General features: G+C 42.4%; 8 protein-coding genes and 2 long non-coding RNA genes across 21 annotated transcripts; 3 read left to right on the forward strand and 7 right to left on the reverse strand.

The window, feature by feature from the left end:
• Positions 1-1,310: 1,310 nt before the first annotated feature.
• On the reverse strand, positions 1,311-1,891 carry LOC111947432. The gene is made up of 3 exons (XR_002873269.1): positions 1,712-1,891; positions 1,586-1,612; positions 1,311-1,453 (listed from the first exon to the last, which is right to left on the reverse strand). It is a non-coding gene; the product is annotated as an uncharacterized LOC111947432 (long non-coding RNA).
• A 4,738-nt stretch (positions 1,892-6,629) lies between these two features.
• Positions 6,630-14,916, reverse strand: LOC111946287. Of its 3 annotated transcripts, XM_020703083.2 has the most exons (11): positions 14,678-14,894; positions 14,552-14,578; positions 14,133-14,420; positions 13,732-14,007; positions 13,293-13,580; positions 12,640-12,927; positions 11,592-11,717; positions 11,097-11,116; positions 8,535-8,561; positions 8,343-8,412; positions 6,630-7,099 (listed from the first exon to the last, which is right to left on the reverse strand). In XM_020703083.2, the coding sequence occupies exons 1-11, from the start codon at positions 14,709-14,711 to the stop codon at positions 7,074-7,076; spliced, it is 1,470 nt and encodes a 489-aa protein (XP_020558742.2). In that variant the 5' UTR covers positions 14,712-14,894; the 3' UTR covers positions 6,630-7,073. The 3 variants fall into 3 exon arrangements, with proteins under 3 accessions (XP_020558742.2, XP_020558741.2, XP_023810559.1); XM_020703082.2 differs by having other exon boundaries at positions 6,630-8,412; positions 14,678-14,916; XM_023954791.1 differs by lacking the exon at positions 14,678-14,894 and having other exon boundaries at positions 6,630-8,412; positions 14,133-14,599.
• A 9,985-nt stretch (positions 14,917-24,901) lies between these two features.
• LOC101163163 lies at positions 24,902-26,395 on the forward strand. Of its 3 annotated transcripts, XR_002873256.1 has the most exons (4): positions 24,902-25,269; positions 25,336-25,418; positions 25,513-25,765; positions 25,865-26,395. It is a non-coding gene; the product is annotated as an uncharacterized LOC101163163 (long non-coding RNA). The 3 variants fall into 3 exon arrangements; XR_002290129.1 differs by having other exon boundaries at positions 24,902-25,418; XR_908752.2 differs by having other exon boundaries at positions 25,336-25,765.
• Positions 26,396-32,583: 6,188 nt separating this feature from the next.
• Positions 32,584-33,988, forward strand: LOC101163406 (protein B4). Its single transcript, XM_004068525.4, has 5 exons — positions 32,584-32,716; positions 32,795-33,054; positions 33,123-33,228; positions 33,318-33,364; positions 33,567-33,988. Exons 1-5 carry the CDS (start codon positions 32,599-32,601, stop codon positions 33,807-33,809), a joined length of 774 nt encoding a protein of 257 aa, XP_004068573.4. The 5' UTR covers positions 32,584-32,598; the 3' UTR covers positions 33,810-33,988.
• Positions 33,989-39,032: 5,044 nt separating this feature from the next.
• LOC101163807 (transmembrane and coiled-coil domains protein 1) lies at positions 39,033-60,758 on the reverse strand. 3 transcript variants are annotated; one of them, XM_011474725.3, is made up of 8 exons: positions 60,285-60,758; positions 57,734-57,897; positions 54,340-54,383; positions 52,603-53,375; positions 49,039-49,458; positions 40,529-41,013; positions 40,312-40,447; positions 39,033-40,231 (listed from the first exon to the last, which is right to left on the reverse strand). In XM_011474725.3, exons 4-8 carry the CDS (start codon positions 53,200-53,202, stop codon positions 39,917-39,919), a joined length of 1,956 nt encoding a protein of 651 aa, XP_011473027.1. In that variant the 5' UTR covers positions 53,203-53,375; positions 54,340-54,383; positions 57,734-57,897; positions 60,285-60,758; the 3' UTR covers positions 39,033-39,916. The 3 variants fall into 3 exon arrangements, with proteins under 3 accessions (XP_011473027.1, XP_020558747.1, XP_004068575.1); XM_020703088.2 differs by having other exon boundaries at positions 52,603-52,865; positions 60,650-60,753; XM_004068527.4 differs by having other exon boundaries at positions 60,650-60,753.
• A 186-nt stretch (positions 60,759-60,944) lies between these two features.
• LOC100049323 (proline-rich protein 36) lies at positions 60,945-64,727 on the reverse strand. Of its 2 annotated transcripts, none has more exons than XM_011474727.3 (6): positions 64,462-64,727; positions 62,774-62,878; positions 62,586-62,704; positions 62,349-62,499; positions 62,165-62,283; positions 60,945-62,088 (listed from the first exon to the last, which is right to left on the reverse strand). In XM_011474727.3, the coding sequence occupies exons 1-6, from the start codon at positions 64,685-64,687 to the stop codon at positions 61,072-61,074; spliced, it is 1,737 nt and encodes a 578-aa protein (XP_011473029.1). In that variant the 5' UTR covers positions 64,688-64,727; the 3' UTR covers positions 60,945-61,071. The 2 variants fall into 2 exon arrangements, with proteins under 2 accessions (XP_011473029.1, XP_020558748.1); XM_020703089.2 differs by having other exon boundaries at positions 62,586-62,707.
• A 1,140-nt stretch (positions 64,728-65,867) lies between these two features.
• On the reverse strand, positions 65,868-70,573 carry LOC110015099 (proline-rich transmembrane protein 3-like). Of its 2 annotated transcripts, none has more exons than XM_023954792.1 (3): positions 69,467-70,573; positions 67,872-68,344; positions 65,868-67,770 (listed from the first exon to the last, which is right to left on the reverse strand). In XM_023954792.1, the coding sequence occupies exons 2-3, from the start codon at positions 68,317-68,319 to the stop codon at positions 66,134-66,136; spliced, it is 2,085 nt and encodes a 694-aa protein (XP_023810560.1). In that variant the 5' UTR covers positions 68,320-68,344; positions 69,467-70,573; the 3' UTR covers positions 65,868-66,133. The 2 variants fall into 2 exon arrangements, with proteins under 2 accessions (XP_023810560.1, XP_020558745.1); XM_020703086.2 differs by lacking the exon at positions 69,467-70,573 and adding an exon at positions 69,304-69,428.
• A 125-nt stretch (positions 70,574-70,698) lies between these two features.
• LOC101164050 (glutamine-rich protein 1) lies at positions 70,699-79,793 on the forward strand. Of its 3 annotated transcripts, none has more exons than XM_011474729.3 (12): positions 70,699-70,806; positions 71,755-72,014; positions 74,598-74,672; positions 76,298-76,435; positions 76,504-77,304; positions 77,561-77,720; positions 78,079-78,233; positions 78,311-78,425; positions 78,506-78,614; positions 78,694-78,845; positions 78,915-79,005; positions 79,084-79,793. In XM_011474729.3, exons 2-12 carry the CDS (start codon positions 71,766-71,768, stop codon positions 79,271-79,273), a joined length of 2,235 nt encoding a protein of 744 aa, XP_011473031.1. In that variant the 5' UTR covers positions 70,699-70,806; positions 71,755-71,765; the 3' UTR covers positions 79,274-79,793. The 3 variants fall into 3 exon arrangements, with proteins under 3 accessions (XP_011473031.1, XP_011473032.1, XP_020558744.1); XM_011474730.3 differs by lacking the exon at positions 70,699-70,806 and adding an exon at positions 70,818-70,891; XM_020703085.2 differs by lacking the exon at positions 70,699-70,806 and adding an exon at positions 70,986-71,123.
• Positions 79,672-83,935, reverse strand: LOC101164300 (mitochondrial RNA pseudouridine synthase rpusd4-like). The gene is made up of 6 exons (XM_004068529.4): positions 83,462-83,935; positions 82,757-82,964; positions 82,580-82,673; positions 82,247-82,397; positions 82,072-82,169; positions 79,672-80,277 (listed from the first exon to the last, which is right to left on the reverse strand). Exons 1-6 carry the CDS (start codon positions 83,883-83,885, stop codon positions 80,032-80,034), a joined length of 1,221 nt encoding a protein of 406 aa, XP_004068577.2. The 5' UTR covers positions 83,886-83,935; the 3' UTR covers positions 79,672-80,031.
• Positions 83,936-94,295: 10,360 nt separating this feature from the next.
• On the reverse strand, positions 94,296-106,104 carry LOC101159006 (prosaposin receptor GPR37L1). Of its 2 annotated transcripts, none has more exons than XM_020703090.2 (2): positions 105,363-106,104; positions 94,296-95,745 (listed from the first exon to the last, which is right to left on the reverse strand). In XM_020703090.2, the coding sequence occupies exons 1-2, from the start codon at positions 106,016-106,018 to the stop codon at positions 94,773-94,775; spliced, it is 1,629 nt and encodes a 542-aa protein (XP_020558749.2). In that variant the 5' UTR covers positions 106,019-106,104; the 3' UTR covers positions 94,296-94,772. The 2 variants fall into 2 exon arrangements, with proteins under 2 accessions (XP_020558749.2, XP_004068637.4); XM_004068589.4 differs by having other exon boundaries at positions 94,296-95,750; positions 105,368-106,103.
• Between the last annotated feature and the right edge of the window lie 35,312 nt (positions 106,105-141,416).

The following is a 141,416-nucleotide window of genomic DNA, read 5'->3' on the forward strand; positions in this document are numbered from 1 at the left end:
ACTTAGCAAATAAACTGGAGCATTTTATATAGATGATATTTTTATTCATGTTTTCATATTTAATGCTTAAGTCTGTTAGCTGGTTGATGATTCACAGATGTCAGAGAAGTAAGAATTGATCTACCTGTGGGTCTTGCTGAGCTGACAGGTGCTGATGTTAAAATGATTTCCTTGATTGTTGTTGAGATAACCGAGCTTGTTCTGTGAGTTGACGTCCTCTGTGTTGTTGTCAAGGTTTTTTAAAGGACCTACAACATTATCAGCACTGTACAAGTGATCACATTCATACACTGTTGTTAAAACCTGATTGATCACTCACTTATGTGGATGGAGCTGACATTGCTGTGTGGAGACAGAGAGTTTGTGTCTCTTTCCACAGGGTAAAAACACATCAGCTGAACCTCAGCAGGTGAACTTTTGTCCTGACAGGAACAGAAGTTCAGCTGCTGTCAGCGTCTGCATGCAGGAGCTGCTTCTGGTAGTTTTTGATCTCACATAGTAGAAATGACATTCAGTGACAGAAAGAGATGATGGAGTCACACAGGCCAACGTGGCCGAGTCTCTCTCTGTGATCACAGCCGGATTCACTCTTAGTTCAGGAGGAGGAACTGAAAAAAAAAAACAATTTTCATGGGTGAAACCTCTGACTGAAAATAAAAAAGCAGATTTTTCTTACAATGTTCCTCCTTAAGAAGATCAAATCTGACTTTAACTCATTCTCCTCCACTTTCACTGCTAAACCACAGCAGTTGTGTTTTACTCACACTGGACAGTGATGGTCATCCGCTGACTTTTTGGAGATTGATGACCATTAAGGTAAGTACACACAAACTTGAACTTTAGCAGGAACACTTTGACTCGCCATTCTTAACAGCTCAGCTCCAGTCAGTGTCTTAGAACAGGAGAATTGTTCGGCACGCTTTTTTCCCTTAAAGTGCCAATTACATTTTGTCACAGACACCGGAGGCTGACAGTTTAATGTGACTGAATCTGTTTCTGTGATCGCCTGTGAATTCACACTCAGATCGGGAGGAAGAAGGTCTGATAATGACAAAGGAAATTAAAGATCACATTAAAACGTTTTAGCTGGTTTCAGCAAAAAACCTACAACATAACATCTCTATTAAATATATTTTAAGCAACTTTAAAAACACAACAATTTACTGTTTATCTCGATGATGGATGGATCACTGTCCACAGATGTCAAATTGAAAGCTCCTCTCTTCTCTGTGTTAAAAACATCTAACTTCAATGGTAGCAGGAGATCTTCTTTAGTCAGATTCAGAAGTTCAGCTCCTGTCCAGCCTCAGCAGACAGCTGCCCACAAAGAACGTTTCACTTGGAGTGAAGAAAGTGCATCCAGAAGCTGAAGATGGAATCTGACACTTTAATGTCACCGAATCGGTTTCTGTGATCACGGCTACATCCACCGTCAGTTTGGCCGGAGAAAGATCTGAAATTTCAAAGGACGACGTGACACTTAATGGCTCACATTCATCTGTAAATGACATCCTCAAAGCATTTTACTGTTAACAAATCACAGAAAATGTAAAGATCGCAGCTACACTGAACTCAGAGACTGGACCGTTTGCTTCCAACACCAGAAAGAAATCTGTGGAAACAAGAAAACACGAATGCATCAATGTTTGCTCCTGTGGTTTAAGGTAACTCTAGATTATAGTTCATACTAAAACTCAAAGGAGAGACTTACACATCAGTGTGAAGAGCAGTTGAGGTTTCATCATGAAGCTGAATGTTCTCAACTTTGTACAGCTCTCTGTCTTCTAGGCTTTTTGCCTTTTGTCACATCTCTAAACTTACTTTCAGCAGTGAAGCACAGAAGCTGACCACAGAAACACTTCCTCTCGCATGTTGTGCAGCCCACACGGCCGGAGTATAAGACACAGCCCTGATAATGTGGTTTCGAACTCTTTGTCTTTCAGAGAACTGTGAATTGGTTTGTTAAGTTTGCTCTTTTTAAAAGTCAGTACATTTGTTCATTATTTATTCCTCTAACAACTGAATTCAGAAAGTTCATTCATTCATCTTCTGAACCTGTTTTGTCCCTTTTGGGGTCACAGGGCTACCAGGTGTCCTATCCCACTCGTAGGAAGGACACTTTGTATTTAGGCAATAAGATGCAGACAAAAACCATAAGACCTAAAAGCATTAGAAAAACAAACGCAGATTATGCAGGTTCTTTCTTTTTTAGTTTAACCCTTGTGCTGTCTTAGATGACCCCACTCTTACACTGACGTGTTCTCCCTACCATGACAAAGGTGGATAAAGGTGGAAAGATTTCATGTAATCCATGGACACCAGTGAAGATCACAAATCATTGAAGAAAAAAGGTTCAGAGCACTGTCTAGTGGGTCTAGATGACCCAACTCCCAATGTTAAAGTGCCTAGGATAACACTAGGGTTAACTTACCATCCGATTGGCTGATTAGAAATAACGAGCAGTTGGACAGGTGACCAGTGAATGTGTAAATGAAGTTTCATTTATAAGTGTAAGAAAAAACAAATGTGGATTCTACCTAGAAAATTTTCCGATTAATTTGTGGCCGTGGAAGCCTCTCCAAGTTCAGATTGCTCAGGACACCAAAAGCCTAGTGTGCAGTGGAAAAGAATAAATCACATAAGAGTCTGCATAAAGTTTAAAGGGAGAGCCAGGTGGGTGGAGTGCTTTCTTAAGATGTGATCCCACTCTGAGCTTACAAGCCCACAGCAGGCAGTTTTATTATCCACATTCAGAAATCAAACTACCGGTACCAAACTCTATTGGCATCAATTTATTTAAGTTGACAGATGAGGTGCATAGTCAGTTTTAGCTGAAATTAAATGCAGTTTTCTCCTCCAGGCTGTCAGGAAGCTGAACTCTCTCCCAGCCACCCCCCCCCCCCCCCCCCCCCCCCCGTTGCCCCCTGTCCTGGTGAACTCTGACACACACACATCATCTACCTCATCAGCACTGAAATGAAAAAAAATGAAAAAAATGAATAATTATACTACAGTAATTTTATTTTTTCTAATTTTTACAGTCACTTCTTTTTTTTCTCTTTTTAAAGTCTCCTTATTGGTTCGTCTTATTCTATTTATTCAGTAACTTTAAGTTAGATTCCCTGTTTTACACCGGATTTTGAAGAGAAACGGAATTTCAATTTCTATGCATGTGAAAACATTGTAGAGATTGACAATAAAGTTTTCTTTGACTTGACTTTGATGATACAACATACGTCAATGACGCATCCACTTAGCTGGACATGGACTGATCTGTGGTAGGCATTTGGGCTGGGACAGCTTCTTCCCCTGGTAGAGGCATGTGTAAGCAGGTTGGGATGGGTGGAAGAAGGTTTCAGGTGTGATGTGTAAGCAATGATTGTCATCAAGAATCAAAGGAAAAGTGTTAAAGACTGTGGTGAGAGCAGCCATGTAGTTGGACCAAAGATCTGTCTAAGGACACCAGAAAGGGAGGGGAATGCAAGCTGGCTGAGTTAAATAAGTGTCTGGCTGAGTCTCACAGGTGCTCACTATTGAGCTGATAGTGAGTGTGGCCATACTGGTAGTGCAGAATGACAACCAGTATTTTTAACGCCCCCCCATACATCAGTGACCGGATTGCGGTCACCCTAAAGCCTTAGTCACCACTGCTATTGCAGCTTGATATGGGCTGTCTGCGTAAGTCTTTACAAGGTTTTCACAAACTGTTGCTGGTATTTTGGCCCATTCCTCCATGCAGATCTACTCTAGAGCAGTGATGTTTGGGACTGTCGCTGGACAACACGGACTTTCAACTCCCTCCAAAGATTTTCTATGGGGTTGAGATCTGGAGACTGGCTAGGCCACTCCAGGACCTTGAAATGCTCCTCCGTTACCTATTGCAGATTCTTCCCAGCCGGGTGCAGGTCAACAATTTGGTTTCTGGTGTCCTTAGACAGATCTTTGGTCCAACTACATGGCTGCTCTCACCACAGTCTTTAACACTTTTCCTTTCATTCTTGATGACAATCATTGCTTACACATCACACCTGAAACCTTCTTCCACCCATCCCAACCTGCTTACACATGCCTCTCCACCTCTCTCCACACTCCCTGTTGATCTCTCTAGAGTAGTTAAAGACATCTGCTCTGGAAGCTCACCTGTAAGATACATTGTTGTCACCAATGATAAAGGTAAGAAGAAGTGAGAAGTGGGGAAAATAAAGTTACCCTGCTGTTTCAGCTTTCAACAAATGGAACCATGATTTATTCTAAGGTTCACTATAACTTTTATTATTTAGTATTCATTTTTATGTACATATTCATTTGACATTGTTTGGAAAAAGGAGACATTAGAAAACCTGACAATGTTTAATAGGGGTGTAATATTAATAGATTAATCGACTTCTATTAAAATAATTAAAACCACATTGGTCTGAGCCAGCATCGAATTAAATCAACCTAATGCATTATCTTTTTTTTTTTTTACTTTGTTCATTCTAAACTCTACCTCTCCCCCTATTCCACCATCCACACAGACACACGACCCCAAATACTGAAAACACTCTACCTCTTCCAACAACTCCCCATTTAATGCCACATTCAATCTACGTTCACCCTTTAACCTCGTACACCTCATCGCCTTACTCTTTTCCACATTCACTCTCAACTTCCTTCTGTCGCACACCGACGAAGTACTGCATTGAGCAGAGCACAATGTGAAGTATTGTTTGTGCTACTTTGTCTTCATAACCGAGTGTTGTATCTAGACCTTGTCTTCTGACCCTTGCTCTGTTTGCTTGCCGTCTGCCCAGACTCTATCAAGGTAAATATGCTCCAAAAAGAACGCACTTGTAGATTTGATCTGAGAACTTGTAAAATAGAATGTGAAAACTTGTGCACCAAAAATCTGCATTGTTTAGTAAAAATCTTCTGCTGTGAACTGAGAAATTTCCCATTTTCATGTGTTCATTTAGAGTTACAACTTCAAAACTGTGATTACAACTGCTCAAATGTGATTCTGCGTGTGACTGAATCTGCTGGCGCAAATCGCAAGTGCGCTACAACTGCGCTTTGAACTCTGACACATTCTTTGTGAGAAACTTGTGTCAAAACTGATATGTGTCCAAAAAATGAAACTATGGGGGGAGGGAGGGTTAGAGGAGGCGGAGTCAACCAATCAGAGTGAAGCACTCAGATGATTTGGTAAAGTTAGAAAGAGGATCCCGCTGAGCGACTGTGCCGTCGCAGCGCCTGGGTCCGCGACAGCTGCAGGGAACACGTTGATCTAATCAAATATATTTTTTCAAATGTTAATCCATACGATTTATAATAAAGGTGCTCAATAGCCCTGGCCCTATTGTCCTGCTACAACAAAGATGATCTTCCTGCTGACGGGCCAATGACAGCCGTCTAGCTACATGTCTGCATTTAAAGCACGAAGAGATCATTTCTCATTAAAATAGAGGGAAAAAAATGAATTTTTTATTTAGAAATGCATTTGTAGTTCACTTTCTGTGTCGATACAGAATGATTAAGATACTTGCTGTCACATTTGAACGTTTATTAGAAGAGTTATTGAAGCAGGAAATCTGAAGCTGTGAAGCTCTTTCTAACTTTACCGAATCCTGCTCTCTGATTGGTTGACTCCGCCTCCTCAACCCCTCCGCAGGGTCTGCCTTCCCCCTGTCCAGGACCCTCCTAGGAGCAGGAACGGGTCGTGGTGGGTCCGGCACCCCCCTCGGAGCGGGACCGGGTCGTGGTGGGTCCGGAACCCTCCTCGGAGCCGGAACGGGTTGGGGTGCCTCCAGGTCCACGACGGGACACCGAGAAGGGCGGCGGCAGCGACGACGGCGGCCCCCTCTTACAGCCACTAGACTCTCGTTGAAGACAGAGGCAGGGAGCTGAAAACACTCAGAGGTCCACTGGGTCGCGGCCCCCTCCTCCTCCTCCAGGATTAAGTCCTCCCAGAGCCATAGGTCCTGGTCCAGGGGGTCCAGGAAGGACCTATGCCGGAGAACGTCCTGCTGCATCCAGGAAACAGGGGAGGACTCAGAATGGGGGCGGCGGTGATGACGACGACCCCCCTCTTAGGCGACTCCGAACAGGGGACTCCCCTTGAAGTCCTTGTAGATCTGGGAAGAGCCAGGGGTCCACCAGAGACAGGTCCCCTCTGCTGGGTACTGGTATGGCTGGTCCATAATGTTACGGGGACAGGATGAGGGAGTACCCAGGCGCAGAGAGGAGAGGAGGCAGGAGGTTGCAGGGGAAACGGGGCTTTAATAAACAAAACTACAAAAAACAAAACCACTGCATACGGCAGGCTAGAGACTCGAAACATACAAACCACTAAACAAGGGCAAAGAAACAGAAACCGTAACAGCTAGATTTGGAACCAACCGTCTGCCTGTTCTTGTGACAGTAGTTGTCATAAGAGAACCAGAGTAACTTTTTATTTACCATATTTATTTTAATGTTAATAAACTGGAAATGAAAATACGTAAAAGAGACATAAAACAAGGTACAGTACAATTACTGTCGCAACATTTACAATAACTACTGGCAGTTGGATGCCAGTAACTAGTTTTTCATTCTAGGGTAGTAAAACTGTAAAAAAAAAATACAATAAAGTACTTATGCACTGTATTGTATTTTATTTTAAAGCTTTATTACTGTAAAATAAAATAGAGTACACAGAAATTGTAGTGTATTTCATTTTACCGTAATAAAGTTGTGAAATGCTTTACAAGTATTTATACCTCAGTCACACTGGTTTTTGGTTCAAGATGTCCGGGATCGATCTTAGGTCAGTACATCTGATTGAATTATATCCTTTAAAATGAACCAAAATCGAATTGAATCTAATCGGCAAACACAAATATTGACTCGAATAGAAGTTCAAATGAGACGTTGCAATTTTATATGTTTAAAACTTAGCATCAATGGTAAAAAGTACAATAGCTTTTTTTTTTCATTTAAAGTACAAACTCCTTTTACAATTTTTAAAAATGCATTTTGTATCAGACATGGATATGGACTCTTCAGATTTGTTCAATCTTCTTTGCAGCAAACTCATTGGAAACGTAAAGGCGGATTCACTCTGATTGGACTGGCACAAACTCTGAAAGAAAAAAAACAGATAATTCGTTTTTGAAAAAATACCAGAAAAAAAATCATTTTAGTTTAACTGGAGTTAAATCTGAAGCTTCCTCCAGAAACGGGGTCATGGCCTCTGCGACAGACTGTCTAGAACAGGGGACATGTATGTATGTATGTATATATGTATATATCTATATTGCAATTGACCGGTTGATCTTCAAGGACATGAAGGTAGATCACAGGCCAGCAAAGATGAATAATCAAAAATATCAGAATATATTTCTAAAAAATGCGTCTGCAAATCACAATCCTCACTGAGAAGTACATGATTTGATTGACGTTGGCAGAACGGCCAATCAAACATCTTCTGATACATACGTCACTGCACATGCGTTTTTAAATACACTGAGTGCAAATTCTGTCTGTCATCACAAAGTCGCTACTTGCCCCACAGAACGTCAAGTCCCCGGCAGAAGACCACTCCGGCCCACTGGAGTGTTTACTGAGGGCTGGATCGCCCCACGTGCCTCTTCGATCTGGAGTCGGCCCTCTGACACAGCTGTCCAGGCAGCAGTGTTTTCCAGTAGCACGCGTTTCTCGAGCACCAAAAAAATTGAGTCCCTGATTTGTTGACACCACAACCACGCCAAAGTTGAAATATTTGAACTCTGGCCACGCCTTCTCCAATCGCGCTGCTGCCAGACCTCTGCGCTGCACCCGTCATCTAGTGTAGGATTGTTGTTTGAATGTAGCGCAGGCTTTGGTCATTTGCCAGCCAGCTAGTTACAAGCAAGAGACAGTGGTAGTCTAGCGCAAAAATGCCAAAGTGAGCACAATATGGAAAAGTTAGAGAAAGGAGTGGAAAAGCAACAGTGACCTTCAGTTACCATCAATTAGCGATGAGAGTAAGGTTCATTGCAAACTTTGCATCACAGACATCTGGGCCCACCTAAAAGACCTCGAGGACCACGCCGAAATTAAGAGACGTTTTTTATGTGGCGGGTAGGGTCCGTTCACCACTCCCTATGGTCCACAGCCATAAAAGGGTTTTTTGCTGGGTCCGGGGGTTTTCAGATGACTTTTGGGCTGTAAAACACTGTCTGGCAGCACTGAACAGAATTTACTATATACATTCTCTAACAATTTTAGTCTGTTTTTCCTTAAACTTTGTACTCATGTTATCCCCTTTAAGGTAAAGAGCGGCAGTCTTGAAAAGAATAAATTGTGTTTTGCTTGTTTTCTTAGGTTTAACATCAGCAGCTCACCTGTAGAATGAACATTTACGGGTAGGTAGGTGACCAAGCTGAAGGTTTCATTGTTTCCTGGGTTGAAGTTCTTTGGCATGTAAAGAAAAAACAATTCCTTATGTTGTTTGTTTGTTTTCTTACTTTTTTGTTTTAGACACTTGAAAACTTAGATAAACTGGAGAAATATCTGACAAAAAAGTGAAAAGTTACCAGTCCTCCATCAGGATTTTGTGAATTCTCCATGTAGCAGAAGGAGAAAAAGGAAATATTAATGTCATTTAAACAAGACTTAGGGAGACATCAGCTAAATCGGGCCATCTGGTAAAATGGTTCACATGCGGTTAGACCAGGGATCTGCAACCTTTACCACTCAAAGAGCCATTTGGATCAGTTTCCCACAGAAATGAAAGCACAGGGAGCCGCAACACTAGGGGGGTTAGAAAATAAGGGTTTTACCGATACATTGAGATAGATCATTTGGCGATACTTGTATCAATTCAAAATGTTGTCAGGATATTTATTTATTTATTTATTTTAATTATTTACTAGCGTGATGTTTCCTTTGATCTTTTCTCCATTTTCCACAACCTCGAATAAACTTTTCTGTCTGTCAAACACCCAGAGTGAAGATGAGGGAGACGATGGAAACAAATTCACCGTGATGCAGACTCCTTTCTATTCTTTTTTTTGAATCCATTAAACCCGATAAACTAAATGAATTTTATGCGTGACAACTATTTTTTATTAGGAAGCAGCTGTTAGTTTGTTGCGGGTCTGGACTCATAAGCAGTGAGTCTAAGCCCCGCCCCCGCCTCTCTACCTGTACTCATCCTCTGCAGCTCCAAGTTATCTTCTCCCCTCGTGCAATCTTATTTGAGCCACGGCACACTTAAACCTTGACAAAAATCCCGCTGCACACCAGCATCAAAAAATGTAAAAAAAAAAGGAGAAACTCATAGTCGTAATCATAGTCGTAGTAGTCATAGACTGTCAAAACAGTCGAGCAGACCCACCTAGGCTGGAAATTGAACAGTACTGGAAAAACATATGGGAGAAAGAGGCAGCACATAACAGCAATGCCCAATGGCTGGTCTCTCTGAGAAAAGAACATAGCAACCTCCCTGAACAGAATCCAGTATCCATCACAGTGGCAGACATCCAAGAAAGAGTCTCAGGTATGAAGAACTGGACAGCACCGGCAGCTGTGGAAAACCACCCTTGAAGCCAATGGGAAGCCACTTGCACAAGTGTCCATTAAATGTGGGATATACCAAGGTGATGCTCTGTCCCCACTGCTGTTCTGCATAGGTCTGAACCCCCTCAGCCAAATAATCAACAAGACTGGCTATAGATACCGACTCAGAAATGGGGCCAACATCAGGCACCTCCTCTACATGGATGACATCAAGCTATATGCTAAGAGCGAGTGTTAGCAACAGCTAAATACCTCCAACGAGTAATGTATCTCCACACCAGGCGTTTACAGACGCAAATGGTTCTCATAACGGTTTATTTGGTCTCTCCAAATCCACCGTGAAAACTGCACATACAAACATAATAGAAACTTCTTTGACAACGAACATACATTGTAAACAGACAGTTAAACAAATAAATAAATCACCTCGTTGGCTGCATGCCGAGATGCGAGTTACTCTTAGTGTCCTCTCATCCACATCTGGTATTCTTTGCATACAAACGTGGTGCTTCTGCTTCCAGCGTCTCTCTTCTCTGTCCATACAATTTGCGCTAAGCAAGGTAAGCACTTCTGGTATTTTCAAAATAAAATTACCTTCAAAATAAACTTTTTTAAATCAACATTTATCAAACAAAACACAACAGACTAACAAATGATCGTTACAAGTAAGGCAAGTCCTGAGAAGCCAGCTCAACTGCAAAAATAAGACCTGGGCAATAAACAGCTACGTATTGCCAGTTATCAGAAACCCTGCAGGAATAATAAGATGGCCAAAGGAAGACATACAGACCACGGATGTTAAAACACGAAAGCTCCTCACCATGCATGGAGGGTTCCATCCCAAATCCAGCACCCTGAGACTGTATGCTAGCCGCAAGGAAGAAGGTCCGAAACTAGTGAGCATAGAAGCCACTATCCAGGATGAGGTGTGTATATATACTGTATACATATTTATTAGGGGTGTAATATAATTTTATTATAAAGCTTAACATGTCCGTTTAACTCTGCACTTTGAGTGGTACATTATACCTAATCACATTTTACCTTGCTGATGCTCTGGCTGCTCACCTCCACTTTAATCTTGTAAAATTACAAAAGTTTTTCTTGTAAATTTATGTCTTCAAATCTCGTAATTTTACTTTTTTTGGTGGCCCTACAACTCCATCGAACCGAGTAGTTTGTAACTGAATTGTTTTTTTCCACCGGTAGGAAACAAAAAATCCTCATTTAAGTTGTGCTGAGGTTAATGCTGTTGCTGAGGTTATGTCATTGTGTTGCGGGTAATTTCGTTGTGCTTAGGGTAACTTTGTTGTGCTTCGGGTAATGCCGTTGCGTTGTTTCCTTTGTATGTAGTGTGAGCCCTGTTGGCCACCGTACTGTAGCGTTTTAACAATAAAATTCTATCTTCTGAATGCAACTCAAAAGCATTAAAAACAAGTATTATTAATATTAAGAACAAAATCAAATGCTATACATTGTTTTTTCTCAGTTTCCCAAGCGATTAACCAAAAAGTGGCCCAATTTAGCTGATGTCATTATAGATAAATAAATGCTTAATTAGCAAATGTGTGCATTACCAGAACATTCCTCTGGAAATCTGAGGAAGAAGAGAAAAGAAATGGTGTGTATTTTCTATCAACAGAACATAGTATACGTACATAAAATGACACATCTACAGTGAAAACATTAATACCTCACCTTCTTGAAAAACTTAGCAAACCACTTATCTAACTGATTTAAAAATGCATTTTCTGAAGTTCTAAACAAAGTAACACTCCTACCCAGCCAACTGAACCATCCAGCTGGTATTCATGTGCAACGCAAAATGATCAAAGTCTGCCTTGTTCATTGGTTTAAAAGAGATGACATGTTATAAAAACTATAGAAACTCTCTCAGAAACTTGGTGGAATACTTTTTATATTTTTGCAGTCATGTGGACTTGAGCTCAAATTTACCAAGCTGGCAGACTAATGAGAAGTCAGGGGCTTTGGTAGACCATGACACAAAGCAGCAGATGCAGGAGCAGCAACTTTTTCTCCTTAAAGGTTAGAGGAGTTATCATTGTTCTTACCACTTTCTCTGTTGGACCAGAAGAGTGTCAATCCCAGTATAATAACGCCCACAGTTACCACAGCACCTGGCAAGGCTAAAAGCTTTTTCCACTCTTCTCTGTTGGAAAGATGTATCTGTTGGTTTTCTGAGAAGAAAACATGTAAAAGAAAAAATAAAATTAAACACCTGAGCTTGAGTCCGTCAATAATCTGCTGCCGAGTGTCTATCCTTCTTAACTGCAATTGGTTATTATCTCTGTGTTTGTTCAAAGCTCTTTAAAATGCTCATTTGTTTTTTCTTTACTCTAGCACTTAGTCTCACAATGATCTGAGTGAATCTGGCAACTGAGGACAGTCTTTGTCACCATCTCTTGCCAAAAGGCACTTTGACCAAAAAAATCTAAAGAAGTTAAACCTGCATTTCAATAAACTAGATTGACTATTACCAGGACCAAGCTGAAGACTGAAAAGGGAAAAGGGTTGTTGTTTCAAAAAGAAACATGAGCAAAAAACAACAATGTTATTAATGTCAATCCTTTGTTTTAGTGAAAAGACTAGTTTTAGTTACAGTTGACTGAAGTCAGTCAGAAACACAAGTGTCTCAGCTCGTACAGCAGTTATAAGCCTCAAACACAACTGTTTCTTTGAAAACTAAACACATATTTAATCAAACCATTTGTTCTTAGAAAAAGTACTACACTATTTACATAATTTGTTGTAAATTAAGAAACATTTTACCGCCTGTAAAGGTTGACTGTATTAGAGTTAGCGTTGTGTTGAAACGGGATTCCCTGATGTCAGAGAGGTAGAAAGTGAACTACGAGAGCTCTTTGGTGAGTCGGTTATTATATTTATTGGATTATAGAAAAATGTTGCATTCAGCTGCTTGTATCAAATATTTTACACAACTGTTATATGTGTGTCTCACCTCTGGATCGACAGTCTGCTGGAGTCACAGTTGAAATTTTGAAAGAAAATTTTATCATACAAATATTAAAGTGTAACTGAACCTCTCAATTTCCATATTTAAATAAGGCAGATAAAAAAACACATTAGCTAATCACTCACCTATGTGGATGGAGCTGACATTGCTGTGTGGAGACAGAGAGTTTGCGTCTCTTTCCACAGGGTAAAAACACATCAGCTGAACCTCAGCAGGTGAACTTTGTCCTGACAGAAGCAGAAGTTCAGCTGCTGTCAGCGTCTGCATGCAGGAGCTGCTTCTGGTAGTTTTTGTTCTCACAAAGTAGAAATGACATTCAGTGACAGAAAGAGATGATGGAGTCACACAGGCCAACGTGGCCAAGTCTCTCTCTGTGATCACAGCCGGATTCACTCTTAGTTCAGGAGGAGGAACTGAAAAAAAACACATTTCATGGGTTAAAACACAAACTAGCACTTAGCAAATAAACTGGAGCATTTTATATAGATGATATTTTTATTCATGTTTTCATATTTAATGCTTAAGTCTGTTAGCTGGTTGATGATTCACAGATGTCAGAGATGTAAGAAATGATCTACCCGTGGTTCTTCCTGAGCTGACAGGTGCTGATGTTAAAATGATTTCTTTGATTGTTGTTGAGATAACCGAGGTTTCTCTGTGAGTTAACGTACTCTGTGTTGTTGTCAAGGTCTTTTCTAAAGGACCTACAACATTATCAGAACTGTACAAGTGATCACATTCATACACTGTTGTTAAAAAAACCTGATTGATCACTCACCTATGTGGATGGAGCTGATATTGCTGTGTGGAGACAGAGAGTTTGCGTCTCTTTCCACAGGGTAAAAACACATCAGCTGAACCTCAGCAGGTGAACTTTGTCCTGACAGGAACAGAAGTTCAGCTGCTGTCAGCGTCTGCATGCAGGAGCTGCTTCTGGTAGTTTTTGTTCTCACAAAGTAGAAATGACATTCAGTGACAGAAAGAGATGATGGAGTCACACAGTCCAACGTGGCCGAGTCTCTCTCTGTGATCACAGCCGGATTCACTCTTAGTTCAGGAGGAGGAACTGAAAAAAAACACATTTCATGGCTGAAACCTCTGACTGAAAATAAAAAAGCAGATTTTTCTTACAATGTTCCTCCTTAAGAAGATCAAATCTGACTTTAACTCATTCTCTCCACTTTCACTGCTAAACCACAGCAGTTGTGTTTACTCACACTGGACAGTGATGGTCATCCGCTGACTTTTTGGAGATTGATGACCATTAAGGTAAGTACACCAAACTTGAACTTTAGCAGGAACACTTTGACTCGCCATTCTTAACAGCTCAGCTCCAGTCAGTGTCTTAGAACAGGAGAATTGTTCGGCACGCTTTTTTCCCTTAAAGTGCCAATTACATTTTGTCACAGACACCGGAGGCTGACAGTTTAATGTGACTGAATCTGTTTCTGTGATCGCCTGTGAATTCACACTCAGATCAGGAGGAAGAAGGTCTGAAAATGACATAAAGGAAATTAAAGATCACATTAAAACTTTTCAGCTGGATTCAGCAAAAAACCTACAACACAACATTTCTATTAAATATATTTTAAGCAACTTTAAAAACACAAAAATTTACTGTTTATCTCGATGATGGATGGATCACTGTCCACAGATGTCAAATTGAAAGCTCCTCTCTTCTCTGTGTAAAAACATCTAACTTCAATGGTAGCAGGAGATCTTCTTTTAGTCAGATTCAGAAGTTCAGCTCCTGTCAGCCTCAGCAGACAGCTGCCCTCAAAGAACGTTTCACTTGGAGTGAAGAAAGTGCATCCAGAAGCTGAAGATGGAATCTGACACTTTAATGTCACCAAATCGGTTTCTGTGATCACGGCTACATCCACCGTCAGTTTGGCCGGAGAAAGATCTGAAATTTCAGAGGACGACATGACACTTAATGGCTCACATTCATCTGTAAATGACATCCTCAAAGCATTTTACTGTTAACAAATCACAGAAAATGTAAAGATCGCAGCTACACTGAACTCAGAGACTGACCGTTTGCTTCCAACACCAGAAAAAAATCTGTGGAAACAAGAAAACACGAATATATCAATGTTTGCTCCTCTGGTTTAAGGTAACTCTAGATTATAGTTCATACTAAAACTCAAAGGAGAGACTTACACATCAGTGTGAAGAGCAGTTGAGGTTTCATCATGAAGCTGAATGTTCTCAACTTTGTACCCCTCTCTGTCTTCTAGGCTTTTTGCCTTTTGTCACATCTCTAAACTTACTTTCAGCAGTGAAGCACAGCGGCTGACCACAGAAACACTTCCTCTCGCATGTTGTGCAGCACATATGGCCGGAGTATAAATATGGTGTAGATATCTGTTCAAATTAAATGAAATCAATCTTTATTTATCTAACACTTTTCATATGTAACATAACACAAAGTTCTATACACCAAAACAAGTAATATAAAATCGCGCACAATAAATAAAAAAATAAAATGATCTCTAAATTTGCTTTCAGACTTGAAGCACAGCAGATGACCACAGAAACACACTTCTACAGTCAGGACCATAAATATTTGGACAGAGACACATTCTTTCTAATTTAGTTTCTGTACATTACCAAAGTGAATTTTAGATAAAACAACTCAGATGCCATTGAAGTGCAGACTTTCAGCTTTTATTCCATGGGTTGAACAAAAAGATTGCATAAAAATGTGAAAAAATAAAGCATTTTTTAAACACAATCCCTTCATTTCATGGGCTCGTAAGTAATGGACAAATGAAATAACTGAAAACAAAATGGTCATTACTAATATTTGGTTGAAAAGCCTTTGTTGGCAATGACAGCCTGAAGTCTTGAACTCGTGGACATCACCAGATGCTGGGTTTTTTCCTTCTGAATGCTCTGCCAGGCCTTTACTGCAGTGGCTTTCAGTTGCTGTTTGTTGGTGCGCCTTTCTGTCTGAAGTTTAGCCTTCAACAAGTGAAATGCTGCTCAATTGGGTTAAGATCAGGTGACTGACTTGGTCATTCAAGAATCTTCCACTCCTTTGCTTTAATAAACTCCTGAGTTGCTTTGGCTGTATGTTTTGGGCCGTTGTCCATCTGTATTATGAAACGCCGCCCATTCAGATTGGCTGCATTCACCTGGATCTGCGCAGACAGTTTGTCTCTGAACACCTCAGAACTCATTGGGCTGCTTCTGTCCTGTGTCACGTCATCAATAAACACTAGTGTCCCAGTGCCACCAGCAGCCATGCACGCCCAGACCATCACACTGCCTCCACAGTGTTTTACTGATGATGTAGTGTGCTTTGGATCAGGAGTTTCTCCACGCCTTCTCCATACTTTTCTCTTGCCATGGTAGAGGTTGATTTTGGTTTCATCTGTCCAAAGAATGTTTTTCCACAACTGTGCTGGCTTTTTTAGATGCTTTTTAGCAAAGTCCAATCTAGCCTTCCTATTCTTGAGGCTTCTGAGTGGCTTGTGTGACAGGCAGGGCTGTGGGTGGTAGTTTGTCCCTCATGGTGTACCATAGGTTAACATTCATGGCCAGCACCTGTCTGTTGAGCTGTGATTGGCCCATGTGGCTGATAAACAGCAGCTGTGGGAGTCGGCCCTAGGAGCTGATGGAGAGGATGTTTGGGGCAGAGCATTGTCAATCACTCCTACTATATCTGGATGATATTATTGTGTTCTCTTCCAATGTGGAGGATCACTTAAATCATCTGGATCGGGTGCAGAGTCGACTGCAGAAAGAAGGACTAAAAGTTAAGCTGGTAAAGTGTTGTTTTTTCAGGAAGGAGGTTAATTACCTTGGCCATCTGGTCTCCCGTGAAGGAGTATCCATCCAAGGTGTCAGCTGTGGCCAATTGGCCACACCCCACAACTGTTTCCGAGCTTCGGTCCTTCCTTGGATTTGCCAGTTATTACAGGCAGTTTGTGGAGGGGTTTTCAAAGCTGGCTGTGCCATTACATCGCCTGGTTGCTGAATTGGCAGGCAGAAGGAAAAGAACCACCACTGGGCAGCCACTGGAGCAATGCATGTGAGGCAGCTTTCAATGAGCTTAGGAGAAGACTGGTGAGTGCACCCACCCTGGCATTTGCCAATTTTAACCTCCCATTTATTTTGGAAGTGGATGCAAGCCATGCAGGCCTTGGAGCAGTTTTGTCCCAAGAGCAGGATGGCAGGGTTAGACCCATCGCCTATTCCAGTCAAAGCCTCAGCTCAGCAGAGAAAAACTATAGTTCCATGAAATTAGAGTTTCTGAAAGGTTTAGGGAGTATTTGTGGGGCCAGCATTGCACTGTGTGGACTGAGAACAATCCATTAAGTCATTTGGAAACAGCCAAGCTGGGGCCGACTGAGCATCGTTGGATGGCTGAGCTGTCTGCATTCAGCTATGATATAAGATATCGACCGGGGCGGGCTAATACAAATGCAGATGCATTGTCTAGGCAGCCACCCACAGCAATGACAAGGATGAGTACTGGGTCAATGTTGGAAGGAGTAGCAGTCCCGGTTGCTATACATCAAGCTGTTCAACAGGAGCCGCATGTCCCAGTCGGCTGTCTCTGCTTTTCCCTCACATACTCTAAATGATCTCAAATTGTTACAGGAAGCAGACCCAACTATTGGTGCCTTTCTTGAATTCTGGAAGGCATAGAAAGCCCCAAGTTCCAGTGCCCGGGACAAACTGTCAGGACCGCTTCGAGTACTGTTGTTACGGCAGTGGGACAAGATCACAAGTAAGGATGGTTTAATCTTTCGCAAGGTATAGCGGCCAGATGGAGGGGAGGAGGTCCTACGACTGCTGTTGCCTATGTGCCTCAAAGAAGAAGTCCTGCAGCAGCTGCATGATGACCATAATCACCAGGGGATTGAACACACAGCTGAGCTAGTAAGGCAAAGACCTCTCAGCCCAAAACTCAGTGCACCCATGGGGCATTTGTTGGCTTCCCGCCGAAACCAGATATTAGCAGTGGACTTTACCCTTCTGGAGCCAGCTACTGACGGGAGAGAGCATGTCTTGATAATGACAGATGTATTTTCTAAATTCACACAGGCAGTGCCTACCAGAGACCAGAAATCCACAACGGTGGCCAGCGCCCTTGTTCGGGAGTGGTTTTTCCGTTTTGGGGTTCCCACTCGCCTCCACTCCGACTAGGGATGCAGCTTTGAAAATGCTATTGTCAGTCAGCTGTGTAACCTGTACGGAGTGCAGAAATCCCGGACTACACCATACAACCCCCAGGGAAATGGGCGGTGTGAGCGGTTCAATCCGACAATGCATGACTTGTTGCGCTCACTGCCAGCAGAGAGGAAAAGACACTGGCCAAAATACTTGTCGCAATTGGTGTTCTGTTACAACACAACTATTCATCAGTTGACAAGTGAGTCACCGTACTACTTGATGTTTGGTCAAGAACCTCAACTGCCTGTCAATTTCCTTCTGGGCAGGATAGAAGAGTCCGAACAGGGGCAAGTGACTGACTGGGTGCGAGAACACCAGCGACGACTTGCAGTGGCCTTCCATGGTGCCAGGGAACGTCTACAGGCAGCTGCACTAAAGCGCAAAGACCGGCATGACCGACAAACCCTCTGTGATCCATTGGCAGAGGGGCAGCTAGTGTACCTGGAATCTTGGTGCGCGGTCGCACCAAGATTCAGGATGCCTGGAGTCCTATTTTACATAAGGTAATACAGGCCCCTGCACCAGATGGAGTTGTGTACTCAGTTGCACCCGTTCAAGATCTGGGTAGGATTCGTCAAGTGCACCGAACCATGATGAAGGCGACCAATGTGGATCGGGCCTCAGAGCTGCCTCACACGCAGGCAGTGCCTCAGGTAACCAGAATGCAGTCTAGTGGGTGGGAGGACAACCAGGGTGCATGGGTCATGCTTGACCCCATAGGAGGCCAACCTGAACCATCTAAAGTACAAATCCCCTTTCAAAGTGACCTTGTGGACAATGCTACAGCTCAAGAAGAGTGCGTCCATCCTACAGAACCTTTCCTAGCTCCAATGGTACCCACTGGGGCTGACCCAGAAGGTCCGAGGAGGACTACACGCGCCACAGCAGGACGACATAGAAACCTGCATCATCTCCCAGCATCAGTGCTAAATCGGGCAGATGGGGCTACAAACTCCCAGGTAACTAGGCAAGACGGTTGCATTACAGCCGTTTTTCGACCATGGTGTTAAGTAGGTAGATTTGTTCATGTTTTGTTTTTTCATCCATGGGGCACGGATACAAAAAAAGGGGGGGGGGGGGGGGTAAATGTGACAGGCAGGGCTGTGGGTGGTAGTTTGTCCCTCATGGTGTACCATAGGTTAACATTCATGGCCAGCACCTGTCTGTTGAGCTGTGATTGGCCCATGAGGCTGATAAATAGCAGCTGTGGAAGTCCCAGCTAGATGCTGGTTTGACTTTGGTGGGTGAGCTTGACATGTGGACCTTTTTTACTAAAGTTTTTAAGCTTTTGAGTCCTTTTACTAAAGTTTTTAAGCATTTGAGTTTGCAACATTTCAAACTGTATTTATACTAACAGGTGGTGGAATGAGTTCTGACCCTCGGGCATGAGAGGTAACATAAGGGTTTGTAAACAGGATGTGTTTGTCCCAGGGAGAACTAACTTATTTGTCTTTTTCCAGCAGAGTTGCCACTGCTGTTTTGCTTTTAATGTTTTAATCAAACTTGACACCCTTGTTTTTATCCTTTTTAAACTTTTAGTCTCTTGTTGTTGGACCTGGCTGGGGGTGGCTGCTTTCTCCCTTCCTCCTTTCAGTAGCTGGTAGCATTGTGTAAGGGGGACCCCTGTTTCAGCCTACAAGTAGTTGTGTCCTGCTCAGGTGCACTTCCTCTGTTTTGTATTTTATTTTAATCACGTTTGGGGTTGTGTTGTGCAAGGTTATTATAGTTAACGAAAACGAACGAAAAAACTAAAACTAGAACTGAAAAAACATTTTCGTTAACTGAAATAAAAATAAAAACAAGAGTTTTTAAAAAAACGAAAACTAACTAAAACTGTTTGTTGTGTGAATAAAACGAACTGAAACTAAATAATATTAACCCCAAAAAAGACTTAGTTTTCGTCTTTGTTAATACATAAGTCTTTTGGGTTGAAATAAAGTTTATTTACTTCACGCTGATAATTTTACTGTGTATCTGACCCTTACGGCATCACGTTGACTGTGACGTCACATGATGTCTGTCAGACACTGCCGGCTAGCGTGGTCATAGACATTTACATGAGCGTGATGGCTGCATTAAAAGTTGGGAGAAAGCGGGAGAGTCCTATTTGGGACTTTTTTGGATATAACAGCGTCGAAAACAAAAATAAGTGCCTTGTAGTCGAAGCAGGAGACAAAATTTGTGGAACGCTCCTCAAAGGGAAAAACCCTACGAACCTAAAGTACATTTAAGAAGCGCACGCAAAAATGCAAATCAACAGTACCTAGACAAGCTAGCCTGTTGCCCGCCCTCCCCCGAAAAAGAAGCGAGAGCAGATAACGTAATGCTGTCATCGGCTGTTGTATTTTGATTTAAGGATGGTTGTCCTTGTGTCCTCTGAATAATAAGTGTTTCAAAATGTATCTTTGATTGAGTTTTTATTATACAATACTTATTCTGGTGATTTTGAATCATGCACCTGATAAATATCCTAATTTACAAAAAAAAAAAAAAAAGAAAAAACTAAAACTAACACTAAAACTAATAAAAACTAAACTAAAACGAAGCAATTTCAAAAAAATAAAAACTAATAAAAACTAGTAAAGCTGCCTCTAAAAACTAATTAAAACTAAATAAATTTAAAAAGAAAAATTCAAAACGAAATAAAAACTAAAACTAATAAAAAATCCGAAACTATTATAACCTTGGTGTTGTGTTTGTTTGTGTATTTGGGCCCTGAGCAGGTCCCTCCTGGCTAGGGTTGGATTGGCGATATCCCTTGGTGTTGTTAGTTGGCTACCCACCAGTGTAGTGGGGTTGAGGAGTCCTTGGAGGCAGCCACCATCATTGAGGCACAGTCCAACTGTCAGAGTATACAGTAAATGTCTCTTTTATGGAACTTGTGTTAAGTTTTTAATAAATTGTATATTTTTAACCACTACCAAATCCAGTCTCCATTTGGGGCGTGAATATAAGAGGGCATTCGGTCACACTTGCATCTTGCAGTGTACCCTCTGGATCTACTTTAATGCAGTTGTCTTTTTATGGTAGACTTGGATATTGATACGCCTACCTCCTGGAAAGTGTTGTTCACTTGGTTGGCTGTTCTGAACGGGTTCCTCTTCACCATGGAAAAGATTCTGCGATCATCCACCACTGTTGTCTTCCATGGACGTCCGGGTCTTTTTGAGTTGCTGAGTTCACCAGTGCTTTCTTTTTCTATCTCAGGATGTACCACACTGTTGAGTTTGCCACTCCTAATACTGTAGCAATTTCTCACATGTTTTTTTTCTGTTTTCTCAGCTCAATGATGGCTCCTTTCACCCGCATGGAGAGCTCCTTTGACTGCATGTTGTCTGTTCACAGCAAAATCTTCAAAATGCAAGCACCTCTAATCAAGTCCAGGCCTTTTATCTGCTTCACTCATAATGACATAACAAGGTAATTGCCCACATCTGCCCATGCAATAGCATGGAGGTCAATTGTCAAATTACTTACGAGCCCATGAAATGAAGGGATTGTTTTTTCAAAAATGCTTTAGTTTTTCACATTTTTATGCAATCTTTTTGTTCAACCCATGGAATAAAAGCTGAAAGTCTGCACTTCAATGGCATCTGAGTTGTTTTATTTAAAATTCACTTTGGTGATGTACAGAAACTAAATTAGAAAGAATGTGTCTCTGCCCAAATTTTTATGGTCCTGACTGTATATATTATTCACGGTCAATGCAGATGCCACATCTGTAAGAGGGGACACAGGCACACAACAACAGAGGTTAGTCAAAGAGTTGTTTTTTTTTAACAGACTTTGCAGAACTGAGAGATTGGCTGGGCTGAGTCCGAGAACTGGAACTTGTACTGGAACCAGAGAGCAGGAGTGGATTTTGGTTTGTGGGTTGGAGCCGAGCCAATGCTGGACTGAGGCAGAGCTGAGCCAAAGGGCTGGTGCAGAACAGAACCAAAGCTTGGTCTGAGGTCAGGAGCAGAAGCGCAGGGCTGAGGCAGAACTTGACCTGAAGGCTGGAGCTGAAGCTGTAGCAGAGCTTGACTTGAGAGCTGAGTTGAGTTGAGATTCCCATGTTCCTCCGAGTAGCTGATAACTTGCAGTTTGTGCTTCATAATCGCTTCTCTTTGCATTACCAGGGTTTCCAAAACGAAGTTGTTCTGCATTACGAACATATCTGCACCTTTTTACTATGGGGGGGGGGGGGGTGTCTTCTTTCACATCCTCACCTCTCTCCGTACCCTTCTCAAGCTGTTCTCTCCTAGGTCCTCTTTACCGAAGTCACACAACACATTAAGGCCGCTCCGTACATTTTGGAGAAAATTTAAGACTTTTAAATGTGCCTTATGGTTGTGAAAGTACGGTATATAGAAAATACAATAAGAAGCAGAGTCGCATGCAGCTCAAGCCACCCGCTGCTCTAAAAAAATAAAAATCCCGCTGGATTTGACATGCAAATTTCGGCCAATCAGATAAACCAGAAACGTTACCGCCCCCAAGTGACAAAGACACCCCTGAACACCACCCCCCAAAGTGACAAAAACGCCCCCTTAACACTGCGCGCAAACCCAGCCGAGCGCGCAAGGGGAAGTGAGCGCACAGGATCACCGCTCAGTTTGGATTGCAGGCGTGCAGTTGTAAATTGCTGGGTCGCTCGGTTAGCATTGCGCCTGCGCGGTTGTAAGGTTCCTCACTCAGTTCCTGAATACACCCGCTCGGTTGTCTTTGCGCTCGTTCAATTTATGGCAGCGATGAAACGCCACAGCATTTCCGCATTGGAGGCAGAGATTCTAGCGGTGATGGTGGAGTTGGACAGTGAGCTGGAGCTGATCTGAAACAGAGCAGAATCAGAAGATCATCTGGCAGAGGAGTCTTGGATCTTGGCTGCTTCATGCTGGGCTGATTGTGAGGAGCTGCAGGTGTGAAGACTGGAATGGAGAAGGTAGGAAAACCTGGGCTGGAATCCGGACGGTGTCAACATCTCTGTACAAAGTCCACCACCTTAGTGCGAACATGATTCAGATCTGTTTCTTGCCTTGTTTATCAAGTTTTCTAACTTTAATCTCTTTTACAACAAGCAGTCGACTTACTGTTTTCCCACATTTCATTTTTATTGTTTTGTGTCACAAGAACACAACAGTGTCTGTGGCCAGGACACTCCTGCTTCTGATCGTTAAGTCCACTTCAGTCAGTTTTATAAGGGCAACAAGCCACACACACACACACACACACACACACACACACACACACTAACCAAGACTTCATGCTGAAATGTTTAGACAGTAACACTGCTGCACCAAGGAAGACCTTTGCATGCACATGAAGAACATGAAAAACTTTCAAAGAAAAGTGTCAAAGGCTGAGCAACACAATCAGCTTAAGACTTTTTGTAAAGTCTTTTGATTTATCAGGAACTGAATTTTACAAGAATTTTGAAGCTTGGGTTTGGTGCACCTTTGAGAATATAATGATTAAAAACAAAGTCAGGAACAGTTAATATATCATCTGACACGAAAGCAGAGAAAGTTTAAAACGTTTTCAACTTTCGTTAACTTTCTGACTACAACAATGCAACAGCTATTGCTACATGGTGGATAATATTAAACCTACAGTTCTTGATCTTTACATAGAAAACTGAAGGAGCTTGCTTGTTAACTGCTTCAGAAAATGAGTACAAAAATCTCCAGCTGTTTACCACAAGCATTGAGACTTTTTTTTTTTTAAAAAGTGTTTATAAAAATGCCCCTTTATCAGAACTTTTCATATGTGATCTGTATATGCTAGTAAGGGGGGAGAAGTAGGACAATAGGGACACATTTGTACAAACACAATGAGTGGAGAACTTATGACTGCTGTGAAGCAAAACACTCATTTGTTGGTGTAAAAAAGTGCAAGTTCCATGTACGCAGCTTCAGTTCTTACATCTGTGCATTGATGAACCACTTACTTAGCATCATTATGAAAAACATCCAGAAAAAATGGCACCTGGGTATAATGACTACAATGACTTCATTCGATATAGATTATGATCAGTTTTGGATTTGGTAAATGATCAAAAATTCCTCTAAACATTTTTCAGATAAACATTTGATGTTGGTGTGTCTATGTTGGCTGCTGATATCCAACAGAAATATCTTCATGGTTGGTTTTTGTAACAAATGTGGCCGCTGAACAGGCCTTTATGTTTCTGTGTTCATGTGTGACAACGAGGCGGAGGCGTTTGGATCCATGTGCAATAGGTTTAATGGCAGACAGAAAACAGTAGGGATGGCCCGTTTGACACGGATGCTTCATCGTCATGGAGCAGAGTGGTTCAGCACAATGTTTCGGGGGGCCAATGTTTGGCAGATCACGTGGTTGATGACGCGCCGAATGCATCGTTCGGTCGAACCAGGGATCAGATGTCACTTGTGTTTGAACAGTCAGGCGCGCTAATGTCTATAAATACAAATGAATCCCAAACAACATTTCCAGATCAGTTCGGTTGTTGCCCTGTATCGCAATCAACATCATGGCTCCTGGTAAAAAACGTTCTGTGGCTTAGGATCATTTCATCTAGGTTTCTCCCAATAAGGTAATACACTATTAACATTATTTAATAGCTATTGCTGATAATTGTAGTTGAAATAGGTATTTCTGTCATTTTAAAAAGGAATCCTTTATATCCCCTGTGCCATCTTGTGGGGTCCAGATGACCCCACCCTTACATTGACGTGTTCTCCCTACCATGACAAAGGTGGATACAGGTGGAGAGGATTTCATGTAATTCATGGACACCAGTGAAGATCACAAATCATTGAAAAAAAAAGGTCCAGATGACCCCGCTACCAACATTAACGTGCCTTAACGTGCCATGGGTTTAAGACAAATATTTTACCATTTTTGCCTAGCGTTTATTTTCTTCATGTGATGTATGTTTTGCAGTGTCAAGAAAGCAAGAGCTTGATGCTGCATTGGTGGATATGATTGTAATGAATGCACAACTATGTTCAATTGTTAAAGTCAAGGGCTTCAAGATAAGGTAAATGGTAAATACTTATATAGCGCTTTCTACCTTCTTACAAAGGCCCAAAGTGCTTTACAGTCACAGTCCCATTCACCCATGCACACACACATCCACACACTGGCGGCGGCTCTGCTGCCGGACACTGGCGCCAACCTCCCACCAGAGGCAAGGTGGGGTTCAGTGGCTTGCCCAAGGACACTTTGACACATGGGCGTGCAAGGTGGGAATTGAACCTGCAATCTTATGATCATGGGTTGACCGCCCTACCGCTGCACCATGGCCGCCCCAGGTGGCTAATAGTTATGTAGCATTTACATTATCTATGCTTGTGTACATAATGAGCTGTATTTCATTTAAAGACACTTCTAAGCCTTTTTCAGCCTTTTGGACCCCTCCTACACAATTCCTAGTAGGAAGGCCTTGAGGACAATGGTTGGTGGAGGAAAAGTACAATGCCAAAAAGGAGAAGGCCTTAGCTGTGCTTAGCAGGGCCTCTGCTGTCAGCCTAACAGCAGCCATGTGGACATCCATTCGCATGGATGCCTACTGGGCTGGAACATGACATTTTATCACTGAGGAGGTAGGTACATCCTGCTTTGAGCATTGCTTCAGTTTATTTATCTCAGTTTGATTTTGTTCATTCTAGGTGAAGCTGGCCTGTGTGGTCCTGGGGGGTTCAGAAGTTTCCCCAAAAATCTCCTCATGGAAGAATGGGGAATTAAAGGGAAGGTGTGAGATCAATACAAGTCCAGATTATTCATCAATATGGCCTCCCACTACCTAATACACATGATTTGTGAACATGTTGGAATCTTTCTTCCAGGTGACAGGCCTGGTTACAGACTGTGCTCCCAACATGGTTGCGTGTGCACTTCTTCTTCAGCATGTAATGTGTTTTGCACATATTTTTAATTTGATGGTGAAAAGGTCCCTTGCCCAAACCCCCTGAGCTGGAGGACACCCGAAGTAGGGGCCGTAGGATCGTTGGTCTTTTTAAATCCAGCACCACAGCCAAGGAGAAGCTGTCAGAGATGCAGAAACAGCTGGCCAGGCCAGAGCATAAATTAATTCAAGAGGTGATTACTGCTTGGCTGTTAAGATTTTGCTTTTGTTGTAGTTAATGTAATTGTGTTATTTTCTTCTCTCCATAAAACGTACTTGCCGTCTTATCTTAGGTGGAAACAAGATGGAACAGCACATTCAGTATGTTGGAAACGCTGTTGAAGGAGAGAGAGCCACTGAGGGCAGCTCTGGCCACCCTCCATACGGACCTCCCTCCATTCACCTCAGAGGACTACCATGTCCACTGCTTGAGCGTTCTTTTGCCATTTCAACTGGCCACGGCTGAGCTTTCTGCAGAAAAATGGGTGTCGGCCTCCAAAGTCATTCTAATAATTAAAATGCTGAAACATTACATCTCAAGCCGATGTGGACAGATTACACGCCCACTGGGGGAGAAACTGGCCACTAACCGGATGAATTATCTATGTGAGAGGTTTTCAGCTCTGGAGAAGGTCACAGCTCTGTCAATGGCAACCTTATTGGAGCCAAGATTTAAAGAGCTGGCTTACCATCCTCATCCTCATTTACAGTGGTGGACAAAATTGTTGGTACCCCTCAGTTATAGAAAGAAAGTCCACAATGCTCACTGAAATGACTTGAAATGTTCAAAAGTGACAATAAATTAAAATTTATTGAAAATGTAATAATCAAAATCAGCCATTACCTTTGAGTTTTTGATTAACAGAATTAATTAAAAAAACAAACTAATGAAATAGGGTTGGACAAAAATGATGGTACCTCCAGAAAAGAAGAAGAAAAAGATGAAAAAAAACCTTTGTCACTGTGCACATGTACAATTTGCATCATATGTGTTTACAATGAAATGAGAAAAAAAAAGCCGCTCACAATTTTGTGCTGACATGCATAGAAAATGATTTCACAGAAATAATAGAATAATAAAATATTTTCACAAAATGAAGAATACAATATACCAAGTACCAAAAAATGTACAGAGGTGCAAAATGTGCAATAGAAAATAGAAAATTTCCACGGAGAGGTAGTAGTTAAAATAAAACAAAAAACAGTTATGCCCATGATGGCAGAGATGTATTGCACTTACTATGTTGCACATTGATGGGAATATATCGCACATATTGAGATGGTGTTGACATGATGCGCATAGTGAAAGAGGGAGACATGGGGGTGGAGCTGTCAGTGTCAGTGCATGTGGGAGTTCAGGATGGTTATAGCTTTGGGGAAAAAAACTGTTTTTGAGGTGGTTTGTCCTTGATCTGATGCATCTGTAGCGCCTGCCTGAGAGCAACAGGTCAAACAGTCCAGAGCCTGGGTGGGAACTGTCTTTTATGATCTTCCCAGCTCTGCTAAGACAGCGGGAAGAGTAGATGTAAAGACTGAGAAATAATTGCCAAGGGGGTCATGATGAACCCAGGTATGTACTTTAATTGACATCTCAGCTGTTTTCAAACCCATAATCAGTCAGTCTGCCTATTCAAAGGGAGACAAATAGTCACGTTGCTGTTTGGTGAAAAGGTGTGTACCACACTGAACATGGACCACAGAAAGAGAAGGAGAGAATTGTCCCAGGACATTAGAAACAAAGTTATAAACAAACATGGTAAAGGTAAAGGCTATAAAACCATCTCTAAGCAGCTTGAAGTTCCTGTGACGACAGTGGCACATATTATTCAGAAGTTTAAGACCCACAGGACAGTAGCCAACCTCCCTGGACGTGGAAGAGGAAAATTGATGACAAATTGAGGAGACAGTTCGAACTGTATCCAAAGAGACAAGAACAACCTCCAAAGACATTAAAGGTGAACTCCTAGATCAAGGTACATCAGTGTCAGATCGCACCATTCGTCGTTGTTTGAGCCAGAGTGGACTTCATGGGAGACGACCAAGGAGGACACCACTGTTGAAAGGAAATCATAAAAAAGCCAGACTGGAATTTGCAAAAATGCATGTTGACAAACCACAAAGCTTCTGGGAAAATGTCTTTTGGACAGATGAGACAAAACTGGAGCTTTTTGGTAAGACACATCTGCTCTATGTTGGTAGACTCATAAATGAAGCATACAACCAAAAGAACACTGTCCCTACTGTGAAACATGGAGGAGGCTCAGTTCTGTTTTGGGGCTGCTTTGCTGCATCTGCCACAGGGTGTCTTGAAGTTGTGCAAAGTAAAATGAAATCTCCAGATTATCAAGGCATTCTGGGTAGAAATGTGCTGCCTAGTGTCAGAAAGCTTGGTCTCAGTCTCAGGTCATGGGTCTTCCAACAGGACAACGATCCAAAACACACAGCCAAAAACCCCCAAGAATGGCTCAGAGAAAAGCGTTGGTCTATTCTGAAGTGGCCTTCTATGAGCCCAGATCTGAATCCCATTGAACATCTGTGGAAGGAGCTGAAACATGCCATTTGGAGAAGACACCCGTCAAACCTGAGACAACTGGAGCAGTTTGCTCATGAGGAGTGGGCCAAAATACCTGTGGACAGGTGCAGGGGGTATTCCAGAAAGCAGGTTATGCTAGCTCCCACGGTAAGTTTGAGGATAAGGAAGTTGATAACGTCAGCTTTCGGTTCCAGAAGTGGAGTTATGTTTCAGGGTATTTCAAGTTGCCATGGCAACTCATGCTCTGAACATAACCTGGTCTGGAGCAGGTTTAGTTGAAGGTTAGTTTGTTTTCAGAGAGGTGAAGCAGCATGGCGTGTCCATTTGAAGATGATTTAGTGGATGAAGAAGCTCAGATAATACTTTTTCCACCATGAGAGGATGATAAGACCACATATGGATGTTGTAAAGATAAACTTTTTTACATTGTTGATCTAACTTAATTATTTGCTTCAGTTAAGATAAATCATTTTTTGTTAAGTCAGCTTAAAAATAACACCAAGTTTTCAGACAGTTATTTTACTTTCATTTACATTAATTCAATTAAGTAGGTGTACCTTTGGTGCTGCTGTTAGATGGGCAGTGCAAGGGATTGTGGGATACCATTCCCTTTTCCTGTCTGGACGGATTTGGGTTTAAGTGTGGGTTTTTGACCAAATGTGTTTAGTTGTTTAGCTGTTTTACTGTGTTTTGCCGAGTTATTTTGTCCTACTGTGCTTAAGTCTCTGCACCATGAGTGAGAGGGAGGGAGAGGATGATGAGTTTATATAGCACCCTTACCATCAATGACTGTAAGAACAATGGTGGAAAATTCCTAACTGAATTTATGCACGCTGTGGATATTGTTTCATTCTTTTCATTGCTATACAAATGAGTATATCTGCCTGCTCAAACTTAGACATATGAGAGTTCAAGAATTATAATTAATTAATATGGAAAAAAAGATTAATTGAATTGAAGTTATTAGTTAGATAAATATGTATATTTGAGTTGTATAAACAATTATTGATTTTTATAGACGTAAGAAATTGGGTTGAATAAATTTAACTCAACTTGTTACCAATAGAAGTATTTCATTTAAGTTGGCAAAATTGGATTAGTTAATATATATATATGCGTCACAAGGCAAATGGAAATAAGATCAGAAACTCGTGCGTTTACTTTGTCTTTTCTTTTTCTCCAAGCAGAAACTCTTTCTTTTGATGATGCAGCCGTGTTACTTTTTTGATGGATGTATAATCTTCATACGCCGTCATTATAATCTCAGACTCTGTCTCACTGAAGTGTAGCGCTTTCTTTTTTTTTTCCACGACGCGTTTCCATGGTGACTCCGGAAATTGGCGATCTATTGAGAATGTCTTTATGTACCTGCTGTGCACGTGCATTAACCTAAGGTTACCGAATCAAGCGTAATTACGCCAACTCATTTCCGGTCTTTTGGAACAGACATACCCAGAGTAAGCAAGTTCAGGCAGATTTCAGCCAGAGTTAAGGGTTAAAGTCAGGCTAGTTTAAACATGCTTCCTGGAATACCCCCCAGAAGGCTCATTGACAAATACAGAAACCGTTTAATTGCAGTGATTGCCTCAAACGGTTGTGCAACAAAATATTAAGTTATGGGTACCATCATTTTTGTCCAGCCCTATTTCAGTAGTTTTTTTTTTTTTTTAATTCTGTTAATCAAAAACTCAAAAGTAATGGCTGATTTGGATTATTTAATTTTCGAAAAATTTTAAGTTATTGTTACTTTTGAACGTTTTAAGTCGTTTCAGTGAGAATTGTGGACTTTCTTTCTTTAACTGAGGGATTCCAACAATTTTGTCCACCACTGTATGCTCATTTTAAGCTGGTGCATGACAAGAGGCTATTGATTTCTTTCTAGGTGCTTAAAGTATCCTCATTCCGAGAACTGAGGACCCACTGAGATGCTGGGTTGTCCACAAGTTTTGATACCCACAACTGTTTTTATGCACACCAGCTTCCTCTGTGCCCTGTAAGAGGATTTTCTCTAAGGCTGGCGAAGTCGTCAGCCAAAGAAGAACCAGGCTGAGACCCAGCACAGCAGAAAAAATTCTGATTTTAAATAAAAATCTATTAAATGTATCCCACACAGTCATTTTAGCTAGGCCCTGGTTGACAAGCACCCCATCTCACTTTATAGTTAGCATTCACAATGACACCCCCCACTTCCCCGGAAATGCTGACTGGAATTAAATTATGCAACACTTTTTGCGAGGAGGATGTGAAAAATGCAATCCGCTCTTGGCAATTATAATCCATTATAATTGTCAAATTGGATATGTCTTGTTTAATTTTGCTGTACATTTACCAGAGAAATTTTTGAAAATGAAATATCAAATACCATGTATTTAAATCATTTTAATTAAGTTACAGAATGAGCAGCATTGAAGAAGAAAAAAAGGGGGGGGGGGGGTTGGCAGATTGCTTTTTCTTTTTTTTTTCATTATAGACGAACGCAGCTTCATTGGGAAAATCAAAAAAAAACATTTCTGGCATAGATTAATATTTTGAATTATGAGATAATAATGCTGCCATAGATAGAGGTCGCATGCTGTTGGATATTAAATGTATTTTTCTTTTGCATTTCCTTGCATCCATTCAGTTTCATGTCCATCTTCAGTTTTAATTCATCATGTCCGAACACAGATTCATTTAAACAGTTAAAACTGCAAGTACTGAATCAAAATTCCTCATGTTATAATAAAATTCTAACATTTATAAATTGACCCAAAACTCCCAATTATCTCAATCAGTCTGATAATCATCACTGAGCTGTAATGCATTTATATCACGAGTTTTCTTAGAGGTTTCTTAGAGGTAACTTGAGCTTGTTTGGCGCCATCTTGTGGTGTTCATGAAATGCAGAGAAGTCACCGTTTGAGTCAAGTTTTTCTCCTGAAAGAAACAGTTTGTACATACATGTTTACACATTTTAAACACAGAGAAGAGTTTTCTTAATGCATCACTTCTGTGCCGGCTTCAACATTGAGAAATACTTTGGCTGACTTTAGTTTTAGTGAAGTTGTGTTGTCTGAAAATCTCCCCTCATCACAGTCAGTGCTTTTAGCTCTCACAGAATGTCACTGAAAGTTGAATTAAATACAGAAATAATGATCTGTGGATCCTGTAAAATATCATCCGGTAGATCCATATGGAAACTATGGAGACAGATTTGGATCTGTGGGGGCATGAACATTAGGGGTGTACCGATTAATCGACTTAATCGATGAATGATCCAACCAGATCCATCTGTCAGAGGTAAGTTGTTAATAGAATCGACCTAAAACATTGTAAAGTCATTTCAAAATTAATTAAACCAACTATATCACTAATTGTGTGGAATATACCATTTGGATTTATTTTACTATAACAGAAAAACCATCAAGTGCATCACAGCAGACTACACACGTGATGACATCATCAAACACAGATCAGTCCATCATTCCAGTCCAATGTGTGGACAGACTTTGTATAAAGTCATGTGACCATCCAGTGTGCTGGAATGTTCTAAGAATGTTCCCTTTGGATTCTTTGGATGTAAAAAAACAACAGTGGGCTGAACTTTAGGAAACTAAAATGTGAATGTCGTAATTAATAGTGTACATAAGTCATTACTTTTTCTAATTTTGCACTTATTGTATTTTTGCACATTTTGAACACTCTTCATTCTTTTGCACATTGCTGTCATTCTTCTCCTCTGCTTTTTAAACTGCTGTAGCAATTGAATTTCCCCAATGTGGGATCAATAAAGAATATCTATATCTCTATCTCTATTTGACATTCATTCTTGTTTACTTGTTTGTTTGGACACATATTTCATTTACACTTGATGATCTGGAAGAAATCCAAGAATGTGGAAAACTTCACTGTTCAGTAGCAGGAATTTCTGTCTGAGTCTCACTGCTGGAAGTTTGGATAAAGATGTTCTGGATCCACTTTAGGTCAGAGAATCGGATCATTCAAAATGAACCAATATCAACTATATATCATATCGGCAGCCAGAAATTATGATATGAATCAAATGGTTGTTGAAAATGAATCGTTGCACCTCTATTGAACATCCTGCTCCAATACTTCTCCATATAATTTTATGTTCACAAACATGCATTGTGGTTTAGCCCCTGAAAATGTGAAACCCCAATCATAGGAGCAGTTTCCCACCTCCATAACTTATCTGCGTCTTGCACCTTTCTCTCCACAGAACGGATTACGTCCCCTCTCCCAACAAGGCTCCATCATCTGCAAAGAATGCCTTCCTATCCCAAATTCATATCCGGTGGAATTATTATAGACAACATTAATCATAATTGAAAACAGCACAGTGCAAATCACACTTCATTACGGGATTTTTACTTTGTCGAATTGGAAAACGGTCTTTGTGCTTGCTTTGCCTGTTGGTTTGGTCTAATCAGGTCAGATTAGATTCACCTGGTCTCGTTTTACCGGAAACGGCAGCATAAAGCGCGCGGCACGATGGCGCAGATTTACGCCTGTTCGGTTTTGCCTTCCAAAAAGTCGTCCATGGACCCCGTTGGTTCCGCTGAGTCCACTTCAGGTGATGCACGGAGCCGGACCGCTGAGAAGACGCCAGGTCCGTACAGAACCGCAGAAACGTCTCCAAACTTTACGCGTCTCAACCATAACCTGTCAACTTGACCTTCCTGTCTAGACGCCGTGGCGCTGCGTAAACTCGCCGCTCATCCGCCGACAGCGGTCATGGTGAAAGAGGCCCTCACTGCTCTCGACTCCCGCAAAGGCGCTTCTTCTCAAGCCATCCAGAGCTACATCAAACAGTCGTATCCCTCTGTGGACGTGGTGAGGCTGAAGCACTTGGTCCGCAACGCGCTGAAAAAAGGAATGGAGAGCGGCACGTTGGTGAGGCCAGCCAACGCCGCCGCCGCCACCACAGGCGCGCAGGGCAAATTTAAAGTAAGATCATGCCAATTGCACAGCTACTCATTAACGGAACTCACTGACAGTTGCTTCCTGTGGTTTAGCTGGCTCCAAAAGTCAAGGAGTTAAAGCCAAAAGCTGAAAATGTGGACCCAAATGTGCAGAAAGCTGTTAAAGCGGCAAAGGATGGAACGAAGACCAAAAAAACAGGTGTGAAGATGAGGTTTTGTCTGAATTGAAGCAAAAAGGCTTTTATTTAAATTAATCATTTCCCTCACTCTGATCTTTTTTTTCCCCAGGGGCCACTGCCAAGACCTCTGCAAATGGGGAGAAAAAGGCCTCAAAGGTGAGATGAGCTTAAGAGATTTTACAGTTAAAAGAGAAATTTTACTTTTGAAGCTCTTTAGAAGGGAAATTCAAACTGTCATATGGGAATCTTCCATTCACACAATGAAATGACTATATAGGGTTTTGGAAATTGTTCTTTGACCACTGAAGGACTGAAATTTGGATGATTTGAATCGTTGGAATTATCACTTCTCTTTAAGGAACCGAAGCCTCCCAAAAAGTCAAAGAAAGATGAAAATGTTCCTCCAAAGGCTGCTGCTCCAGCAAAGAAGCCAAAAGCTAAGAAAGTTGAATCTAAAGAGCCTGAAGAAAGCTCCACTTCAACTGCAACTGAAGTGGCAAAGTCGACCAAAAGGACAACAAAAGTATCCCAGAGGGTGGCCAAGGCTGATGGTGAGGCCCCCGCTTCTAAAAGAACTGGCAAAAGAGGGAAAAAGGAATAAGATTTAAATTCTGTTTTTAGCAAAAGCCTCATCTTTTAGAATGGATTTGCATTCAGATCTTTGCCTTAAGAATGTCTGTCTATTCTTTTCAGAGCATTTGCAACTTAAATGCAAACATTTGAACATTTTTTAATTTGCTGTTGTGAATTTGTTTAACAATAAAATCTTCTTGAATCTCAGTACTGGTTTCCTTGTGCAGATGTAACTGGATGAAATCTGTTTGTAATTACACAAGTTTCTTCCCCCCCCGTATTCAGTTTTGGGTTGGTAGCCCCTCCTTAACCCTTGTGCTCTTAAGGCCCGTACACACCGGGACGAATATTCGCCAGGCGTTATTCGCCAGCTTTTTTTCGCCACGTTTTTTGTGTTCACACCCAGGCGAATTTTTTTTTTTTATTTTTATTTTTTTTTTTTTTTTTTCGCTGACGATGAGCCGAGTGAACATGCAATTTCATTCCCTGACATTAGATGGCGCTTAATGTAAAACAGAAATACTCCTGTACACAAGGTGGCGCTGCGCAACTTTACGCTTCTTAAAGTCGCTTTTCACTCAGAAGAAGAGAGTATTTACGTGCTTGTCAGAATAATACAAAGAAAACATGAATATTTTAAGCACCAGTAGCTCCAACTGGTACTTGGTAAGGGGATATTTTAGAATGTCAGTCATTATTTCTTCGCGGCAGAGTAGACGTCTATCTTCTTCGCTGGTATGTGTGCTCAGCAAGGCAGTTTTTTGTTTGAGCGCCCCCAAGTTGTGTTTTACTGTAACTTCAAAAGCTCCAGACATGTGTGCAAAAGCGCCATTCTCATTGGTCGAATAGATTTCGACGCGTCGGAAAAAAAACGAACCAGAGGAGTTTTTTTTTTTTTTTTGACGCGTGGCGTTTTTTCGCATCGGTGTGCCCACTCACATTGGTGCCCTTTGTTTAGTCACGAGGCGTTAAACGTCGGCGAAATTCGTCCATGTGTGTACGGGCCTTTAGGCTGCATTTTCACTGCAGGTCTTGATGCCCAAATCCAATTTTCTCTCTACATCCGTTTTTGTTTGACGACCCGCTTACATCTTTTAAAAGTGACCCGTATCCGATTTTTACATTTACACAATACAATGCTGAAACTATCAAACATAGACATTCTGAGGACTACGTAACGTAGAAGCATTACCGCCTTCCGCGGACCTCCTGACTTTTGTTACTGCGGCTGTCATGGAAGCAACGCAGCGACTGGAGGCGTGAGGAAAAAGGAGGGCTGCTCGGACGGCTTATGTGATCTCTGAGTTTTGAATGAGGAAGTGTTTGCAGACGTGCTGTACCAACAGTTTGATCCAAGCAAAGAAACGGCTTGTATCCTGTTCCAAAGCAACGGTGTCCTGCTTCATTAGTTACCGTTTGCGAACGGACATAACGGCGGTTTCCGACTAGGGTCTGAAGCCTGAGGCTCAAAGGTAACACGCTGATGTGGCTCCAGCTGTCCTCGAACAGCAAAATCAGCGCACAAAAGCACCTTAAGTCATGTGATCTCAGTTGGTGTCCTGAGTTGACGTCACTGATGTACGACTCGCATTACTGGGGAGTATCAGATTTGTCTGCTTACATGGCACACGCAAATGCATGTATCCGATTTATTTCCACATGAATGAGGCCTGATTCCGATCTGACTATCTGAATTCATGCGCTTTTTTTTCCTGCTTACATGTTCACCGGTCATATCCGATCTGTGCCACATGAGAGGAAAAAATCCGAATTGGGTCACTTGAACCATGCACACACCCACATTTTAATTTGTTTCCAAAGACATTTTTTTCCTTGAAGGTGATCAGAGAACGTGCACAAAAGAAACGTTGCACTGAGAAAAATTATATAATGCATCTACCTTCTTATTCCTACAAACTCCATCCTACAAAATCCAGCTTAGCTTCTTCCAGTCCGAAGTTTAGCTCAGTTTTTGTTTACACCAAGAGCTATATTGTAACCCTTGTTCTATCCTAGGCACTTTAACATTGGGAGTTGGGTCATCTAGACCCACTAGACAGTGCTCTGAACCTTTTTTCTTCAATGATTTGTGATCTTCACTGGTGTCCATGGATTACATGAAATCTTTCCACCTTTATCCACCTTTGTCATGGTAGGGAGAACACGTCAGTGTAAGGGTGGGGTCATCTAAGATAGCACAAGGGTTAAAGCTTGTGCGGCTCTTTACAGCTCTCTGAATCGGTTGCTAAGTATAGGATCTGTTGTCTGTCGAGAAGGTTTTATTTGAGCCAGTGTTTATAGTTATTTCAACACAAACTCATCACCAGAAGGAAGCGTCTCCATGCCCTCACAAAAACATGTTTCAATCAAATGGGTATCCGTGTTTCTGCAGATGTTGACTCTCAAATAATTTTGGAAATGAAAACCTTTTTAGTCATGAATGACTAAAGATACTGTAGTGATCCTGGCCGCTGTTAAGGCTGGTCTCATCTCTTCACTGTCCTTCAGCCCAAAATGAGAATTGTTTACTATTTAACTGTATTAAAAAAATAAATGAAGTATAAGATGTATTAAACATCACCCCAGACATTTCTCAATGTGGTTTATTTTAATGTCATGTTTGCTTCTCTCTATAAATGACAAAGCAGCTCAATAAGAGGTGACGAAGCTTTGAATTTTAACAAAAATAAAGAAGTTTCTGTTATGAGAGTTGAAAAAGGTATAAGTAGAACAGATAAAAGGTTTCTATAATTAGATGCCAACACAACTAATGGTAAAGAAAAAGTTTTAATTTGAAAGACTGCAAAATTGAAATGTGGCTTCCACTAAACATCTCCAAATGGTTTGATGAAACCCACAAGCGAATGAACTCTTGTTTTCTCCGTCTGAGTGACTGACAGGACAAAGGTGGAGGAAGCAGCGACACAGAGACAGACGCAGCAGCGCCACCCCTGGAAGGTCAAACCGCTGTTCAATGATCCTGAAAGACGGGAACAGAAATGCAGCTCCTGGAAGATTTCCACTCACACATCGGATCAGTTTCACATAAACACTGCGTTAGACGCAAATACTTCCTCTGCGTCTGCATTTCTTTTTCTGCAGGAGATCCTGTCAGAGCTGCAGCTGCAAACAATTAGAGCCGGGATCATCAAACACCAGCGTGCCATGAGGTGGAGGAACATTGTCAGGTGGACTAGACAAAAGTTTCCTCTGCGTGTGAGCAGCATAGAGTGGTTGAGGCAGCATGGAGGTGATGTCAGAGCAAATGAAAGAGGTGTAGAGTCTGGCTCAAGCAGGCTGGAACGAGTGGAGGAAGGTTTCAGGTGAGATGTTTGACTAAAGAGTGTCATCAAGAATGAACGGAGAGATGGAGAAGACAGTGTCAAGAGCAGCCATGCTGTTGGTTTAGAGGCTCCGAGGCTGAGCTAGAGGAAGCAGAGATGAAGATGGTTACAGTTCTCTTTGAGAACAGGACAGATCAGAAATAAATCCAGAGGAACAGATCATGGTAGATGTTCTGAAGATAAATGCAGGGAAGCAGATGGAGATTTTTGGACAAGTTGAGAGGAGGAACGGGGAAGATTCTGGCAAAAGGATGCTGAGATTAAAGCTAGGAAAGAGGAAGACCAGAGAGGTTCATGGATGTAGGGGAGGACACGAGTGGCAAGTGGTCACAGCAGGAAGAAAAAAGAAAACAAAAAAGCCAAACAAAAGCAGCTGTGTGCCTCTGCTGCCCCTAAATACAGACAAAAATCAGTTAAAATCCAAGTAATAGATGTTGAAAAACAGGCAGAGGCTCAGACCAAACAAAACACAGATCACCTGAGCAGTGAGGAGAAACTCATCCACGCCTTAAGCGCACTGGGGCGTAGAGGGGAGCTCTGGATACCAGAGCTCTTTTCCCAGCTAAAAACACAATTAGGTTAAAAATCCCAAAGCAGATTCCCAGGGAGACAGCAGCACCACACTTACCAGGAAGCACAGAGGGTTAGCCACCAGAAAATGGATGGGGTTTGAGCACCAGACACCAAGTGCTTGAGTACTGGACCAAACCGTTTTTAAACTGCCCCTAGGTAGTCAGGGGGATTGCCTGCAGATGTGCAGCATCATCCTGCTACACGAGGATGGATGGTATATGAAGAAGGAAGATGCAAAGGAGAGGATTTGATGAGACCAACTATTTGCCATGGCGACCTCTAAAGGGAGCAGCGGAAAGGCAAAGAGGTTCACTGATTTGCAAAGGCGACACATAACATATATGAGTCTCATGTTTAGATCCAGCAGCACTAAACTCACTTACTCATTAACCTTTAATAGCGGTCCATGCTTTCACATTTTAATAGCATGCATCTGACTTTCTCCCACTGCCCAAAAACATGTAGCAGAGGAAGACATTTGACTCGTCATGATATCTCAGGAGTGTGTGGACCGGCGATGGACGGCCAAGCCGTGCAGCGTGTACCTTTGCTCTGAAATCACTGGGATTGAGTCCAGAAAACCCATCCACTATTTCACTGTCAACTAAGAAATTTGTTTGCAGTTTTTTAGTTGTTTAAATTAATTAAATTTGTCAATTAAAAAAAAACCTCACATGTAGTTTGTAGTTAAAGAGTCAACTTTACACTTCAAGTAAGACTTTCTACAGCCCAGTTACAACAAATCACTTTTTGATTGGCAGGTGAATTTATCCAATAGACAGGCTCGAGTCATTTGACCCTTTTTCTGTTCCCAGTTTTTTGAAATGTTGGAGTTAAGGGGAGAAAAATTAAAAAAAGAAAAATGGCCATCCAGCTTCAGGCTTTTTCACGTCTGAATGTACAGAAGAATAAAGCTTTATTCATTAGATGCAGGACAACAAAGCTATTCAGTGCTTGGGATGAGAAGAACCGTTTGGACAGCTCAAAATAATTAGGAGGTACTCATTGGATGCGATAGTGGTACTACAAAAATACAGAGTTGTATTTTTGGGAGTGGGGTCATCTGGACCCCACAAGACAGTGCACTGAATGATTTGTGATCTTCACTGGTGTCCACGGATTCCTTTAAATCCTCTCCACCTTTTTCCACCTTTGTCATGGTAGGGAGAACACGTCAATGTAAGGGTGGGGTCATCTGGACCCCACTAGATAACACATGAGCTAAGAGACTTCTAATAATCAGTCAAGTTCAAGAGTTTAAATTTAGACCCAAGATTTGATAAGCGTACATCCAAGGATCTCAACCCAAATTTGTTTCAGGAACAGTCGCACACTTCAGCTTTCAAAAACATGAAATTTATTCATCATTTCAAAAGTAAACAAAAAATAAACCAATAAGGATTTCTGTTTCATTGTCACTAGTAGAAACAGTACGGAAGCACTGAGTCTGTGAGCACATTAGCGGCTCTTCAAGTATGTTCATTCAGTTTCTCTGCAAATAAAGAGCTTTAGACGTAGCAGCCAGTTGGCGGGGCGCAACTCCAAACGCACACCTTTGATAGTGGAACCGCAGCTGTGGCAGAACCAGTGTTATTGACTCACCACATCCAGATAAAACAGTCCCAAATGCACAACTTTTTGATCCAGTGTGACTCCAGAAGAAGGACGCTGACGCGGAGGCACCACAACCTGCAGGTACGGCGAGCGCACAGAGTCGTACTTGGTCACCCGAGCTCAGAAAAACGGACTAAAGGGCAGAAGCAGGCCGAAAGAAATTCAAGACACAAAGATAGTGAGGAAGCTTGAGAAAGAAAGGAACATGGATAAAAAAATCTTAAGAACACTGTCAGCTCATCACTGTTAAAGACCATTTAAAAAACAGCTGTATTAAAATAGCAGTGACTTTCAAAATACCACTGAAATCATCATAAAGTAATAGAACTAATTTCCTCTGAAGAAATAATACAATTTTCCTCGTGTAAACAAATTCACTCAGAAGAGAGAAATCAATTGTGCAGTTCTCTCCGGGCATCCTTCAAGTCCCTCCACTGATTCCTGCAGCGTGTGCTGGCGCCACCATTGCACGTAAGACACAAAGTTTCCTCCAAACATTCAGCCTCGCTCTGTTTATTCTCCAAATGAATGTCAGACACGGGTAAGGAGGGAAACCGCGCGCTGGCTTCCTTCTGCTCCTCCCTCACGTTCCTCTCTGAGCCGGTCATCTGGGGTGCAGCAGAAAGCGATGAAAGTACTCGGAAATGGCCTCCCAGTGTCTCCAGAGGAAGGCGAGCAGGATCACCAGGAGGAGCGTGGAGAAGGTGCGGCTGCGCGTTTTCATCAAGGGAACGACGCAGTTGGCCACGGTGGACACGAACACCAGAAGCACGGCCATCACGGCCAGCAGCACGTTGATCAGCTTTCCGAGGAGAGTCCGCGCCGTGGCGTTTTCCAACCCCTCCAGCTGCACCACCTGCTGCTGCTGCTGCTGCAGTTCCATCTTGGAGATGCGCGTCTGGCAAGCCTCCAGTGCCTCCTACGAGTTCAGTTTGAAAAAAAACCTTAGAGGAATATCTCGTGAAGCAGGAACTAGGAGATGCTCTAGGTGAGACTTACCTGCGTGTCTCTGGCTCTTTCATAAGACTGGTAGGCGATCTTTTCCTCCATGCTGGCGAGTTCTTGTTTTAGGTTTAGAATTTCATTCTGGTGCAGCTCCGTCAGGTCATTTAGTTGTTCTTCTAAGCGTTCACACCTGCAAACCACAAACAGATAAAAATGCATGAAAACAGACAAACACGCAGATCCAATGAACCGGTGTCTCTGCTCCTGATACCTGTACCGCTCTTCCTGCAGGGCCTCCAGGATCATCGTGTAATCTCGCTGGTAGTGGGCTTTCAGGTTGTCAAAAGATTCCTCCAGTCGGCTTTGGTTTTCCCGGAGCTCCTGGATCTCGTGGAGGACGACATCAAAGCCTGAGGCTTGGGCTTGGTCCAGAGTGTTGACCCTGGAGCTGGGAGGACCTCCAGGTGCTCCGGGGGTGCTGTTGGCTCCTGCAGAACCGGACGTCGCACTGGAACAGTCATCCTCGCTGCCGTACTTTGGGCTGGATTGTAATTGTCCGGTCCCGAGGTTCCGTGATGCCCCAGGCCCGACGCCCTCGTCTCCCTGGGTTTCATCCAAAGAGTCCTTCAGAGCTGCAATGTTATCAGCACTCCCAAACTTGTTGCGGAGCAGGGAGGCGATTTCTCTGGGTTTGGAGACCACAGCTCCAGCGGCCGAGTGAGTCGCTTGTGAAAAGCTTGACAAACCCCCTGTGACCTGAAATAAGCACAACCAGAAACAGAAATTTCTCAGTGACATAAGACCGATGACTATAAAGAGAGAAAATGTTTCTAAAGTATTTTCAGTATAAAAGCTGTGTGACATAAATCCATTTTCTATAAGGTGCAGTAATGTTCTTTTCCTTTGTTTTTTGTTCCCTCATTATATCGTGATTTATTGTTCATGCTCTGGCTGTTTCGCAGATTCCTTTCAGTACAATTTTGCAGACTTTCTTTTTTCCTGCACATGTCCAGCGCCATGATTGTCAGTCAGTCTTCTCTGTGTTGTGTCTCCTGTACACCATGCAGTCAGTCTGCCAAATCTAAATAAATCTTTATCGTGATCAGATCTCAAGTTCTCATTCTGGAATACTGGACTTATTTTACTACGAATGCTTTGAATTTTTTTTTATACCAAGTTTCTTTTTATTTGAGTATTCAGCAACATATACAGTATAAAAGACATTCAAACCTCTTTTTTTTAATACCCCAAACAAACAAACCCACCCTGTTGCACGATAAAAGAAAAATAATTCAATACAATAAACAAGAATTTGATGGGAGTAACCCTTTGTCTTAAGCATATTGAGGATGAATAGATGAATAGATATAGATATCCTGAAGAGCAGTCTGCCATACATCCTCTGATAGGTCTGTAGCCAAATCTTCCTCCCACTTTCTCAGTGCATCTGTGTTGGATGAGTTGATTGCTGTGTAGATTTTGCTGATGAGTCCTTTTGATTGTGGATTAAAGGTGGAGATGTTTTTAAGAAGTGAGTCTGGTGGTGGCAAGGGGAAATGGGTGAGTGTGGTAGATAAAAACTTTGAAGTTGAAGGTATCTGAAGAAGTGGACATCGGGAATTCGAAATTCACTTCTTAGTCTCTGAAATGAAACTAATTGACCTTCGATGAACAGATCCTTCAGGGTTCTTAAACCATTTGCGGACCAATATGTAAAAGATGTATCAATTATAGAAGGGATAAACATAATATTTCTCACAACTGGGGCATATATAGATATATTTTTAAGGCCCAGGCTTCTCTTAAATTGTGCCCAGATTTTAAGTGAATGTTTAACTACTGGGTTCTGAGAAAATTTGTTGAGAGATTGTGACAGTGGTATTGTTGAACAAAGCAGAGAGTGTAAAGAGGCAGATTGACATGACATTCGTTCAAGATTTAACCATTTAAGATCCTTATGACTTGATGTCTTTAGCCAATAAAGCAATGTACGGATATTGGCAGCCCAGTAATAGTATTGGAAATTGGGAAGTGACATTCCCCAATAATCTTTGTGGTATTGTAAAATATTTTTGCGAATGCGGGCAGTCTTTCCATTCCATATAAATGATTAAATCAATTTATTTAGGTTAGAAAATAATTTTTTTGTTAAAAATAAAGGTATCGACTGAAAAAGATATAGAAACTTACGTAGGATGTTCCTTTTAACAACAATAATTCTGCCTCCCAAATAAATTGGTAAGGATTGCCAGCATTGCAAGTCTTGTTTTAAACTATCTAACAATGGAAAAAGTTTGTTTATGATTGCTTGCGATCCAAATCCCTAGATACTTGAATTTATGCTGGCTTAATTTAAATGGTGTGGAATTTTTACACATCTTTTAGTGCAACAGGATTTATGGGCATCAGTTCACTTTTGTGCATATTTATTTTGTAGCCTTATATTTTTCCAAATTTACGCAAAAGTGTGAGTAAATGAGGCAGGCTGTGTAGTGGATCAGATATATATAGTAGTGTGTCGTCCGCATACAGAGACACTTTGTGTTCAGAATCTCCTCTCTGAATACCTTTAATAGAATCATCGCCTCGAAGAGGAATTACCAGAGGTTCAATGACCAAAGCGAATAATAAAGGTGATAAAGGGCATCCTTGCCTTGTTCCACGTCCCAGCTTAACAAAAGGTGAATGATTATTATTGGTACGAATTGCTGCGACTGGGGAAGAGTAGAGAATACGCATCCATGAGATAAACCTTGGGCCAAAGCCAAATGTTTTAAGTGAATAAAAACGGTAGTCCCACTCCACCCGGTCGAATGCTTTCTCAGCAACGAGTGAGAGAACTATTTCTGCTGTATCTGGTGGAGAGGGATGATGAAGAATATTTAAGAGTCTTCGAACATTACGAAAAGAGTGATGAATGCTTTGAACTTTGAGACTTTAAACAAGAGAGAAAGAGTGAAAATGTTCATGTCTGTGAGATAAGTGTCAAGAGTTTGTAGTGAGGAGTTTTACAGTCTTAAAGAGTTTATATCCTCCATTTCTTAAGCCTTTCAAAGTTAACTACACCCATATAATTGATAATGTATTACCTTTGACAAACTAGAAACTAGAAATTTTTTAATTAAATATGAGTTGTTTTCACAGCATATTTTCCAGTTTATAAGACGAATCAATCTCGGAGGCTCCGCCTTTTGCTCCTTGTGGGCTCCGCCCATTTCATGACGTCAGCCTAGAGCCCGCCTCAGCAGGATGTCTTCAGCCGATCACCGATAGCTCCACAGAGAAAGTGGGTGTGTCTGCTAGCCTGGGGGCGGAGCAAACTCTTCCTGGAAGGGGCTGCTCTCCACTTTGTGATGTCACAATGTGAAAACCCGATTGTTTTGTGGATTGGGAGGGGCTGGTGAGTAATGACGCTTACACAGCAGCTGCATCAACTTGCGATCAAGTCTAGGCAAATGTGCGTAAACTAGAATTTCAGGCTTCTGCGTCCGAAACGCTCGTGATCACACGTCGCTACGCAAGTTTTTTAGTCCGGTCGCGGGCTCTACGCACAAATTGGGTGTTCATTGATCAAACGCTGAAAGTTGAACAGGATTAATGGGATTTGCACCACTTTGAATGCGAGCCTCCATCTCTGGTAGGTGGTGGACGAGCGCTAGTAGACAATATAAAAACCAAAGAAGAAGAATCCCTGCCGCTCTCTGAGTGTCCAGTGTGAACACCAGCGGCCGAACGCGTGTTCATGAAACGGCACATTGCTACATGTGGCCGGTGTGAATGCAGCTGATGCGTGAATGGATCAAAATGCTATGGGGTTGTTTTTTGTGAAAACTGGGCATTATAATACACTTAAAATGGATTTTACACGATACAGGTAAAACATCTGTAATTCTACTCTGTGGATTTCACCCATTGCAGGTCATTTCTTATAAACACAGGAGCACTGTGTAACAATGACATTAAACATTAACTTTTGCATTTCTTTTAGTTACATATCAGTTTATTAGGTTTAAGGTGGGCTGGATTCCACATCCCTCATGTATGACTCTTAAAAACTAAAAACATGTCCATAGATTCATTAAATTTCCAACATTTTTTCCTAACTATGCCGTAAACACTGATCAGTGAGAGCTACTGCCCTGTTGTTTCAGCACTCGCTCTTGTTGCTGCTGTTTACCTGGATTAGGTGATTTCAGCCAATCAGAATCTAGAATCACCTGATCAAGCTAAGCAGCAGCAGCTACAGACCACAGGTTTATAGAGAATTCCTACACACACCAGCAGCTGAAACAGGGGCACCTGTAAGGAAAAATGGATCAGCTCCGGCAGAATAATCTCAAATTTGACTTTTAAAAATAAAAAAATGATTCTTTTTTTAAGTATGTGAAAGACATCTGACTTGTGCTATGTACGGCGATGCCTATAGAGCTGGTTCTGACCTTTTTGCGCCTTTGTACAGCTTTAAAAAGCTGTACAACGACTCCAGCGCACACACATAGAGCCACTGATGAGACGTTACCACCATAGAAACAACAGTGCTGTAGTTACGCGTGGGGCTGTGGGTCATTTCCACAGCCCTCATTAAGACTGTAGGCACATAAGCTCTTCTGCTGGGCCTTTACCATAATCACTCATACCCACTCATGATGATTGCCCTTCAGCGGAGGAATCAAACACTGCCTCTGTGGCTATTTTTAAAATTCTTTAAACTAATGATAAGTAGAAACTATGCACACCCCCATCCAATCAGGTTTCAGAATTTGGGCCCAATCAGAATCAAATGTTGTATTCAGGTCAGTGTTTAGATGTTTATTTTATTATGAGTGGGTCCCGATCTGATTCAGGGTCTTATGATTTTGAGGATGTGCCCATGCAGAGTCCCGATCTGATACTTTTATAAAACATTGTTTTAAAAAGGAAAAAACAGAAGAAACAGATCCAGGTTGGTCAGAGACATTCTGTGAAGTAAAAATAGGACACCAACTAGAAAAATGTCAACTATTACAAAATAGATCATTACTCATCAGAGTTTGGAAACTATAGCGTTAGCACCTTTAGAACTATACGTCTTTTTTGACTAATTATGATCCATGTTTACATTCAAAATCTTTTTTTTTTTAATAGAAATGAAAAAAATCTTGGTTGCAGTACAGCAGTAGGGTGATGATTACTCAGACTGTAGCTTCAGTATCTTCAGAACTATTGAACCTTTTGGATCATACTTGATTCAAATAAAAATAAAAAACAATGAAAATCGTTGTTGAAGCATGAATATGATGAAGTGTATTCATGACTAAATCAGATTAATGGAACCATTTATTAGTTTTGGTTGTTTTTCAAAGATTATGGATTTATTTATTTGTCTTTTTAAAGGTGGTTGTTTGCGTTAAGACGAAATGCAATAGACACTGTCTGTCCGTTTACAACATTTATTAAAAGACTTTTGGAGCCTGAATCTGTGAAAATCCTGCTAACTTAACTTTGTGTCTTGATCCTAGACAGACAGACAGACAGACAGACAGACAGACAGACAGACAGACAGACAGACAGACAGACAGACAGACAGACAGACAGACAGACAGACAGACAGACAGACAGACAGACAGACAGACAGACAGACAGACAGAAACAGACAGACAGACAGACAGACAGACAGACAGACAGACAGACAGACAGACAGACAGACAGACAGACAGACAGACAGACAGACAGACAGACAGACAGACAGACAGACAGACAGACAGACAGACAGACAGACAGACAGACAGACAGACAGACAGACAGACAGACAGACAGACAGACAGACAGACAGACAGACAGACAGACAGACAGACAGACAGACAGACAGACAGACAGACAGACAGACAGACAGACAGACAGACAGACAGACAGACAGACAGACAGACAGACAGACAGACAGACAGACAGACAGACAGACAGACAGACAGACAGACAGACAGACAGACAGACAGACAGACAGACAGACAGACAGACAGACAGACAGACAGACAGACAGACAGACAGACAGACAGACAGACAGACAGACAGACAGACAGACAGACAGACAGACAGACAGACAGACAGACAGACAGAACAGACAGACAGACAGACAGACAGACAGACAGAACAGACAGACAGACAGACAGACAGACAGACAGACAGACAGACAGACAGACAGACAGACAGACAGACAGACAGACAGACAGACAGACGACAGACAGACAGACAGACAGACAGACAGACAGACAGACAGACAGACAGACAGACAGACAGACAGACAGACAAGACAGACAGACAGACACAGACAGACAGACAGACAGACAGACAGACAGACAGACAGACAGACAGACAGACAGACAGACAGACAGACAGACAGACAGACAGACAGACAGACAGACAGACAGACAGACAGACAGACAGACAGACAGACAGACAGACAGACAGACAGACAGACAGACAGACAGACAGACAGACAGACAGACAGACAGACAGACAGACAGACAGACAGACAGACAGACAGACAGACAGACAGACAGACAGACAGACAGACAGACAGACAGACAGACAGACAGACAGACAGACAGACAGACAGACAGACAGACAGACAGACAGACAGACAGACAGACAGACAGACAGGACAGACAGACAGACAGACAGACAGACAGACAGACAGACAGACAGACAGACAGACAGACAGACAGACAGACAGACAGACAGACAGACAGACAGACAGACAGACAGACAGACAGACAGACAGACAGACAGACAGACAGACAGACAGACAGACAGACAGACAGACAGACAGACAGACAGACAGACAGACAGACAGACAGACAGACAGACAGACAGACAGACAGACAGAAAATAAACACAACAGACAGACAGACAGACAGACAGACAGACAGACAGACAGACAGACAGACAGACAGACAGACAGACAGACAGACAGACAGACAGAACAGAAAGACAGACAGACAGACAGACAGACAGACAGACAGACAGACAGACAGACAGACAGACAGACAGACAGACAGACAGACAGACAGACAGACAGACAGACAGACAGACATACATACATGATCAGACCGGGACATCCCCAGATGTTATTAATTTGATCAGTGCTATATGTTTCAAGCATTTTACGGTAATACAGATTCTCTACTAGAAATGTGCAGATCATGAACAGATCACAGAATTGGTCAGTAGCTTGAGCAGGAGGCAGACAAAAATCTCATTAAAGCTAGCAAGATATTCACAGACATTCCAGGCTCAATAACTCTTTGAATAAGTCATCCCATCCCACCGCATTCGACACTAAATCTTGCTCCACACATTTAAAGCCTTTCACCACCTTGCACCTCCATGTCTCTCTGACCTCCTCCATGTCGCCACCCATGCTCGCTCTCTCCGCTCCTCCTCTTCTATCAGGTTTTCTCCACATCACTGACAAACTCCCACATTCCAAATCAAAACTATAAACAGCAACAATTTAAATACTAACAAATTTAAATACAATTTATATAAAAACATGAAAAAGTTACTGTTAAAGTGAACTGCAACAATAACATCTTCATGTTTTTATATAAATTTTATGTAAATGTGTATGTATTTAATTTGTTGTTGTTTAAACTGTTTATTGTGTTTTATATACTGTATATCTGTTGTAAGGCGACCTTGAGTGCTCAGAAAGGCGCCTTTTAAACTAAATGTGTTATTATTATTATTAAATGTTTTAAGCTGACAGCAAGCGTCTCTGTCGGTTTGTCTTTAAAGGTCTATATCATGCAAAATCAACTTTTTGGGCTTTTAAGTGGATTATAATGTTAATTCCTCACAAAAAAACAACAACCCCAAAGTGGTATTTTGATCCGTTCACACATCCGTTCTGAGTTTTCCTATAAAACCTGCTCTCTGACAACCCCCAAAAATGAGTGGGTCCTCCCATTGTGACATCACAAAGTGAAGATCAGCCACTTCCAGGAAGAGTGTGCCCTGCCAGCCCCCCGCCACCAAGGTCAACAGACACGCCCACTTTCTCCACGAAGCTAGCAGTGATCGGCTAAACGCTTTCATTTTATATCAACAATATCCTCATCCATCATTGCAAAAGTTTGGAGTTTGTTTGTTTTCGTGGACGAGACGCAGACACACTGCTGAGGCCGGCACTAGGATGACATCATGGAATTGGCGGCACCCACAAGAAGAGAAAGGCGGAGCCTCAGAGATCGAGTTGTCTTACTTCATGGTAAAAAAAAAGAACTACAAAAATAACTCATATTTCATCCAAAAAAATGTATATATATGGATATCGTTTACTCTAAAATGCTTAAGAAAATCATGATATAGGCCCTTTAACACAAAGAGAAACCCTAAAAGACATTAAAAATAGATTTATTTTTATACTTTTAACGAGAATTAAACGGAGACGGCATTGAGATGGCTGCAAAGCGACTGTCTACACAGTGCAAGCTCTGAGAAAAGGTTATCTGAAAAACAAATTATGTCTCCAAAACAAAACTTATAAATGCTTACATTGATATGATATGACAGAAGTGGACTGTTCAAGTATTAAATGACTAAAGAAGGTAAATAACATACAAATCAAGGACAACCTGCATCTGTTTGTTATATTTGTTCATTTTCTAAATGTGTATCAGTTTGGGACTCGGTACCGGAAGATACTTAAAATCAAATTACTCTGAACTGGAAAGGGGCCACAAAAAAATTTGGATCGATACATCCCTGTCAGGAACGAGAATGGAAATGTTCTGTGACACAAACCTTCGCTCCAACATCTTTCAGTCCTTGGTGCATATCTCGAAAAACATCTTTGGGTTGTCGAGGGATGCCGTTGTGCTCGACCTCACGGAGCTTCCTGTGGTAGTGCTCCAGCTTCCTCTGCAGTTGCTGGATAGTCTGAGCCGACTTTTGGTTCTTCTTCTCAAACACCTGTTTGATGCGTGCACTCTGCTGTTTGTCTGCGTTGTTGGCCAGTTTCAGGTATTCGGCCACATTGTCGTCGCGAGCAGTTTGTTCGATCTTGATTTGTTCTGTCAGCTTGAGAATCTTCTGCTGCAGCTGAGCTATGGCCTGTTTGGTGCGCTGGGGGTCTGGGGTGCCGTCAACAGCATCATAACCGTCTGCCCCATAAGGGAGGGCATTTGGCGACACAGCAGGGCCTGATCCGTCATACCGATCCACCTGTTTAGAGGCAAAACAAAAAAGAGACATTTCTTTTGATCATTACGGTCCTTTTTCTAAAACTGGGCACAACATTGTGTCTTCAACGTGCTTAAAAAGACTTGGAGTGCAGATTAAAACACCGCCTGCAGCATCATTTTGTATGACAATTGAACACACTTCAAAACTGGCAGGCCAGCTAATTATCTTCATGGGACATCACAAACATGAACTGCAACCAACATTATTTGGATTCTCAGGCATTTGTCGCACTGTAGATGAGAACTGGACTGTGTGACCCCTACCCCCCTTTTAACATGTTTTGTAGATTTTTTTGTAGTTAAAGTTTTGTCTTTTTTTCTTTATTACAAGTTATTCTGTTATAAATTGACCAATTAGATGAATGAATGAAAGTATGCGGTCTCCTGCTTTCAAGTAGAAGGGGCGTGGACTTTCAACAAGCTCTCTCCCGAAAAGAAGGAGTGGTTGTCAAAGAAATGTTGACTCGACCGACTGCCTTGTCTCCATTTTGTTGCAGCAGGAAGTAACTGTGGGTGACGTCACTCTCACTTGGTCCAACACTGATAAACAGTCAATGGTCACGGTTCAAACTCCTCCGTTTATGTGATCCAGATGATCTTTCTCACCACTCTGTATCTCTTACCGTTATCATCTTTTATACTGTTCTCACTACTTGTTTTCCAGATTGTAACACTTTTCTCCATGCTCTGTCCTCTTTTTTTAGTAGCCAATAACAACACTTGTTTGCAGTTTGGTTCATAATCTGCATCCAGGTTCAGCTAAGATGTTTGCCTGTAAGCCTGTTCTCCTCACACACTAACAGGCAACTGTCCAGTGCTAGAGTTGACTTGACCCAACAGTTAACTCATAACTTCACATTGTCATCAGCATATGGTGCATGCTAAATGAACATTCCCAGTATTTGGCACCACATAAGATATTCTTAAGAATCTATCATCAAAAACTCGCCACTAGAAACTCAGGAAATGGGTACAGTGGTCCTAGGATTGCATCCCTGCCTTTGGTGATTCTGTATCAGTGACACCTAAAAACATAAGCCTCGTTTCCACTGAGCGGTCCCGTCCAGTCCGGTATTTGGAGCGTTTCCATTGTTAAATGTGCACATTAAACAGCACCAAACATACCTCTTTGGGGGCCGCCATCGGTTTTAGGTCAGATTAATCCTAACCCTAGATTCACAAGGCCACAACTTTATCTAAGCATCATATAGGGTAGAGCAGTCAGCCTCTGACTGGAAGATCACAGGGTCAGTTACCGCTCTGCGTGTCCATGTGTGGAAGTGTCTTTTAGCAAGATACTGAACCCTAAATTCCCCTGGTGGTTATAAGTTGTCACCAGTGTTCAGCAATCAGTGCATGAATGGGACGTGCTTTGGACCTTCTAAGAAGGTGGTAAATTGTTTTATACACCATTTATCATTTCTCTTCATGTCGGTTTATGTCAAATATGATCAGCTTCAGATACATTGCTCTTTCTCAGTCCTGCATCCATGAAGGCAGCAGGCTCTTTATAGTCCATGAGGGACACTGCAAGCTCCCATTGATTCTGTCTATTTAGATAATTGGTAACAATCCAAGTCCCCATCATCTATGCTGGACAAGTGACTATGGTATCTATGTGAAGCCATCTGTGAGACAAATGCAGAGTGAGTGGGTGATGTTGTATCACCCACTCACATTTTTTGTATGAATTTTCTCCATAAAAGCTCAAGGATGGAATCTGAAACCCTTCTTTCCAAAACATGAGTCAAAGAATTTTTCTGCATTACAAACCCTGCTTTAAAGAATTTTCCACTAGCAAACTGTCTTCAGAATTCATAATTATAGAAAGATTTATTAAATATTCTGCAAAAATGTGTTCTCTGCGGTCAGTTACAGACTCCAAGAAGATTATCTAAATCCCTTTCATTAAAAAAGTCTGTGAATGGCCATGTTTCACCTTAAACATCACGCGTCAACACAAGAAATCATCACATAAGTTTGAGTTTGTTTACCCCTGCAAGCTTCCTCTGACCTGAAGTACACAGAGAAGACAAATGCTAAATTTAGAAAGGCTTAAAGCACATAGCAACCAACCAAACCAGTCAAAGGCTATCTCTGACCCTCCAACCCTGACAGCTCTTTTCTCCGTTCAGTGGTGCATCCGAGCACATCTAAACCATTAACAGACCTTTACTCCAATTCTGACGGTTCACTTGGCACAGACTTATTAGTGCGTGAGTCAGTCGACACTGCAAAGTCTTTTTTTAACTTTAAAAGTCAAACAAATATAGCACACATCTCCTCTCGTCTGTGTAGCACTTTTCACTAGTCTAATCAGAAATCTGCTTTTTGTTGTTTTATGAAAGAGCTACTATTTAAAAGGGCAACAGCAGAATCAGTCAGGTATTTAAAATGGATTTTTTTTGGTGTTTTAACATCTTGCATTTTTCTGATGATGGAGGACATATAAAGAACATTAAGCTCAAAACTGCTGAGTATTTCTTTATTAAATTCTTTGTGAATATAAAGCAGATGAAAAAATGCTTCTTGGCGAGCCACAAGCTCCCTGATCCGTTGTGATGCCTCCACTGTCAGACCAATAGATCCATGAAGGTCTTTGTTTTCCTGGTCTGAGCTGGAATCTGGATCTAACCCGTACGGCTGGACAGCTCTGATATTGCTGCCATTTTTGTTCCACCAGTGAATGCTAGCTTGGGGGTGTGAAGGGCTGTAAGCTAGTGGGAGAGAATGTAAAGAGAGAGCTGGGATCAACAGTGAGGGGAAGTGGGGACGGGCTTACTCTGTGTCAACAATCTATGTCCTAGAAAACCACACAGGTTTTCTGATTTTGGCTTAATCATAACTAAAAGACCACTGGGAACGCTTTGAAAATAATTCAAAAGATGATCAGAGTGGGACTTTAGGAAATTGTGCTTTTGGACAAACCTTTTCATGACACAACAGGAGAGAAGGATTTCAGGAAGCCAGGATTTCGGCCAGATCCACTATAAACTAAAAGAAGCTGTAAATGTGAGAGTAATGTGAGAGTCTATCACATTAGCAGACCCATCAAAGTCCTTCTTTTATGTACAGAGTCCACAGCTGTATGACTAAGGACTGACTGGGAGAGATAAGAACCCACCTTGTCAGGCTCTTCAGTGGAGTGGTATCCGGAGGTTGTTAGTATGTCCACCAGAGCGGGGCAGCTGGGTGTATCCGTGGTGGAGGAGGAGCGTGGGCGCCCAGCCTGCAGAAGTGCTTCATGAGTGCTCCGCCGGTGAATCTGCGGGCTTCCTTTGGGAGGAGGGTCCCCGCTCACCCCGGACTTGCTGCGGCGGCTCTGCAGGCTGGTGCCTCGCTTCATCATCGGTGGGCCTCTGATCTGCTGCAGAACGCGACTCAGAGCTGCAGGAGGAGCGGAAGTGGCAGGGCAGTCAGAATCCGGAGGGAGGCCCGAGGAGGCGGGCGTGTCGCCTACATCTGGCCCTACGTCTGCGGGCTCAGAGGGTAGGGCGCCTGCGAGGGTCGAGGCGGACTCGTGCGGAGAAACTGAGGAGCGCCGGCGCTGGGGTTGGAAGAGCTGCTTCAAACCGTGACCAAGTGCTCCCATGTTTTCCAGGGCATTATGGGTGATTTTGGACAAGCCGTGCTCCGACTCCGACGCCCTCCTGCCAACCTCCAGCTCCGCTCGGCCCGCTGAGTCCGGCTCCTCTGGACTCTGCTCACTACTACCCTGATCCATCAGAGACCTCCAGCTTCACAGCCAGTTTCTACTTAGGGGTGCAGGAAGCTAGCTACGCCCCGCCGTCACCCCCCCGGGAGGCAGGGTGAAAGCCGGGGAAGCGGAGGGCTGGGCGCTCAGTCGGACCTTTTGAGTGGGCATGCATCTGTGGCCTGGCTCAATGTCATGCTTGTCTACCACAAAAAGGAAAATAAAATGCATTACAGCATGCAGCAGTGAGGAAGGAATGAGCAGAAGCAAAACGTAAAACATCTGCAGCATCCACTGGGCTGACACCGACTTCAACAATGCTTTACATCATCTCAGCATGAGTCTTCTTAAAAAAGTTTTTTTTTTCTTTCCAAACATTGAAAACAAAGACAACGCAGGTGCTGATGTCAGTTCCTCGTCAATCAGAATATCTTAAATCGTCAACCCAGGAATGCAAAAACAAAAGCAAATTCAAAAAGTGAAAATGTTCTTGTGAAAACTTTATAAAATGTGAGATGAGACCCATTTGGTTTTAAAGTTTCACCACATGAAAGGTCAAAGGTTTGAGAGAACATGGAAAGTCACATTTCATAAGAATTCACTGAACAGCTCAGATTCGGTGCTCAGATGCAACTCACAGAAAACTAGAAGAAATAATAAATGTGCACTAAATAAAGCATAAAATAAATGGCCACCACTGTGTAATTTAGATGAATGCGGTGCTCTGAAGTCCAAACAATCCTGAATCCCATCAGGGCTGCACAAAGCAGGAAAACCTGCGATGTTAGCGATCAATATTACGCTGATGATATGACTTGCAATACATGAACAAATGGTAAAACAACCAAATACATCATTACCATTTCAATGCAACAGTTTTATGTTTAAAAGCAGGCATCTAACATCAAAAGACTCCTTTTGATTGGTCATCGTTGTAAAAGGGTCAATCACACTTCACGCTGCCGTGAGATGATATGTGAGTAAACATTTATTGCAGTTTACGCCATCGTTAGCGACGCAGAGACTGATATCCAGATTAATTTACAATTTCTTGTGTAAGCCTAAATCCCATCATGTCAAAGTTAATATTAAATCTGATGTGTTGTACGGTTAAAGATACAGAGAGTAAATAACACAGTAGGCAGGAGTGGGTGACAGAGAGCTCACCATGAGTCCAACCTGTTTGCTTCTGACTCCCAGCTCCGGTCAGGCTGCATGAAGCACAAAACAATGGGGGGGAAAAAACACCGTTTTTAGTAACAGATAGTTTAAAACAGTCTGGTTTATCTATTAACCCTTGTGCTATCCTGTGCTATCACAAGATAGCAGAAGGGTTAATTTACGTCTAGAATGATAGCACTAATCCAGTCTCATTCAACAAGCTGACCTCACATTTTACTCAAATAATTGGATTACATTCCTATAGAAATCACATCTACAGTATACCGACTGCTGAAAATAAAACATAAAATCATTATAGTTCTGTACAAATCCTTGATATGGTCAGAATGAGATCTTTGGTTTTAGAAAACCCACAAATACAAACCAAACCATTTCAAACCTGAAAAAGCCCTTTTCTGGTTTTTACTTACTATCCCTTGTTTTCTGGCTGAAATGTAAAACCCCAATTTTTTATATGGAATGTTTTAAAATTTAAATTTTGAATTCTAGAAAACCACTTCACCCAAACACCCCCTGAAATGTAATGTCAATATTACTATTGAGAATTGTATCCTTCTATTCCAACAGAGCTCACAGCGGGTCACCTAATAGTTAGAACGGGAGCTTGTAACCATGACGCCGCATTTTCATTACAACTTTCAGGAGCTCTGGTGTTTGAGTTTGCTTTCACAACAGCTCCTACAAATTTTGTGTTCACCTTTGGTAGATTATTTATGATGTGTAACAATATATCGCAATATTTATTCACTTTCAAAGCCATTGCCAAATGACATTGAAGAATATTGTTTTATTGAATTATTACAAACTTCTTGACAAACTGGAAAGCTTCTTTTCATTCTTTCAGGTGTTTCTTGAAGACATCTACCTAACTCTGATGTCGGTGACCTTCATCAGTACACGGTTCCACAGCAGAATCTTTTCAAGGCTTTTAGGCATGCATACAGTCAGGACCATAAATATGTGGACACAGACACATTTGACACACTAAAAGATTGCATAAAAATGTGAAAAACGAAAGCATTTTTTAAACACAAACAAAATATTTTATTTCAACCCATGGAATAAAAGCTGAAAGTCTGCACTTCAATGGCATCTGAGTTGTTTTATTTACAATTCACTGTGGTGATGTGCAGAAACTAAATGTGTCTCTGTCCACATAGTTATGGTCCTGACTGTAACTGCTATCCCTGCTGTTTTCTGACTAACACATTGTTTATAAACTTATTTGGTAGATTGAAATGTTAAATGTTCCAACATTTATTCCATTTTCATGTTCTGTAGTGCATAAAAAGTATTTGTTATATTACTGATTTAGAAAACTCCCAGTTAGTTAATTATGTCCGTTAGTAGCGTTCTACATGTGCAGATTAATGAGAAAACTGTAAAAATAAAAAAAAGCTACTTTCTTTTATATCTATAATCTCACAATGTTTGCTGTAATTTAAATCAAACGTTTACATTTCATTCATTCACAAACAGCTGTTTTTTTGTGCTTCCAATGTTGCCTCTAAACTCAGAGGATTTCATTTGATTGAAGCCATGAATTCATGACAGATGTCATGCATTTTTCTAGTATTTGTTGGTTTAAATATTGGAGGGCAGCTGAGCGTTGATGACCCACTCTGATAACGATGATGTTTTTGGTGTTTGTAACATGTTCTTCAAGCAATTTTCTCCAGATGGAGGACATATATACGGGAAATTAAGCTTTAAATGTCAGTTCTAAGTATTTCTTTTAGTCAAAACAGGAATCAGGGAAAGATGAAAAAGTGATAAGCCGTTTAAAAAAGGTTGTAGGTGTGATGTAGAAACTACGCTGGGCGGAGCCACAAGCTCCCTGCTCTGTTCCATTCTGATGCATCCACTTGCAGACGAATAGATCCATGTACGTCTGTTTTTCTCGTCTGAGCTGGAATCTGGATCAGCTTTTTAATTCGACTAAGAAAACATCCGAATTATAATTTAAATACCAATGAGAATGCCTTTAAGGTAGCTCATAAGATGATCGGAGTGGTTCTTAAAGCCTTTGGTTTCTTTTTGACAGGCATTATTAGAAAAAAAGTGTCCATTTTTCCACTGGCGGCCAGAGAGAAACAAGTGAAACTTCGATTGCGCCCCTGACAATGAAAACATGATTATTTTTGCAGACGTGTAGAAAAATGAGCCCATGGCTCAGCGCGGCCACAGAGGATCATTTGGTAACCCAGCACATCTTTAGTGGCAAAAATCAAACAAAGTGCTCCTAAACACTGCTACTGAACACCATAAGAGCTGCTATAAAAGCCTTTGCACAGACCTGCCATGATAGTGAGCCTAAAAGCCATAAATGCATTTTCGTACATTTAATTACGGTAGAAAGAAGCAGAGAACCGTAATTAAGTTATAATCTGCAAAGTACACTTAGTCTTACAGCCATGAGGACAATTTCTGTTTAAATGTGACCTGGTTTGTTACACCGTGTCCAGTAAAATTGTGTGTTTTCATACGCAGTAACTGGGTAGCTAACGGATTACATGCTTCACTTGTTCAAGCATTCAAGCTTTATCTAGAACAACAGTTTCTTTAAAAACGACATTGTAAAAACTGACCTTCTTATCCCAGGAGCTTCCTGCTCAAACCATTCCAAGACAAACACGCAATCAAAAAACCTATCTGACATCCACGCAGCATCATCGGACTCCCTCCCCGAGGCTGAGGCTAAAGTGTTGTCTGGAGCTGCATCCACCCAGCAGCCTGTGCAGAGCGTGCTCCAAAGACGCATTAGCTGTGTGTGCAGCTGTGAAAGGTGACGGGGACGTTTAGGGCGGTGGTGAGCATGATGGTGAGACTTCCGGATGCACAATAGCATGTTAGTTTCTGTCATATCTTTATCATATAAGGTCCATCCCTGAAACCTGCACAGTCTGTGCATATGAATCAATCCAGGCTATGCCAGATGTTAGAAAACCTTTGCACAGGAGACAATCCTATTGAAGGAAAGTCAACTGACAGGGATCATAAGAATCTGGACAATGTCCAGCTGAAATGCCATACTTAAATTCTATAATGTTCTGCATTTAAATGAGAGAATTTATGTAGGAAAGACGGACTAACCCTTGTGCTATCTTGTGGGGTCCAGATGACCCCACCCTTACATTGACATGTTCTCCCTACCATGACAAAGGTGGATAAAGGTGGAAAGATTTCAAGTAATCCATGGACACCAGGGAAGATCACAAATCATTGAAGAAAAAAGGCTCAGCGACTTTTGCCTTGTCCCAACGGGTCTTGCCTTGGAGGCACGTGTAACGTTAGGAGTGGGGTCATCTGGACCCCACAAGATAGCACAAGGGATAAAAAAAGATTTGCTTACCATGAGTAAAATGAAAGATCCACGTACCTTTAGATGTGGCCATCCACAGCAGATTGGTGGTGATCCTTCCACCCTCACAAAATGATGAATAATCCCAGAAAATATCCAAAAATACGTTGTCGGGGTAAAATTTCCAATTTAAAAAGGTCAATTTCAGTCACGGGATTCCATGGAAAGTTTGCAAACACATGCTGCAAAGAAACAAAACAATTAGTCAACTCTAAATAGGAAAAAATATCAGAAAAAAAAGAGAATTAAAGTCCACAATATTGTTTTCTCTTACCAAATTATTTAAAAACATTTTTATATTTCAAAAACACCCACATTTTTACTTTTACTTTTAAGAGATTAATTAGCTTTAAAGATCCACTTAATGAAAATCGTGTTTTTTAGATGTTTTTCTGATGATGGAATATTTATCTAAAGAAATTTCAGCTTAAAAATACATTTCTGAGTATTTCCTGATTCAAAACATTGCAAATCAGAAGCAGACGAAAAAATCTGGTTGGAAAAAAAGATTATGTAGAAAATACACTGGGCGGGTCACAAGCGTCCAGCTCCGCTCCATTCTGATGCTCCACTTGTAGACGACTAGATCCTTGTAGGTCTTTCTAGCTTCAATACTGCTCGCCATTTCTGTTGCGTGGATAACGTTAGGTCGCAGTTGTGCGAGAGCGTTTATAAAAGGGAGGCCTCAGCACCGGGGATCACTTAAGTGTCAAAGAAAACCACGCTGTAAGTCCCACTCCACTCATCTTTTGATCTGTGTTCCCAGTGGTCTTCTAGTTACGATTACCGCATTTTTGGTCCAGATCAAAAGACTCAATTCAGCAGAGCAGCAGGAGTTCATTAGAAATTCACCTCAGATTTGTGGGCAGGACAGTGGTAAGCCTCCCCACACTTCCCATGATCCCATTGTCTACACTCTCTCCCACCCACTAGCTTACAGCCCCTCACTCTCCCAACCCAACATTACAACAAATATAGTGAGCAATATTGGAACTGTCAGTTTTGATCGAACGAGTTAAACTCAATTTTCATTGGCATGAATCTTTAAAATAGGTCAAAGGATGATGGGAGTCTTTGAGTCTCTTTGTATTGATTATTTCTCAATTAAAATAACGTATGATTTTTTTTTTTCATGCAATATTCACTTTGTACATTTAGGTGAACTGTTGGTATGAATCCAGTCCACTGCCTGTGGCTTCATTCTGTTCAGGACACTCGGAGGAATTCACCTTTATGCGTTTGCCATCAGCTCAGAACACTCTAGGGAACCTGTGTGTGTCAACCCTGACATGAAAATGAAAATAATAATAATAATCCCCTGACAGGAACACAGAATTAACATACATTCATACATAGATGTTCCGATGGAGGACAAAGTGAGTCAACGAAAGGCACAGCATCCTCTAGCTGAGTGACAAACGATGCTCATTCCTCTTGACAATGCACAAAAAGTACACAAGCTGTTTGTTTACCGCCAGCATTCAACCCCAGCTTAATTAACTAAATTGCTGAGTAACGGGGATATTATTACACGAATCTTGATGTGTGTAAACTTATTGAATTCCTACTTCCTACTTTATTTACAAGTTAAATTACAGCAAATATAGTCCGAGCTCTGGCGGTTAGCTAAAGATAAAGAGGGTGAAATTAGCGAGTCGCTAATAATCAAAGATCCCACTCAGGCTTTAAAAAGCAACCTAAACATTCAGGTGAACAGTTTGTCAACACGACTGCTTTATTTGAAACGAGAGCCGTTTCCACGCGGTCACGGGAGGCTGAAGGCTGCAGCTCCCACGAAGGCGGCTCCACTGACTAGCAGCTAGCGGTGAAGCTAAAGCGGGGTGTCCAGAGGGCGTTCGCTTCGCTTCACGGCGTACACCGGTGTGGCGGCGAGGCTTCACTGTAAGCCTGTCTATGTGGTAAATGTGTTAGAGCTCAACTAGACACCTCCAGCTATTAAATCAAACCTGTCCCACAAGTAACGTTTAACTGTGACCAACCCTTTTGGGTTTTTTTTTACTATAAAAACATTAAATGTAAATATAAGAGTGGTATAGCTAGTTTGTGATTGTCAAGTGCAATTCTTTCATCCCAAACAAGACTGATCTATAGTTTGAGCTTCTAAAATCAATTCTAACATTTTGATCTTATTTTCTAACATGATCTGCTGATCAGCCACATTCGTGCCAAAATTTTTTAACAAAGTCGTGAACTTACTAAAAACGGTTTAATATGGTGGTGGGGGGGGGGGGGTGTATGTGTTGTGCAAAGAACATCTAAATGACTAAATCGTGATAAACGAGACCTTTAAACGGTGGCAGTTTGTGCTGCGTTAAAGAGAAGCAGGCGGGTGTCGACAGAAATGCATAGAGGCGTTAAAAGCTCAATTATCCGGTTTAGACCGAGACACTGAGCTGCCATCGCTGCAACACATCCCATCAGGTCTGATCACACAGAACACGAGTTCTCATGACGGAGAAATCCGCAGACAGGCGGTCCCAACCGGCGTTAGCCCGTCCATCCTTTCAATTAACGTCATTGAAACAAGAGATTCATTCGGTTAACTTACCATTCCCATAAATAAACCATTGCGCCGAGTGTTGTCCTTCAAGTTGAACTTAATTTGTCAGGTTTATTTTTGTTAATTTTTCTCTTCTCCCCACCGTTTAAAAGGCTAGTGACTCAACCGGGAAGATCTGGGTGGAGAAGCAGCTTACTGCTGTCAGAATTAGCAGGTTGGCTAAGCTCTAGCTAAAAAACATCGCCCCAGTCCTGGTTAGCTACAGGCGAAAAGGCGGACAGCCAGGAAACGCGTCACCGCCACCCGAGTCCGACATCCCATCATGAACAGCGCCAGAAGAAAGCCCCCCTCGCCATTCAGACCGTAAACGCGCCCCGCTTGGTTTGGCTGTTTTTCGTTGGGTTTTAACTTACGAGCGCTCGTGGAATTGTGTGGATGACCGTTCAATTCTCCCCGGTGGTGGACACTCCCACGGTGACGTCACAACGTCAACGTCAGTGCGGACGGACAGGCCGTTCCAGCGAGTCACGCAGGTGTGCACGCGGGCACTGTGTGCCTGGTCAGATTCAGCCCCCCGTTATCACCGTTTGATGTTGATATGAGCAACTGCTGCGGCTTTAAAATGCCTTAGATTTAAGGTTTTGAAAAACATGGAAAGGAAAAACAAATTAATTTGTTTTTTAAATCAGGTTAAAAAAAATAAGTCAATTTAATTGAAATTCAACTTTATTTCCTTGCATGATTGTGCATTTATGATTCATCTCACCATTGCACTAATGATTTTAAGTCTGCAGGAAAGGGATCTATAGAGTCACATGGTACCGAGCAGGTACCCTCACCAGCTTCTTGCAAGCTGCACCTGCCTCTGTTCAGGGAGGAAAGAATACATATGAGGCATGGCTGGGTAAAAGGGCTGAGACTGGGCTGGGTTATCAGAGGGATTAAGAAATAAAGGTACAGGAGCCTGTTTAGGAATTAAATATAATGGCATGAGTGGGTGTGGCTGGTAAAATGACTCTTGAGCAGGAGGCTCCTTTGTGACTTCTGCAGGTGAGGCAGGAGTCCGAGTCTGTTGGAGTTGTCTTGAAGAATGAGGATCAAGGGGAGGATACAACACAGGGAATGAGAACGACGGATGAAGCTGGTGCTGTGGTTTGACTGGCTGGGCGATGTTGGGGTCATTGGTGGCGTCCGACTTTGGAGATGAAGGTTTAGAAATTGGTAGAAAAGGATACTGAGGCAGCAATGGAAACTGTGGGTGGCGAGGAACTTCATGCTTCCCTTTTGGCTCAGTGGAAGGTGGAGGTGTTGTAACCAAAGCCTTAGTGGTCGTGGGAGCAGAAGAAGGCGTCGGTTGGGAAATTTCCGGCATCATGGGAAACTGTGGGAACATGGGGAACTTATACTGGGAAGACTGCAGCATGGGAGGCATCTGGATCGGGGGAGACTGCAGCATGGGAGGCATCTGGATCTGTGGAGCAGCAGAATTCTCTTTTCCAGGTGCTTGTGCTGGTAATTCAGGTGGGGGGAAATAGAAGAATGGAGGCAACTGTAGAAAATTAAAGGGTGGTTGCTGAGCCAAAGACTCCTTTGGGCTTTCAGGAGAGTCTGCAGTAAGAATAGGGAGCTGCGGTTGGGGTAGTTGAACCAAACGAGGTGGATTGTGCATCGACTGGTGTTGTCCGTACTGGGAATACATTGGTAAAAAAGTGTACGGAGGTTGCTGCATGACGACATCAGTGTCTCTGGGTATAGCATTAGTTCCTTTGTCAATATCTGTCTGCTCTACAGGAGGACATGTTGCCAAGAGTTCAAAGTCTGCCCACTGGAGAGACAGCCTATATTCATCATCCTGAAAAGTTAAACAACCGGTCAGTCAAATGAATCTTCTGTTTTTTGGTTAAAAAAAAAAAGGTTCAACGTCATACCTTAGTTTCTATACATGAGGCTTTTCTGTAGGGAGCGAGGATCACCAACTCCCCGTTAAGTTCTTGAAAAGTCAATCCACAGGAATGGGCCGACAGCAGGGGCTGCCATGTGCCTGACACTGCAATGCTCATCATGAGATGATTGTCTAGGTACGTTAGAAAGTCAATAAATGTCTTTACCTACTTTTTACTTTGAATTCATTAGCTGAGACACCTGCCATCCTGACAAGCATCCTTGATGGAAAGCAGAAAATGTATGGCATTGGTAATGTTGTAGGACAAGACATGGCCATTGGCTCCCCCATTAAACGCAGCGGCAGTACATAATCACCATCCTACAGAGAGAAAACGCCAAGTTTGAACATCATGTGCTGATAAGATGAGCCTCATTGACTTTCCATGTTGGAGAAATAGCACTCACTTGTTTGTTAACATAACAGCCTCGATAGGGCGTGGAATACTGAATATCTCTGCGGGACCTCTTCATAGAAAACCCACAATAGTGGGGCATCTGAGACAGAGGAACAAGAGGAGCCTGACCTGCTGGGATGAACACTATTAGGCGACAGAAAAATAAAGTAGCATTTGCAGTTGTGATCTGGAACCCACCACTGTCCACTAGAAAGGGTGGAGCACCTGTCCTTTTGACTGCAAGGGTCATCAGGTTGTCACCACACTGCACCGAAGGAGCCATCTGCTGTAGTTTTGATAACACTGGAAACAAAGTGTATTCAAGTCAAACAGTTCTGATCATTTACTCATGCATGTTCAAACTTAACATTTTGTCCATTTATCTTTAAATTTTCTTGAATTTCATACAAATAAAATTAATGACAACATCTAAATGGTAGATCAAGCAACTGACATGTGTATCTAGTCTCAACATGAGCACAAAAGTAAGTTGTGAAGAGATTTCAATGGCTACAATAAAAAAAAGCAGCCTATGACAGCATCTAGAATGAAAACCACACAAAGTAAATGAAGTCCCATTACCCAAATATAATTTAGGAGTCATTATCCAAGTAAATTAAAACTACTTTGAAGATCAACTGCTTCTTCATAAAATACATTGTAAAAACCAGACCAGCAGCATTTGCTGGTATTCTATAGATATGGTTTAAGAGGCATTCACAATGCCTTTTAACAATAAAAAGTACAACCACATGCTCCAACAACAACAGCAATCCGTCCCTTGACCGGTTGTAGTAATGGTCTGTAAGTGTTGAAAGTGCAGACTGCATCAACACAATGTTTGCATTTTACTTTAGTTGTGCAGTTATGGTTCTCTGAGCCCAAGCAGACAAGTTTCAAGTGCTACTATAAGGTAGATCAAATGATCTGATAGTTCGGCAGAAAATACGTTTAGACAATTCTGATCAAATGACTTAAAAAGTTTTTATAGTTTCTGGCAACAACTCTGAAGAAAAAAAAATACATTGTGCTCATATAGTTGGTCAAATCCATCATACTAGCCAAAAAGTCAGACTTGGTTGAAGGTCAGTTAAAGTGACACTGTCCTTCGAGTTCATAACCAGCTTCAACTTCAAGGGGGGGGAAAAAATAGGGTGTCTGAGTTCCTATGAGTCAAGAATAAAACAAAAATAGTCAATTTCCCACTTATGTTACACGTTGCATTTTGCTCAGATACAATTTTTTCATTTCTTCAGAATCTATAGGGGAAAAAAAAGGCCCATCCAAAAGTTTAACTGCATAGGTGGAAACACTTAACTGTTCAGATCTCCAACCATTTGGTCAATTTTTCTCCATAGTAGCCTCTGACATTAGAAAAAAAGAGGGGGGGGGAGATCATTGGACACTAATGGTTTATCAACCATGGTCCTCAACTCTTTCTACATGTTTTATTCCCTTTTTCCTGCTCCTCCAGACCTGGGTCAACATGAGAACTGATGAGGTGATTTGACTCAGGTGCATTGGAGACAAAGATTGAGCAGGACACCAAAGAAACACTTCCTAATAGCTGTAAAATAGAAGTTTAGAACAAGCATGCTGAGCATTCTAGTTACATTTATACCCATTTCCCCCAAAGTCATTCTGAGATCTATTAAACTTCAGATTGCTATAATAAAAGATAACTAAACAAAAAAATAAAATTCAACTTCTCTGTATTACATTTGAGGAGTCATTTTCAGAATAAGTGATTATGGGCTACAAATGAAATGAAAATCCATTTATCTCAGGTTTGACTATAATTGACATTCATATAATTGACAAGGCAGCTGCAGCTGCTGCTTTGAGGCAGAACCACATAGAAAGTCTGAAACCAAAGGAGAACTTGCCTTTTGTTGAATTTATGTCGGCCTTATTTCGGAATGTGAGCGAACCGAGCCTCTTTTGGGCCGCGGGATCGACTTCCAGGCCCGTCACCAAACTTCTAAGGCGATATCTGCCCCGCACCGCATCTGCGGCGCAGAGCTTCCAGGACGCGAGAACCGCCATGACCACCAACAAAAACCCACTTTTTAGCGTCATCGCACCGCTTGTCGTTACGTTAGGCGTGTGCATTAGAAACGTTCCGCTGAGCTCTCACACCGGATTCGAACCGACATTCATATAGGTTCTGTAGAATGTTGGTTAATTGAGCAACCAATCACCACCGAGTTGCACCTGTTGTGGGCGGGGCTACATGATCAGCTTTTGTATTCGAATGACCCTGAATGCTGAGGTTTGCCTTGAATCAGAGAGATTTCTGCACCAAAACCTACTGGAGACAGTTTGTCCTCAACAGTATTTAGAGAAAAGGCTGGAGTGTGACCCAAAAATTCATGATAAATAATAAGATGAAAGAACTTTCTTTTAAAATAATGCACAAAATGTACCCCACCAATCAATTCATGCTAAGACACATGAAAACAATTGACCCTAACTACCTTTTGCAAAGAATACCCAGAAACAATTAACCATGTTTTTTGGAATTGTACTGAAAGTAGACTTTTTTTTGGAGAAAGTGTTTGCAATTTATCAAAGAACATATTCACCCCAACTTCACTCTGATATTTGAACATGTGCTTTTGTACATTTCCATTGTAAAAATGTGGACTCAAAAAGAAACCCTCATAATTAATGTTAATATTGTATTTGGAAAATGATATATCCATGAATGCAAAATCCCATAATATTTTTTCCTCCCATATAAATTAAAAAAAATTGAAATGCATCTCCATTTTATCACCAAAGGCCTAAACCGTAAAGATATATGTACCGGTATATATAAAGGTTGTAGAGCCTTGAGTGTTTTGATGTAAAATGCACGTTATATCTATGCTCCCCTGGAATGTTTGAATATTATTGTGTAAAATTGTGTTTTATACTGTATTTACTTCCATTTTGTGCGGTAAATTTCTTTACCCCTTGTGCTATCCTAGGCACTTTATCATTGGGAGTTGGGTCATCTAGACCCACTAGACAGTGCGCTGAACCTTTTTTCTTCAATGATTTGTGATCTTCACTGGTGTCCATGGATTACATGAAATCTTTCCACCTTTATCCATCTTTGTCATGGTAGGGAGAACACGTCAATGTAAGGGGGGGGTCATCTAAGATAGCACAAGGGTTAAAAAAATAGAAACACAAAAAATATTTAAAAAATAGCTCAGGTCTGCATCTGAGAATTTCACTACATTTAATTATTTGTTGACAGAAAAAGTCATAAAAAGGAAGAAATGAGCATTCAGGCAAATCAGATTAGTGGCAAATTTTTATCTATAAATAATAAAGGAAGCACATTCATTTACAAGCATGTCGTTTGATACCAGCTTTACTAAGTGAAACATTAGTTTATATTAAGTGCTTTCTTTCTTGATATTTCCATTTAATGTTAAGATGTCCTAAACACTAAACATGACAATCCAAAAGGACCTGATTCTAATTAATACGAATGTATTGAAAAATCCATGTTAATGTTTGCGATAATGACCATGGATAAAGGCTGGATGAGTGCGAGGGGCTTCTTCAGAGGTTAGTGACGCAGTCATCGTCAGACCAGTCGGGCTGATGCATTACTGAGGACATTTCTTCTTCCTGTGGTACAGCAGCCGGAGATCCAATGCTGGCATCACAATCAGGAGTGGTGCTGAGTGACTGTGCAGGCTCCTTTGCCTGGAAATGGTCTAGAGAAGCAGACAGGGACTCTGTGTCCAACATCCACCCATAGCCTCCATATGCTGGAGGAGCTGTTGTCAGATCGCCGTCTCTTTCCACGCCCATGATGTGAGTCCAGGAGGGAGGCGGAGGCGTGAAAAGACTTCCTGCCACAAGGTGTCCGTGATGAAGGGCGTTATCGATGCTGCGCCGCAAGTTGATAGGAGATGGAGGTCGCATGTCAAACTCTATTAGGGAAAGAACACATTCTCGTTCTCCAACTTTTTGCCAATACAGAGCAGCCTGAGAGTCAGAGCTGCAGCAGCTGCTGAAGGGATCATGTTTGTACTCAGACGTGAGTGTAGCTGGTTCTTCATCATATGGGGACATCGCATTGTTGCTGATACCTGTTCTAGACATTTTAAACTTGTCCCAGTTGTTTGGTATCAGGTCCTCCAAAGAAGACTCAGATTTTCTCAGCAGGCCTTTCTGCAACCTGCCCAACACTTTGCTCCTCAAGCTTTTTTCCTCTTTTCTTTTAGACGCCTCACTTCTACCCTGCCAATGGTCCCCTCTTGTGTGAGTCCTAGATGGTGTCCAGAAGATCCAAGACCCCAAGAATAGCAGAGAGAACCCCCATGCCAACTCAAGATTTCTGGCCCAAAACTGAACGAGCCACCAACCCCAACTAAAGCGCCTCCAGTTTCCCAGAAGCCCGTGAAGCCAGAGGAGGCTGTACATCTGAAGGCTGCAGCACAACACTCCAATGAAAGCACACACTGCGGTCACTCGCTTTCCCAGTCGCTCTGTCTTCTGTGAGGAAACCCACTGGGGTACAGAAGATCCAAAAGATGTTTGGTGACTGGAAAGAGACTTTATGAGGATGCACAAGCACATAGGGCCCCCCAGGCAAAGAGACAGGGTTTGCAGCATCAGAGGCAGAGCAGGGGACAAGGCTGAGGAGTACAGGTCTGCAATAAGTAAGACGGTACAGTGCAGCATGCTCAAACATCCAATCATCCACGGGTGCTGCAGCTTCATTGAGAGAAGTAACATATTTAAATCTTTAACTGCGACCAGAGCAAGAAGAATTTGTATCCAGACGAGTACCTGCAGAGGAGCATTATGTAGAGCAACTAAAGCGGCATGAGGCAGGACCTGCCGGGTACCATAAGGATCGAGCAGTAGGAGGGTGGCGCGCAAAGCACCACTTGTAAAGAGTAGACTATTTGATAAGGTCAAGATATTGCTGAGAGGATGAGGAAGAGAGAATGCTCCAGCCATCCCCAAAACTGCCAGCAGAGCTATTAGAATGAAAAGGCTGGCAGATCCAAAGACATGCAGCTCCCATGCAAAAGCTAGAGTGCGCTTCATATCGCCCCAAAGAAGACTGGTTCCACTGACGTTTGTTAAAATGGGACAAGGTGTGACCCCAATCACACAGGGATCCCCAGTTTCAGGCAGGCTATGAACACTGCTTCGGACTGGCTGATTGAATTTGTCCAAACCTGAAAGACAGAAAAATGTCGAGTAAGTTTTTCCAAATATGGCAACTACACTAAACTCTGATATTCCAGGGTGTTGAGTCAAAGTATATACATTTGCTTACTGGTCAGAGAGTCAGATGTTACAGAAGATGCTGGACTCCCTGTTAAATGGCTGCCGTGCTCTGAGAGTAGAGAGGAGGGAGTGTTGTGTCTAACTGATGTTTTTACTCTGTCCAGCTCTTGGTTGGGTGCCCCCGTGTAATGTGGGCCTGAGGCAGGTTGGGATTTTTCTGGGAATTCAGATCCAGAAGGATTTTCAAAGCCGCCTTGTTTCCTCTCCTCCAGGCTGATGGGGTCATTGCTGGATTGTGGTGATGCTGCTCTGCCATAACTGTTTCCAATGTCCTCATTAGAGCTCTCTGAATGCGGGACTGTTTCTCCGGCTGCCGCATACATCCTTCTGTCTGTGCCACCATCAGAGATGTCCACGAAGTGGGATATTCGAAAAAGACTTCCAATTATAAAGAGTACAACATTTACTCTGAAAGGGAAATAAAGCGAGTTCCTCATTTTTAAAACTAAAAGCTCAAAATCTCTGTGGAGAGAAAAAGAAACATTTTTTTAATTAACATAAAAATCTGAGTACAATTACACTTCAAAGAGTAATTTTTAAATGTTTTACTGCTGCTTCTAAAGCAATTCTGTTAGGACAACTGTGATATTAAAACCTCTTATAATGTATTTAGTTCATTCATTTATTTGGTCCCCCAGTTTTCGAGTACTTCCCGTAAACTCCCTTTAGATTAACAACCAGATTATTATCTTCCTGGCCAAAAAATTACAACCTACCATCAATGCATTCAATGGTCCAAAAGACCACAAATGAACCAGAACTTTGATGGCATTTCTAGACACTTCCAAATAAATATTAAACAGTTGAAAGTGGTAAGAATTGGTTAGAAGTCACACAGATCCTTTGACGATCTTTTGCTTTAATCCTGTAATTCCCTGTGTAATCTGGAGGGTTTGCACACTCTATAACCCTGACTGTTAATCTGAGCGCAAACAAAGCATAACACAACAAAATGAAAGCATGGTGGTTCTCACAATGACACAGTTTGATCTGTTTGCACCCTTTGGGTCATAGATGTCAAGCTGTCATTTGCATTTTATTACACAAAAAGACTTGCATTGCAAAAATAGTTAATCCATTACAACAATGAATGAATAACCAATAAAATGCAACAATCATTCATGGTTTTTAGCTCAGAGGACCAAAAACTGCAAACTGATTTTAAACATAGAATGAAGGGGTTTGCATAGTACAGTCTAATGCTTTTGACAATTAACAAAGCATATAGTAATGCTCAGAAAATGAACATTCAAAAATAATTAGCAATTATTGTGGCTAAAACACAGAAGTTAATTTCCCTCAAACAAACATGTTTACAACGAAATTATCAAATAACAAAATGTTATTCTTTTGAAAACAATTTATTTATTAAAACTAATATTCTTAACGCCCATTAAAACAAGCTAACAGTGTAAAGATACCTGATTTTGCTTATCCTCTCCGTCCTCCGTTTAATTTGTACTCAATATGAGAAGCTGCAGCACAAGAATTTCTACAGCGCTCCATGAAGATCGCAACCATCAGTGAGTTAACAGGCACACTAACAGGCATCAAATCTTCCACCTGACCGCTTATTCCACTTACCGAACCAGCTGGTATCTTGGCAACCTCCCATCATTGTCTTACCTGTAAAACCAGAACAAAGAGGGGATCCCGTGAATTCCAGAGCAAATGCTTAAAGATAGCTTTCAACAACAGCAAAAGTAGAACAAACAATATCTTAAAATGAATATTCAGAGGTTGTAGATGAGAAACTGGTCACAACAAACCTGGTTTCCTGCAGCAGCTGTTTGATGGTAAATCTGCCTCCTGAGGGATTACTTTAAGATTCTTACTGTCACAAAGTCACATGAAGACATGAAGCCAAGCTGACACCACAATGACTGAGGAAGTTCCACCAAGCCAGTTAACTTTGATTTACAGTGCATGCAACTAACATGCTGATTTAATGGACTGAGTAAATATAAACAAGCTTTTGTAGCAACCTTCGGGTTAAAATTGCAAAGAGCTGCAGATGGTGTTAATTTTTGTGTGTGATGCAATACAGGAAAAAATACCACTTTAATTCACCTTTTTTCTCCTGAATGCATGAAAACACCTACATTATGCAGTCATGCATGTTTTATAATTGACAACACCAGCTCCACCATAGTACTTGCAATATCACAGGAGGTTTTAATAAAAAGTGGAAATTAACTCTTTCACTGCCGGTTGACTATGAACACATCCTATTAGCAAAAGGTATCTAACCCGGTCTACCTTAAGAGCAGCGCGGGGCAGTTTGTTGTGGAAAGAGCAAGGGGACGCCCTCACCGGCACATGCCTGGCTCTTTAAGGCAGACTGGGGAAGTTAGACTTTATTAAAGGCACATGTAGTCCAGTGTTTAGCGGGCTTTCCTAAAACTTCACGCAAAGCGTTCCCCTACTATTTACGCAATCAGCAGTGTTGCGGGCTATGTCAACAAATAGGATTGTAGAAATGAAAGTCAGATTCCTGTTACAGGGAAAACACGACGCTTTTGTAAAGTTGGAAAATAAAGTATTTTTATTAAAAACAATAGGCTAGACTTATACAAAACAATAAAAAACTACAGCTGTACAGTACATTTGTACTATAAGTTGAGATAGTTTGGGCAAAAAGTTAATTACATGTAAATTATCTTGTGTCCGAATCCAATTGACTAAATGTGTCCCTTGCACTGGAAATCAGTCAATAGCATTTGTTTAAAGGTGTGAATTTGGTTTTATTTTTAAACTTTTGGGGTTTTCCTGCCGTTTGTCTCGGGATGGAAACTGCCGTTGAGCAGCGCAGTTCGTCAGGCCGCTGGGAGCTGACAGAGCAGTCTGCCGAGAAGTCGCGTTGTTTTTAGGGCCTGCACTTCCGTTATCTGGATAGACGGCTGTCGCAAGAATCGCGGTCCAGTGTAAGTGTCAGGGTAACTTTTTTTCTTTTTTTTTTTAAAGATGTCAGAGAATTAATAAACCCCGTGGCTCCCCAGCAGTGAGGACGTGAGTTCGTAGAAAGGACCTCAGACCTAGGCTTAAAATGTGCAGACGTCATAAACTGTTTGCTGCTGTTGTTAAATTTCATAGCGATGTAGTCACGGCATGGTTTGCTTATATCAAAACGGCAATGTGGTCAAAAGAATAGCATGCTGGCGGTACCAGTAATGCGTTTATCGGCTTTTTGGTTTTAAACGCCGTGCCTTGGCGGAAAGGAAAAGATTTCGTTTTATTTAAGGTAGCATGACAGGATCCACGGCTATCGAGCTAGCTAGCTAGCTAGTTGGCTAACAGTAGCCCAACTAGCAGTTTTAGGCTCGAGTTAGTGCAATGAATGAACTTCTGCTTTGATGTTGCGTTACAGTAAACTATGCCGACTAGCTACCATGTTAATTATACCTAATATAACTATTTGAACCCCTTTAACGATAAACACAAATCTCATATTCTGACCGTAACCAAACAGCCTCTTGCTAACGCTGTGAAGCTAGCATGCTATAACCCATTTTCAAACAGAAATACAACTGATGGAATCTACATTAGGTCATCTTATTGTTCGTTTGTGTCTCTAATTCCTAGATTGTTTAAAAAAAACGGGAAGCCCTGGATTTGTTGAAGACATATCTGAATGTATATCACATGACTATATTATTTGAGAAAAATCCATTACATTCGTATAGCTATTGTTGGGCTCCAAGTTCTCATCACGTTATCCTGAGATAACTGAGAATAGTTTGACGTGTTCAGATGGTCAAACCCACGTTCAATGATATACAGTCCCTCATGAAGGTTGTCTGTGCATCCATTACACTGAACCAACATGACACGCTGGTCTGCATTAAAGAGTATTGTTTAATATCACTTCTCAGGTCCATCAAGAATGAATGAGCAGGAGGGTGGGGTGGTGTCCTTTGACGAGTATGTGCGGCAGAAGGCCCGCACTGTGCCTCAGCACCGAATGAAGGAGTTCCTGGAGTCTCTCGCCAAGGGCCCAGAGGTGCTGCAGGAGTTCAGCCAACAGGATGGGGCTGCCACCACAACCACCATGGTGTACCAGCAGCAGGTCGCCAACTGTGTGTACACTGACAGCACAGAGGTGGCTGGATCTCTTCTGGAGCTGGCATGCCCAGTAAGAACCTTTAAACTCCTCTTTCTCTTACTATGTTGTTCTGTTGCTCAGAAGGTGTCTTCATATTCAGCCCATCTGAGAAAACAACAATGCAAGGCTTTGGGGATTCAAATGAAACAAACCTAGTGTGTGGTTGACAGAGACGTGTAGATGTGTGTAGAAATTATGATTTTGAGCCAGAAAATGCACATTTTATGTGAAGTTTAGAACAATAACAACTTAGGAAGATTAGTCAAAGCACATAAGAGGCAATGCAATTTTCCTGTCAAGAACAAGACGATAGAAATTTCCTTTATTGTTTCATATACAGTGCAGACCAAAAGCTTGAACACACCTCATTCAAAGAGTTTTCTTTATTTTCATGACTATGAAAATTGTAGATTCACACTGAAGGCATCAAAACTATGAATTAACACATGTGGAATTCAGCACAACAGAACTGATGGTCTCAACACCATTTATAAGGCAAGAAATCCCACTTATTAAACCTGACAGCTGTGAAGTGAAAAACATTTCAGGTGACTACCTCTAGAAGCTCATCAAGAGAATGCCAAGAGTGTACAAAGCAGTAATCAAAGCAAAAGGTGGCTACTATGAAGAACCTACAATGTGACAATATATAATTCCACATGTGTTAATTCATATTTTTGATGCCTTCAGTGTGACTCTACAATTTTCATAGTCATGAAAATAAAGAATTCTTTGAATATATATATATATATATATATATGAAAAGGACATTTTACATTTGCGTATTCCTTTATTACGGTGAGTGGGCTACAAGCTTCCTGCTCCACTCCATTCTGATGCATTCACTTGCAGACAAATGGATCCATGAACACAGAGGCGGTCCTGGCTAGTGTGGTGCCCTGGGTGAAACATCATAAAGCATCCGTTAAAACACAAGAACAAAATATCATCTATATTACTTTATTGTTAAATATACGTAAAACATACTTGTATAGTAGAATTCATGATTCACATCTAGTTTGTAGTTAGTTCACACTTAACACGCATCAGCTTGTTTTCTTTTGATGGCTGCTTCTGGTAAAATTCCCACATTTTTCTGTTCTTTTTTTTTCTTGAACACGACCCTGACACCAATTATGAATAAATATATTTCTGTTTGCTTCATGAATGAGCATCAATGGAAACTGAAGGACACATTCTTCTGTTTTTGAGCTTAAGTGTCACATGAAACTGATCGAGACAAAGGATTGTGTTGATTGCATCTGAAGCATTGACTGTTTATGAGAACAGCAGAAGTTTAGATGAAATCCACCAGTAACATAGTTAAGAAGACCAGTCTTATTAAGTGCAAACCATCATTAGCCTAATGTTGCTCCAAGTCTTCTCTCCATCAGTACATGTGGTCGTATTTGGCCCCTAGCGGCTGTTAATTTTGGACCCCGCCTGCATTCCTCATCCTTCCTCTTCTCTCTAAACTGATGTTTCCTTTGATCTTTTGTCCATTTCCCACAATAGACTTTTCTGTCTGCCAAACACCAGAGTTAAAAAGAGGGAGATGATGGAAACAGATTCACTTTGATGCAGACTCCTTCTCAATAAAGTAAATGAATTTCATGAAAGAAAACTCTGTTTTATCAGGCAGCAGCTGTTAGTTTGTTGCAGGGTCTGGAATCATAAGCAGTGAGTCTAAGCCCCTCCCTGCCTCTCTACCTGTTTGTCCTCCACCTGTTCACAGCCTCTGCAGCTGCGAGTTGGTTTTGCCCCCAACGCCCCCGTGCGCTCCTCCAGCGTGTTCCACACAGACAACGCAAAGCACTGTCATTACAGCAGCAAGTTGACAATGATGAGAACTTGGAGTCTAGAAAAACTGCAGGGAGAGGAGGAAGGTTTTTGTTCTGTGTTTTTGGGCGCTCCTGAGCCCCCCAGAAGATTGCACCCTGGGCGACTGCCACATTGCCCATAGGAAAAACCGTTGTTGCGTGTACATCTTCCTTTGCCTCGTCTCAGCTGGAATCTGGGTCTAAACTGTACGGGCAGATGGCTCCAATATTGCTGGCCATTTCTGTTGCACCAGTAATGTTAGCTTGGAGTTGTGAGGGGCTGTAAGCTAGTGGAAGAGCATCTAAACTGAAAGTTCTCAGCGTTGGGGAGAGCAAGTGGGATGACGGGAAGTGGGGGCGGGCTTCCTCGGCGACAACAGTCCTGCCCATAACTCCGAGGCAAATTTCTAATGAACTACTGGCGCTTGTCAGAAACGATGTCCTAGATTCTAGAAAATGACACGTTTTTTGATTTTGCCTAAAAATGTCATTATCTAAATTAATAAAATAGAGTAGGCTTTATTGTCATTGAGACATGTTACATGACCTCAGAAGTGTTCTTACAGTCAAGTGTTGAGAAAAAGGACACAAGAAGCACAATGTTAGGGTAACATTTAGGACAAGTTTGAAAACACAAACAGAATAATAAAATAGAAAATAGCACTCTCATATTAGTCCACTTAAAAGACCACTGGGATGCTTTTACAATAGACCCTTGGATTATGGGAGTGCGACTTCCGGGGGTGTTCTGTAGCTGTATTCCTGACATGTACCGGTATGTATTTGTTTACAGGTGCAGGTGACGTCAGCAGAGATTTCACCTCAAATGTCAGCCCATCACGGGACTGAGCAACAGCTCCAGGTGCAGGTGAGTTCATAAACATACTTTGTATTTATTATGACCCCACCCTTACATTGACGTGTTCTCCCTACTATGACAAAGGTGGATAAAGGTGGAAAGATTTCATGTAATCCATGGACACCAGTGAAGATCACAAATCATTGAAGAAAAAAGGTTCAGAGCACTGTCTAGTGGGTCTAGATCAGTGTTTTTCAACCTTTTTTGAGCCACGGCACAGCTCAGTCTGTATTGATCTACAGCCCCTCCGCAACCTCACATGCATTTTTGTGATAATTGTTGCAGAAAACCCTGGAAGCTGCAGCTGTTTTTTCTAAAAGATGTATTAAAAATTAAGTCAAAAGATCCAAAAACTGTTTGATGTGTGTTCGTTGTTTTAAGACGTTAAGAGGAGAGACTCATTGTGCGCTAAGACAGTCACTTTACTGCATCATGGGAGATGTAGTGCCCGTAATGCGCCGACCGCAGAAAGACCAGCGTCTTTGAGCTTCATGGTTTTGTTCACTTGTTCCAGTCTGATACCAGATTCTCTGGAAAGCTACACCGCTAAAGACGAGCTTTAGCTGGTATTTTTGTTAGAACAGAGACTTTTTTGCGCTAAATCGAAACAAGGAAGTGAATACTTTAACCACTTCTGATTGGTCAGACTGATGACATGTGATTAAGCCTTCAAGAATGATTGGTGGAGACAGTTAAAGGGGCGGGACTTTTCCTTACACTCTTATAGCTGCAGCTAAATCGCGCTATCCCGTTATTCTTATCAAAATATCTTTAATAGAATCATATAAACAAAGAAAAAATAATTTTATGATATTTCATATTCTTAACTTCTCAGTGTTTTATCAGGGCCTGTTTGGATGAACAAAGAGCTGATTTCCTGGAGATAGTAAATGTTTTTAGATCAGTTAATGAGGGCAATTTCTCACGGCACACTTGACCATCTCCCACGGCACACTAGTGTGCCGCGGCACACTGGTTGAAAAACACTGGTCTAGATGACCCAACTCCCAATGGTAAAGTGCCTAGGACAGCAGAAGGGTTAAGGAAGTGATGGAAGTATAAGGATCTAGGAAATAAAATTACATTTCAAAGGGAGAAAACTAGGGTGCAGTAGACTAAATGAAAGAAGAACTGGATTCTGTTTTTTTTCACAGGTTTTCTTATATTTTTATTAAATGTCTCTTTAACAATTTGGTTAATATATACTGGTAATTCTCTTCTCCTAATTCTATTGTGCATGGGGCATTAAGTAGATTCTATTTGTGGGGTTTGCAACAGAACCTGCACCGTTCCATTGATGGCCTCTTTAACTTATGAACCTGAAGCTTTTTCGTTTGAAATCAACGGATGCGTGTTAAGTGTGAAAGAAAGAACTACAAGATTAGCTTGTGAGAAATGCTGTAATTATTGACAAAGTAAAACATGTAATTTCTTTATTCTAGCTAAAACATTTCTCTTCTAAGCAGCGTTTTTTTTCTCATTACAGTTGAAAACATACCTGTTTGTAAAAAGTTTAAAGGGAAGCTTGTGGTCTTGAGATGACACACAACCTGCACGTTGTGCCTCTATTCTTATTATGAATTGATGGCAAAATTACTAGGGATGATATATCTGTCTTGCTTCCTGTCTGTCAGGTTCAGATCCAGGAGCAGCAGGGTCAAACCGTCGGTCAAGTCCTTCAGGTGACTTCCCCCTCTCAGCAAGACTTGGTGGGGATTTCAACAGCCCAGTTTGTCCAACAAGGAGAGCTCACTGAGGAGCAGCAGCAGCAGGTATGATGCATGGTTTCCTCACAGGTTTGACGTTGGTACTTTGGGACTAAGCTTCCTTCCTTTCACAGATCCAGGCTCAGTTGGTTGCAGCTGTTGCTGGAGGCCAGCAGATCCAGTTGTCGAGTGGCGAACAGATTCAGCTACAAGGAGCGCAGCACATTCAGCTGCCAGGGGGTCAGCACATTCAACTCCAGGCTGGCCAGCAGATCCAGCTCCAAGGTGGTCAACAGATCCAGATCCAAACCATAGAGGCCGTGTCTCCTTCCCAACAGGAGTCCCCCAGGGAGGCCGAAAGAAGGCCCGGCACAGTTGCAGCCGTCCTCCAACCGGCAAAGAAGCGTAAGGTAGATGTACCGTTAGCGGTGTCCTACGCTGTTCCCCAGGGCCAGCAGGTGGCCACGGTTCTGGCCATCCCTCAAGGACAGCAGCAAAGTTATGTGTCCCTGCGGCCAGACCTGCTCACCGTTGACAGTACTCAACTGTACAGCACTACAGGAACAATCACAGCTCCCACAGGGGAGACGTGGACCATCCCAGTGTACTCCACCCCGCAGCAGCAAGGTGTCACCCACATCGCTATACCACAAGAGACGTATAGCACAGTGCAGGTCACCACCACCAACAGCAAAGACAAAATGTCCAACAGCTCTGTGTCCAGTTCTGGAGACGTTCAGTCAGCCTCCACAGCAACACAGGAGGAAATAGTCCAGACGCTGTTCCCTGCACAGTTCATGAACGGGAACATTCACATCCCAGTGGCAGTGCAAACCGTCGGAGGGACGTACAACACCACACAGTCGGTGCAGATATGGGACCCCAACCACCAACAGAGCCTAGGGGGAGGGCAAGAGCAACAACTTCACCTGCAGGTTAGAGCGTTTCCTGTAGCTTCACTTCTAAGATTAGTCTTTGTGTTGGTCAATACAGCAAATATAACATCAGACAATACAGCTGCTCTTGTTCTTTTAAAATAGTTGAAAAATATCAATATTCTTTTTAAACCCGCACTTCAGTTTTTTTTTGTCCTGACAGTCTGAAGCCAAATGAGCAGTGAGGAATCCAGAAGCGGTGCATGGCTGTGTGCGTTTCTGCAGACTTTCACATTTTCCTCTTGATTTCAAACAGAGCCAAGGGGAGGCGGAGGGTGATGCTGAACCCCCGACAGAGATCCTGGTTCCAGTCTCTCTGAAGCCGGAGGAGGGCCTGGAGGTGTGGCGCCTCTGGGCCAGTCGAAAAAACGCCGAACTGAACAAGCAGGAAAATACCAGCTTTGCCCCAATAGGACGTCAGTAAACCTTTCATTCTGTTCAGTGCTCCGTTTTCTTGATTGGCTGTCTAAGAATTACATAAACCTTCAACTATGAGCAGATGTTTATTTTAATTCTGTAATACTGAACTTATTTTTCTATGAACTTTGGACTTTAAACAAAAGAGAAAAGTGTGAAAATGTTCCCGTCTGTCTGAGAAAAGTGTAGAACGTGGGTAGTGAGGAGTTCTCCAGCCTTAAATATTCCTAATCCTACTTGGTGGATTTCTCCTGTGGGGGGTTATTTACGGATTGCACCCCCATGATGAGCGAGGGAGCACTGCTCAAACGTCTCCTCTTGGAGCTTCATGTGAAAGCGTGTCCGTGTCCCTTCCAGGTCGTCAGCCTCTGCGTTTCCAGGAGGACCTGATATCCAGCGCCGTAGCCGAGCTGAACCTGGGCCTTTCCCTGATGACGCAGGAGGCACGAGGGTCCGAGGAGGAACACTTTGCACCTGATGTTCTGTACTACGTGTTCCTGTGTATACAGAAGGTTAGTCTCTTGCTCTTAGGGAGCCGACCATTGGAACACAGTTAACGTCTTGCTTTCTTTTGTTCTACTTTTTTTAGTATCTGTCTGATAATGGACGCGTGGATGACATTTTCTCCGATCCATATTACACACGATTTTGTGAGAGTTTACACAAAATCCTGCATGACTGGAAGCCCAGTGTTCATCCTTTAGGTGCGGCACATTCTGCTTTTACTTTGGGGGAATTGCTTTCGTAGCAAAAATCCCAGACTTGTTCTTTATCTGCGTCCTAGGTTACATCATTCCAACTCATGTGACAGAGGAGATGCTGTGGGAGTGCAAACAGCTCGGTGCACATTCACCGTCCACATTGCTCACAACTCTAATGTATTTCAACACTAAGTAAGTGAGCAGCAGCAGCAGGAGTTTTTCCTGTGGGACCCCGAGCGTCACAGGCTAAGGACCCACTGGTGTTTTGCAGGTATTTCCACCTGATGACTCCAGAGCAGCACATGAGAGTTTCCTTCTCGAAAGTGTTGAGACACACGAGGAAGAACCCCGCGAACGCCAAGGACAAAGCAACCAGCATCCGCCTTCTCAAAGTTCAAGGCCAACACGGCGCCGGACAGAAGGGTGAGGTCCTGGGTCCTCCTGAGGTCCGGGTGTGAGCGCCTTCATGACCTCACCTGACCTCTCTTTCAGGAGCCGACGAGATGTACGAAGAGCAGGTGGAGGACGCTGAGAATCCGCTTCGCTGTCCCATAAAACTTTATGACTTTTACCTCTTCAAATGGTGAGCAGCTGCTGAAGACAAAAAGTCTGACGGGATTTTGAACTTGCACTTCAGTCGGGCTTTGCTTTTGTTTTTCAGTCCTCAGAGTGTCAAAGGCCGCAACGACGCCTACTACATGACTCCAGAGCCTGTGGTGGCACCAAACAGCCCCATGTGGTACTCGTCTCAGCCCCTCGCCAGCCAGCAGGTGGAGCACATGCTGGCCCGAATCATCGTGGTCCGAGAGATCCAGGAGATCATCTCTGCCAGTCAAAACAGTGTGAGCTAAAGTGGAGGGGGGGGGCTGAGTGGACTGACTATGCAGTGCCCGTCCCGACTCTGAAATCCCCTCAGAGCGGGACAACATTCGGAACAATCATTTTGGATTTTTGCTCATAACCACACTGGCCGGGTTTTTCGGAGATCTTTCTCGTCTCGTAGCTTTTGCAGCTACAGAAGAGGACGCTTCCTCTGGAAGACAACCTTTTTTAAGTCTCACTGACGGGTCACGGTTAATGCTCGTGAGAAAGAGGTGTCCCTGCAGAAGTCTTAGCCACGTGACTCAACGTTTATCCAACTGTTCTCTAGTCTCACCTTCATGCATTAAAGCTCAACAGATCATTAAAGGGACCACCTTTCAGTTGATCTCACTGCAGTTTAAACCATGTATTTATGTCCAAACTTGTGCCTGTTTTTTTTTCTTTTTTATTATTTTCCAAACGATAATTCAGAACAGCGAATGGAAGAGGTGACCCTCACTGATTCACAAAAGCTATATTTGAAAATAAAAAAGCCAGTTCCTTTCTTCATTGTGTCGTAGTTTCCAATAGAGCTTCATCACTGAGCGAGAGCGGTGAGGAGGACTCAGGAACACAGAGACAGTTTATTATCCAAGCATTTTGTCCAGCTCTACAGCTCCTCCTGTGCTGGTTCATCTTAAACAACAAGACTGCTATAACCCAGCCTTGCAGGTAACGGCCCATTTCATTTAAATGGTCAAATCGCCCACTTCCTGCGTGTGGCAGAAGCACGCTTCACAAGCCCCGGCTATCGCTTCTGGACGGGTGTTTCCTGGATTTCAGAAGGTGATTTGTCTCCTTTGTCTTCTCTGAAGTTCAAGCGCAGTCGATTCAGTGTTTGCAGGAAGTACTTGGGCAGAGGACAGGAAACCCGGATGTCTGCTTGGCCGCTTCTTGCAGGTAGGATCAGCTGTCTGGCGTGGAGATGAAGGGGAAGGTAGCGGATCTGGCTTTGTTCCAGCCCCAGCTTTTTCAACATGTGTTCTGGCAGTTTCTGTGGATCAAAGCAGTTTTGAAAGGTTGGTACCAAAACAACAAGGACATGTAGGTCTTTAATTCGTTTAGCATATTGACAGTAAACATGCTCCGGGATATTCCAAAAGGGATTTTGTGTAAGTTGTGTCTCTCCCAACTTAACATTTTACTGAAAACCAGGAAGTCAAAAGGATGTTTCTACGGCAGAAACTTAGTGTCACTCCCATCATCTCCTGATCCATTTTTAAAGGGTTCGCAATGATCTTTTAGTCATGCCACTTTTAGCCCAAATCAGAAAGCCTGGGTTGTTTTCTAGGACCTAGCTTCTGCAGAGCGGCAGTAATTCATTAACTTGAGTTGGCAGGGTGCTTGTGGCCTGCCTAGCATGTTTTCTACATCACAGATATTGTTTCGTCTGCTCCTGATTCACAACGGTATGATTTAAAAATGCAGTTTTAATCCTATGTGTGTGTATGTAGACATATGTGCATCATCAGAAAACAGCCACAAGAGCATGTTGGAAAAACATGTTCATTACAGTGGGTCTGTAACCCTTGTGCTATCCTAGGCACTTTAACGTTGAGAGTTGGGTCATCTAGACCCACTAGACAGTGCTCTGAACCTTTTTTCTTCAATGATTTGTGATCTTCACTGGTGTCCATGGATTACATGAAATCTTTCCACCTTTATCCACCTTTGTCATGGTAGGGAGAACACGTCAATGTAAGGGTGGGGTCATCTAAGATAGCACAAGGGTTAAAGAAGTTTCACATGCTAATAAGAACCGCCTTTGCTCTTTCTACGGCGTTTAATGGCTATGACAGTGAGTGGATTCAGGAACTGAGTGATCGTAAAGCTCTGACGGCGTGCGCTCGCTTGCTCGTCAGGGGGCGTGTTTGTGTTTGTCACTTGGGGGCGGTAACCTTTCTGGTTGATGTGATTGGCTGAAATTAGCAGGTCACATCCAGCTGGGCGGGGCTTTCATTTTTTAGAGGCATTATAGAAACCAAACGGTGTGACGATGTGACATAGATTAACACGTTAACAAGACCAAGGTAAGAAAGGGCAGCGGGGTTTTTCATCGCAGAAATACTTCAGAAGATTTAACAACTCCAAGCAGTGAGGATTAACAATCAGGTCTTCATTTAACTAGCAACACAAAAGAAAATGAAGCATAAAATGAAGATTCATTTCATGCTTCATGGGTGAGATGCCGCTCCATCGTTAGCATTTGTTAGCCACATGCTAATACACGCTTCCTGTACTTTGAGTTGCGTAGTAGCTGTCTCAGGCTAACTATAGTCTACATGTATATGTACCTGATAAAGTGATTTTCACATGAGAAAAACGTCCAGCACAAAACAACCCGCTGCACTTTCTCACCTTGTTCTTGAGCGTTCGTTAACGTTTTTATCCACGTTACATCCACCGTTTTCTTTCTTTTAAAACCTCTTAAAAAAACAAAAGTCCCGCCCTGCTGCCTCGGCGGATTTGACTTGCCAATTTCGGCCAATAAGAACAACCAGAAAGGTTACCACCCCAACGTGACAAACACGCCCCCTGAACACTGCTAGCAAACCCAGCGAGCGTGCAGGAGCGCGCTCAGTTAGGATTGCACCCGTGCAGTTGTAAAATGCGGGGTCGCCCGGTTAGCATTAGCGGTTGTAAGGTTCCTCCCTCGGTTCCTGAACACACTCGCTCAGTTTTCTTTGGACTAGTTCGATGAACGGCAGCCATGAAACGCCACATCTTTCTCCCGCTAAAATGGCTTCTTGTAACATTTTGTCTGGAAGTAATGCTTGGGCATGTTTACCTGTGGTGCCAGTTTGTTCCGATGAGAGTACTTGTGGTCACCGAGAATAGGGCAGTCCAGAGCAATAGCCATGTGGACCCTCATCTGATGCTTCACTTCTGTGCACGGAAGAATCCAAACAGTAAAAAGGGTGGAATTCCCCACCGGAGCACTTTAAAAAAGCAGACGGTGGTACCGGTAAAAGGTTGGAGCTCCACCAGGCTGCAGCCGCCGCCGCTCTCCAGGACCCGGTACTTGGTGACAGCAGGATGGGCTTGGCGCTGGCCTCGGACCCGGATCAAGCCGTCTCCTGCATCGCTCATCCGAAAGAGCGGACTCAGATCCATCTGACAACAACGACATGTCCTTTAGGCTTTACAAAGAATCCTCACACATGTACAAACACACTTTTCTTGGAGTGAAAAAAAATAAGAAACATAGTAAATTATAAAAATAAAGTCTAAAAAACCTAATTCCTACAATCGCTTGACAAATGGAAAGACTTTAGAAAAACCAAGAAGAGGTTCACCTTGAAGTGAGGCTGAGAGCCTGCAACCTCTCTTTCAATGATGGGGATGTCCACCAGTCCTTCAGACGGAACAGGAACACCGACTGCAACAACCCTGCACAACGCGGGGGTTGAGTGACATGAACGGGACTCTTTGTCTCCAGCTTGTCGGTCCGCAATGACCACACCTGATCTCACCAATATTTCCTCTGGACTTGGTTGTTTCTTCTCAGGGAGAGGATGTGCTCCACCACGTCCTCGTTCCTGGCCAGCAGGAGGGCTCCTGTTGAGTCTTTCTCCAGGCCCAGGCAGGGGAGAAGCTGAGATTCGGACCTGACTTTCATCCCGCTCATCATTTTGGAGAGAACAGGAAGGACAGAGGAGATGGAATTGGCTCCTGCGTCCTCTGAGAGAGCAGAGAAAATTCCCGTCATTCTGTCAGACAACATCTAAACAGACGGACTTTGTCGTTGAGTAAAATGGATTTTCCAGCAGTTCTGTTTGTTCCACTGGAGCTGAAGTTACAGCTGAGAGCAGACGTTCACATCAGTCTACTTAACCCTTGTGCTAGGTTGTAGTAGGAGTGTAGTTGGAGGCACGTTAACGTTGGGAGTGGGGTCATCTGGACCCTACTAGACAGTGCGCTGAGCCTTTATTTTTTTCAATGATTTGTGATCTACACTATGGATTACATGAAATCCTCTCCACCTTAATCATGGTAGGGATAACACGTCAATGTAAGAGTGGGGTCATTTTGACCCCATAGGCTAGCACACGGGTTAAGGAAAGCACTTTGCGATGCTTTGCAGCAGGAAAAGTGCTACAAATGAAGTTTCACGTGATACAGTCTCTCGTGCAGCGTTAGTGGGCAGCAGTCGGACTAGTGTTTTCTTGCACACTGACCTCTGACAGGAACCCCGTGGGGTTTGCTGATGACCACCACGTCCTCATCCGCGTACAGGACGCTTCTGCGGAGCTGCTTGGCCAGGACGTTGGGATGGACGTTCTGGAGCTGCTGACTGAACCGTTTCAGCTCCGCCACCCGCCCAGGACGAGCGGACGCCGCGGGCCCCGGCCGCCCCGTCTCTGCCTTCTCCTGTCGGACTTCGTGAGCCAGGTCGATCGCTCTGAGCCGCGGTTTGTCCCCGGAGTGTGGCGCTGGAGCGCGGCCGGCCGCGGAGCTCTGACTCCGGGTGAGAGCGTCTCTGCTCTCCGGACCACGGAGGCGGCTAAACGGAGCCTCGAAACTCCTGAAGCTGGAGATGCTTTTACTCACATGGAGGATCTTCCTGAGGACAACCATAGCAGAGCTGCACAACATTGACATACACACGGAAGCAAATCAACGAGAAAACTTCCGGGTCACACCTTTCAAAGTAAATGTCTGATGAGCAAATGAGATTAAACGCAATTTTATAAAACAATACTTAATATGCATAATAAAAATGAATGAAATATAAAATTTGTTCTGCCCATTTTTTTTAAAAATTCAAATATTATGAATTATTTTTTAAAACAAAAAATGGAGTAAAGGTGAATTATTTCTGAGCTTCATGTCTCTAAAATAAAGTTGTGAAACACAAAAAGACGAATATTTCTTTTAAACTAATCCAAATAAACTGTATGAAATTTTAACTTTTAAAAGAATCGTTAAATTTTATTTTAAAACGCATTACATGTAGAGGTAAGCAACCGTCAGGCTTCCATGGCGTGCATTAGAAAGTGATAATGCATACTTCGTCAGCCATTAGCCCTTCCTTATTTGAGACTTGTGTAACATAAAATAATTGTGTTGTGCTGGTTGTATGACTTTGTTTATACTAACACTTCCCACTAAGTAGTTCACTAAGTCTCTGGTAGAAGGAGCCCAAAATGTGATGTCCATGTATGTAAACAGCAGGTCTAATGGTTTCTAACCCTTTTCTACTACAATATATCATCAACATTTTACCTACAGACTCTCTGCGATAGACTAAACAAAATTCATTTTGCTTGACCTTTGTCTGCATTACAGTGGCTCCACTGTATGGCTTCATGAGAAGTGCTCCAAAAAGACTTCAGGTCCCAAAAGAGTTTTTGTGAAGCAAAGTGTTTACCAGAGCAGTAGCAGGGCACGTTGAGGGGGTTTGAGCGGGGCCCAGCAGAGCACTGACGGCAGTGGTCAGGGTCATTTAACGCCACACGTGCTCCAGAAATGCGGCTTGAGGACGCAGGTTAAGGACAGCGGAGGAAACACTTTTTAACTTGAAGTTTGTGTCGTTTTTTTTTTTTTTTTATTCAGTGAAAAAGTGCAAACAATCCTGTTCAATGTGACTCAGATGATACAGTATAAAGATCCGCTCCACCTTTAGGTTCCCAACACTCAACATCAGTATTCAGATGCAGTCAATTGAACACTTTGACATAAAAAACATATTCAATTTTTAAATTCATTAAAATAATTCAGGTTGATCCGCCACAATAAGGGCATTAATATGCTCAACCCAGTTCAAACAAACATGATGATAATGTAGGCTACAAAATGGACTGTAGTTTAAATATTGGGAAAAAAATATTTAGATTTTTACTTACCAATTGCTCCTTCAGTATAAAAGCATTTGTGTAGCATCATTAAAAATAAAAGTCAATACAAGAAATGCTTTTTCCTTTTCAGAATGAAGCTGCAGTTTTTGACTCACAATTAAAATGAAAGCAGTTTTAAAGTAGAAAATGAAAAAGCATTTTGAAGGATTTATTTTTCATTTTGAGTCAAAAACTGCAGCTTCATTTTGAAAATGAAAAGAATTTCTGGTTTTGACTTTTTTCTTAATTATGCTTTTCTAAAAGTGCTTCCATCCTTTAGCCTCAGTGCAAGCTATTTGTTGTTCTGTATGTAACCACAAGAGGACGACAGACAAACTGTAAGGACTGTCAACATGAAGCAATCTTTTTGTTGAAATTATGCAATTTTATGCTCAACCACTGATGTTAATGTTGTTTATGGTTTGTTTATTGTCATATATATAAACCACATCAATTCATAGACTTAGCAGTGCAACAGAAAATGTTGAGCAATACCGGAGCATTCGAGCCGTTCAGTTCTGATCCAGATTCCAGCTCAGACCAGGAAATCAAAGACGTACATAGATCTATTTGTCTGACAGTGGAGGCATCAGAATGGAGCGGAGCAGGAAGCTTGTGACCTGCTGATTGTAGTTTGTACGTTACAAGCTTTTTCAAAGGGCATTTTTTGTTTGCTTCTGACTCACCACAGTGTGAATAAAGAAATACTCAGAAACACAGTTTGAATCTTAATCTTCTTTACATATGTCCTCCAAGATGATGAAAATTCAACAAGAACATGTAAAAAACATAACGAGTTCACTGGACTAAAATAACCTCCACTAGTGGCTGTTCCACACTGACTTACTCTCCAGGACTCGCCCCCACCCCCACCCCCACCCCAATGGACCACATCGTTTTGTGTTCCCTATTTTTATTTTGGCCATTTCACACAACAACTAACAAATGCAAGAGTTTTATAGAGCCTACTCATTTTACAGAGAGAGGTGTCAAACTCAATCAGACAGGGGGCCAAAATCCACAAGATGCTATAGGTTCTGCTGAACAGGATAAGCATTTATTGAACACTCTGAACATAAAGTATAAAACTAAACTTTTTGAAAATCTTAATATGAATGAAAACAAAATATGAATGCAGAACAAATACCTTAAATATCGTGTAACATTTTGCTCTCCATCAAAATATGTCTTGTCAAAATGATACCAAAATAAACATGCTGAAGAAAAAAAGCAAAGACTGGAAAGAAAAATAAAATGTGTGCTTTTCAGCAATAACAAATCGAATCCAATCCGTTTTCTTTGCTCTTTTGTCCATTTTTTCAGAGATGGCACCGTTGTTGAACAACAAGTTTATTACTGATGTGTGACGTCCTGAATGGGCTTTTGTGAAACGCATCAGAGTGATCGGATTGTTCAAAAGATGTAATAACGAATATCATTTTTAGGTCTAAAACAAATTTGTACATGAATTTGCTCACTTTGTCACAGACTAACAAAACATCACAGCAATAAACCTCTGGAGACTCTACCGTCACAGTGCCATAACGTTGACTCCTTTTCAATTTTTAAATCCAGACTCAAAACCTGTTTAAATTTACAGATCAGAATTCTTCATCTTCTGTTATCTGATTTATTAATGCTTTCAATTTATTTATTGTTTTTAACATGTTCTGGTTTTACTTTTGAACTGGGACAGTATCCTTGAGTGTTTTGAAAGGCACTTTTAAATAAAATGTATTATTATTATTATTATTATTATCATAGCGGCGCAGATTTTTTTCCCCCTCAAGCGCTGTTGCAATGTTGGCCACACAGAGGAAGTGACATCATATTTGCGCATGCGCAGGTTTGATCGGAGCTTAAGGAGCTGTGGAAAGCGATGAACTTCCTCTTTTAAGATGAAACAAGTACATGGCCCACATCCCGTCTGTTTAGATGTCTTTAATTCCACAATCAGAGCTGAGCAGATATCTACTGTGGTTTTTATTAAAACTTTATTAAAGTAGCTTTTTAACAAGTTAAAAGTTAATTAATTGCTTTATTTTTTATAACGATCATGAAAAATTGGTCAACATCCTGTATATCAACAAATAAATCATCTTTAAAAAAATCCAGGATGACATGAAAAATAACTTCAACATCTGGGAGCGTGTAGCTTCTGGAAGACAGCGTTGGTCTTTGGGTTCAGTGGTTTTGGACTTTGAACTTCTCTCACCACTGATTCTGTGGCCGAAGTGTCGCAGTAATGACACAGGAGAGAGGCTGGATGGCTTCTGGTACAAAGGAAGTCATGGTCCAAGGAATATTGTCCAGAGACAGCATCAGATTTCTGGTTCTTGGTTCCAGTTCTGAAGGAACAGGAAAAGGGAAGTGGTAGAGGAACAAAGACCCTCTGGCTTGCCGGGGGTTTTGGCGTTTCCCGTCTTACAGGTAAGAGAGGTTCTTATGATCAGTCTAAATTGTGAATGGATGTTCCGCGCCTAAATCCTCCTTCCTTCAAGCACCAGTTTAATGGCTAGTAGCTCTTTGTCCCTTATGTTGTAGTTTTTATAGATGAGGTCAGTTTGCTGGAGAAGAAAGCACATGACTGTTATCAGAGTCAGAAAATGATGAGAGCACAGAACCCACAGCAGAGTCTGATGCATCCACTTCTACATCAAATGGCTTTTCAGGGTCAGTTTGGGTCCGAATTGGTGCAGAAGAAAACTTGTTTTTGAGAGAACTGAATGATTCAGAGACCAAAATGTATCCAAAAAAGCTGAGTAACCCTTGTGCTATCCTAGGCCCTATGCAGTGGCGGTTTTTGATGTGGGCGATCGCCCAGGGCGGCACTTCATAGGGGGCGGCATTTGCCGTGCCCGATGCGTTACACATAATGTGCTACTATATTCAAAGAAGCTACTATATTCAAAGAGGAAGCTTCGCGCTTTTAATTTGAAATTGCTTCAGCTGCCGACACTTAACTCTTTTGATATGACACATCAGACTCTTAAGAATGTCTTCATCCTGTTTCCTCTTCACACTTATGGTGCAAAAAAAAAAAAAAAAAAAAAAAAAAAAAAAAAAAAAGATGAAATAACTCAGAGTGAAACAACGTAAAACAGGCACATAAAAAGGAATTAGGCAGAACAAACACCCGTGCTCAACCCAATTTCGACAAAAGCAGGCAATGGGGATTATTTCCCACAATTACTTGCTCCGACACAGCAGACCCGACGCGCACGTGACCACCGCCCTCTGCTGCAAGATGCCTCTTTGCGGTAGTCTTTGGAACATAAGTCAAAAAGCTCGAGAGGGGGGCGCAACTCGCCGGTGGCTGGCTGAATCACACTAACAGGTGATTGGGAGTCTTTTCCTATCTGACAATCAACTCTGGGCCGCAGCTGCGCCTCCCGTCATAGAGACGGAGCCGCGTGTGTCAGAGGGAAGGGGAGGGGGAGGGGTTGTTACGGGGGGAGAAGGGAGGAAGCACCCAGGCGCAGAGAGCGAGAGGAGGCAGGAGGTTGCAGGGGAACGGGGGCTTTAATAAACAAAACTAAGGACACAAAACCAAAACCACTGCAGACGGCAGGCTAGAAACTCGAAACACTAAACCAGACCAGGAGGAAGGGAATGACAAGACTTAAATACATACAGACAACCGAGACACAGGTGAACACAATCACGAAGGATGGGGAACCAAAGTAAAACTCACAACAAAAACGAAACAGGAAACCCTACAAAATAAAACAGGAAGTTAAACTCAAAACATGCCAGAACAAAAAGGAAATAAATCACAAGGGCAAAGAATCAGAAACCGTAACAGGGGTGGTGGGCGCAGACCATTTTTTATGGATTGAGTTTTTTTGGAGGATTTCTACTGTTGGTGTTGCACAATTTTAGGTAAAATATTACAAGTTATTTAGGGTTTAAGTTAACTTGTGTTCCTGTTTTTATTCATATTTATGTTAAAAAAGTTCTGTTTAAAAGGTTTAAAAGTTTAGCTTTAGTGTGATCAGTAAATGTTTATCTTCTTCGGCCCAAAACCTTAAGCATGGTTTTAACTTAGGCCCCTGTGTGACTGAGTTTGACCCCCCTGTAATACGAGTCTAGAAAAGTCATGCATTTTTTGTGTAAAATAGCTAAATAGAAGATAGGGAACACAACAGGATGTTGTCAAATTTTGTATGTGTGCGGGAGGGGGCGGGGCGCTTGTGGGGTTACTCGCCCAGGGAGTAAGTTAGTGTAGAACCGCCACTGGCCCTATGACATTGGGAGTTGGGTCATCTAGACCCACTAGACAGTGCTCTGAACCTTTTTTCTTCAATGATTTGTGATCTTCACTGGTGTCCATGGATTACATGAAATCTTTCCATCTTTATCCACCTTTGTCATGGTGGGAGAACACGTCAATGTAAGGGTGGGGTCATCTAAGATAGCACAAGGGTTAAAGGAGAGTGGAGCTCACATTTTTCTGCTTTAAGAGTTGCAAAACAAATCAGACATGATGAACGTGGTCGGACTGATTTCTGGAGAAAATCAAGATCAAGGTATTCAAAAACAAAGGTGTACAAAAAGCCATGAAGAACGTTGTTCACCATGACTTAACAGACCGTGGGGGCGTCAGCTAGACAGAACTGCAGAACCAAGCATTTCAAATGTTGAAAGCCGTCTTCCACTCATACTCTTCTCTGATCCTCAGGCGGACATAAGCATTGATCCAGCTTTATTGTTACAATGCTCATTTTTCATTTGTAAAAGTCCAAATATTTTGCGGGGCATCCTAGGGAATCGAACCCTAACCTGCTAAAACAGGCATACCATTATCAGTGTCTTTATGTTTTTTGACCAAACATGACAGGAACCTAGGCTAGCCAAGTTTCAGCTAACTGGACTGTCTCCGCCCCCCTCCACTTCCTCCCCTGAGTCCAGACTGAAATGGTGAAAATTGAACCGTTTCAGAAAGCTGCATAGCTCCAAGTCTGAGTTTGTTTCTGCTGGGAAAAGGACCCACTCTCTGAACACCACTCAGCTCATAACTGTCTAGATGCCATTCTAAGGCTGGTGAAGTCAAATCTCTGTGTTGCTTCCCAAAGCAGTTCTGTCCATCAAAGTTACAAACAGAATCAGAGGTGGAGCCATGGAGCTCATTTGGACTGACCCCAAAAGAAAACACGGTGGAAGTAACAGCCATTACAAACTAGTCCCTCCTCCAGTTCTGGTTCCAGGCTGAGGCCCAGGTCAATCTTGTTGGGAGGAATAATTGTATCCTGTAATGAAATGTTTTTTTGTTTGAATCGCCCTTAGTCCGGCCCGTCCCCCAGGAGCAGTTTACCATGAAACAGCCCAACAGGGCAAATGCTTCTAGCAACACCACTCCTGGGGTCATTCGAGCATGCAAACCCCTCCACCACGAAAATTTGGCGATTCGGGGAGGGGAATTCATTAGTCACTAGTTAATTACCAACAATTACTGTGGGGAAACCGAAGTGCTCAGATATTAATTAATAATAATAATAATACTGTAATAATACTGTCCACCACTGTAGATCAAACTCAGTTTGATCTACAGTGGTGGAGAAAATTGTTGGTACCCCTCAGTTAAAGAAAGAAAGTCCACAATGCTCACTGAAATGACTTCAAATGTTTGAAAGTAACAATAACTTAAAATTTATTGAAAATTAAATAATCAAAATCAGCCACTACTTTTGAGTTTTTTGTTAAAAGAATTACTTTAAAAAACTGATGAAATAGGGCTGGACAAAAATGATGGTACCCATAACTTAATATTTTGTTACACAACCTTTTGAGGCAATCACTGCAATTAAACGGTTTCTGTATTTGTCAGTGAGCCTTCTGTACCTGTCCACAGGTATTCTGGCCCACTCCTCATGAGCAAACTGCTCCAGTTGTCTCAGGTTTGATGGGTGTCTTCTCCAAATGGCATGTTTCAGCGCCTTCCACTGATGTTCAATGGGATTCAGCTGGGGGACTTGAAACAGAATGTCAATATATAGTATATCTTTCCGTGTGGAGTTTGCACGTTCTTCCCATATGTGGCCCTGCGACAGACTGGCAACCTGTCCAGGATGTCCCCTGCCTTCGCCCACCAGTGGCAGCCCCGTGACCCCAAAAGGGACAAAACAGAAGAAGATGAATGAATGAATTAATATATATATATATATATATATATATATATATATATATATATATATATATATATATATATATATATATATATATGTGTGTGTATTCAACCTAATTTCTTATGTCTATCCAACTCCATAATTGTTTTTACAACTCAAATTTACATTTTAATCTAACTAAATGTCATCTTATTCCAATTCAATGAATTGGTTTTCCATCTTAATTTATTGTACTTCTTGAACTCTCATATGTTTAAGTTTGAGGTCGCAGATATTCTTATTTTTCATCATTAAAATGAATGACAGTGTGGATTTGCAATATGTAACTCATTTACAGTTATCATGACTCTGAGTCTTCAGTTTTTGCTATATCATATGGCTCTAGTGGTGCTAAATAAATTCACACCCTCTTCTTCCCTCTCACTCATGGTGCAGAAAGAAGTAAACAAATCTGCCCAGACAGGCAAAGGGAATGGTATCCCACAATTCCTTTGATTGTCGATCTAACAGCAGCACCAAAGTTATACCTAATTAATTAAATTAATTTGACTTGAAGTAAAATAACTATCTGATAACTACGTGTTATTTTTAGGTTGACTGAACTCAAAAGAATTATTTATCTTAACTGAAGCAAACAATTAAGTTAGATCAATGTAAAAAAGTTTATCTTTACAACATCCATATGTGGTCTTATCACCCTCTCACGGTGGAAAAAAACACGAGGAATTCCTGAGACGAAACATTTCTTTTCTAAAAAAACACCATGTTTTATTTTACCAGTAGCATATACAAAAGATCAATAACCAACAGAAAGTTGAACTTGCAAATAATCCTGTCATTACACTTTCACAATCCTCAGATCATGTGATTCCCTTTTAAAACAATATTTGGAATTCTTCCAAATTAGCATTAGAACATTAGAAATAACTACAAAATGCAAAAAAATAAGTCTGTCAATAACAAATTCTACGCTTGTTTTGATTAAAACAGTGTCTAGCCTAGTCACTGCCTTTTCTACACAGCGACATTACACATTTAAAATTCCTACTTGGCACTATTTTGTCTATATTGCTCAGCTGATTGATGACTCTGTCATGGTTGACCGGCTGGCTTCTAAACAAATGTCACCACAGCTGGATGTGTGGGTTCACCAAAATAAGACCAAAGGTGGACGCTTGTTCCTCTGCTACGTGATTTAAGCAAACAGAAGTGGAGGAAAAAGGGGATGCAGCTCTGGACTCAGACCTGCAGTGCAGAGAGGAGAGCTGGAAAGAGGAACTCAAAGAGCAGCTGAGGTTTGGAAAAGTCTCACAATGTGTGTAACCCCTGTGCTATCCTAGGCACTTTACCATTGGGAGTTGGGTCATCTAGACCAGTGTTTTTCAACCTTTTTTGAGCCACGGCACACTTTAACCTTGACAAAAATCCCACGGCACACCTGCATCCAAAAAAACAAAAAGAAGCAGAAATTCATGGTCTGTATTGATTGACAGCCCCCCCCCGCGCAATCTCACGTGGATTTTTGTGATAATTGTGGCAGAAAAAGCAGGAAGTTGCGGCTGTTTTTTTCTAAGAGATGGTATTTTTGTTAGAACTGAGCGACTAACAAAAGTGAAGTGAAGACTTTAACAACTTCAGATTGGTCAGAATGATGACATGTGATTAAGCCTCCTAGAATGATTGGCGGAGACAGTTAAAGGGGCGGGACTTTTCCTTACACAGTTATAGCTGCAGCTAAATCGCGGTACCGTGATTCTTATCAAAATGTCTTTAATAGAATTAAATAAACACAAAGAAAAAGTAATTTTAAGATTTTTTATATTCCTAACTACTCAGTGTTTTATCAGGGCCTGTTTGGATGAACAAAGAGCTGATTTCCTGGAGATGGAAAAGGTTTTAAGTTCAGTGAATGAGGGCAATTTCTCCACGGCGCACTTGACCATTTCCCACGGCACATTAGTGTGCCGCGGCACACTGGTTGAAAAACACTGGTCTAGACCCACTAGACAGTGTTCTGAACCTATTGTAGCGACCTGGGGGTTGGCCCTGCCTTCAACCTCAAAGGCTCATGGGAAGTAGGGAGCTTTAGGGTGAAACCTTGAGTCAGAGGGTTGTGCACTGAAGTGACCCTCTATGCTGTTTGGCTGTTTGTGCGAGTTGGAGTGAACGGGCTCTTGCTCAAAAGGAATTATTGCCTGGCTAATTGTTAATTCCTGCCTGAGACTGTCCGGGGTCATGCGGTTTATGGGAGACGGACAGCTCTCCCTTGAAGCGTCTTTATGAGCAGTTGGCTTTTGCTTCCCCTCTGGATAGTTACACTATTTTCTTCAATGATTTGTGATCTTCACTGGTGTCCATGGATTACATGAAATCTTTCCACCTTTATCCACCTTTGTCATGGAAGGAATAACACGTAAATGTAAAGGCCCGTACACACCGGGATGAATATTCGCCAGGCGTTATTCGCCAGCGTTTTTCGCCACGTTTTTTGTGTTCACACCCAGGCGATTTTCGCTGACGATGAGCCGAGCGAACATGCAATTTCATTCCCTGACATTAGATGGCGCTTAATGTAAAACAGAAATACTCCTGTACACAAGGTGGCGCTGCGCAACTTTACGCTTCTTAAAGTCGCTTTTCACTCAGAAGAAGAGAGCAAGTATTTACGCGCTTGTCAGAATCAAACAAAGAAAACATGAATATTTCAAACACCAGTAGCTCCAACTGGTGCTTGGTTCGGGGATATTTTAGAATGTCCGTCATTATTGCTTCGCGGCAGTGTAGACGCTACTCGGCGTCTATCTTCTTCGCTGGTATGTGTGCTCAGCAAGGCAGTTTTGTGTTTGAGCGCCCCCAAGTTGTGTTTTGCTGTAACTTCAGAAGCTCCAGACACGTGAGCAAAAGCGCCATTCTCATTGGTCAAGTAGATTTCGACGCGACGCGTCGAAAAAAAAAAACGAACCCGAGGCGTTTTTTTTTTTTGACGCTTTAACGCCTGGCGTTTTTTCGCGTCGGTGTGCACACTCTCGTTGGTGCCCTTTGTTTAGTCACGAGGCGTTAAACGTCGGCGAAAATCGCCGGCGAAATTCGTCCCGGTGTGAACAGGCCTTAAGGGTGGGGTCATCTAAGATAGCACAAGGGTTAACTGATAAAAGGAGCTTCATAAAAGAAACCTGCGACGTTTTGGTTTCCATGTTTCACTTCACTAGGAAAATATTAGATGTAAAAGAGAAAATAAGAGAAATTCTACAGATGTTTTTTTCCGTTGAGTTGTACATCACACAGCGGACCACAGCAGTTTAATTTGTCTTTGTTGTAATGTGGATTCTAAAAAAGGTTTTTTAGGAAGATTAAACCCAAACGTTGTGTGATTGGATGACTTCTAATTACAATCAGTGTCAAAGCTGTCATCATTCTTTCAGGGTTCAATATCTCAGTGTTCAAATAGTAGATAATCAAAAAAAAGACGATCCAGTGAGCAGCAGATTGGGATGAACTGAGAGGATGGTCTGGTGCGCTTGTGGAGCTCAGCATGGCGTTCCTAAAGCTGCGCCACCTGCCGGCTCTGTGGACAGCAGGATCTTCATCTCCTCTTTGCTGGACGGTAACAGAGACAAAGGCGAGGAGAGGGCGGAGGTGGCAGCTGTGGAGGCAGAGGATGCTGAGGAGGAGGTGCTGTCAGGGAGGCACTCTTCACAGCAGCAGCAGCAGCAATCCATGAAAGCCTGGCCGAGCGAGCGGCACAGACAGAGCAGCAGCACCGGAGTGGCTGCGCAGCGTGCGAACAGCAGGAACTGCTCCAGCAGAGCCAAGGCGGGCAGAACTAGAGGTGGAAGGGCAGCCATCAGAGGGGCAGACATGTACGTCAGGGTGATGCTGCAAATGCTCTGGGGAAGGTTGCATGTGACGTACAGGATGCTGAGTGCCATCACAGTGGAGCGGAGCTTCTGCTCCCTCATGTGCTGCTTTTTGCTTGTTGTGGATGACGGCAAAGAGGAACACCTGCTGCTTACTTTCTCGCAGATGGGATTTTGAGGAAGACGCTGGGCTAACACGTGCCGAGTCACCAAGTCACAGGCCAGAGTGAAGAGCAGCGGCATACAGATGTAGCAGCCAAAGATCCACCAAATGCGGGCCTCATGGTAGGTCAGCACCAGGGCGTAGACGCTCTCCGGGAGCTCCTGAGATGGTTCACGGACACAGACATCCATCTTCAGCGTGTCGGGTGGAGCTCCGAGAGCAGCCATCAGGGAGCCAGTAGGCTGGCTCTGCAGCACGCTGGAGGGCGGAGCCGGCAGGTTCCCGGCTTCCTGCAGCAGCTGCCACAGCAGCAGCTCCGGAGCCGCCAGCACCATGGAGCCCAGCCAGATAACACCCAATTTGGACAGTATGGACTGACATGGCTCTATCTTTGGAGTCTGAATGGGGGTGGGGCCAGTGGCTGCATGGAAGTGGTCAATGCTCAGAGCACAGAGACTGAACGTGGCCACGCCCAAAGAGCTTACCTGTCAGAAACAGCAGAGAGAAGAAGCATTTAAAATTCATGCAACTGACCCAACACAACCCCTTCACGACACTTCCAGCTCTTTCCTTTCACTGAAGGTGTGAGCGTTGTAAACACACAAACATAAGAAAGACAAGGTGTCAAAGCCTGCAGGCAAAAAGAGCCAACTTCAGTGTTCAGAACAATGATGTGGTGCCCACATAAAACTGGGGAGCTCTATCACCAACATCACAGCGTGTTTTTGCAGCCTATCTTACCATGTCTCTAAAGAGGGGCAGGGGCTGATACCCCCATTATTTACCAGGCAGAACCAGCACTTTGATCTTCTCATGTCCGTTTCCACAGTGACCAGATTACTCCACCCATCCATCTTCTGAATCTGCTTAATCTGTTTCGGGGTCACCGAGCCAACCTAGCTATTGTTGGACGAAGGCGGGGTTTAACCTGAACAGGCCGCCAGTTTGCTGCAGCAGATTCCCACACTTCCAAAAGACACACCGTATCAGATCTGTCTGCCGCCTCAATGAGTTTCCATGGCAACCTCTCAACAAATGTCCTCCGCCCATGTTTGTGCATGAGGTGGCATTGCTGCTTCAGCAGACCAAAGTGTTCAGATCGTCAAGGTGCAAAAGCGTTTAACTTACCGGGTCTGACGCATTAGGTACAAACACACAAAGCTGTCCACCATCACTAAGCCTGCACAAGTAATCGCAAATTTATCGTTATCGGGATTTCAAGCTATAGCAGTTGATGTGTTAGTAGTTATTTATTTAGACAGCAGAGGGCGCTCTGCCGCAGTGCTACCTAAAACGTTTTTAATTATTTTTCTTTAATTTGTAGTTTTAAATATTTGTATTTTCTACATTTTATATCACACTTATGAAGCTTTAGGAGCAGTAAGATTTAATTTTGAAGAGTTTTTTAATGTTTAGATTACCTGAGTTCAGCTACAGGTTGTGAGAGGCACTTCCTGTTTCCTATAAGGGCAGCACATGTGAAGTCAGCACGACAGACGGCAATAAGAGAACAATTAAGAAGATTTTTTGTGTTTTAGTTCACCGGTTGGTTCATTAGCAGGCCAAAGTGGTATGTATGTGTATTATTTTGTGCATTATTTCTATGAAGATGTGAAATTCATATGTTATAGTTAATTATTACTTTTGTCTGCTAGTTCTACGGATGTTGATGCGGTGTAAAGTTTAAAGTAAGGAACACCACATTAAACAGCAGTACAAGGAACTCGAATGCCTCTCGTCTGTGTGAAAAAATGACCCAGCCGGCACACAAGCTGTGCAATATCCATATTGCAAAAGATGGTGAAAATTGCAATAAATGGTAAACCGTAAATGTGCTAGAACAATCTTATGGCAACTTGAACTATTTAATGAATTGAAAAAAATCCCCTTATCCAATCAGATGGAGCTCTTATGTTAGATGTTGCCCTCCTAATAAGACGAGGGTCTTTGGAGAATAATTGAAGGTATTTTGACTCTTATTAAAATTAAACTTTTGCAGTGAAATGGAGATGTTTTTGCTATTTGTTCATTTATCACAATATTGATCACTAATATCGCACATCCCGGGTTTTCCTCATATCGTGCAGCTCTAACCATCACCATTGTGTTGTGACAACAGGCTTTGATCAAAGCATGACGCTCCACTGAAGAGCATCCAGAGGAGGTTTCTTGTGTCGAACATAGAATGAGAAACCAACTTTAAATGCTGCTGCACTGTTTTTCTGTGAGTAAAAGCCAACCCAATGCTACGCTTTGTTATCACTCGCCAAGCAACTCTCTGGTGATATTTGTGTCTGAGGAACTTGGTGCAACGTTTTACATCTGAAAAGTTATTAATGCAAACATTTCCCAACATGCATTTCACTATGAAGTGAAGGCAACTCCTTGTTAGGGAACATCCATGGTTCTGAGGAAGTTTAACATCCATGTCGGAATTTTATTGTTAAATGTTTAACAAATGAGCAGAGAGTGGGCAATATAAGTAAAACTTTTTTTTTGGTGGGGGGGGGGGTCCTTCCTGCAGTCTGGTGATGTTTTTGTGCCTCACACACTTTGAAGGTCAGGTGGGGGTCGTGGGCAGACCTGCTTTCTAAAATGTTCAATGACTTTGTACAGTTCAGACCCAATATGGGAGCGGACGGTTTCCTGTGACGTCATTTCCGGGTGAGCTATTCCCAGTGCTAGTCGTGTGTGACTGCTGTCCTCTTGTTTGGCATTAGCCTTACTACTATTGCTTACTCTAAGGGTTATCTGGGTTATTATTCACATCTAGTACCTTTTATTAGCGAATTCACCACTGTTAAACTGCTTGCTGTTCACTTTCTCATTTTGCTAAATAGACCACTTCTCTTTACCTATACACCGCTAGCCTTAGCTTAAAACCTGGCATGGCCACCACTCCTTCCGCCTCTCCTCCTCTCTCCTGCCCCATGTGCCATATGTTTAGTGATGATCCTGCCTCCTTTAGTGAAAATAGAGGTAGTTGTGTTAAGTGTAGTCTTGTGTTAGACTTGGAGGCCAGGTTGGAGCAGTTAGAAGCGCGGCTCCGCACAGTTGAAGCTAAGCCGGCTAGCCAGGTCGTTACTCGTAGCGCGGGCCGCGCTACCAGGGCTAACTTAGCTAGCACCCCAGGCCCTCCCAACAGCCGGGAGACAGTCAGGGGTTTGTACCGGTTGGGAGGAAACATAGTGCTAAACGCAAAAACTTAGAGCACCCGAGACTCCACGTTAGTAATAGGTTCTCCCCCCTCAGCGACACACCCGCTGAACACTCAACTCTGGTTATAGGCTCTTCTGAAGTTAGAAACGTGGAGCTCCCAGCAGCTACAGTCAGGTGTTATCCGGGGGCCAGAGTTGGTGACATCGAGGGGAACCTTAGGATGTTAGCTCAGAATAAGTCCAGGTTCCGTCGAGTCGTGATTCACGCAGGCGGTAATGATGCCCGACGGAGACAGTCAAAGGTGGTTAAGTTAAACGTAACTTCGGTGTGTAAACTGGCTAAGACGATGTCCGACACTGTAATTTTCTCTGGTCCCCTGCCGAACTTAGTCAGTGATGAAATGTACAGCCGCTTTTCATCATTTAACCGCTGGCTTTCTAGATGGTGCCCAGAAAACGGCGTTGGTTTTGTGGATAACTGGAGCGCGTTTTGGGGGAAGCCCGGTCTCATGCGGAGAGACGGCGTCCATCCCACCCGGGACGGTGCCGCTCTTCTTTCTAGAAACATTTCTGCTAGCCTTAGTCTGTTAACCTGACAATCCAGAGACGAGACCCGGGCGCAGAGCAGCAGTGTAAAACGCTCCTCTGAGCCTCCCTTAGGGTTAGTGCCGGTGCAAAACCCATGCAGGGAAAGTCAAGCAGGTCCTAGCTTTAGCTTATGTGCTGAAAGACAAATGAAAGGAGCGCGTCATAGAAACCTTAAAGTGACAGACAGCAGTTCTCACAAGCAGAATTATGATGTAATTAAATGCGGTTTATTAAACATTAGATCCATTTCCTCTAAGTCCCTCTTAGTCAATGAGTTAATTACTGATAAAAACCTCAGTCTTTTAGCCTTAACAGAAACTTGGCTCCATCAGGATGACTATGTTAGATTGAATGAAGCAACCCCCCCCACTTATGCTAACTATCAGAAATCCAGGATTTCAGGGAAAGGAGGTGGTTTGGCAGTAATATCACAGTCTAGCTTACTTCTCAGCCCTAAAGTTAAAAATGCTTATAATTCATTTGAAAACATCATATTGTCTTTAAGTCACCCAAACAGGAAAACTCCAAAACCTGTTTTACTTATAATTATCTATCGCCCCCCCGGCCCATATTCAGAATTTTTAACTGAGTTTTCCGACTTCCTATCGACTATTGTCTTAGATTCTGATCAAACTATAATATTAGGGGATTTTAATATTCATGTTGATGACCCCAGTGACTGCCTAGGAAAGGCTTTTGCAGCTTTATTAGATGATGTTGGTTTCACCCAAAGTGTGAATGAACCCACTCACTGTCATAAGCACACCCTGGACCTTGTTCTAACCCATGGTATAGAGATCAGCCAGCTGAGTGTCCTTCCTCTTAACCCCATCATTTCTGATCACTTTCTAAATACCTTCCAGTTTACACTGGAACATCCTTCTGTCCCAGTGAATAAGAAACAGCTTAGAAGAACCTTAACTGACCGTTCTGTGTCTGAGTTTAAACACACAGTTCAGCCAGTACTTAGTGACATTCTGAGAAAATACTCTGAGACCAGCTCCCATATTATCAGTCCTAATATAAATGACCACTTTGTTAATGATGCCTTACAAGCCCTCAGGAGTACACTCGATGTTGTTGCCCCCTTGAAACCTAAGTTCGTCAGACAAAACCGAGTAGCACCGTGGTTTAACGCTGAAACTCGTTCTCTTAAACAAGAAACCCGTAAGTTGGAAAGGGAATGGCGCCGCTCCTGTTCAGAGCAGTCTCTGAATACCTGGAAACATAGCCTTTTAAATTATAAAAAAGCCCTGCGTAGAGCTAGAAGCCAGTACTATTCAACCTTAATATCAGAGAATGGAAATAATCCAAGATTTCTTTTTAGCACTATAGCTAAATTAACTCGCAGTCAGAGCTCAGTAGAACCACATGTTCCTGTTTCTCTCAGCTCTGATGATTTTCTTACATTTTTCAACAGTAAAATCTCAAATATTAGACATAAGTTAAATCAAGTTATTCCTACTATCAGCCCAGAGCAGGCTGAAGCTGTAGAAGTGGAGGCATCCATAGAAACCTCTGTAACATTAGACTGCTTCACTGCTGTGGATCAAGCGGAAATAACATCAATTATTACGTCCTCCAAATCCTCAACGTGTCTGTTAGACCCAATTCCCACTAGACTTTTTAAAGAAACTTTTCCCCTAATTAATGATCCCATATTAACAATGATAAATGCCTCTCTGGAAACGGGTTACGTGCCACAGTCTTTTAAATATGCAGTTGTTAAACCTCTTCTGAAAAAGCCCAGTTTGGATCCTAGCATCTTGGCCAACTATAGACCGATATCAAACCTGCCCTTTATTTCTAAAATCCTAGAAAGAGTTGTAGTTAAGCAGCTTTACTGCCACCTACAGGACAACAGCCACTTTGAAGACTTTCAGTCGGGGTTTAGACCTCACCATAGTACGGAAACTGCACTAGTTAGAGTCTCTAATGACTTGTTATTGGCCTCAGAAAAGGGACTACTTTCTATTCTGGTCCTGTTGGACCTCAGTGCAGCCTTTGACACTATCGACCACGGTATTTTACTCCATAGATTAGAGCAGGACATAGGGATCAGAGGATCTGCTCTCCAGTGGTTTAAATCCTATCTGTCCGATAGGTATCAGTTCGTTAATGTAAATGGCCATTCCTCTCAGTGCACTCGAGTCAACTATGGAGTCCCACAGGGCTCAGTCTTGGGACCGATCCTGTTTACGCTTTATATGCTACCCCTAGGAAACATAATCAGGAAACACAGCATTAATTTTCATTGTTATGCCGACGATACGCAGTTGTATTTATCCATGAAGCCTGACCAGAATGACCAGATAGAGAAACTGAACGCCTGCATCAGTGACATCAAGACCTGGATGACAATTAATTACCTCCTCTTGAACCCAGAAAAAACTGAGGTCATTATACTTGGTCCTAAAAACCTCAGAGATACTCTGTCTGCTCAGATAGTCTCCCTGGATGGCATAAGTATAACCCCCAATTCCACAGTTAGAAACCTTGGGGTTTTACTACTGATTTATCATTTAAGGCTCACATATCTCAGGCGTGCAGAACTGCCTTTTTTCACCTGCGGAATATTGCTAAGATCAGAAATATACTTTCTAAGAGTGATGCTGAAAAACTCATCCATGCATTTGTTACGTCGAGGCTGGATTACTGTAACTCCTTGTTAGCAGCGTGTCCTAAGAGTTCCTTAAGAAGTCTCCAGCTTGTTCAGAACGCAGCAGCTAGATTGTTAGCTGGAACCAGCAGAAGAGATCACATCACTCCTGTGTTAGTTTTGCTCCATTGGCTCCCAGTTGATTCTAGAATCAAGTTCAAGATCCTCCTGTTAACCTATAAGGCCTTACATGGAATGGCCCCGTCCTATATTAAGGACCTCATAGTCCCTTACTATCCAATGAGAACACTTCGCTCGCAAAATGCAGGACTGCTTGTGGTTCCTAGAATTAGTAAAAGTACGGTTGGAGGTAGAGCGTTTAGTCACCAAGCCCCTGTCTTATGGAATAAACTCCCAGCTCATGTAAGAGAGGCCGACTCAGTTTCTACATTCAAAGCTAGACTGAAAACATTCCTCTTTGGACAGGCTTATTGTCAGACTAGTTAGTATTCAGAGATTATTTAACTTAATGTTAATTTGTTTAAATTAAACTTAATAATAACTATTTCTTTTAAAAGGCTGCTAGAAGTTGAAGCTGGGGTAACTATGGTGCACTGGGGTTCTGTCCTCTTTCCTTTTTTACTTCTACCCTTCCTCTCCTCTATTCTTGATCATAATTTATCATTTAGTTCTCCATGCCTCTGTTTGGTGCAGTGCGATTCATGTATTGTCCCTCTTTTCCTCTCCCCTCCTGGGGAGTGGGAGTGCTTCCAGACTCCAGTTGGTTCATCCGTGCTCCAGTTCCTGACCGTTTACCTCGCCTTTGCTCCTGCTCTGACACCTGGCTGTGGATCCTGCCTCTGGCTCATCTCTGGCTCGTCTCTGCTCTGTACCTGACCGAGTACCTCGTCTCTGCTCCTGCTCCTACACCTGGCTGTGGTTCCTGACTGTGGCTCGACTAGCGCCTTTGACTGTCCCCACAACCACGGCTGGATGAAGCTCGTCTGCTGGACTTTTATATATGTAGTTGTAGATTTAGATAAGTTAATTCTTCTCTAAGATTTCTGGTAAATCGCCTGTCCGTCCTGGGGGAGGATCCCTCCTTCATGTGGGCACCCCTGAGGTTTCTTCGTTTTTTCCGGAATCCGGTTTTTTTGGGAGTTTTTCCTTACCGCGAAGGGGGGTCTAAGGGCAGGGATGCCAGTATAGCTTAGTCAGTTTGTTAGTTCATTTTAGTATTTTTCTATTGAACTCTTTGTATTCGTGATCCTTTTGATTTCATGTTTTACTTCGAAGCCCATCGAGACGACTGTTGTTGTGATTTTGGGCTATACAAATAAAATTGAATTGAATTGAATTGAATATAAGAAAACTAACACTGAGCCTTAATTAGCATGAGATTAGTTAAGCTAACAGAGAAGGCAGAGGCAGATAGGAGCCTGACCCTCGTTGAAGGCTGCTGCGAAAGGAAATTAAGAAGAAAAAAGTTACTGAACTGGCAGGAAAGAGATTCAACCATTTACAAAAAAAGAGAGACAAGGAGAAGATTATCAGTATGATGTTGTGATGGCGGCTTCTTCTAAGATGTTTTTGCTTATGACCAAAATGGGATTTAAGTGACTTGATAGCTGTAGAGGCAACAGAAATTCTGCATCGCCCAGAGGGACGTCCTGTCCCCCCCCCCACAAATGCTTCCCCATCAACAGTAGAGGGCTCATCCTGCTCATCCTGCAGCATTCACTGCTCCTGTGTGTGTTTTACTGCAAATTAGGTGTTTGAAAGAATCGTTTCGACGAGATATTGCGATAGGATCATTTAGCATACTTGTATCGATTCAAAATGCTTTTACCACGATATTTATTTAATTATTCATGAGCGTCCTTCAGCAGCTGGCTCTTGTTTTCCACTTAGACCCCAGACTGCTAGTTGGCAGCACAGCCTACTGAGCCTCTTTGAGCAGCTCTACTCTGCACAAAACAACAGGAAGACCTTCGCTGGGGCGGCCGTGGTGCAGCGGTAGGGCGGTCGACCCATGATCGTAACATTGCAGGTTCGATTCCCGCCTTGCACGCCCATGTGTCGAAGTGTCCTTGGGCAAGACACTGAAGCCCACCTTGCCTCTGGTGGGAGGTTGGCGCCAGTGTTCGGCACTGGAGCCGCCATCAGTGTGTGAATGTGTGTGGGAATGTGTGTGTGCATGGATGAATGGGACTGTGACTGTAAAGCGCTTTGGGCCTTCGTAAGAAGGTAGAAAACGCTATATAAGTATACGCCCTTTACCATTTTACAGGCAGCTTTTTTTGTTGTTATGACACATCTACCACTTAGTTTTTACTTGCTGCCGGTCTCTAAAATTGCAGTGCTTTTTAGCAGACTCAGATAGGAACGAGGATAGCATCTGGCAAATGCGGTCGGCAATGCGGGCCAAAGTTCTGCAGAACTTAACAGCAATAGATCCTAGTTTTGCGACTTGTTGGATCAGAGTGATGTATACAATGCTCCGATAGAAGGCCAACGTCGTGGCGATGACCGTTACTAGTTTATTCTGCGTGTGAGAAAGCGGAGCTGCAGCTCTGCAGTGCAGACTGATATGTCAACACAGCATCTTTGCCACATTAAAGCAACTTTCTTTCACCCTGTCATGCAGCCTCATCATCACACTTTCTTGTTTCTGGGAAGAACTTGTATTTTTGAAGGACCGTTTAGGCTCCTGACCTGTTGAAAAGTTCTGGAGAAGCTACATTAAGCAATATTAAAAAAAAACAGCACTTTATTTACTCATACCCTAATTATAAAACCTTATTGGTCAGGGCACATTCATTCAGTTTTTTTTCTTATACTGAAAAATATTTTGTTGTGAAAGTTAGACAATGTTGATTATTCCCTTTCTATATTTTGAGTTACCAAAATAAAAGCACTATGAATTTTCCTGGGTAAAAGCAACTTATTTATATGAGATATATTTGCAGAACATTGTGATCATTAAATTAACCGAATTTGATCATTTTATTACAATGGAAGAGGTATTGAAATTCAGGTAGAGTTTTTTTCTAAGTCATAATTTTAAAAAATGAAATAAAATGTGTTCTCTCCTTTGATTGGCACCTCCAGCTTTGCTGCTGTTCTGGACAGGGGGTTTGCTATTTGGATCCATGAAGAAGAGACCTAACAAGCCTGCTGGATCAGGAACAGAGTCAATGTTTGTTCAAAAGCGAGCCAGCAGCTGAAACGAAGAGTCAAGGCACAAACAGCCATCACCTCAACCAGCAGAACCTTTTCCACAACTACCTGCCACATGTTTATCAAAAAGGCCTCTTATTGGAATTTGGACTCCTCTGTGACCCAACAGAGGGATTTCTGCGTCACAGACAGGATCTCAAAGGGGTCTCCACGTGAAAGCATAACGAGTGGGAGTGAAGTAAAGGAAAGAAAAGGTTTGCATCGAGGTTTTCTCCGCAAAATGTTGATATATACGCTGAATGATTTTGGTTGGAAGACACAAGCTTAGATCATGTTGTTTTTTTTTTACACACATCTTATTTATTTTCATGTTCCAGTTTGTGCAAAAGCTTCAATTTTCACGAGTTCCAATTGTGATTGGTTTTGTCTGATTCAGCGACTTTTAGAATAGAAATCGGAAATGTTTAAACTAATTTTCTGTATTTTTCTTTTCTTTTATTAGTTTGATGATTACTTTAGTCATTACAGCTGAGTAAATTTCTTCTGAATTTTGGATCTTCTACTACTAACACCTCACCTCCAGGTACGGCACGAGCCGACAGGAAATGTCTCCTAGCAACCTTTTCAGCGTCAGCTCGTGGAAGATGACCACGGGGAGGCAGAAGAAAAGCACGAGGAAGTCCCAGAAGGCCAGTCCCGCCAGGATGCAGTTCCACGCGCTCTTCAGGTAGAAGTTGTGCCACACTGTGCACATGAGCGCGAGGTTCCCCACGATGCCCACGACGAACACTACGAGCGCGAGCAGCATGACCGCGTACGCCCAGTACGAGCCGTCGGTGATCGGATACAGCGGGTTCAGGAGCCTCGGGCCGCGGCCGACAGAAGAGTTTCTTAGCGGGGCGGCGGGGCGCCGGTAGGACCGGGTGGTGGTGAAGTATCCACTCGGATCCTCGCGGCGGCGTGGATCCTCGCCGCTACCCACATGATGGAAAGGATCACTTTTCCTGAACTTCCCCTCCTTGGCTCCCCGAGTGATCCGCCTCAGTTCCTCAAGTCCCGAACCTTGGGTTCGGAACGGAAAGCTTCTTTCAGTCCTTGGACCCCCGCCTGTTCCCGCATTCCCAGCATCCTCCACCCGGTGCACCTCCACCTGCCCCTGGGCGGGGAGGGCGGCACGGAGCTCCGCTGGCCGCAAGAGGACGAGCCAAAGCCACCACCGCAGCCTCATGCTTCTGCTGCGGGAGTCCCTAATGACAGAGACGAGCTCTGGACGCAGCCTGTGCGACACCCCCTGGACGTCCCCTCCCCAAAAAGTGACTTCAGGGTTTTCTCCAAGCATTAATACGAGCTTCCGGTGAGACCTTTCAAAATAAAACATCAGAAGCACTTCGGAGCGCCGAAGCATGTTTTTCTCCAGCCAATCAGTGCATACAAACGGGCACAATCACTTAATTTCATAGGGGTACGCGGCCACACACACACACAAACACACACACAGGCATAAATGCACACAATAATGCACACAATAAAACGTCCCATCCACCCCTCGTAAAGCTATCTAAACACCCACACAACACCTTTATTGTTTAAATGTATTAATCTAATTACTTCTTATCTGATCATGGATAAGACCCAGCAGAACATTTTTGTGAGCTTTTTTCAACATTGTTTTGCCTCAATGATTCCCCAAATTTGTGTGGTGAAGGCCATTCAGAAGGATCTTCTGAAGAAATGCCTTGCCCCAGCCTTCTCCTCTCTACCTCTCTGTTCTTCTCCCTCTTCATTATCAGCTGATCGTCTCTCTTTCTCTCTATCATTATCATCATCATCTGAATGTTTTTTTTTTTTCCGGTTCCGGGTTAAGGCAAGACGCGTGGTCGCGGCTCTCTGCGGATACTATCTTCAAATTACTTAAGAAGTTGATTTTCTCCAAAAAGGGAGCTGACCATGCCCCCGAAGAAACCCCAGGAATATGAAGAGCTCAAAAAATCTCTTGACATTATTCAAGAAACGCTGAAAAGTTTTATGGATCAAGTGTCCGCTAAGCTAACGCCCCTTTGGGATATGATGGAAGAGTTCCGAAGATTTCGGGCTCAAAACGAGCAGCGAGAAAACCGGGTCGAGATTCTGGAGAAAAGACTGGACGATGTGGAACAGCAAGTAAGGATGAATAATGTCATTCTCACTGGAGTACCGATCAAGCCTCGAGCGAAGCTGAATACAGCTGGAGCTAGCACTGCTAATGCTAGCGCTAGCGTAGCTAGCAGTGCTAATACGGAGATAGATGCAGCGTCGCTGGAACAGCAAATACATTCATTTCTCACATCTAAAGGGATTTCCCTGGATCTCAATACCATCGAGACCTGCCACCTGCTCCCCAGGAGAAAGGAGACGGATAAACCAGCGATCCTCATCAGGTTTGTGAATCACAAACACAAGCTAGCTTTGATGAACCAAAGGAAGAACCTGAAAGGTTCGGCTGCTTATCTGAACGACCATCTGACCAGAAGGAATGCTGAAATCTCAAAACATGCCAGGCTTCTCAGGAAGCGTAAGCAGATTGAGAACACTTGGGTTAAAGGCTGCAGGATTTACGTCAAACCACTCGGTCCACCGGACCGAGCCAAGGTTATGGTCGTGCACACCATGAAGGACTTTGAGAAGTGCTTGATTACGGTTGTCGGAAACAACGTGGAGTAATAAATCAAAGAGCCAAATTATTTCAAGAAATATGACACCTGGATTCATCACTTTAACGTAACCTGAATAACAGCAGAGAGTTCTGACCTGCAGACAACTTGACCTCAACTTTCACCGTCGCTGATATCAGCTGAAGAAGGATATGGACCTGAATCTAATGTCTGCAGACATAACATCGAAGAAAACTATTAACTGTTTTGAACCCAGGAGATCAGCTGTTATCAGTAAAAGAAGAAATGCCAACCTTGGACAATCGACAGATTATGGACCCTTTTTATTTTCCCTTACAGCATTACCTTATTATAAAAAAAAAATACAAAAAAAAATACAAAAAAATATTTAAAAAAGTAAAACAAATGATTAATCACTTATTGAAAATTGTTAAATTGATTGACTTTTGATGATATTACTTCACTAGCTCCTAAAATTGATAAAATGATTCAAAAATCTTTCCTAATGTAGCATAACTTTGCACATGTTTTTAACTTTGATACTTGATGAAATTTTGCTATGAAAATTCCTGAAACAGTGTTGTCTATTTTATTGATATAGTATTATGTTTTAAAGCATATGAATGACTTTTAAAAGTAACATAATTTGCATATATTTCAGATGCTGCATTTGCCATGTTGATTTCTAAAATAGTTATTTTTGACGTAGTACTTAAGTAATTCATCTTTGGCATTTGCTTTATTGATACCTTATGAGTCTTAATTCTGTCTGATAAAACCTAGGAACCGGATATTGATAAATCATGTAATAAAATGGTTATAGTATAACGGGGTGGGATTATATAAGTTCGCTTCCTTCCACTCCCTTTCAAGCAATTTTTATTAATTATGTCTAATTATCCTAAGTTTGATTAGTTACTGTATGAATGTATAACTGATGATTATATTGCTTTTGTGTACTACTTCTATTTGATTGCTTGAAATAAACCATTTCAAATAAAATAAAAATTCAAATCAAAACTTCTCTCCTCATTCTTCTCTGTTAGGACTGATTGACATGTATGTGTACACTTGTTTTCCCAAAGTAAGTGAACAGGTGGTAGCAGAAGTTTAAACTAATGAGCATCTACGTTTTTGTGACTTCAATAGTTTAATTATTCCTACCTGAAGTCATCTCTGCTCTCTTTGATTTCAGATGCATCACCAACCTCATGTCTATCACTTCACCTCTTGCCTGTGTTCTTCTCCACTAAATCATACGGCCAAGCAACAATCATTTAATATTTTACATAAATTAAACATCTTGCTAATGCATTTTTTTTAAATGAAGAATACTATTTAAAAATGACTGACTTGGTATGAACTGGCTTTGCCCTGAACGTCCACCATAAGACCAACCTGTTTCTTTTCTCCTTCTGTCCTGATTTTTTCTCTCTCTTCTCCTCTTTCTCTCCATCCTCACAGCTGTTTGATACAAACTTTGTGTTAGGAAGATTTTCAAAGAATACAGTGACTAAACTATGTGTAAAAATAGAAACATTTAAAATTATATATTTGATGGATGTCAGTTAGTGGTGGGATAGAATAGAATATAAATCTTTATGGTTGTCAAACATCTCCAAATGTTCAACTAAAATCCAAAGTGTCGTTCACCCAAAGTGATATTAAAAGCAAAAGGCTGTAAACTAAATAGTCACTCACAAAAAATAATTATCCAAACTTTTACTATAAAAAGAAACAAAAACACCATCTAACCCACCATCACACATACTTCACCCTTCTGCCCATCCGAGCAGCTTTTATCATTATTTAGTGCTGTTACAGTCATAGGATAAAAAATCTTTCAGTGTTTTGGTACATCTAGTTAAAGAAATTATTTATGTCTGTCTGAAACAAAATCAACACAAACAAGCTCCTTTAACTTCTCTTCATGATTAGTGATGCTGTAAATTCTGCTCAAAACAGCTGCAAGACACTTGTGACCATAGTAGCTTTAGCCTGAATGTTTTTCAAGCCTGTTTTTAACACTGCTATGACGTACCTGCTGTCTCTCAAACATTTACAGAAACGTTTCTTCATTTCCTCCATATCTTTGTCCCTCTTGCATCTTCTTCTAATTTTGTTTCTGTACATCACCACAGTGAATTGTAAATAAAACAACTCAGATGCCATTAAAGTGCAGACTTTCAGCTTCTATTCCATGGGTTGAACAAAAAGATTGCATAAAAATGTGAAAAACTAAAGCATTTTTTAAGCACAATCCCTTCATTTCATGGGCTTGTAAGTGATGGACAAATGACTTCCATGCTATTGCATGGGCAGGTGTGGCAATTCCCTTGTTATGTCATTATGAGTGAAGCAGATAAAAGGCCTGGAGTTGATTAGAGGACTCGTGCTTGCATTTTGAAGATTTTGCTGTGAACAGACAACATGCGGTCAAAGGAGCTCTCCATGCAGGTGAAAGGAGCCATCATTAACCCTTGTGCTATCCTAGGCACTTTACCATTGGGAGTTGGGTCATCTAGACCCACTAGACAGTGCTCTGAACCTTTTTTCTTCAATGATTTGTGATCTTCACTGGTGTCCATGGATTACATGAAATCTTTCCACCTTTATCCACCTTTGTCATGGTAGGGAGAACACGTCAATGTAAGGGTGGGGTCATCTAAGATAGCACAAGGGTTAAGCTGAGAAAAGCAGAATAAAAAACATGCCAGAAAATGCTACAGTACTAGGAGTGGCAAAATCAACAGTGTGGTACATCGTGAGAGAGAAAGAAAGAACTGGTGAACTCAGCAACGCAAAAAGACCTTGACGTCCACGGAAGACAACAGTGGTGGATGTTCGCAGTATCATTTCCATGGTGAAGAGGAACCCGTTCACAACAGCCAACCAAGTGAACAACACTCTCCAGGAGGTAGGCGGATCAATATCCAAGTCTACCATAAAAAGAAGACTGCATGAAAGTAGATCCAGAGGGTACGCTGCAAGATGCAAGCCACTCATAAGCCTCAAGAATAGGAAGGCTAGATTGGACTTTGCTAAAAAGCATCTAAAAAAGCCAGCACAGTTCTGGAAAAACATTCTTTGGACAGATGAAACCAAAATCAACCTCAAAGAGGTTGATTTTGGTTTCGTTTGCCCTCAAAGAGGGCAAGAGAAAAGTATGGAGAAGGCGTGGAGAAGCTCATGATCCAAAGCAAACTACATCATCAGTAAAACCCTGTGGAGGCAGTGTGATGGTCTGGGCGTGCATGGCTGCTAGTGGCACTGGGACACTAGTGTTGTTGATGACGTGACACAGGACAGAAGCAGCCCAATGAATTCTGAGGTGTTCAGAGACATGCTGTCTGCACAGATCCAGGTGAATGCAGCCAAACTGATTGGACGGCGTTTCATAATACAGATGGACAACGACCCAAAACATACAGTCAAAGCAACTCAGGAGTTTAGTAAAGCAAAGAAGTGGAATATTCTTGAATGGCCAAGTCAGTCACCTGATCTTAACCCAATTGAGCGGCATTTCACTTGTTGAAGACTAAACTTCAGACAGAAACGCCCACAGACAAACAGCAACTGAAAGCCGCTGCAGTAAAGGCCTGGCAGAGCATTCAGTAGGAGATAACCCAGCATCTGGTGATGTCCATGAGTTCAAGACTTCAGGCTGTCATTGCCAACAAAGGCTTTTCAACCAAATATTTGTAATGACCATTTTGTTTTTAGTTATTTCATTTGTCCAATTACGTACGAGCTCATGAAATGAAAGGATTGTGTTTAAAAAATGCTTTCGTTTTTCACATTTTTATGCAATCTTTTTGTTCAACCCATGGAATAAAAGCTGAAAGTCTGGACTTCAATGGCATCTGAGTTGTTTTATTTAAAATTCACTGTGGTAATGTACAGAAACAAAATTAGAAAGAATGTGTCTCTGTCCAAATATTTATGGTCCTGACCTGGCAGCTCAGGAACAAGCCCTGAGCACCAGAGCGGTAGAGGCTCAGATCTACCACACCAGACAATAAGTGTAAAGAGGTGCCTGAAACAATCCAGCGTATAACTGCAGGGTGTAAGATGCTGGAGGGGAAAGCATACATGGAGCGTCACAATCAAGTGGCTGGAATAATATACAGGAACATGTGTTCAGAATAAGGACTGGATACCCCAAGGTCAAAATGGAAAACACCTGAAGGTGGTAGAGAATGAGAGGGCAAGGATCCTGTGGGACTTCCAGATCCAGACTGATAGGTTGGTAATGGCAAACCAACCAGACATTGTAGTGGTGGATAAAGAACAGAGGAAAGTTGCTGTGGTGGATGAGGCAGTGCCAAGTGATGGGAACATCGGGAAGAAGGAACATGAGAAACTGGAGAAATACCTGGGACTCAGAGAAGAACTGGAGAAAGCCTGGAAAGTGAAGGTGACAGTGGTGCCTGTGGTAATTGGAGCACTCGGGGCAGTAACCCCCAAGCTGGAGGAGTGGCTACAACAGATCCCTGGAAAGACCTCAGACCTCTCAGTCCAGAAAAGTGCAGTGCTAGGAACAGCTAAGATACTGCAGGACCCTCAAGCTCCCAGGCCTCTGGTAGAGGACCCAATCTTGGATGAGAAACCAACCGTGGAAAGGTAAAAGGAGCATTTTTTTTAATTTACAAATCTACCCCGGTCGAGAGGTACTGCCATCATCCTCTCAGATAGTGGTCGTTTCTCTAAATTTTGCCGGCTGATCCCGTTGCCTGAGCTGCCCGCAGCATTGGAAACGCCAGAAAAGCTTATAGACACTGTTACATGCAGGGGTTTTTCATTGTCTGTCTTATTTCCTTCCTTTGCATGTGCTTCAAGTGCTGAGTGAAGCTTGCTTTATGTTAGACACACTAGGTAAGTTGGTTGGTGCCACTCCTTGTATGTTTTATCACCACTTTATAGATAAGTCAGTGAGACTTTGGTTTTCTTGTCTTAGTTTTAGAGCTTTGATAGCCAGGCTGGGTTTTGTTCTATTTATTTCCTTCCTATGGCCCAACCTTAGTTCCCACCTCCCCTCCTCCTCGTTCAATAAAACCCTTACAATTCTTACATTGTGTGTGTTTATGTTACGTACACTCCAGCCCTAGACCTGTACATTTGTGGACGTAACAGACACTATGGGCTCCTGGAGGGTTGGCTTTAATATCTGGTGGATTGGGAAGGGTACGCAACAGAGGAACGCCCCCATGTCACCGCTGACGACATCTTTGACCCTTCACTGAGCAGCGACTTCCATCGTTGCCACCCAGACAGACCAGCGCCCTGACCTTGGAGTTGACTTCGGCGTCGGAGGGCCCCTCGCTTCGGGAGCCGCTCGCAAGAGGGGGGGCTCTGTCAGAAGTCAGAATTTTGTCTCCCCCTCTGGTCACCAGTGAGAAGCATCTCCAGAGTTCTAACACCAAGTCCTAGATACTACACACCTGATTCTAATTCACTCAATCAACCACAGCATACTTCACACAGTGCGAAGTATTGTTTGTGCCACTCTGCCTTCCTTACTAAGTGTTATATCTAGACATGATCTTCTGTCTCCTGACCCTGTTTCTTACTCTGTTTGCCTGCCGCCTGCCCTGGCCCACGCCTAGATTTTGACCACCCTGTCTCTCCTTTGATGATCTAATGCCTGATATCCAGATCCAGCAGTCTGCCTGTTGTTTTGACACCACCTGTTTAACAAATCCAGTAGGGAAATTTCCTCACTTCTAAATATTCCACAGTCAACTGTCAGCTCTATCTTTCCGTTCTTAAGTGTTTTATGTTGCACACTAGCACCGGAGCAAGTTCCAGTTCTGTGAAACTGCTCTGTTCACTGAAAATGGCAATAATCACTCCTTGAATCCTTGAAAGCTAACACTGAGCAGTCTTCAACACACCCCACCCCCCACACCCTCCTGAAGTGACGAATCTAAAGCAGTATCTTCATGCAAAGTTCTGTATTCTTGCAACATCAGTGCTATTAAAACAATTTCGTAAAGTTTATATTATTGAGCAGAGAATGTCTGGAGAGATTTGCAGCTGCATGAAGGAAAATGGAAGAGACTCTAACAACAGTGTTTTTAGAGAAGGTTCTCAGTCAGGGATGGAGCAGCTGGATGAGAGAGCAGGCCTACTCCTACTTGGCCAGTAATCTAGAGCAGGGATGTTACATGAGGCCCAGACTGAGTCTTTGTTCTGTGCCGTCTCATGTGCCATACCTGCTCACAGTCCAACCTGCCGTCACATTGAGCTGTCGTTCTTTGGATAAGTTGCAGGATAGATAACCCATACGTAAGAAAAAGGACACAGTTATGGTGAGTTTTCTAAAATGTTAAAACTAAGTGAAAATGATGCTAGTGAATAACAATGGAGAATATTTAAATTTCCTTTTTGCCATTTGTCTGCTTAGTTGAAATCTTCAGTTTCTGCTGTGTGGAAAGTTTCTCTTTCAGACGTAAACTGAGCCTCAGTTCAGTTCAGCTGAAAAATTTGTCCTCCCACGATGATGTTCCTGGGTAAAAGAAGGAGGGGAGGCCTCAATAAGGCTTGCTTTGTTCTGGCACCCCCTCCTTGGCTAAAAGAGGGACTCTACAACAAAGCTGCATATCAGCCGAGCCATCCCCCGGGGGAGTTGCTAAGCTACAGCACCCACCACCCTCCACCAATTGCCCCAGCCTCCAAGCTGAGAGGAGGAAGAGAAGGGAGATGCAGGGGAGGAGCCGCTGTGCTCCAGTCAGATAGGCAGGAAACCCAGCGGTACTGCTCTCTGTTACCTAGGAAACCTGTTGAAACACAACAGCATGGGGGCCTAAAACTGTGCCCAGTTGAAAGAAAGCAGAGGCCTAACCCTGCTGTGTTGTTGAGGCTGTGTGAGTCTTTATGTAGCAAACTGTCAACCCAATGTTCTGAGTACTGAATGTGTGAGCTTTAAGCTCACAGCAGAGGAATGGCGTAGGATCCATGTCTCCTGAGACGTGAGACATGTAAACATGCCTGTGCACTGCAGAATGAAAAGTTCTGTAGTGAAAACATTTACTTGCAAATACAAAATTAATGTGTAAAGGAATTAAGGGAGCATGAGAGGCTCGGAGAAACGTTCCTGATCCTTCTGATGAGCCTCAAAGACGCCACATTCTATAACAGTTTCCAGCTAATCAGACATCAAAACAAATATTTTAAACTAATTTACAAAAATGATATCACGAGGAAAACAACTCTTTCTATGCTAAATGACAAAGAGATGCAGAGTGTTTAAAATGTTTATTTTTCATGACCAGGGCTAATTTCCAAACCCAGCACAATATTTTAAAGTCAAAGGACCACTGAGCAAAAATAGTGCACTATGAATGAACCCCAGTTGATCCATAAAAATTAAAAAACAAATTGAGTGGTGTTTTACCCAGTAAACAAGACCAATAAGCCCTTGGAAAACGTCTGAGAGACTTTCCTTACCTGCTTTTTAAACTTCTGCCTGATCTGCAGCAGACAGATGATGAGGGTCTCCTGCACGCAAACCAGCCTTGCGTGAGTTTGTGAGAACGGAGCAAAAGTGAAAACAAAAAGTCACAAAAAGACATTTTCCCTGAAATATTTCACACTTTTGTTTTTGTAAAAAAAAAAAAAAAACACCTTCCTTTTCCAAGACTTCAGACCTGTTTCCTTTAATCAGATTAAAGGTTCCTGTAAACAGAAAAAATAAAACACCAGTGTTAATATTCATGTCAAGTCATTGGTTAAACTTTTTTGATAATTTAAGCATTTAAGCTCAATATAAATTACAGTGCTAATGATTATTCTTTAATTTTCCCACAGCTCCCACAGGAAGCTGGATACTGTTGGTTCCCATCAGCACCAGAACTGGATGCTTCCTCCAAACACTGAGGCTGTCTGCTTACTGTCAGTGTAAGATGGCAGGCGGTGGTGGCTGGCCGGAGGCCTGCTCTTATGCTAGGTGAAGGACAGACTGGGCAACATCCTCTCTAGCCTTCAAGACAACACAGGAAACATGAGTGAACCCTTAAACCCACTCTGGGGGTTCCTTTGAGCAGAAATAGCTTTCATTCACTCCACAGCTCTCAGGCAGGAAGAAAAGCCTCATTCAAAGACAGACTTTAAAGATTAACACCAACCAGACAGCTGATCCCAAAGCAAATGTTGGTTTACTCTTTGTTTCTGAGAACCAACAACACTCACCAGTTGAATGTTTATCGTGCCAGTTTTTTTTTTAGAGCTAGAATGAGATTATAACAGCCTGTTCCTTTTGAGATAAGGGTTATTGGACTAAACTACAGATGGAAGATCAAACCTTTTTTTCTTTTCTTGTGCAAATGTTTTACTGGTTACAAAACACACGATGTACATGAAGCCTCAAAAGAAACCCATGGAATCATCTGCAGAGTGAGCTCCATTTACATTCGGTTTGTGAGCAAGATCCTGACTTCACACGGCCTTGATGTGGTCTCAAAGTGAAATCATCCCTAAACCCTCTTCTAGATGAATCATTGCTAAACTGATCATATCTTAATGTATTTATAGTTATTTTAAGGGGTGGCTGTGGTGCAGTCGTAGAGCGGCGAGTCTCTGATTTGAGGATTGCAGATTCAGTTCCTGCTCTGTCTTCCCACATGCCCCCAGCCAGGTTTGGCAAGCCCAGGTCAGCCCATGGTCACATTTCCATGGGGGGGCCCCATGTGAATGTGACCATCCGGCACCCAGGCCTTAACCCCTTCATGCCTGAATTTATTTACAGTTACTTATGAGAATATTCTTCAATAATCTCTTCATTCAAGGTGTAGCTAAATGAAAATGAGTCCTGGATTTAATGCTGCATCGTAAATTAAGTGATCTATGAAAGAGTTGAAAATAGAAAGGAAAAAAATATAAACCATCACATTTGTGCTCAACATCCCCAAAAAAACTTCAAAATGTGAGGTTTCCTTCCCTGTTTAGATACAAGGAAAGGTTTGTGTGGGCAACATTAACATCATACCACCAGGGGGCTGCCTTGCTTCACTTCCTCCTCAACTTTACATCCATGTCAGATGTGAATTCTGCCCAGTCTTTCTATGTAAACATCAATGTTGATATGAGAAGACCAGCAGGACAGTTGAGTAATACTGTGACATCCTCTGCAGAGGTCATGAAACCTTCCTGGATGGTACTAAGAAACAGTGCAGTTTTCTGTCCAGCCTGCATGTAGGTGTTGGATGTGAAGACTGAATGTTTGTGCAGCTTCTGATACCCCATTACAACTTCCATATTTAGAGTCCTCACATATAATGATTAATCATCCATTATTATTACTTCTTGATTTAACCAATTTTAATGATATTACATCGACCTTTTCTGCAGTCAGTCAGAAAATAACATGAAATAGTTGACTCCTGTTGAACTTTATAACGACCAGACATTTTACAAAAAGACAAGGGAAAGTGAAAAAAACTTACATAAAGGATTCAACACTGTGGGAGTTGTACATAAACTTAATAGCCTCTCATGGACAATAGTGAAAATTGTTCTTGTGTTTTTAATTTTCATTAATTTAGGTGAGGTAAAAAAAATAAAGAAAATGTCTTTGTGAAACGCAAGAAAGAGGGATTTGGTTTTCAAAACCCTATTCTTATGTAACATTTCCCAGTAATTAAGACAACGTTAAGAACAAAATGAAAAAAAAACTGGCATGACTCCAAAACACATTTGTTGTTTTTCCAATACCAACAGCAAAAATTCTCCCCAACACGTGCATGACCAATGCAATCATAAAACAAATTATGTTTTGTTTTCATATCAATGTCACAAAAAGCACATTGGTTTTCCTGCCTCTTTCTGTTTTTACAGAGCAGCTTCAGGTAAGATCTACGGAGCCCTCCACCCGTCCCAAAGATGCTTTACTGCTTATAGATCCAAATCTCCCGAGAGACATGGTTCTCCTGAGTCCGACATAATGACGGACAGCGGTCCAAAGCTTCCTCCGTTGCACACCGTAACTAAGCACCCCCCACTGCCTGCAAACATGAAGCTATGACTGAGTCCAGCTGCTCTGATCAGACATGCACATGCAATGTATGTGCATGCTAGATTGCGCAACACGAGCACAATTGATCAATCCGTGGACACGGTTTGGAAATCGGTGCGCGCGGTTTAGAAGTTTCATGGCTGCCATTAATTGAACCAGCGCAACGACAACTGAGCAAGTGTATTCAGGAACTGAGTGAACGATCCTTCCAACCGCACAAACGCAATGCTAACCGAGCGACCCCGCATTTTACAACTGCAGGGTTGCAGTCTAAACTGAGTGTCAATCCTGCGCGCTCACTGGGTTTGCGCATAGTTTTAAGGGGTGTTTTCGTCACTTAGGGGCGGTGTTAAGGGCGTGTGTTTGTCACTTGGGGGGGGGGGGGGGGGACCTTTCTGGTTGATCTGATTTTAATGTCAAATCCAGCGAGGCAGCGGGGCGGGACTTTCGTTTTTTTTAGAGTGTCAGGTTTGAGGCTTGATGAGCATGAAGGACCCAAAATGCAGAGACAGGAGGCACACGGTTCCAGGGCAAGGGGTTCATTTTCAAAGAAAAGCGCAGGCGTGGAAAGGTAAGGGTGCGCTGGCAGATTGGGCCAGTCCTCGGGTGGCGGCAGGTCGGACCAGTCGTCTGGGTCGGTTGAAAGACCAATATGACCTGGTCCTCTCTGCTTCGAAGCAGTAAGCCTCCAGTAACCGCATGTCTCACTCTGCTGGGTCCAGGAAGAAGTATGATTGGTCCATTCTGTCAGGTTCGAGGCTTGATCAGCATGAAAGACCCAAAATACAGAGACAGGAGGCACACGGTTCCAGGGCAAGTGGTTTATTCTCAAACAAAAGCGCTGCCGAGCAGGGAACCCAAAACAAAAATCTTTGTGGTAAACAGGCAAACAGGGTAGAAGACGGACAGGGAAACGATAGTATGGACCAGCACAAGAGGAAGGCAGAGACAAGACTTAAATAAACACAGAACTGACAAGACACAGGTGAACATGATCAGGAGAGATTGAGACCAGGGAAGTAAAACTCAAAACCATGACATGCAGGAAAACTTTCAACCTAAAACAGGAAAAAAACCTCCAACATGACAGAAACAAAATGAAAGCCATAAACTAAGGCAAAGAAACCCAGACCATTACATAGAGGCTTTAAAAGAAAAACAATATGTAACATGGATTAAAACGTTGATGAAAACACAAATTCAGTGATTTTCACACAAGAAAACTCACAGCAAAAAAAAAAAAACCCACTGCACTTTCTTAACTTGGTCTGGGGTCTTTGGTTAACATTTTAATCCACATTACATCATTTTTATGCCAGTAAAGGTACTATAACAGGGGTGGCGAACAAATTTGACTCAAAGAGCCAAAATTTTTAACTGTGATAGTCAAAGAGCCACGCATTGACCTGCCAGACATACACACACAAACACGCAATTAAAGCTATATTATTTCCAAACACACACTACTCTCCATACAATACAACAGCACTGGATTAAAGGCCACAGTTTCAGTTATGAGTGTTTTTTTTTTTTCTGTATTTAACAATAAAACTACTGGTAAAATATCCATGCTAGTGTGTGTTTTAAAAAGGCAGAGGGAGCAAAACTGAGTTTATTTTTTCAGTCATCAATCAGCATCTAAAAATCCACAAAGTCCTCATCTTTTGTATCTGAAATGAACAGCTGGGATACGTTTCTATGAAACACGGCAGGTTCCCTTTCATCATCGTCAAAGTCCGTCTCGTTGCCGTGCGGCTCCTCATAAATCATGCCGGCCTTTGTGAAAACTCGAACAACAGTGCTAGCAGACACTTTAGCCCAAGCTTCCACAATCCATTCACAGATTGTGGCGCACCTCGTCCAGCGCTGCCTCCCAGTAAAAGGAGCGGAGGATGGACAGTGCTGTCACATTTAGGCCTTGGACTAAACGTCTAAGATAGATAGATAGATAGATAGATAGATAGATAGATAGATAGATAGATAGATAGATAGATAGATAGATAGATAGATAGATAGATAGATAGATAGATAGATAGATAGATAGATAGATAGATAGATAGATAGATAGATAGATAGATAGATAGATAGATAGATAGATAGATAGATAGATAGATAGATAGATAGATAGATAGATAGATAGATAGATAGATAGATAGATAGATAGATAGATAGATAGATAGATAGATAGATAGATAGATAGATAGATAACTTTATTTATCCATTTGGGAGGACTGGTTGGCTGAATTTGGAAGGTGATGCACATTGCTGTGCTGCCTGGTAGTCATGTTCTGGGGCCGACCCTGACAGCTCATCTGCTCTCGCCCAGCCACAGGTGTCAAGCCATTCAACCGTGGGAAGTTATGTCCTGCTTAGCCTGTTGTCACTGCCTTAGCTGCAGGAAGAAATGGTTTCCTGACCCTCAGTGCTAGAGTGACAACAACTGCTTCTACTTTACTTTTATCAGCCGAATCAGATGAGGTCTGCCGGGGGGGTCATCATGAATACCAGAGTCTGGAAGCAGTTGATTTTGGCATGGCTGGGAAGAGGCAGCAGGCAGTACCTTCAATTCAACTCTGTTAACATTCTTTAATGGTCCCACAGCATAACAGGGATGTATCTGGTATACTCTGGCCTCTGGGTCAGGAGTCTTAACCACCATGTATACTCTGGGGTCCCACAAATTCTGTATGTTATGACGGCCCAGGTGGTAGCTCTTTCTGTACACAGCATTCCAGGTGAGGGAACGGTTGTTACATTAGGCTGATATAGCTCATTTACCTTCCTGTTGCTTGTTGCAACTTATCGTTTAGCCTTCACATAAACTGAGATCAGGGTGCCACGATGTTCTTCCACCCAGTTCTGTATAATTCTAGTGGTTGGGTCTTCCTGTGATGTGCCTAGCAAGAAATTCTCTGGCAATCTGGGTAGCTGGCCAAAACATTAACCCTTAAGGTAAAAATCTGTCGACTGGTGCTCAGTGGTGTTGTACGCATAACTTCCGGCAAATGCTGGGGCCATCTCTTTTTGTTTTTTTAAAGTGCTGTTGAACCGTTCACACTGTCGATTACCCTCAGGGTGGAAGGGGTCGTCCCACCTTTCTTAATGCCATTTAAGTTGCAGAGACGCCTCAATAAGTCTCAGTAAAAATTATTTCCTTAGTCACTCTGGATCCTTTTAGAAGCTCCATTTATGTAAAACCACTTCCCTTGTGAGGGGCTTGGCCCCTGTACTTACTCGCTGGTCACAGGTTGCGTAAGCTTGGGCAAATTTGGAATAAATGTTGGTGACTATCAAGACACTTTCTCTTCCTTCTAAAACTATTTCTAAGACAGTGAAGTCTGTAGCTACAATTTCAAGTGGTTTGGACGGAGTCAGGCATCTCCTGAATGCATCTTCAGGCTGCGCTGCCTTGGCCAAAATACACCGGTGACATTGTTGGATGAACCATTCATCATGTCTCATGCAGGGCAAGTAGCACGGCTGCCGTACCAGACTACCAGTGCGGTCAATGTCCTGATGATCGTGATCATCATGAAGACCTTTTAGGACCTTAACTCAAAGGTATTTGGACAGTAGGAGCTGAAAAACATCTGCTTTCACTGGGGGCTGTAGTTGGTGATACAAAACAATTCCTCTTGCACCTATCCTTGATCGTTGTTTGGCCATTTTCCTCAATTCCCTGCATGCCTCTTTCAGTCCAGGCCTAGAAGGGGGCCTTTGTTTCAGAACTTAAGGACCGGCCAATGATGAGATGTGCAGCTTGGAGCATCAACAAGTCAGGGTCGGCAGGGAGGGCAGCGATTGTATAACTAGAACCATCAACTGAGAAGGATGGTGTTGTGATAGTCAGGCTTCCTCTGGTACGGCCAGACCCAGAGCAGCTAAAGATATGCTTGAAAACTGCGCTTGAAAGGTCAGATTAGCATTCCAGTTAGCTGGGCAGAGGAGAGTTCTTTATTTGAAAGTAAATAACACTGCTAGCTCCACAGCGCTAAGTTTTGCCGTTTGCAGGTAACTGAGTGGGTTATTGTCCATGAGGACAACAAGCCTATTTCCCAACAAATACTCTTAAAACTAAATTTCTGTGTCACAGACACTTGAGGGCCAAAAACCCAAGATTTCTAAAACTGTAGTTAGACTTATTCATTCCAGTAGGTTTTAGCTCCCTGCTCATAAAGGCAATCGGCCTTTGCCCTACAACCTGATCCTGGGACAGAAGGGAAGGCTGATAGGAAAATTCTAATGACCAAGCATTCCACTGGTATTTAAACGCAGCAATTACGGACGAATTTGTGAGACGTGAAAACAGTCTCACGGTAGATCCGTGCGTAACTTTGGCTTCGTGTATGCGTAACAAGGGATTTCGACCATTTGGTCGCAGTCTGGAGCCCTGAGTCCCCTGGTTTTACTTGCCAATTATTTTAACTATTTGTTAATTTATCCTCAGTGTCTTTAGGTCTTGATTTTGAGTTAGTGAGAAGTTGTCGATGAAGACTCTCATTCATCCAGGTTGATTCCATCATAGTAGTAGGTTTAGGGGCTGTCATCTGGACTTAGTTTTTAAAGTTAGAAGACGTTTCACCTCTTATCCAAAAGGGTCAGAATTGACAAAGCCTTTTGGATAAGAGGTGAAACGTCTTCTAACTTTAAAAACTAAGTCCAGAACTACTACTATGTTTGTGAAAAGTTATGTGGTCTGTTTTCTTTTTTTACAAAGAGGTTTAATGTGTGCACTCTTCAAACCAGTCATGACAGCAGCAACCGGCATCTTTGAAGCTTCTCACCTTTCAAGCGACTGAGGTATCTGCCACACAAACACAGCAGTAAAGTCTCACACTGACAAAAGGAAGTTTTGGTGAGCTAGTAAGAAAACCACACTTTTAATAACATCCTTATAACCAAAGCAAATACATCCTTTGGAATTACATCTTCAGTCGGAATGGAGGCACTTAAGACAAGCTCCTTCTCAAAAACCAATATGAGGCAGATCCAGGAAATGCCCCGAACAGGCCACCTTATAACTGAACAGTGTTTATTTGAACGAATATCACAAAAGCAGATCTTTGTTGGAAGATAGTGTATTAGCTTTTGTTGGACACAAAAGGCAAATGCTTTTTAAATCAGATTTGTTTTCTACCTGAATGTCTAAATTAAGAACACCATTACGCACCCTCCCCACAATTGTGCTTCTAACAGTTGCTTGGGTAACACATATGGACAACTGCATTCTTATTTCTCTGGGTGTGCTGACAAGAAGCTGATGGGATTCTTTTGAAAGAGCTGTAAAGGAAATTGATAAGTTTAATGGAAAATATTTCATCTTTCCATGTGGAGGCTGAGTTGCTGGATTCAGAGAAACAGCCACCACTTATTAAGGACCAAAGTCTGTGCACCATGACTGCAGCACAGAGTGGTTGTATAATATATGACTGTGGGATTCCCAGCAGCTCTGCCTCCTCCACTCAGCACTCTAAGGAGAGCAGGTGGAGGAGGGGAGACTGTGGAATAGATGGCTTCTGAGAGGAGGAGGGTGTTGATGTTTATGATCATGATCATGAGAGCCTCAGATTGGCCAAGTGTTACTTTTACCCTTCTATAATCCAGTAATTACTAGAAGCTTCTTAAGCGGGCTCTCTCTGCTGCAGCTGCCAGTCTCGATGAAAGTCACATCCAAAAACCCTCCCTGTTTCTACTGAGAGCAAAACAACAAAGGATCTGGATCAAAGCCTGTCATGCATACATGCCATTTCCTGTTTTATTAAAAAAAAAAAAAAAGGTAAAGTAAAAGTTTGATTTTCACAGTAAACACATAAAATTAAAAACAACAGATATAGATTTAAATCTTAAATTGTGATGTAGACCTATTAAGACTTAAGCAAAATAATAAGACAATAAACAAAAAGACATTTTAGTGTAAAGACCAGTACAACGCCTTCTCAAACCAAAGTGAGATATGAACCTTAAGTTATAGATTGGCTTTGAAAAATGCTATCTAGATCTAGGCTTTTGATTCATATTAGAGGTGTGTATTGACAAGAGTCTGGGGATACGATAGGTATCCCTACACGCGCCCCACAATACGATACGATACGTATCCCGATATTCTACCAGAACATTTTTTATTTTATTTTATTTTTTTATTTGACTTCCTCCACATTTAGGGCAGAACCTAGTGGTAGTTTAAATAGCGTCTAATGGCGTATGCTTTTGGACATGAAACAACAGAGTAAGTACAAATCTCTGGAAGTATACTCACACTTCCAGAGTAATTTGACCCAATAAAAACATGCTCAAACTGTTTTAGCCCGTGCTGGTTTGATGCCCCGGTCCCGTCGAGGCCTGACCAGAGCTCTCCCAGGAGGCAGTGCCTGGGGGCGGGGGCCCGGGGTTGCTTGGGGGGGGGGGGCAGTGGTCCCCTCCCATGGTTGTCGTCTAATATTAGACATTTGGGGACACCTTAGACATTTAGGGCTCCTTGTTGGGGAGGGTGATTGGACATCACTGTGAATAATCAGGAGATGTCCTCTCAGTGCCCTACCCGCCAATTTTAACCTGCACCCCCTTAGTACACACACCCTTTACCCCTCGAAATATACACTCCAACACAAACACACTTCCATGGACACACACCCTCACAAACACATACACATGCATTTCACAAGAAAGGGGGGACCTTGGACCATCTGTCCCCTACCCCATCCCTGGAGGGGGGTAACAGGCCCTCGACCTGTTACCCCGTGTCCCTTGAATGCTGGCTCCCTTGGCCCGGCAGCCCTCTCTCCACGCAGGGAGAGGGATCCCTGAGTTCTCTGGCAAGACAATGAGCCAGGGATCACATCACATCTGAGCCTGGGGGTGTCCTTGTCCCTGCAACTACCCCTGGCTGCGGCCTGAGAAACGCTCAAAGTTGGAGTTGCTCGAACGCTGTAGAATGTTAACCTCGCCCACATTACGCGGTGGAATGCTAATCCAGCCCACGTTGAGCCTGTCTTCTTCGCATTTTACAAGTTTCCATGTGCAATATTGCCACCTACCAGATTAGGGAAGTTATACCGCGATTGCCGTCTTCTTAGATGCATTTCACAAGTTTCCATGTGCAACATTAGTGAGTTAATCAAATTAAGGCTCAAAAGCAGTACTTTTTACTTGGCTTAACGGACCCCGAGGAAGTATGTGTGGCCGACTTTTATCCTTGGACGCACTTAAAACATGTGCGGACAATGGAGCAATGTGCATCTTGTCTGCGTGCATTACAAGCGCCCAACGTGAATTTCCATAAGTTTTTGTGTTTGAACGCATGTAAATAAATGCAATTAACCGCCTTTAGGATATGTCCAATCGTGCTTTAAGAATTGTTTTTTTAAAATGCTCCCTTTTATATATGGCTACAGGAGAAAAGAAAAGACTGAACAGACTGAACAATGCTGCTGACTAACATTGTCTCTTGGAAATAAAGTTTAAATCTACCTGTCATTTATTGATCAACGGTTTATTATTATATGTAAAATTATATCACAATTTAAAATACTTAATTTATCACACTTAGGTTCCACCAAGATATTGTGCAATAACTGTTGTGTATTTATGCTCAGTCTCACACAACTCAAGGAGTGCATAGTCTCAGGTCAGTTAAATGTGGAAAGTAAAACCTCTGACCCCATGCTAGACATGCATGCGTGGGTTTCCTCCGGGCCCTCCTCCCACCGTCCAAAAACATACTTAATAGGTAAATTGGTCACTCTAAAGTGTCCATAGGTGTGAATGTGAGAGTGTATGGGTGTGTGATTGTGGTCCTGCAAAAGACTGGTGACCTGTCCAGGATGTTCCCTGCCTTCACCAGCAAGTGGCCGGGATACATCTATCCATCTTCCTCCGCTTATCCAGTACTGGGTCGCCGGGGCAGCAGTCTAAACAGAGATGCCCAGACTTCCCTCACCCCAGCCACTTCCTCCAGCTCCTTTGGGGGGACCCCGAGGCATTCCCAGGCCAGCCGACAGACAACGTCTCTCCAACGTGTCCTGGATCTTTACCAGGGCCTCCGCCCAGTGGGACATGCCTGGAACATCTCTCCAGGGTCATACTCCGGTCATACAGAGACAGCCCTCACTAAGGTACCCCGGACCCCATACTCCCAGAGCACCCTCCACAGGATACCATGGGGAAATGCCTTCTCCAACTCAACAAAACACATATGGACTGGATAAGCAAACTCCCACAATCCCTCCAGCATCCTAAAGAGGGTGTAGAGTTGGTCCACTGTTCCACGGCCAGGACGGAAACCGTACTGTTGTTCCTGAATCTGAGGTTCGACCAACGGATGGACTCTCCTCTCCGGTACCCTGGCATAGACTTTCCCAGGGAGGCTGAGGAGTGTGATTCCCCGGTAGTTGGAACACACCCTCTGGTCCCCCTTCTTATAGAGGCGAACCACCACCCCTGTCTACCAATCCAGTGGTACAGTTCCCGACTGCCACGCGATGCTGCAGATACGTGTTAGCCAAGACACACCCACAGCATCCAGAGACTTGAGGTACTCAGCGCGGACTTCATCTACTCCCGGAGCCTTGCCACCGAGGAGCTCATTGACTACATCAGGGACTTCAGCTTGGGTAATAGACAGCCTCACCCCAAAGTCCTCATTCTCTGCTTCTTCAAAAGAAGGCGTGTCAGTGGGATTGAGGAGATCCTCGAAGTATTCCTTCCACTGCCAGACAATGTCCCCAGTTGAAATCAACAGCTCCCCACCTGCACCTGTAGAGAATTGTTTTCCCTTCCTGAGGCGCCGGATGGTTTTCCAGAATCTCTTCGAGGCCAACCTATAGTCCTTCTCCATGGCCTCACCGAACTCCTCCCAGGACTAAGTTTTTGCCTCCGCAACAGTCCGCGCCGCAGCTCGCTCAGACTGCCGATAACTGTCAGCTGCCTCTGGAGTCCCACAAGCCAGCCAGTCCTGGTAGGACTCTTTCTTCAGCTTGACGGCATCCCTTACTTCCGGTGTCCGCCACCAAGGTAAGGGGTCACGGCTGGGACAGGCACCAGAGACCTTGTGGCCAAAGCTCCGAGCAGCAGCAGAGACAACGGAAGTGGAGAACATGGTCCACTCGGATTCAATATCCCCCACCTTCCTTGGTACCTGTTTGAAGTTCTCCCGGATGTGGGAGTTAAAGACTTCTCTAACGGAGGGCTCAGCCAGACATTCCCAGCAGCCCCTCACAGTGCATTTAGGTCTTCCAAGTCTTTCTGGCCTCCTTCCCCGCCAGCGAATCCAACTCACCAACAGGTAGTGATCGGTGGACAGCTCTGCCCCTCTCTTAACCCGAGTGTCCAAGACACAGGGCCAAAGGTCGCCTGAGACAACTACAAAGTCGATCAACGACTTCCTGCCTAGGCTGTCCTGATGCCAGGTGTATTGATGGACACCCTTGTGCTCAAACATGGTGTCTGTTATGGACAACTTATGACGAACACAGATCAGGTCCCCCTTGAGTTATTAGATGAAGACACCACCATCTTCTTATTTGCTGCATGTTTTCCTTTGGAGAAATAAATACAGAGTAGGTCAGTTTGTGCCACAACCCAAAAGTGTCTTGAATTCAATCAACACAAACTGATCACAATTTACACACACCTCACTGAAATCACATTGGGCCCACATGACAATGTACAGAGCACGGAAAGTCAAAAAGTACATGTTAATATATAATTACACATGCCGTGACCAAAGTAACTTGTAATATAACCCCTCCCTTTTTGGACCTTGATATGTTAATGGTTATCTCTTCCCATTTCAGTTTCACCAATCTCTTTCTCTGTTGTTCATATATCTTCTCTCCTCCATTGATCGTATCTCTCCCTTCCTCATTTTGAGAAATCAAATAAAGGTTTCAACTTCCTGCTTGGAAGGTTTCACAAATCAGAAACTGTGCTTAATTTATTCTTTCGTATCTAATGCATAATTTAATCCAGGTTTGAGCAGTCCAGGTCCTGTGGTTTTTCAACAGGACCTAGTTCTGGGTGATCTTAGTGCGAAAAATGCAGGGGAATGTTCCTTTAGTGCCCTCGCGAATCGGAAGCTGTGAATCGCAAGCCAACTTCAGCGTAGTCTCCTCTCACCTGTAGTTTCTGCTCCTCCTTTTTCTGGCTGCATTCTGTCTTTTTTAGACCTTGGTGAATCAATGACATTGAATGTTGACTATCGAAACTTTAATATGAGGTCAATCCATAGAATTTTCAGTAAAACATATAGTAAGAAATTTTTTTTAAAAAGTGCGATCAAATAAAAAGCTCTTACGACATTGGAAAGTTAGTTATTAGATGAAGACACCACCATCTTCTTATTTGCTGCATGTTTTCCTTTGGAGAAATAAATACAGAGTAGGTCAGTTTGTGCCACAACCCAAAAGAGTCTTGAATTCACTCAACACAAACTGATCACAATTTACACACACCTCACTGAAAACACATTGGTCCCACATGACAATGTACAGAGCACGGAAAGTCAAAAAGTACATGTTAATATATAATCACACATGCCTAGTATATGTTGTGATTGTATGCAGTAACTTGTAACTACCGGTTAGTATTCAGGTTATACCATAGAAGAAGAAAGTGACGTGATCAATGTAACATAACGTGGCTAATTAAAGAAGTTACTGGAAGCTAACTAGGCCTCTTCATCATTTTAAACACAAACATAACAGTATTTCACATTTATTAATGTTATCTTTATATACCATGATCACTTACAAAAGAAATAAATATGAACCAATTTTAGTCCTTAATTCTTGTTTTTACCCAGGCATTGTTTTTTCATCATTCAATAAAACTGTAGTGTCTCTGTACAAAGACAGAAATAATACAGGTGAAACAAACAAACAAAGTTTTACTGACATTGGAAGACACAAATAGCTTGACAGAAAGTCCCAGGAGAGCCGCAAGCTTAAGCTAACTAAAGTAGCTCCGTGTAAAACATCAAAATCAAATCAAATCAAAACTTTATCTATAAGGCACTTTTCATTTAAAAATATAACCAAAGTGCTTTACATTAAAACACAACAAAATATAAAAAAAGCATTACGATTAAAATAAACAAGCACAAAAATTAAAAAATAGGGCCCCCCTCCCCGTGCCTAGCCCCCCACTTCTTTCACACCTCCCACCCCCTAACTGATGGGGAAAGACAATGAGAAACAGGCTTAGCATGAAAACAAGATGTTTGAAACGTTGATAATTGGAACCTCCCTCTCTGTGAACAGCCGCATAGACAGCCAAATGCAGAAACTGTGATGCAGTTTCCCATCCAGAGCCGCAGTGGCTGAACAGCAGCCGACCTAAAGGGAGAGGTCCCAACTGAACCAAGAAAATAAGAACAGCAGAAAAAACGCCCAATCAATTTGAAAATACGAAATAACACCCTCATCTGCAGTGTAACTGAAAAATTGGGTGTTTGTGGGTGTTAGTGAGGTGCTCGTCTGTGGCTGTGGGCGCTCTTCTGGGGCGAGGGCCCACATTGGGCTGCTCTCCGGGTTGGGCTGGAGCTTGCACTCTCTGTCCCCCCATGACTCCCTGCTCTCTGGCTTTGGGGGGCCCCGTGGCGGTCCTACTGGCCCTGGTCTGGGTGGCGGATGTGATCATCCGGGGGGCAGTTGTTTTCTATCTGCTTCCGTGCTGGTGTTGGGGGGTTCTAGCTGCCGCGGCGGTCTTGGTGTGGGGATGACTGGGCACTCTCCCTCCTTTTTATATTCCATCATCCATTTTAGAGGAACATAAACACTCACTCGAGCACAGGTTACCAGGATTGAATGAAGTAATTCACACTACTGAATGCATAGGTATATGTGTGTGAACATTATTTGTATTGTGTACATGTTGACATGTGAATATTTTTTGAGCCAACAGGTATGTATATAACATACATGTAAAAAGTATTTTTTCAAAGATTTGAACTCTTCTGAACACACTCTCTCTCTTGTATGAACACACACACAATAATTCATATTTGCACTGTAATTGCACCAACTATCACTGCTGCAAGGTTTATATATATATATGCACTTCCTTAACAGCTGCTACAACATTTGTGCACACATTTGTTTAAATAACAAATGTGTGCACAATACTCTTTATTCTATCTTCACTGATGTATTTGGGATGAATGACATTCATGTTTTTTTTCAAAGGATTCACGGTGTTCCTTAATTCTTTGTGTACGGAGATGAAGACACTTGGACAGTTTAGGATTACCGTTGTTGCTGTAGCTGTGACATCCTCAGGCTGAACAAAACTCACTTTCACCCTTCATCCTGAACTCCATCACAGACAACAGTAACAGACCTAGCTGCGGTGTTTCCCTTCACTCCAGCAACAGTGTGCATGAACCTGTGCTTCAGGCTCTGTGTGGGAGGGAGAACTGGAAGCTGCAGAACTGCTCTCTGCCGCAGCGGACACATAAATGAGTACTGCAGCACTCTGTGTAACGCTAAAGAGGCAGGAATCCCCTCTGCAGCAGCTGAATGGAGCTGGCATTGGATATAGGGGAATTGTGTCATGGTGGCTCTGTCTGTAATGGACAACATTAAACCTGCATTCGACCTGTTTTTACCCTACATAGATGATTGACTGAAGTTAGAATTCAAAGGCTATACGTATTTTCTGTTTGTATTATTAAATAATGTAAATACCAGAATTTACAGCTCAATCACCTGATTGCATGCCCAAATTAATGTGAGATGGTTTAGAGATGGTTTGAGGAACATTAGATACACCATTACTGCTGGTATCAAGCTGTGTTTTTCAGTTCTGCTAAAATATTTCAGAGGTCTAAGTAACCTGTACACTATACACAAAGTTATGATGACTATTATGAAAAAAGTCAGAAAATAACAAGTTTGATTTGTTTGTTGTATTATTGTGCCTAAAATCAGTCTTATAATTTTAACGTTTTAGTGCTTGAGATGACTATGAAATATGAAATAAAAATCACATTTTCTTTGAATAAATAATACATTAGGAGCTCCAGTGACAGAATCTAAGTGTGCGACATTCTCAGAAAAAATAAAACGATTTTGATTGTTTTTGAATTATGTTTTTGCTATTGTCAGACATTCAACCAGAACTGGAAGAAGAAACGTTCACAGTTTATAACTGAATATGAATGGATGTCACTGCTGGTTTTTTTCTCTGCCACCAAAACACCAGTAGAGAGAGCTGTTCAGAAAGCTTACGTCCATGTTAGGCCTGCAGAGGCAGGAACTGACTCTGTTTGGCCTAATCTCCTAGATCAGGGGTGTCAAACTCATTTTCCCCGAGGGCCACATCAGCACAGTGGTTGTCCTCAAAGGGCCAGATGTAACTTATTCATGTAACTAAATGTAATGAAAAATGAATGTAACCACTCCTTAATGTTAAATAACTCAATATTTATTTATTATAACTTTTGAAAGTGACAATTACAGTTGCACAGAAAACATATTTTTGCTTGTCACTCTAGCATAAGTTCTTTTAAAAATTGTCCGCTAATTAAAACCCACATAACTCCATTAATGAAGAATCACTCTGGACGGTGGCGCTCTTCTTTCCAGAAACATTTCTGCTAGCCTTAGTCGGTCAACCTGACGACCCAGAGACGAGACCCGGGCGCAGAGCAGCAGTGTAAAACGTTTCTCTGAGCTCAGCTTTAGCTTATGTGCTGAAAGACAAATGAAAGGAGTGAGACACAGAAACCTTAAAGTGACAGACAGCAGTACTCTCAATGATAACAAGCAGAATTATAATGTCATTAAATGTGGTTTAATAAACATTAGTTCCATTGTCCCTCTTAGTCAATGAGGTAATCAATGATAACAACCTTAGTCTTCTAGCCTTAACAGAAACTTGGCTCCAACAGGATGACTATGTTAGACTGAATGAAGGACCCCCCCCCCCCCCCACACACACACACACACACACTTATGCTAACTATCAGAAATCCAGAATTTCAGGGAAAGGAGGTGGTTTAGCAGTAATATCACAGTCTAGATTACTTCTCAGACCTAAAGTTAAAAATGTTTATAACTCATTTGAAAGCATCATATTGTCTATAAATCACCCAAACAGGAAGACTTGAAAACCTGTTTTACTCATAATTATTTATCGCCGCCCCGGCCCCTATTCAGAATTTTTAACTGAGTTTTCCGACTTACTATCGACTATTGTCTTAGATTCTGATCAAACTATAATATTAGGGGATTTTAATATTCATGTTGATGACCCCAGTGACTGCCTAGGAAAGGCTTTTGCAGCTTTATTAGATGATGTTGGTTCCACCCAAAGTGTGAATGAACCCACTCACTGTCATAAGCACACCCTGGACCTTGTTTTAACCTATGGTGTAGAGATCAACCAGCTGAGTGTCCTTCCTCTTAATCCCATCATTTCTGATCACTTCCTGATTACCTTCCAGTTTACATTAGAACATGCCGCTGCCCCAGTGAATAAGAAACAGCTTAGAAGAACCTTATCTGACCGTTCTGTGTCTGAGTTTAAACTCAAAGTTCAGCCAGTACTTAGTGACATTCTAAGAAAATACTCAGAGTCCAGCTCCCATAGCATCAGTCCTAGTATAAATGAAAAGTTTGTTAATGATGCCTTCCAAGCCCTCAGGAGTACACTCGATGTTGTTGCCCCCTTGAAACCTAAGTTCGTCAGACAAAACCGAGTAGCACCGTGGTTTAACGCTGAAACACATTCTCTTAAACAAGAAACCCGTAAATTGGAAAGAGAATGGCTCAGAGCAGTCTCTGAATACCTGGAAACATAGCCTAATAAATTATAAAAATGCTCTGCGTATCGCTAGAAGCCAGTACTATTCAACCTTAATATCAGAGAATGGAAACAATCCAAGATTTCTTTTTAGCACTATTGCTGGATTAACTCGCAGTCAGAGCACAGTAGAACCACATGTTCCTGTTTCTCTCAGCTCTGATGATAATAGTAAAATCTCAAATATTAGACATAAGTTGAATCAAGTTATTCCTACTATCAGCCCAGAGCAGGCTGAAGCGGTAGAAGTGGAGGCATCCATAGAAACCTCTGTAACATTGGACTGCTTCACTATTGTGGATCAAGTGGAAATAACATCAATTATTACGTCCTCCTCTGTTAGACCCAATTCCCACTAGACTTTTTAAAGAAACTTTTCCCCTAATTGATGATCCCATATTAACAATGATAAATACCTCTCTGGAAATGGGTTACGTGCCACAGTCTTTTAAATATGCAGTTGTTAAACCTCTTCTGAAAAAGCCCAGTTTGGATCGTAGCAACTTGGCCAACTATAGACCGATATCAAACCTCCCCTTTATTTCTAAAATCCTAGCAAGAGTAGTTAGGGAGCTTTACTGCCACCTACAGGACAATAGCCACTTTGAAGACTTTCAGTCGGGGTTTAGACCCCACCACAGTACGGAAACTGCACTAGTTAGAGTCTCTAATGACTTGTTATTGGCCTCAGAAAAGAGACTACTTTCTATTCTGGTCCTGTTGGACCTCAGTGCAGCCTTTGACACTATCGACCACAGTATTTTACTCCAAAGATTAGAGCATCGTCCCACTTCATGAGGCAAATGGTGGTCACACCAGATACTGACTGGTTGTCTGAGTCCCCTGACCCCCTCAATAAAACAAAACTGAAGATTTCAGAGTGGCCTTTTCTTGTGGCCAGTCTAAGGCACACCTGTCCATTAATCATGCTGTCTAATCAGCATCTTGATATGGCACACCTGCGAGGTGGGATGGATTGTCTTGGCAAAGAAGAAGTGCTCACTATCACAGATTTAGACAGATTTGTGAACAATATTTCAAGCAATAACAAAAGTGTTGCGTTTATTTTTTTGGTCAGTGTAGCTGTAGAGTTAGATAAGTAATTCTTGTCTATGAGTTCTTTTTTTTTTTTTTTTTTTTTTTTTTTTTAACTTGTCCTGTCCAACAGCTAGGCAAACAGATGAGAGCTGAGGGCCTCTTTTGTTGGACATATTTTATTTTAACAAGAGGGGTTATTCATCTTCAGACAAACCAAAGGTATGTCTGAATAAACCCCTTTTGTAATTGAGGCCAAACTTTATTAATTTCAATCATGTTTGAAAATCTTTGGTGTTGGACCGGACGGAAAAGGAAAGAGGGGAAGAAGAGAGACGGACGTTAGAGAGAGGGGGGGGTAGGAGGGTGATAATAAGAGGGGAAGGGGGGTAAGACCATGAAGCAGCATAGAGCAGCCAGGTTTACTGGTTGTTTATCGTTACGGAACGGTTCAAATGTAGTACAAAAAGGGCGGGGCCTGTTCACACACACTCAAATATTATCAACACACCTGCTAGCCGCAAAAATGTCCACATGTCAACATGCACACAAAACAGATAGTGTTCACGAACGCATACCTATGCCTTTAAACCAACTAGTGTGAAATCTTTCATTCATTCAATCATGCAAACTATTAGTGCAAAGGTGAGCTAACACCTGTGCTCAGGTGAGTGTTTATGTTCTTCTAAAATGGATGGTGGAATGTGAAAAGAAGGAGGAGGAGCGCCCAGCCACCCCCACACCCATACCCCCGCCGCAGCAGCAGCGGCAGCCGGAATTCCCCCAACACCACACGGGAACAGGCAGGGAACAACCGCCCCCCGGGCGACCAAGACCGCCACCCAGGCCAGGGCCAGCAGGACCGCCGCGAGGCCCCCAGAGCCAGAGAGCAGGGAGGCGCAGAGGGAAAGAGAGCGCCGCCCCAGCCCAGCCAGGAAAGCAGCCCCCCGCCGCGCCGGAAGAGCCCAACGCAGGGCCCCACCGGAGAGGGACGCCCACAGCCCCAGACGAGCACCCCACCACCACCCAGGAGTTCCGGGCATCCCCCCGCCCCGACCCCAGGTACGAGCCAGGACCCCCCAAGGGAGACCCGCTCCGCACTCCAGGCAGCCACCCACCCGGCCCACGGTTGGTCCAGGTAGGAGCAAGGCAGGGGCCCGCCGCCCCCGCCCAGGAGGGGGGAACCCCGGGGAAAAAAGGGCGGCCCACAAGGGATGTTATAAATATGGCCCGACCAGGCTCGGCCATGTTGGAAGTTTGGCGGGGCCCAGCGCCCAGGGGCAAGGACCAGGACCCACCCCCCAGGGACACGAACACCCCCGGCTCAGGTGTAATATGAACCCCCCCACCGCGCGGAGAGAGCACCGCCGGGCCCAGGGAGCCGGCACCCAAGGGACACGGCCGCCATCGCCAAGGGGCCCGCACCCCCCACCAGGGAAGGGGTAGGGGACAGATGGACCCAGGTCCCACCTTCCTTGTAAAATGTGTGTGCGTGTATGGGTGTTTGAGAGGGTGTTTGTGTGCATGTGTGTGTGTTTATGTTAGAATGTATATATTGAAGGGGGAGGGGTGTGTGTACTAAGGGGGGTCTTGTCTAAGAGTTCTGGTAAATCGCCTGTCCGTCGTGGGGGAGCATCCCTCCTTCATGTGGGCACCCCTGTGGTTTCTTTGTTTTTTCCGGAATCCGTTTTTTTAGGAGTTTTTCCTTACCGGGAAGGAGGGTCTAAGGGCAGGGATGTCCAGTCAAGTCAAGTCTAGTCAGTTTGTTAGTTCAATTTAGTATTTTCCTATTGAATTCTATGTATTTACGATCCTTTTGAGTTTATGTTTCACTTTTTCAATTACCGATATGAGTTTGTGAATTTGAATTGAATCAAACTGTCCAAGTGAATAAAGAAAAATGACATAAAACGGAGCTGCAAAGAACATGTATTACACGTGTAACATTTTACAAAAAAAAAGGCTGCACACAGCCTTGCATCCAACTGATGGTTTGATGACAACACTTTGTCTGCATACACACATAAGACCTGCAAACATTGAATAATTACAACAGCAGCTACATATAAATAATATGTAATCAATTAAACATTTTTATTTTAAGAAATTCAAAACCTTTATGCTCTCGTGGGCCACACAAAGTGACATGGTGGGCCACATTTGGCCCGCAGGCCTTGAGTTTGACATGTGTCCTAGATCTTGAATCATCTCTTCTACACAAAACAAACAGAACACTCATGCACACTGCTCTGTTCTCTAAAAAAGCAAATGCAAAAGATGAACTTTGCATGTGTTGTGTATGGTTGAAAGGGTTAATAAACACAAAGAAAATCGCAGCTTTGTCCAGACTTCTTCAAGAACATTTGCATCATGCATCACAGAGTGACAGCTGTCACAAATATGACAACAATTTAGTTTTATTTCAGCAAACTGGTTTGTGAAAAGATCTCTGGTAGATTTAACTCATCACTTTCTCCTCTCATCCTGTGCATCCTAAACATTCTCTTTCATTTCACCTGTGACTGTATTTAAGACTGACAGCTCCTCAACTTCTCTGTCAGATTGTTGTGCCTTAGCTCAGGAGCCAGCAGTTCGTAAAAGGGAAATGGCGGATACTTGTAAAGCGCTTTTCTACCTTCCCAGAAGGCCCAAAGTACTTGTGGAATGATTACTAAGTTCATTATACTTTTATACATTTTGATTATTGAAGAATATATAACCCATAGAACTGGATCAGGATTATTGTCAGCAGATCATGCATGCCATACATGTGAGAGGCCCCACTGAAGTTTGGGACAAACTATGAGGGGCCATATAAGACATTATTTATTCTGAACCATTCACATTCATACATTCTTGCTCTCACAGTCATATATACTCTCTTTCGCATACATATATTCTCTTACGCATCCATATATTCTCTCTCTCACATTCATACATTCTTGCTCTCACAGTCATATATACTCTCTTTCGCATACATATATTCTCACTTGCACATCCATATATTCTCTCTCTCGCATGCATATATATTACTTTACACATACATACATTCTCACTCTCATTGTCACTCTTAAAAAAGAATGTATGTATGTGAAAGACAAGTATATATGTACGTGTGAGGAAGAGTTTATATGTGTGTGTGAGAGAGGAGTATGCATGAAACGGAAGTGACTTTGCATGAAAAGGAAGGCACTTTGCATGAAACGGAAGGCAGATGATTTCTCGTGCTCTGATTGGACGAGAGGCCGCCACCTCCCATTTTGAACACACTCTAAACCCTATCACTTGTACTGACTCATAACTATTAAGGTTACACAACTTAAATGTCATTTTGTAGTTGATTCAACTATAAAGTATTAAGCTCTATCAAGATTTTTTCAAATTTAACTTAACAGTGCTAAATATTTTAAAGCTTATTTGTATCTAGCACTCAAAAATTTTAAGATCCCTGAAGTAGCGTCATAACGTCATCACGTACTGGTGGGAGGGTCTTTCGTTTTCTCTACGTTAGCTCAGGTGGCCATGTTGGATTTGCCGAACGCGAGTATGCGACGTTTGAAATTGAAAGTCGAGCATTTTATTTTTCTGCAAAGCGTTGCGATTTCGTCCCGCTTCAAGACGCCCCAACCTCGGGTTTTTTTTTCCATCCGCCTCATCGCTGATGGTGCCGTCTTGTCTTCAGCCCTGATTTAACTTGGTAAGTTAAGTATCGTTCATGGTTTATTTTGAATGAATGCTTTAAAATGCTCTTATACAACCGTAAATGTGGTTTACTGTTGTTTAAACATATGTGTGTTATGATTGTTTTAGAGATTAATGTGGAAATGTATACATGATTAGTTTGTCATAGCAGAAGTATGGCGAGCCAAACCCAAAATGCATTTCTGCCCGTAAGTTACGACAGTGATGAGTTTTTTTTTTTTTCAGAGGTAGAAATGATCTGTTATGCTGCAATCACACTAAACGTGATCCGCGTGTGAAATTCGCGTTGGAGGCTTCTGTCTGTGGCTAAAGTTTGCTGCTGGACATTTGTCCAAAAATGTCACTCGAAGCCTCTAACGGTTGTGTGGGAGGAGCTACCGCCAAAAGTTTTAAGCCTGGTTGCTACATGGAAGCATTGGGTTTTGAATGCAGTTTTAAGCTTTTATAAATCACTGATCTCCATTATAAAAAAGGTTTTTGTAAAAATAAATGAATCAACGTGCTCGTGTTGTGTTCAAGTTCAGGTACCGAACTACAGAGTGTTCAGTGTTTCACCTCCAGGTAGACGCCAAGGCCAGCCAGGTAACTTGTCTCAGTTATTTGTCTAGAGCTATTTAAAAAAAAACAAAAAATGCAATAGGTTGTGTAGTGCAATAAATGTTTTTTTGATCAGAATATAATTGAAACATTTTTTAACATTGAAAAATCTCTTTTGGACTTTTTCAGATACTGAACTTCAGAAAGTTCACCAGAAAGTCACCATTTCACCAGAAAAGAGGTGTCAGTGGGTGAGTTTTATACTTATTTAATACATTCATCCTGAACTATTACCATTATTAGATTTATACGGCAGCATGGAAACATTTATGCACATTTTAACTTAGCCAAAGGTCTAAATAGAGTTGAAATTATTTACAATTTAACTAAACATATTTAGATTGCAGGCTGAAGGTGGCACAATGGAATGGAGGTGCAAGTTGTGTTCTGCTACTTTGGCACTATGCAGTACTACATATAATACTGCAGTACTACATAGCCAATATTCCAAAGTGTTTCCACTGCCATGTATGTGGAGACACTTTGGAATATTGTCATGTCTTTATGACAGTATATTACAATAATAAAATGATGTTGCATTAGCACCATTCCATCATTTGAAACCATGAAAACTCATCTGTCAAGATCTGAAATGGATTTATGTAGAGTAGATGCAGTCAGAGGAAATTGTGCAGTTTTTACATGTTTGTGTAACTTAAAGCTGCCCTTTTCTGAGACTAAGTCCACCAAAACAGACAGGAACTGGCCAGCTTGGTTAGGATTTATGACCTCCAGGTGAATTTCTAATGTGCATAATTCAAAAACGGATAACAAATCATTTGTAAACAGCTGTAAGAAGCCAAGGTGTAACTTGCCTTAAAAATGACTTTGGGTCTTTGACCTGAAGTGGATCATGCCATGAACACTGTATTGTCCTCTCACTAGAAATAGACATCTAGAAAAGGTATCATTTTATTATTTCTTAAAGTTCCTTCAATAAATATTGGAAGTGTTTGCTCTGCATTTGCTTCAATGGTAATGGATATTTCTTTTTATTCTTTTAGGACCAGCGTGACGTGAACATGAGACGGGCACTTGTCCTCCATGCACTTCCTGTTTATCTGCATGAAGATGCCTCCAACTTCTTCAAGACCTGTACAGTAAGTGCACACGACTCCCTGTCAATGTTTTTCACTAATCCTTTAATATTGATTGAGATTTTATTGAGTGACATAATAAATAGGGCAATTGTTTGTAGTTTGTAAACTGAGTGATATTTTTAAATGGTTTTAAAAATGAGACGGAAGATGAAAGGCGAACATCAGGGACTCCTGATTGGAAGGAGTGGGAACATTTTCATTTACCTTTTTCTGCTCCTGATCCATCATTATTTGAATAAAGAAAAATGAAGCTTTAGTCTTAAATTATTTTATAAATGTCCTCCTTCAGAAAAATGCTAAAGAACTTTTTAAAAACACAATTTTAATTGGAGTTGGTCCTTAAAACATCACAGCCAGTTGATTAAAAGCTAACAGAATGTTAGCATGAAAAGATTCCCATTGACAGATGGCAGGAATGTCAGTTTTGGACATTAGTGTGATGAATATCTTTGAGGGTCTGAACTCATCTGTGTTTTTTGTTTTGTATTTTCCAGAATACCAGACCTCACAGACACTTCTGTGGGTATCTTCTCAGTTGTCGTGGTGATGCTCCTGATGCTGCCGTCAGTGGTCCCACTAGGGTTGTGCCGATGGACGATATCATGGTCCATCGTGATGGGTGACTGACATCCCGATGGAGAGACCACCATCGTGATGCCACGCCCCCGCCACGTTGCGCGTCGACACCATAAGCCGCGGTTACATGTACAAAATATCCTGATGGGATCAATGGTCGGATTAGAATCCAACCGTGTACATGGGCCCAGAAAAATGTTTTCAGAATATAAAAACGTTCACTAAGGTCACAATTTCGGTCGGAATACATCATTCGCACACGCGCAGTATTCGCACATGCGCAGTTTGAAAACCGGAAGAGGATACAACTTCCGCCGAGCGGCTTTTTTTCCAAACTTTATTGAAGGTAACAATTCAATACAAAACGATAACAGCGCCGAGCGGCTATATGCATTGACATGTCAGCTCGGTAAAATACGAGACGATCTTCTAAACGTGCTTTTAATAATGTTACGGTTATTATGAAACACCTGTTCGCTCATCATTTGAATTTTAATCCGTGTGGTCAGTGCTTTTTCTGAACGTAGCCAGGATTAGCAGTATGCTAACACGGGCTAACAACATTAGCTTTGGGTGGCGCTGCATCCTGTGAATAACATCAGCCTTTATTTAGTCGGGACACGACTGGAAACACAAATCCACGTGATTGAATGTTTTCTAAGGACTGAGCGACATTTCTGCTTTGAAGCTCAAACCGCTGTGTGTGCTGACGATCCGAACTGTGCTCAGACACACGTTTAGACCCGGTTCTGAGTTTGATAGCTCGTACCCCTAGAGCTGCGGGACGGATCGCAGTCTTAAATCTCCCACACGAGCCTCATGTACCCCCCCCCCTTCCCATCAAACATAAAGTGTAAATCCGCCCTCCGCCGGTCCACTCCGCCAGTTAAGTGCGGGAGCGGACCACTTCTTTTCTATTTTGCTTGTTACTTTTTCTGTAAAAGTCACTTCCCTCAGTTTATACTGGATCATCGCGGATTAACCATTAGTTGGGAAATAAAAGGAAAAAAGCAAAATAACGAATAGCAGTTATATAAGAACGAAAAATGTAAAAATACCCCCCCCCCCCCCCCCCCCGACGATGTCATCGTCCATCCCGATGGTTGACAGCAAACATCGTCAACGGCCAAATTAGGGGACATCGCCCAACCCTAGGTCCCACACATCTGGCTGACTGATCTCTTCTAACTCTTCGGGGACATCTATGCTCTGGACCTACAGCACCCCAAAAAACTTGAACCAACTCTTTTTGTCAATATGTTGTGTGGCACTCCTATAATGCAGTTTTATTGTACTTATTGTTTCTTCATCCTCTTGATATTTGTGCTTTTTTTTTTAAAGAGCAATTAAAAAAAGTGTATTAAGCAATCACTATTGTGTGGCCTTCACGTTTGTTGGTTTTTATCAATGTTAGCCTTTAAAATGTAGTGGGGCAGTATCAATATCTCTGTTTAGAATACATTTTAAGCTGAAGAATTTTAAATATTTTCAATGCTACACATTTAATGAGTTAAAGAATTTATAAAGCATTTGAGTGAATTTTACATATTTTATGAGTTGAGTAATATAAAAATATAGTTAGTTAAAGCGTTTTTTAGTTGGAAAATATTAAAAACTTTAAGTAAATAATCTCTCTTTTATAAGTTGAGGAATCTTAATATTTTTTATATGAAATAATAAAAATGTAAGCCAACTGACAATATGAATTTTAATAAATGTTTTAATAAAAAGTTTTAATAATATAACTTAACTGTTGCGTAATCTGTTACACAATAATTTTTAAGTTCAGTCAACTCGCTAGGGATTACAGTGCAGACGCTAACATGAACCAGCAAGAAATCCCAAATTAACAGACTTGTGGTGTGGAAAGGTATGCTTTTCAGCTAGCAGTAATAATCAAAGTATCCGTTCTCTGTTTCAAAATGAGATTGCCACAAAACCGTATGTTATCTCAGATTGGAACAGCTTTGGATGTAGAATTCAGTGGGAAAAGGTTTGGACCCTGCCACAAAAGTATTTCATCACCAATAAAATCAGAGAAATTTCTTTCAAAATTCTTCACAAATTTTATCCAGTGAAACATTTCTTTACTAAGTTTAAAAAAGATCTGGACATAAACTGTTCATTGTCATTCCTCACCAGAAACTGTGCCTC

Source organism: Oryzias latipes, chromosome 5 (genome assembly GCF_002234675.1).
Source record: "Oryzias latipes chromosome 5, ASM223467v1".
In the NCBI taxonomy this organism is placed as follows: Eukaryota; Metazoa; Chordata; class Actinopteri; order Beloniformes; family Adrianichthyidae; genus Oryzias; species Oryzias latipes.

What these genes read in the sequence shown, in the direction of transcription:
- LOC111946287 (XM_020703082.2), bottom strand. Translation starts at nt 14,711, where the DNA reads ATGATGAAACCTCAACTGCTCTTCACACTGATGT. An exon ending in ATCCATCATCGAGATAAACA is followed by an intron (nt 14,008 to 14,132) that starts GTAAATTTTTGT and finishes TGTCATTTTCAG; the next exon opens with ACCTTCTTCCTCCTGATCTG. An exon ending in ATTTCCAGAGGAATGTTCTG is followed by an intron (nt 8,562 to 11,096) that starts GTAATGCACACA and finishes TGCTACATGGAG; the next exon opens with AATTCACAAAATCCTGATGG.
- LOC101163406 (XM_004068525.4), top strand. Translation starts at nt 32,599, where the DNA reads ATGGCGCAGATTTACGCCTGTTCGGTTTTGCCTTCCAAAAAGTCGTCC. An exon ending in GACCGCTGAGAAGACGCCAG is followed by an intron (nt 32,717 to 32,794) that starts GTCCGTACAGAA and finishes CTTCCTGTCTAG; the next exon opens with ACGCCGTGGCGCTGCGTAAA. An exon ending in GGGAGAAAAAGGCCTCAAAG is followed by an intron (nt 33,365 to 33,566) that starts GTGAGATGAGCT and finishes CTTCTCTTTAAG; the next exon opens with GAACCGAAGCCTCCCAAAAA.
- LOC101163807 (XM_011474725.3), bottom strand. Translation starts at nt 53,202, where the DNA reads ATGGATCAGGGTAGTAGTGAGCAGAGTCCAGAGGAGCCGGACTCAGCG. An exon ending in TGAAAGATGTTGGAGCGAAG is followed by an intron (nt 41,014 to 49,038) that starts GTTTGTGTCACA and finishes TGCTTATTTCAG; the next exon opens with GTCACAGGGGGTTTGTCAAG. An exon ending in CTGCAGGAAGAGCGGTACAG is followed by an intron (nt 40,448 to 40,528) that starts GTATCAGGAGCA and finishes TGTGGTTTGCAG; the next exon opens with GTGTGAACGCTTAGAAGAAC.
- LOC100049323 (XM_020703089.2), bottom strand. Translation starts at nt 64,687, where the DNA reads ATGCACACGCCTAACGTAACGACAAGCGGTGCGATGACGCTAAAAAGT. An exon ending in GCTGTTATGTTAACAAACAA is followed by an intron (nt 62,500 to 62,585) that starts GTGAGTGCTATT and finishes TTCTCTCTGTAG; the next exon opens with GATGGTGATTATGTACTGCC. An exon ending in CCTCATGTATAGAAACTAAG is followed by an intron (nt 62,089 to 62,164) that starts GTATGACGTTGA and finishes TTAACTTTTCAG; the next exon opens with GATGATGAATATAGGCTGTC.
- LOC110015099 (XM_023954792.1), bottom strand. Translation starts at nt 68,319, where the DNA reads ATGAGGAACTCGCTTTATTTCCCTTTCAGAGTAAATGTTGTACTCTTT. An exon ending in AACATCTGACTCTCTGACCA is followed by an intron (nt 67,771 to 67,871) that starts GTAAGCAAATGT and finishes TCTGTCTTTCAG; the next exon opens with GTTTGGACAAATTCAATCAG.
- LOC101164050 (XM_011474729.3), top strand. Translation starts at nt 71,766, where the DNA reads ATGAATGAGCAGGAGGGTGGGGTGGTGTCCTTTGACGAGTATGTGCGG. An exon ending in AGCAACAACTTCACCTGCAG is followed by an intron (nt 77,305 to 77,560) that starts GTTAGAGCGTTT and finishes GATTTCAAACAG; the next exon opens with AGCCAAGGGGAGGCGGAGGG. An exon ending in CTAATGTATTTCAACACTAA is followed by an intron (nt 78,615 to 78,693) that starts GTAAGTGAGCAG and finishes GGTGTTTTGCAG; the next exon opens with GTATTTCCACCTGATGACTC.
- LOC101164300 (XM_004068529.4), bottom strand. Translation starts at nt 83,885, where the DNA reads ATGTCAATGTTGTGCAGCTCTGCTATGGTTGTCCTCAGGAAGATCCTC. An exon ending in CAAGTCCAGAGGAAATATTG is followed by an intron (nt 82,674 to 82,756) that starts GTGAGATCAGGT and finishes CGCGTTGTGCAG; the next exon opens with GGTTGTTGCAGTCGGTGTTC. An exon ending in GCTCTCAGCCTCACTTCAAG is followed by an intron (nt 82,398 to 82,579) that starts GTGAACCTCTTC and finishes CGTTGTTGTCAG; the next exon opens with ATGGATCTGAGTCCGCTCTT.
- LOC101159006 (XM_020703090.2), bottom strand. Translation starts at nt 106,018, where the DNA reads ATGAGGCTGCGGTGGTGGCTTTGGCTCGTCCTCTTGCGGCCAGCGGAG. An exon ending in GTGCCGTACCTGGAGGTGAG is followed by an intron (nt 95,746 to 105,362) that starts GTGTTAGTAGTA and finishes CTGACAGGTAAG; the next exon opens with CTCTTTGGGCGTGGCCACGT.